Source organism: Anabrus simplex, chromosome 2 (genome assembly GCF_040414725.1).
Source record: "Anabrus simplex isolate iqAnaSimp1 chromosome 2, ASM4041472v1, whole genome shotgun sequence".
Taxonomy (NCBI): domain Eukaryota; kingdom Metazoa; phylum Arthropoda; class Insecta; order Orthoptera; family Tettigoniidae; genus Anabrus; species Anabrus simplex.
In genome coordinates, this window is record NC_090266.1 from 764,780,981 (window position 1) to 764,925,159 (window position 144,179).

Sequence of the window (144,179 nt, forward strand, 5' to 3'; positions counted from 1 at the left end):
AACTTTCCTGCCTTGCCTTCTTTCCCTGGAAGTGTTTTATTGCCTGATCTCTTAATATTCATACACATAGATTTCCTTTTTTCAAAGGTTTCCTTTATTTTTATGTATGCAGCATATACCTTCCCTACGACTATACAACCTTCAACATCCTTGCACCTTTCTTTCTGCTATACTTCTATATCTCTCCTGCACTTTCTATCTACTTCATTCTTTAATAGCCTGTATTGTTATTTGCTCTACATTTCTTTTGCGTTCGGGTTCAGTATCTTCCAAGTTATCCGCTGATCCTTACTTGATTCTTACAGTCTTAACCTTTCTCAAGCACTCTACTGATCTCATTGTTCACGTTTATCTAACTTTCATCTATTGTGTTTCCTTCAGCTATTCGTTCAGTCGTTGTGCAGAATGTTTCTTGATACAATATCTCGCCTTGGTTTCTTTCAACTTTTCTATATCCCGTCTCGTTTCATTCCTTTCCTTGATGTTTTGAATTTCAAGTGACATTTAATCACCGACAAGTTGTGGGCCAGAGTCCACGTATTCTCATTGGGAAGTCTTGCAGTCCAACACCTGGCTTCTGAATCTGTGCCTAATCATGATACATTATTAAATAATTACTGACGTGAAGATAGGAAATTATGTGTAATCGCTTATCATGAGACATGAAGTTCAGTGGCATTACGTATTACTCTGCACATCGAGGTGAGGCAGTAAACTAGATTGACGGTTATCAGTGTTAGTGTAAGTCAGTGAGCTCATTACCACTCACGTTACCAGTTGTGGCGTATCGTAATTTAGCACAGTGAGTTCGCTACACATTGTGCAAATAATATATTATATGCGGAGTCTAGTGAATATCATTCTGTGGCATGAACAAGCTGCTTTTTATTAGTGAATTTTAAATAAGAGACAATTTAGTTTTGTTATTTTCGACGTAGGACATTCGCGGGATTTTCACATTCTGTAATAGCAAGCTCCTGCCAGAGATTGTCAGCATTTTTTAAGATCCGAATTTTGGCCAACAATGGTCGGCATAGAACAAGGCTATATGTACAATTATTCACTCTTCTAAGAAACTCTTCATTCTTTCACTTCTGATCATTCTCGATTTCTCGGATATGGTAAGTTTGGGCAATATTATTGGTATCTTCATTTGTGGGATTATCTCACCTATTAGAAATTGTTAGGAGTTTATACACCACAGTCTATTTTAACACATTAAGATCAAAACGCGCATAAACTATTGCATGGCGTTTCCAAGTCTGTTATCGTTGATATGTCCCTAAATATTACAACTCCGTAAGTAACATGAAATTCCAGGAGTTCACTTTGACGTTCGATCTTAGAGTGTGACTCATTCCTCTTATTGTAATTGCAGACCTCCTTAAAAAGTAAAATTGCTCTTCTATATCACGTTTAATTAAATAAATATAAGTTGTACGATAACCACGACCGGATTTACATGGTTGATGCTATAAATGAAAGCCGCTAGATTTAATAAAAGATCAAAATTGTCGTTTTAACTCAAGGAATGGTTTGGAAAGATTTAGTTGAATGTTTTTCTCATTTTCATTTCTGAGCCTGGGTGGAAGTAAGTCTTCAGCTAGTCGAGTGGGAGGAAGAACTACGTGATCGCCTGACATATGGCAGGTTCGAAAACGCTTGGCATATGGCTGCTCTATTCCCTTGGAGATTTCAGTGCATTCAGATTGTCTTCGCTTGCGTCTACATTACCTACGATGAGTACAACACGCTAGGATTGCCGCAAAAACGTGTTCGTGTTTTGCCATAAATCAATGCCAAAACCAAACCTTTAGAAAATTAGAACTCATCTGTTTAAGCCCGGTACTACTCATGATGGAAAATCTGACAGATGTACAGGCAAATGTGTCACTTCGCAACAAGACATGAGAACTTATTGAACCTTGTTCTTATCTGGCAACATTTGGACTGATTTGAGATAGAAAAGGTTGTTACATCCAACCATCGAGCTGTAGAATTCACTTTATCTTTTCCGCAAGTTACGCACCCCGTGCCGCAAAGGAAGTTAATGTTCGCATGGACTAAGGCCGATTTTTCTCGAAAGAGAGATCTTCTTTCGTTGTGTTCTTGGAATTTAATCGAAGATTCCCTCTCCGTCGATGAGGCGTTAACACTTTTTTTACGACCTCCTTCGCGCTGTAATAAAAGACACTACCGTCCCTGATAGTCAGCACGCGGAAGTACCAATACTGGTACGACACGAAGGTAAGAGATAAATTAAATGAAAACGAAAGGGCAGGAAGGAAGTTTCAAAAAACGGGTCATGGTAGTGCTTACGTGCAATTTTCTATCATACGGAGTGGTGTCTGAAATGTAAGGATAGCTTCGTGTTAGTGTTGTGGATGATATTGTTGTGAGTGGAATGCGAGTTGTAGGAATGCAGGGAACAGCACAAACACTCCATCCCGGAGCCCAGATAATTAGCCATTTAGTCCTAAATTTCCATATCCCGGCCGGGGATCGAAACGAGGACTCCGAGGACCTGCGGCCAAGAGCTGACCAGTCAGCGACGTAGTCCTTTGCCTTGATTCAGGATGACAGTCAAGAAGTGCTTACACTTCTAAATATCAGTAATGAAAGGAATAATCTTAAATTATTCGAAAGAAAGTCAAGTGTCACAACGAAATTACGCTGTAAATAGAAATACTGGAAAGAAGGTAGTGTACTTGATGTGAATTGAACGCGTGTAGGCGGTCCCCTTCCCCTGCCTATTGGTCCATTAGTCCACACAAGAACCAAAACATTCCCTCTCCTCGCAGTGAGTCTGCACAGACCACAACTGTTCCACCCTCACTAAGACTAGTTTAATTAACAATCTTTCCTCCATTAGTTAAACAAGGCTCTGGCCGCCATCTTCTTCACACTAAGTTTACCCATCTTTGTGTAGCTGAAGGAATAACTAACTACGGGTCACATCAAAAAGTTATCTAGTCTCTTTGGAGGTAATTTAGAAAGATGTGTTATTTACACGGACAGATCACGCCATAACAGTGAAAACAAAGTCAGGGATATGCCAATATAGACTTTTTTAATCTTTATACTAAATCCTTTTTTTAGATCAACTGATACTGTTTTATCCCACATCTCGTGGGAGGAAATTTTCTGACAGGGTAATTGTGCCATGAATATTATTGTAGTTGTTGATTACTAGAGGCTACGGGAAAAAAATCCATTTTGTAATACAGTGTACCTGAATACATAATTTCGGTTATATGTGAAACAGAACTAGTGAGCGTATTCTGTGGCAAATTAAATGAAGGAATGTAAAAATAATTGTCTTGTACCTTTATATTGACGTAACATCTCAAAGTCAAATATTTACAGACGTGATTCACTTTGCACTAGATGATGCACTTCTCTATTAGAACGTTGCATATACTGATATGACACAGGGTTTAAGCAATTTGGTGAATCCCCGAGCTGTATATTAACTTACATCAGGACTGGCCTAGGAAAGGACATGAACACACAAGCACAAAAATAACAACACAATAGATCTGATCGTCAGCCAGTGTTACCAGATCTCTTAAGTTACTTCTCCACATTCATTGTTGGTTGTACGTTCGGATTACATCATCTCTCCCCTCCTGTTGAATTCAAAACTCACCCTTTACTGCATTATTCAAAGGGATATTCCCGAACTGCATTTAGAATAAGTTCAGGATGGTATATCACAGTCAGTTGTGGCCAGTTCAGTTTGTGACTTCGTGTCATGTGCACAAGTTCATATCATGCGTTCAAATACCGGTAAATATAAGGATTTAAGCGGTTTCAAAATCGCAACAGAGAACGTAAAAAGAAATAATATGTAAAATGTTGCAAAAATTCATTGGTTCTTTAAAAGAGCAGATGAAGATTATTTTCCAGTTTCCGGTAGCTACTAGTGTTAGGTCTTGTTAAAATTTCGCGTCCGGCGCGTCTCTTGAAAATGTGCGAACTAAGCACAAGATTCAGGGGAACGCAATATTTGTGTTAGGGACATTTCAGTACACAGAGTTATTCTGAAAGATAAATGCAATTGACACTGATCTTGGCCGGTAGATTGGTGACCTAGAAAAATATTTGGAAATAATAAAAAATTGATTCAGAAGCTCACTAGCCGAAAGGCCGTTTTTCGAAGAACCATGCAGCAAATAAATCATTTAACTCTGAATACGAGTATAATACTATACACGTTTAACGCCAAGACATTGCTCAGGGAAGAACACGAAACTACCCACAGGGCGTTCAATTCTTCTACGGGAGAAGGGTATATTTCTCATAAGAGATACCGACAGTAATACGAGAGTAAATATAAGCTTCAAATATCCAATAAATGAAAAAACTTGAATACCATCAACTCTAATATTTATTCATAATTATATATTCAGAGATAACAACGGACAAATTGATGATAAAATTAAATTGATTGCTTTCATCCATACTACCCATGATTTTGGTCAATTTATATCCCTGATTGGTTAGAGATATTTGGACAAACACGACTGAAAATCTTTAAAAAGGTTATAATTATCCTCTCGTCATATTAATGATTATTGATTAATTATTTTATTAAGATAATGTCGAAATAATTGAAGGTTGGGAAATTAGATTGTGATACACAAAAATTTATAATTGAATTTTAAATGAGATATCCCGAAATATACTCATCTTCAATAAAATTAATATTTGTGCTTAGTACGGCTGAATGACGCTTCCTCATATGCCTTAAAATTATTCCTTCCCAAATTATATAAAATTAAATGTCTTATGTATATTCCACTTCAAATTGTGTGAATCAGGTAACTCATCAATAACCTTTGTATTAATTTCATTTTAATTGCGTGAAAACTAAATCTAGAATCATTATCAAAGTTGTTATTTCAGAGTGATTTATTAAGTAAAGACACTTGGATCAAGTCAATAAATGAAATCATCAGCATCCGGGAATTTAACACTTTAATAGAAATCCCCATTAGCAAATAATTTGAATAAATAAATACATAGTCCTACACAACACATACAGTAGATATGACAACGATGAATCCAATTCCCCAATATTCTCTCGTACTCGAAGTTCTGGGTTCGATCTACGATGAGGAATTTCCTGAAATGAGTACGCGAAATCTTCTCAACCAAGTAATCTACGCTAGCTACTTATTCAATTCTATAACATTAATCCTCTCTGAATTAATATTAGATGAAAAAATTACAACGACACGTTCAAAACGCATTAAATTTTCATGAGGACAGATTACCACCATTTTTAATTATCTGTACATATCTTATTAATCCAATATTAGACACACGAGCACACGTTTCTAAATCCATTTTACTTCTTTGACGACACAACTCGATTATCCCATATCAACTTAAATTCTTTCCGGATTCTAGCCTCCTTCTTAAATCATATGCACCAAGAGAATAATATCTGTGTACATACACATACATAATCATTATATACCTTTATATCTTTCAGCGTTCAGTCAGCAAGCCCGTGTGAATTTACCAAACGTCGCCACAATCCTCGAGTAGCAATTAGTGCTTTGGCCTCATTTAGTTCTACAACTCGTATATTTAAATCGTTAGTAACTGAGTCTAACAATCGTCGCCTTGGTCTCCCTCCATCTCTTACCCTCCATAACTGGGCCCATTATTCTTCTAGGTAACCAATCTTCCTCCATTTTAGACATATGACCACACGAACGAAGCAGGTCTATGCATACAGCTTCATCCATCGAATTTATTGTTATCTTGGCGTTTATCTCCTCATTCCGAGTACCCTCCTGCCGTTATTTCCACTTGTTTGTACCAGCAATCATTCTTGCTAATTTCATGTGTGTTACTTCTAACTTATGAATAAGATATCCTGAGTCCACCCAGCTTTCGCTCCCCTAAAGCAAAGTTGATCTGAAGACAGACCTATGTAAAGATACTATCGTCCGGGAGCTGACTTCCTTCTTACAGTATACTGTTGATCGCAACTGCGTGTTCACTGCATTAGCTCTAATGCACCTTGATTCAATCTCACTTACAGTATTTCCATTCTGGTAAAACAAGCATCCTAAATACTTAAAATTATCTACGTGTTCCAGCTTTGTATCATCAATCTGATATTCAAATCTCTCAGATTTTCGATCTACAGACATCAATTTAGTTTTCGAAAGGCTAGTTTTCATACCAGTCATTGCACCCATTCTTAAATTCCAAGATGTTACACTGCAGGTTTTCAGCACAATCTGCCATTGAAAACAAGTCGTCAGTATAGGCCAGGCTGCTTATTATATTTCCACCTGAGTGAATCTCTCCCTGCCACTTTATACCTTTCAGCAGATGATCCATGTAAACTATGAACAGCAAAGGTGAAAGATTACAGCCTTGTCCAACCCCCGTATGTACCCTGAACCAAGAACTCATTCTACCATCCATTCTACAATCAATTCTCACTGCAGCTCAATTGTCAACATAAATGCCTTTGATTGATTTTAATAATCTGCCTTTAATTTCGTATTTCCCCAGTATGGCGAACGCCTCTTCCCTCTGTACCCTGTCACATGCTTTCTCTAGATTTACGAAACATCGGCATAACTGTCTATTCCTCTCTCAGAATTTTCCAGTTACCTGCCGCATACTGAAAATATGATCTTGTCAGCCGCTCCGTGGTCTGAAATAATAGTGGTATTCATCCAAGTTTCTCTCAACCACTGATCGCACCCTCCCTTGCAAGATGCCAGTGAATACTTTGTCTGGTATATTAATCAATGCGATACCTCGATTGTTGTTGCAAACCTTCCTGTTCCCTTGCTTACAGATAGGTACGATTACTGATTTTGTCCAATATAAAGGTACCTTACCAACACTCCATGCTAATCTAACTTGTGTGACTGGAATGAATGAATGATCGAATGAATATGAGTTAGAAAAGTGTAATGAATTTTTGTGTAGGTTATTATTTACTATATAATATGTACGCAAACTCTGCTCTCAACGATGTATCACTACAGTGGTTAAGTGTAAGAGAGGGCCAAGAGTCCTAACTTCGCCACCTACAAACGCATAATAAATAAATAAATAAATAATCTTATGACTCTATGAAGCCATTCCATCTCTGCCTTCCCACTATACATCATAATTTCACGTCTATTTTCATCTATCCCTGCTGCTTTATCACAACGGAGTTTATTTACCTCATTATCCACTTCCTCAAGCGTAATTTCACCAACATCATTTTCCTCCTCCCCAAGAGATCGGTTGTTCGCTACCCCACCAGGAACATTTTCTTTTACGCTGAGAAGATTTTCAAAATATTCCCTCTAGTGATTCCCTGGGATCAATTATGAGTTCACGTGAATCACTCAAAAACTGTTCATTTTCTTTTTCCCTCCCTTCCTAAGATTCTTTACTATTGTCCAGAAAGGTTTCCCTGCTGCTTGACCTAGCCTTTCTAGGTTATCACCAAAATATCCCCACGGCTTCCTTTTGGATTCAATTACTATTTGTTTCGCTCTGCTTCTTTCATCTACGTAAATTTCCCTGACTAGATCAGCCCTTGTTTGGAGACATCTCTGATAAGAATTCTTTTTACGTTTACAAGCTGCTCTCACTTCATCATTCCACCAAGATGTTCACTATTCCCCATCTTTGCACACAGTTAGTTGTTCCTAGACATTCCTTTGATATTTATACTACAGCATCCCTGTACGCCACCCATTCTCTTTCTATATCCTGAACCTGCTTACTGTCCACTGTTCCTAACTTCTCACTAATAACATCCATATACATCTGTCTAACTGTCTCTTCCTGAAGATTTTCCAACATAATTCGTTTTAAGACAGATTCCACTTTCACTATCATAGGCTTAGAGGTACTTAGTCCACTACAGATCAGATAGTGGTCTGTATCATCGAAAAATTAACGGAAAAAGTTACGTTCCTACAAGATTTCCTGAATTCGATGTCGGTTAAAATATAGTCTATAATGGATTTTGCACCCATGCCTTCCCATATGTAGCTGTGAATAGCCTTATGTTTGAAGAATGTATTTGTAACTGCTAAACCCATAGTAGCACAGAATTCCAGTAAACGCTTCTCATTCCTATTAGCTTCCATATCTTCTCCACATTTAACAATCACGCTTCGCTATCCTTCAGTTCTATTTCCAACACTCGCATTGAAATAGCCCATTAACACTATCCTGTACTTGCTGTTCACCATGACTATGATTCATAAAACTTGTCAACTTGATCCTCATCTGCACCCTCACAAGTTGATTACACTCAGACAATTCTCATCCTAATTCCTCTAACTGCCAAAGCTATCAACAACATTCACTCATTTGCGTTCCTAACATAAACTACGTTGCGTGCAATAGTATTGATGATGAACAGCCATACTCCACCCTCTGCCCTTCCCTTTTTAACACCGGTCAAGTACAGTTTATGCTATCCTGTCTCTTCCGCGTTATCTGCACTTATCCGAACATCACTTACTCCTAGCACATCCAGATGCAACCCCTTTGCTGCACAGCCAGTTCTAATTTCTATCTTCCGTTAGCCCCATTAATATTGAAAGCTCCCCATCGAATTCCATCTCGTTTGCGAAGTTGTTTCCAAGGAGTGTATCGCCAGTTAAATAGGAGTGGGAATTCGTTACTCCCATAGGTCCGAATCCTGCTCAAAATGTTCTGAGCTCGGTAAATTCGTGAAGGAGAATGCTACCCTACTTACACTCGGTCCAAGTGAGGATATCTCCTCTAACTAGTTAGGGACCACTGGTGGATAGTATAGTCCTGGCCGCCTGAGCACAAGGAGGACTCAGAATATGCCCGAGATGCCCACTCCCATTCAGTAGCAATTCGTATCCCGACTCTCAGGACCATTTAGGAGGCAACTCAGCCTTTGGCCATGGTTCACCAACTTGGACGTTACCACCCTAACCCACACCATGAACCAATAACAGTAGATCCATCCTAATTATAACTTCATCATGAACGTTGCATTAATACCTTTAATACACTACAGTACGTGAACGTGCCTTGATATTCCTACATACAACTCATTCTTCATTTAGTATTGATATAAATAGTCGTATCAGTCATATTGTAGTTCGTAACTTCGATTACCAGTCCAAAGGTCTGCTAAATTCTTCATCATTGTTCCTCAAGCATGTACACATCGGTAATTTAGATCAATTATTCATTATAAAGTTATGCAGTCATGAATAAGCAAGTAAACGGAACGGATGTGCTGAGTGAGTGCTGAGGAATGGGGAACACCTTGCAGCAATATAGAGCTGCGATAGGAAGTTGCCAGAGCAGATGGAAGAATAATGATTTAAAGGGCAAGAAGACGAAGGTTACGAAAGAGGGGATAATGGCAGCGATGCTTGTTGCAGTGGTGGTGGCAGTATTGCCAATGATAGGGGGAGTGGAGACGAACCCAGGACCAGGTATAGTCAACGTGGGCGCTCTTGGATGGGGAGAAATGGAGTCAATAAAGGAGCTGGTTAAGGAGGCTTGTCAGGCAGGCCAAGTACGGGATCTGATAAAGAACCAGGCTGAGGATATCAAGCAATATATCAAGGAGGAGATGAAAGATCTAAAGGGGAAGGTGGAGAACAGCAGAGAAGAGGTAGAAATGCTGCGGAAGAAGGGAAAAAACTTCGAGGAGGAGCTGGTAAAAGTGAAGATGGAAATATTTAATGGTGATCAGGAAAGAAGAAGGAAAATATTTTTATTTATAGAATTCAAGAAGGGGCCAGAGGAAATAAAGTGGACTTAGTGTACAAGGTGGTGGATGTGGTGCAAAACAAAATGAAGATCAACTTCAGCGAGATTGACATTGATGATGTTTACAGAGTGGGGAGAAGGAAGGGAAGTAGGCCCATTAAAGTGTCGCTATTATCCACCCCGAAGGCGGATATTGTGCTAAGGAACGCAGGAAAAATTAAAAGGGGAGGAGGTATGGTTGAAGAGTGATATTGGCAGTGAAGCAATGAAAGAGCTGAGAATTCTGAGAAAACGTCTTTGGGTAGCGAGAAAACAAGGTTTGAGAGCACATATTAGAGACCGACAGTTGGTAGTTGGAAACGGCCTGTGGTCACGTGTGTGGGGAGTGAACAAGCTTCAGGAAATGGATGTCAGACATCAGCAAGTTAGCGAACAAGAGGAGGGTGAAGGTGAAAGGGAAGACGAAGCTAGTGCCGAGTATGCTGACGCAGTAGTGAATAACTGTGACATAGTGACCGAAGTCCAGTGCCCAGAGGTGGAAGGAGCGTCGGGTAGATCACTGAGTAAGGAGAGGCTGGTGCTGTCACACGCAAGTAGAGCTGTGGAAGGAGAAGAAAGACGCCGAGAAGGTCTGGGTAGGAGAAGGAGCCTAAGCTTAAAAGACTTATGGGGTAAGAAAAACAAAGGTCAGGGTGACAAGGTCAGAAAGGAGAGTGCCAAAATAAATAAAAAGGAAGAAGGGATAGCTGATATAGAAGGAGCGAGGGTAACCAGAAACAGAATGATCAACACATGAGAAGGAAATAAATGTAAGGGAGGAAGGGTAGAAGAGGGAGAGGGGAATAAATAGGTATATTGGAAAATAGGATTTGTAAATATTTAAGGGGTACTGAGTTAATTAGGCAACGGGGGAGTGATAAAAGTAGTGAAGAGCTTTGACATTGTGGCACTTTTGGAGACATGGTTAGGAGAAGCAACGAGTTTGACCTGGAAAGGGTATGTGATAAGGAACATAACTATGAAAAAACGAGTGAGGAGAGGTAAAAATCCAGGTGGAATAGCTTTACTAATAAAGGATGACATTTGCGACATGATCGAAGTTTTAGAAAATCAGATTGAAGGGGTGATTTGGGTGAGGTTAACCTACGTGAGGGCGAGCCGAAAGAGGTATGCCTGGCCATTTTATACAACCACCCCAGTGGTTCTATGTACGCAAATGATAGTTCCTTTGAAGCGGTGATAGTGGAAATTAGTGGGATAAAAGAAACGTACGAAGAAGCGGGGATGATTTTGATGGGCGACTGGAATGCGAGAATAGTGAACATAAGCCCCTTATATAATAAGGTGGCGAAAGGAATCAGGAGGGCTGAAAGATAATGGAATAAATGGGTATGGACAGAAACCGCTTGAATTATGTTCGGCAAGCAATTTTTACATTCTGAACGGATGTTGGACTGGGGATAACGAGGAGGGAGTTGACATATATTACAAAGCAAGGAGGGAGTCTTGTTGACTTGGTAATCAGCTCGGAGGAAATGTTGGTGAGCATAAATAAAATGGACGTGATTAACTGGGCTGAATCTCACCATGCCCTGATATATATAAACCTGAGGAGAGGGGAACACGGGGATATGTTGGGAAGAAGAACGAGTGATAGAGAAAATGGCATGAGTCTCATTAAATATAAGTGGACAGAGGAGACTAAAACAAGACTTGATGAGTATTTACAAAATGAATTCCAAATTATTAATGTAGGGTGCGAAGTAGCATTGAGTTGTAATAACATGGGCAGGGCCTTAGAGCTAGTAGAATTCCACATTAAGAGGGTAGCAGAGGTGATGCGTCATAGGGGAAAGGGTAGAAGAGACAGAAGGGCGGTTTTGTAGTGAGTGCAAGGGACTGAGAAGAGTAGTTCTAAGGGCGCTGAAAGACTTTAGGAAGCACGGAGGGAGGAGGAAAGGGAAAGGTTTTGTAGACTGAGGAGGGAATACAAGGCCAAGATAATAGAAAGGAAAAAGTTATGGAAAAAGGAACAAGTGGAAGTTATCAATAGGGAATGCAAAGGGAAGGAAAGTGAAAAGGTATGGGAGAGAATGAGCAAAATTAATAGGGGGCAGAGGAGGGATAGTAAACCTAAAATTGATTTTGAAATATGGATGGAATATTTCAGAAAAATTGTTGGGAGGGAAGGATTGATGGAAGGGGGAGAGAGGGATGAAGGCGATTGGGAGGGAGCTGGCAGTAGAGAATTACGAGTTGGATAAAGAAATATCAGGGGAAGAGATATTTGAAGTGCTAGGCAAAGCAAAAAATAGGCCAGCTGGGGGTGAAAACGGAATAACAAATGAACTTTGGTAAGAAGCGATAAATAATATGATTAGGGAGTGTACAGTAAAGTTATTTAATAAGGTGTTCGAATGTACCTATTTTCCGAGAGAGTGGCAAAAAGGGATCATATGCACTATCTATAAAACTAAAGGAGTGAGGAGCAACCCCAGCAACTATAGGGGCATAACTCTATTAGATGCATTGAGTAAGGTGTACACATGTGTATTAGCGAATAGATTGAGTAAATGGGCGGAAGAGTTTTCCATTTTACCTATCTACCAGAGTGGGTTCAGGAAGGGACGTAGAACAATGGATAACGTGATGATAGTGAAGACAAAAATTGGTAAGTATGTGAGGAAGGAAGGAAGCAAGGTGCATATAGCAGCGGTTGACTTCGAAAAGGCCTTCGACACAGTGAGAAGGAAGGCGCTGCTTGAGAGACTGGGTAGGGTGGAGATTTCTCAAAAGATGAGACGTGCTATTGAGGCCATATATGAGGAAGTGTACTGTAGTATAAGATTAGAGGAAGGGGTTGTAAATGGTTTAATCGAATCAAATGTAGGTCTAAAACAGGGCTGAAAATTATCTCCCATTCTCTTTTGATCTGTATCAATGATATATTAGAAGGGCATGGGAAGGAGTGGCCGAGTCCTGTGTTAGGTGATACAAAGATCCCTGGTCTAATATTTCCAGACAATGTATTATTGATGACGCTGACGGGGGGAGGATTACAGAAAAGTTTAAATAAAATGTTGGAGTACGCCAGGAAGTGGTCGTTGAGAGTAAATAGTACGAAGACAAAGGTAATGATATGTGGGAAAGGCAGAATTTGGAAGACAAAGAAGCATTGGGTGATAAATGGGGAGGTAATAAAGGAGACGAACAAGCTAGACTATCTGGCTGTTTGTATAAGTAGGAATGGAAAATGGCCCGAACAAATTATTCAAGCTAAGTGGAAAGGGCTAGCACCACTTTCGGTTATAAGAATACTGGAAAATAAATTCCCAGGGGTCTATTACAAAATACAGAAAACGGTATTTAATACAGTGGTTCTAAGTAGGCTGTTATGTGGAACAGAAATATGGAGGGTTGAAAAGTATTTTATTATATTCAGTTTATTAGTAGATTTGGCAAAATTATAATGGACCTCCCAAATTGTACGGCTAAGGCAGCGGTTAGAGTAATGTGTAATGTGTGCTTAGAGGTTGATATCATGAAGAGAGTGTTAGGGTACTGGAGAAGATTGGTAACGGGAGGGAGCGGCCTGCTCCTGCAAACGGTCTACTAGCACCAAATGAAGAGTTCTTTTGGGGACTATTGGATTGACAAGGTGAAAAATATCATTGAGAGATTGGGATTAGGACTGTATTGGGGGAGGGATTGGGAGAGTAGGAACGCAGTTTTTTGGAGGAACACGTTAGAAAGGATTAAAGATATTCACTTACAGGACCTGGAGACTGAGTGCGGTAGAATGGCGTCCCCAAACATATTTATTAGAATCAAACATATAATAAGTGTAAGAATAGATAATGTGAATAGATTAGAGAGAAGAGCAACAATTTTGTGGATGTTGGGTACTCAAAAAAATAAAGGGTAGACAAGAATGAACGACAACTCGATTTGTTTATTGTGTGGAGAGATAAGAGAGGAGTTTCACTTGTTGATAGCATGCAAGGGAACTCGTGTGGAGAGAGAGAAATTCAGGATTGAGGGATACTTGGAAGCCATGAAATTGTCGGACAATGACCGGAAGATTATTAACTGGATAGCGAGAGAGTGGAAAGAACCTGGGAACTTAAACAAGTTTTCAGAGGCTATCAAAAAACACTGCATAATGAGATTAAAGGAAGGAGAAGTTACAAGATTGTCATGAGGTAGATGTATGTATTTTTCTTTCTGTCGTAGCGATTGTGTTGCTGAGGAGATAGGTCAGCAGAGAATTAAGATCCTCACACTGCTGGTTAGCAGAGTGGGGGGAGATATCGGGTGTGCTCGAGCTACATCCTAGGTCAGGGCTCATCTGTATGACTCTTCGGGAAGACTCGGACAGCTGACCAAGGGTACATCCACTCGGGCACAAGCCCATTGTAGTGGACTGCTATAGTCAGCATTTTAAATTTTTTTACCTTTTTTGCCGTGTTGCCTAAAGATTTTATTCATTAGTATCCTCCATGTACATTTTGTCTTGATTGTATCGTGGTTTGTATTTTGAATGGTTTCTTTTGCGTTGTTCTCCCTTTTATTTTCTCCGTAAAGATGAATTTGGTTGAAAAACTGTACAATCTGGAGAAAATAAATCGACTATACTATACTATAAAGTTATGATGAGGAATAATGGTAACAATGCTACAGATTAATATGAAGTGAAATGACTTATCTGGATATATCTCTGCCCCCTCATCTGGATTTGGTCATCCATGTTCCTCGGTCGTCATCGTCCACATTTCTCTCTCCATAGCAAGTACCGGTACATATTTATTTTTCCATTCGTAATTACAATTCGTTTTCTATATAACATTCTTCAACCTGAAACTCAGAAAGAGATATCACCTTTTGGAACACACATGTATATTTAATGGTAGTTTAAATCGGATAATCCTGCATATTAATTTACTACTACTATTATTAATCAGCTGATTTTACATCGCAATTGGTCGTTTTGTTCTGCTCTGCAACGTCTATTTTGCTTTTAAGAAATCTGACTCAAGTTAATTATAACTAGACTGATATAACCTTTTCCTTCTTTTTGAGTATTGGCTCTTATTAGTATATAATTCCTCAAATCACTTGAATTGCTTCAGTTTCTTGTTGAAAAACCAGATGAATATCTTATTTTCTGATAATTATTGTCCCTAAACGAGAACATTTTTTTTGCGAGGGAGTGTGGAAAATCTCTCATAAGACGCTTGTGAGGGTCCGCACTCAACAAGTGTGTGGAGATTCTTACCCACTAAAAACCACACTCCCTTTTCCCACGACGTTTATCTCCGCCCCGGAAACCGCTCTCGCATTACTTCAGGGCGGATGTCGTGCTTAATGCATCTTGTGCTTCATCTTCCTTCTTCTGCTTTACTGTCTGTCGTAATCGTCCAGGTCCTTCTTCTTCTGACGCAGAATATTTTCTACGTAGACTGCCACCTGGTCCCAAGATTCTCGACTTCGTAGCATTACTGACACGATCCCTTCTGGAGTCAATTCTCCGTGAATAACTTCTAAGCATCTTCTTTGTGGCAGCCAATTATTAACACACACAAAGAAAGTATGTGATACGTCATCGATGTCACCGCAGTATATGCACACCGGACTAGTTGCTAGCCCTAGCCTATGAAGAAATTTTCGGAACTATCTATGACCTGTCAAGAACTGTGTGAGATAGTAGTTCACTTCACCATGATTTCGGGCAACCCATACGCCCAGAGAAGGTATCAGTCTTTTCGTCCCTTTCCCTCTAGAATCATCTTCCTATCTTGTTTGCCGTCGTTGCATTCTGCGACTTTGAGGCAAAGCCTTTGCCCTTTTCCTTCCTAGCTCTTCTTGTGTGAGCCAAATTTCTTGTCTTTCGAAGGCCAACAAGTCAATGGGAGCTACTGCTGCTACTACTAGAATCGCAGGTTCTAATACTGTGCGATATGCGCAAGCAATTCGTAAAGCTGCTCTCCGTTGTACAGCCGCAATTCTTGTCCAATATTTCACAATTTTTAACGATTCAGTCCAAATTTCCGAACCGTATAGCAGTATCGATTGAACAATCGACATGAGCAGCCGCCTTTTACTAGATATCGGTCTCTTGATATTTCCCATGAGTCTACTCAGTGCAGTCATGGTTTTCGCTGCCTTATCTGTTACCCGTTGGATGTGGTCCCAATATGTAAACATAGTATCAAGCGTTACACCAAGATATTTTGTGCTCCTAGTTGTTTCGATGGCTATCTGTCCGATCTGCACCGGTACAACAGTATTAATCCTTTTCCTCGTCAAGAGGACAATTTCCGTTTTGTGATCTACGAGTTCTAACTTGTGATTTATTATCCATTCTTTGACACGTCGCATCACCTGATTCAATTTAAATTGAGCCAGCTCTAGGTTACGGGTTACTATCACAGCAGCCACATCATCAGCATAACCCACAAGTTTTACATCTTCTGGCATCTCCAGCCATAGCTTCTCTGACCGTCTTCCGTGTCGTATAACAATGTACGGTCTTTCAAATAGTCTCGCAGTATATACATTAGATATTCTGGTAGCTTGAAAGTTTCTTCTAGAGCTTCCAAAATATCACTCCATCTTGCCGAGTTGAAGGCATTTTTAACATCTAGAGTCACAAGAAGCGTCAGTTTCCTTCTTCTTCTGACGCAGAATATTTTCTACGTAGACTGCCACCTGGTCCCAAGATTCTCGATTTCGTAGCATTACTGACACGATCCCTTCTGGCGTCATTCCTCCGTGCATAACTTCTTAGCATCTTCTTTGTGGCAGCCAATTAACACACACAAAGAAAGTATGTTTGAGCTCGTTCTGCTGTCTTCACCACTTCCTTCACGGCATCTAGCGTTGAGTGACCTCTGCGAAATCCATGTTGTTGGTCGGATAGGTCGCCAGCTAATCGGACTGCTGCTAGTATTCTCTGTTGTAGGAGCTTCTCTAAACCTTTCCCGGCAGTGTCCAGCATACGTAGAGGTCTATAACCCCCAGTTTTCCCTTTACTGATCAGAACCAATCTAGCTATCTTCCAACGAAAGCTAAAAAGTCCCGCTTTCAAACAATGATTATACATTCTCAACAGCAGTTGAGGACATAATTCGACTGTCACCTTTAGTACTTCTGCTGGAATACCATCTGGTCCAGGGGCTTTCTTATTTCTAAGATAATTAATTGCTGTTATCAATTCTTCAGTTGTAAAAGGTGGTACATTGTCTAGTTCTTTCTCGGCCTCATCATCAATCCCCTCTGCATGATCAGGGAATAGTGTGTGTACTATTTCTTCCATGGTGCGTTGATCCATGATAGGGCTTGGTAGCATCCCGAATTTCTTCATGACAATTTTATACCCTAATCCCCATGGATTTTCATCCACTTCCTTAGACATTTCCCACCACTTGTCGGCTTTACTCTTTTTAATTGTATTTCGCAGTCTTTTCTTCATAGTCTTATACTCTACTGAGAGAGCTTCATCGTTATGTCGTGCTCTTTGTGTCCTTCGTCTGAGTCGCAGGCATTGTTTCCTCAACTCAGCAATTTCTTCATTCCACCAATATGCTGGACGCTTGCCTCTCCGTTGTTTGATTCTGGTCATTGATGCGTCGCATGGTTACTGAAGGAGTCTCATGGTGTGTTCCACGCATTTATTAGCAATAATGCTTCTTTTGCCTCCGTGACATTTATCCGTCATACAATCCATTGCATTCTGTATTACTTCATGAAATTTTTCTCTATCCATAGTGGCTATGTTCCATCTTTCTGGCTTGGGCGTGGTAATCCTTAGATTCGGAGTCTCTTGAAGTACACGAAAAGTGATATACTGATGATCGCTTCCAGTATATTCTTCAATTACTCGCCATTCAGTTATCCTAGACGCAATGTCTTCATAAGCAAAGGTTACATCTGGTATAGTTCCCTGACACCCTGGTCGCCGAAAGGTTGTCACATTACCAACGTTGATAACCATTAATCCCAATCTCGCGACCATCTCCATTGTACGCCGCCCTCTAGAATCTGTTTGAGGCATGTTCCATTCAACTGCTTGAGCATTAAAATCACCAGCAACAACTAGGTTAGTGTTCATCCCTTGCAGAGTATCTTCAGGCCCATCTGGTTTTGTCTGGAAGTCAGAAATAGCCTCGTTCGGGGTAAAATAACAGCTGACAAAAATTACCTTCTCAACTTGGACCCAGACGAACCCATCTCCGCATCCTTGATTTGTAACTGAGTATTTTCCAAGGTCTGGTACCCATATCGCAGCTGTCCCTAGATTGTCTGAAAACCAGCCTGGTTGATCTCTGTCTTGATATTGTTCGCTGAGAATCAAGATGTCTGCTCCTATCTCATAGAACATCTGCGTCAATAGATCATTGGCAGTTAGACTCCTGTGTATATTGGCTTGAAGGATCTGTACCATTCACCACTGCTTTTTGGCCTTTTCTAGTGTTTCACGAAACACAATACACTTGCCTGAGCCAAGAGCATGATGTCGTTTTGACTCTTCAACGCCCATATCTGTGCAAATTATGCATCGTGGATTCGCTTTGCATCCTACTGCCTTGTGACCAGCTTCTCTGCACCTAAAGCAGAGTTTACTTCTGTTCAATCCTTGACAGTTTCGTGCTTGATGCCCATATGACAGACATCTAAAGCACCGAGGAACTACGGCCCACCGTCTTACTCTGCAGTATAGCCAGCCTACTTTAATTTTGCCTATGTCTAACAGCTTTCGTGCCTCGCTATCTTCTATCTCCACGATGGCGAGTTTTTGTCCCCTGCTGTTCGGATTTGTGATTGAGACCTTCAATTCTTGATTAAGATTTTCTAATTCTCGTCTTACAGCCTCCTCTACATCGGAAATAGTGGTGGCACTGTCCATATCCCGAATTTCCAATGTAGTTCTAGGCGTCAAAACCTTTACTTCGCCATCATGTCCAAGAGCGCCTTTAAGTGATTTATTAAAATTGTCTCTATTCTCCTTTTCCGTGGCCTTATTAAATTCAAGGAGAACTGCTCCAGACATAGTTTTCCTGATCGATCTAACACTGGCGCCACTGTCTTCTGGGTTCACCTTGCTGCGGATATCCTTCACAACATCTGCAAAAGTCTTGCCATTCATCGGTTTAATAAGTACGGCTTCTGGGCGGCTTCTTATAGTTGAACGTTTCCGTTGCTCGTTCTTTTTAACAGTTTCAGATACCGGTACTGGTTCAGGTTGAGTACCTTCATCTTCATCTGCCTTCTTCTGCCTCTGTTCCCTCTTCTTCTTCTTCTTCTTCTTCTTGGATAACGCTATTTACCAGTTATCCTGTTCTACGTTTCTGTTTGTGGTGCTCTGTTCTACTTTCCCTTGATCGGGCAAATCCTTTTGCATTAATGCCCTAGTTGCTTTTCAAGCTTTTCTGTGCGTAGATCCCGCATCTAGGGCTTCCTCCAATTTCTTTAAACCTTGCTGAATTTCAATCTTCATATTTTTCTGCTGAATTGCAAGAATACTTTTCAACAGGCCCCTGTCGATTTCCAGTTGTTCGTCCTCTTTTAGCATATCCTCCATAATTTGTTGAGTGATATCAAGCCTCAGATTCGTTTTCTCATTCTGCTCAATACTTCTATTGCATGTATCATGCGTGCGCTCCACGTCCATGATATTGTGGCCATGTTCCATAGATGTTGGATTCAAATCCACAGAGTCGCACTGGATTCCAGCTCCCGACATCGTGCCGTGAGTATGGAGTCCAGCTGGCCTTGACTCAGGTCGCAGAGATATATCTATTCTCTGTTATTTTCTACGACGAAACTAGGTAACCTTTAAACGCATTTTCACTAATACACAATGTCAATGTCTTGAACTTTTCACCCACTACCGTAGTTTATCCTATTAAATATTGAAAGCACGGATATTAAATATTACTTACACTCACTTTCCATGTCAATATACGGGTGATTACCAACGAAATCTTCGATCATTTCATTTTCTATGACGAAACTAGAACTAGGTAACCTAAAAACGCATTTTCACTAACACACAATATCAATGTCTTGAACTTTTCACCCACTACCGTAGTTTATCCTATTAAATGTTGAAAGCACGGATATTAGATATTACTTATACTCACTTTCCATGTCAATATACGGGTGATTACCAACGAAATCTTCGATCATTTCATGCACAACAGACTTACTAATCTTGTCACTACCAAGACAAATATTAATAATAATAATAATCATAATAATAATAATAATAATAATAATAATAATAATAATAATAATAATAATAATAATAATAATAATAATAATAATAATAATAATAATGGCATGTTGCAACCTCAAATACCTCGTATATATAGTTGTTCTGTGATTAAATGTCACCTGGGTTACATGGTGTATACTTCTTAATCATCTATTTGTTTACCTGTCCGCCATTTTTGTTATCTGATGTATTGAAAGGTAGTGAACGGTTATAATACCTTATAAATGACAGGGTAAACTATACATAGAACTTGGTTATCTTACATAACAATGCAGAGTGCAGTACATTATCTCATTTTTTGCTTTTCGCCGAACGGAGCAACAAAAGTTAATAATGCGTGGTGCAAATGTACAGTTAAAGACGGGCAGTGTTACCAAAAATAGTAGTGATACATGCAACATCAGTTATTCATCTCTCACTTTATTTAACTGACACCGGAAGAAAAATAGTCGGCAGCATCACAAGTTTTAAAAGAGGAATATAAAAGAATTGTGGCTGTACTATCTAGGATATTCACTGTGATATTTACATTAGTCCACTGCAGCACAACATTCCGTAGTCATGATAAAATATAAGTACTTCTCATGAAACAGCAAATGTTCTAAGTGTTATTGATTTGTTTGCTCTATATTGTCCTACAATGTCAGTTCGTACTGCCAATGAAAAATCAGAAACAAATATTTTAAGCCCTAAAGTGCAAAATGAACTAATATCACTATTGTAAAAGTTGGTTGTGTTGTTAATTGCTCACAATATTAAAATATTCTCATTTTTATTTTATTGGGTATGACCCAGTGATCAGTGAAGTTTCACGCTTAGGTATGTAGAATTCGATACAGGTAGGTCAAAAACTATTTACGAATATTTTATTGGGTTTCATTAAGTCGAAGATGAAAGAGGAAAGACTTTCGAAAATAAAGCGAATATATCGAAAAACATTCTGTTGGATCTAAATAAAAGTCTTGGTCAGTAATATGCCGGCACGGCTAAATGAGCGTCCAGTACCATGGACAGCACGGCGAGAGTATCGACAGCCGTTCACGTTTAGCGGCTCACAACTTAAATTTAGTTCTGAATGATTCTCTCAGTGACATCTCAGAGATTAGACACCTTTATGTATCCGTGCTGGAAATATAAGTGTATTTTAACGAAAGTTTACCGCATTGACAAAATCTGAGCAATGCCCTTAATAATGAAACATTCGAACAAACAATGTCGTTTTTGTCCTACTAGATGGTCTTCGCGGTTTGACAGTTTGTTCGCACTGAAATATGGTTTTGCGAGAGTTATGATATATACCTTGAAAGTATTATTCTGTATTTGAAAGTATCTGAAAGAAGAGTGGCCATGGTAATAAAAACGACCGTCTGAATAGTTTTGACTCATGAACAAAGGAAATAAATCAGGGAGTGCCCAATCCTGACAATTACAATTCACGTACAAAAAAGCAGTCACCAGAAATTAGAAGCATCAGCTCCTAGGTGGCACCCTTAACCAAAATAGTGACATTCTTTGGCAGATTACCTACTGTTATAAATTTCAGCTTGTCTACACAAGACTTCATCATAACAAGTGTTCAAAATGTTGCCTAACAGTAGACTGAGGTCATCTTGATATCACTATAATAATAATAATAATAATAATAATAATAATAATAATAATAATAATAATAATAATAATAATAATAATAATAATAATAATAATCTGTGATTTCATCTACAGTGACCGACTAAGTGGCTCAGACAGGTGAGCGCTCCCTTTCTGGGCCAAATTGTGTGGATTAGATTCCAACTCAAGCTGGTGGTATTTAAAGGTGCTCAAAGACGCCAGCCTTGTGTTGTCAGATTTACCGGCACGTAAATGAACTCCTGAGGATAAAATTTCGGCACATCGGTATTTTCGAAAACCATGAAAGTAGTTATTGGGACGTAATAATTTTATTATTAATATTTTATTACTATCTACCTTACTCTAGAACAGTAATTTGAAGCAATGTAGGGTAGATGCATGCCTATCTTAAGTTATCAGGTAGACGAGTTACTGGAACTTTGTTGGACGACTTATAAGGGAGATTTTCCTTAATTATGTCAGCTAACCACTAAACGTGTCATCAGGAATCCTCTACATGGTAACTTATTAAGATGTGGTGTGCCGAACTGATATTTGTCTGGATTTGGATTCATGGAATACGGAGGTAGTCTACAATCATCCACGAAAAGAGCCAATAGTAATAATCCGATTCGTGGATACCGGAGTTGTGATTTGTGGTCAGAATATTTGCGCGGAAACGCTTAAGGTAACGTATCACTAATTACGCAGAACCTGGATGAAAATTTCCTCACTAATTGCTCAAAGTTGTTACAAACATTGGAAATGAAAACTGAAGCAATTTCTCCTTCTCACTTACTCTAAATAGTGCTATGTGTTTAAAAGTGTACTTTTGGCTTCTAGGCTTAGAACTGTCAGTTTCGTGCAAGAAAATTAATTTTCAAGAGACTTTCCGCTTAAAAATTGCTCACTATTACGTGCATAAACTTAAAAAGAATATAATATTTAACACAAGTTTTTAAAATCGTTGTTGCATTCTTGTTATTTTTCCATGTTTATATAAATACTTAATGCTTGTGCCTATATTAATTTTATTTCCATTGTTATTGCATTCTGGGTGCGTTTCCGTAGATATAATCATTTAATATTTGTGCCTAAACGACCTTTCTGGGTATGTTAGAGGTTCGAATTTTGATACATATTTATATTTGAAATTACTAGAGAACTGTTGAAAGCGCTAGTGAAATAGGAATGGAAAACCTCACAAACATTGCTTGTTCTGTCGAAAGTTAGACATTCTGACGCCCGTAAGGATGTTGGGAAAACTGTTTTAACACAATGTTTTCAAGTAGGCGGAATTAGTACATGCCCTTTGAAAATATCTACGCGCAACTCGAGTATCTCGTCCAGCACAGATCGAATACCTACCGTATCTAGCCATTATTTTAGAAACGCTGTAATTGCTGCATTTTACCTACAAAAACATTTCAGCTTCTCAGGAGTGATTAGCCGTTTCTGCTTCAAAACATATTTTGCTTAGTGGATAGGGACTCCCGTCTGACCAGCAATCGCACAATCATCCACGGTACTACGCAATACAATAAAGAGTAGAACATAATTCTATCTCTACCTGAATTATTAAATGGAGCATTGCACTGTAAGCGATATTCAAAAAAGTAACTATAAAATATTAATTACACGGTAGAGCACATGGTTTAAAATTATTACATACATTACATAGGCTACATATATTACCACTGTAGACCGTTATGCCTTTCAGCGTTCAGTCTACAAGTCTCTGTGAGTTTATTAAACGTCGCCACAACCCTCTATTTGTAACAAGTGCTGTAACCTCATTTAGTTCTATACCTCTTATCTTTAAATTGTTAGAAACTGAGTCTAGTCATCATCGTCTTGGTCTCCCTCTACTTCTCTTACCTTCTATAACAGAGTCCATTATTCTCCTGGGTAACCCATCCTCCTCCATTCGCCACACATGACCCCACCACCGAAGCCGGTTTATGCGTACAGCTTTATCCAACGAGTTCATTATTAACTTAGCCTTCATCTCCTCATTCCGAGTACATTCCTGCCATTGTTCCCACCAGATTTTCCAACAATCATTCTCGCTACTTTCATGTCTGTTACTTCTAACTTATGAATAAGATATCCTGAGTCCACCCAGCTTTCGCTCGCGTAAAGCAAAGGTGGTCTGAAAACTGACGGATGTAAAGATAGTTTCGTCTGGGAGCTGAATTCCTTCTTACACAATACTGTTGATCGCAACTGCGAACTCACTGCGTTAGCTTTAATACTCCTGGATTCAGTCTCACTTACTGTATTACCATCCTGGGAGAACACACAACCTAAGTACTTGAAATTATCTACTTGTTCCAGCTTTGTATCACCAATCTGACATTCAATGCTGTTGAATTTCTTACCTACTGACATCAATTTAGTCTTCGAGAGGCTAAATTGCATACCATACTCATTGCACCGATTTTCAAGTTCCAAGATATTAGACTGCAGGCTTTCGGCACAATCTGCCAATTAAGACCAAGTCGTCAGCACAGGCCAGACTGCTTACTACATTTCCACCTAACGGAATCCCTCATTGACACTTTATATCTTTCAGCAGATGCTTCATATAAACTACGAACAGCAAACGTGAAAGATTAGAGCCTTGTCTAACCCCTGTAAGAACCCTTAACCATGAAATCATTCTGCCGTCAATTCTCACCGTAGCCCAATTGTCAACATAAATGCCTTTGATTGATTTTAATAATCTGCCTTTAATTCCGTAGTCCTCCAGTATGGCGAACATCTTATTCCCCCGGTATCCTGTCATATGCTTTCCCTAGGTCTACAAAACATAAACATCTGATCTTAGATGTAAAGTCAGTATTACATCACGAATTTCTACATTCCTTTTGCAGCTTTAACTTGTCTTTCCTTTCATCCTTTAAAAGCGCGCGTTAACATTTTTCAAGCATGAGATACTGAACTAACGGTGCGGTAGTTTTGACTCTTGTCAGCAACTGGTTTCTTGCCAATTGCAATAAGGACATTCTGCCTACAATCGGATGCTACCTCTCCTATACAAAACAAGGCGGTCAGTATTAATTCTCAGGGCAGTTCTACCACCTGGGCGGCATCCCTAAATACAGATTAGTGATGATTGGGTATGCAATCAATTCGAGATGCCTTGCCTCTATTTAGGTCTCTCAAAACTTTGTCGAATTCTTACCTCAAATAGGGCCTTCCACTTCATCACCTGTTAAAAAACACTGTTCATGGAGTAAATATACAAATTACGAAGACATCCCTATCTGTACAATAAGAAGAATGCATCTGTTTCACAGATTAACCTTTAAAATTTCCATAATGTTCCGAATTCTTGAAGTCCCCAACGACTTAATAAAAGTTTACCCCACAACTTCAAACGAAGTTTGATGAATGCCACGAAATTTATATTAATCTTTCATCTTTTGATTTTAATAACATTTTTACTGTAAAACTGCTGATTATCTGACTTATCCGCGTGGAGCCAATTCCACGTTACCTGTAAAAGGTACATCGAGTTTTATGCTTTAGGCCACTTCTTATGTACTCTCTCCTGGTGACTGTTTTTCTAGACAACTTATAGCCAAAATCATACTCGACCGTATTCTAATCTGATCTACCAAATTTCATTAAAATCCACCCATCCGTTTTCCCGTGCTGCTGTAACAAATTCAAAGAAATATTAAACTGAATTTGACATAGGCCCTAGTTCATTACAATGACGTCATTATTCTTGTCATATTATCATATTAACGGACTGGAATGTCGCTTTTGAAAGCAATGCTATTGTATGTAATTACCGATCAGTTGATGAACGGCACAGTTTCTTACTTTTCACGAGGAGTACTACAGTGGCGTTCTAAAAGTGCCAAGTTCCGGAGCTGGTGTGATCCGGACAAAGACCTTCCCCGTTAAATGTGCACTTTCCTCATTCCCACCACAGAGCAAGGATCACATAGTTGTAATACCTTGATTAACGAGACTGTTACGTACCAGTAGTTATCAGAACATTCATGAACCACAGGAATGGCTTGGTAAAAAAAGAAAGTCATCGAACTTACCAGCTACTTCCCGCCAGTATTTAAGCGTTCTAATAGTGCCAATTTCCAGAGATTGTGTGATCCACCCACATACAGTGGCGTATCCTGCTCTGCCTTCTCCATTCAGTGAGCAGACTTCTCGTTCCTATCAGCACCACAGAGCAGGGATCGAGTAGCTGGAACACTATGGTGAACCAGTGAGTCACGTACCAGTGGTAATCAGATCATGTATTAACCGGAGTAATGTCATGCTAAATAAGAATTTATCAAAGTCCCCAACTACTTGCCTCCAGTATTTAGGCAGGCTGTACTACTCGGGTCGCAGCAGTAATCCCATCTATCAGAGATGAGTGGCAGCAGAAAAGACAAAGCTCATCACAACAAACAACGGTCAATGTAATGCTACTATTACATTTTATGGCCTTTTGATATTGTAGGTTTTCACATTTATTTTGTGCAGTCGCTTAAGTGCGGCCAGTACCCGGTATTCGGAAGAGAGTGGGTTAGAACCTAACTGTCGGCAGCGCTGAAGATGGTTTTCTGTGTTTCCCCATTTTCACACCAGGTAAATGCTGCGGTTGTACCTTAATTACGCCCATGGCCGCTTTCTTCCCACTCCTGGCCCATCGTCGCCATAAGAGCTATCTGTGTCGGTGCGACGTAAAGCAACTTGAAAAGAGAACCATTTTGTTTACTTCAGACTCTGTGGTATTAGGATATCCAATGTAAAGGAATTCGCCCTCCTTTCATGACTCCTCTTGCCTTACTGTTCAAGCAATAGTTCCGTCACGATTTTTCTCATTTTGGTAATATTCTTCACAATTTTCCTTTACGAAATGAGCAGATGACCACGCGACTTTTCACCGTAAGACAATCGCGTCGAAAACTACCACCATCACCAGTTAACAAGATTGAACAATATTTCCATTTTAGCGAAGCTCGGCGTTGGTGTGCACTAAGCAACAAAAGTCTAAATTCATGAATTCCGTTATCATAGCCGCTTCGGTATAACTATATAAGATTTTAAGATCGAAAATTGTATTCTCTATAACATTTGTTGTATAGTATTTATCGACAGGACCACTAATGACACAGATATTTGTGAATTAAATTTTAGGCCTTCCCCTAAATTATGTATAATCTAGACTGTAGATACCTGCTCCCCGACCTTACATAGATATTTTCATTAAATTCTGTCTACCCATTTCCTGGTGGCTCGCCGTTGATACGGGCTAAAGCACAACAGTCTAAATTCATTAATATTTCTTTTATGATAGCCAGTACGTCAAAACTGTGTAAGATATAAATGATCGCAAATTGTATTCTATATAACATTTATTATGTTATTTATCGATAGGACTACGATTATGCAGGGAATCGATTTCTTCCTAGGAATTACGTGGACACCGAAACTCAGAATGACAGTAAACCAAGACCAAACTACAATGATCTTAGAATGTTGTATTTGTAATTTTATGGAAGCTCGCAAATGGACGGCGTCCACCATAGCTTTGAATGTAGAATCTCTCATTCTAAACCAATTTAGTAAGATACTGCAGGTTACCGTTAGAATTTAAATTGTCCTACATTCAAGGATATATTCCCCTTTTTCCTTTTGGCACTTTCCAATTAATGTCGGTATCTAATATCCATTGAATTCGTTGAGGAATATATAGTTAAATTCCCCTAAATGCATTTTGCGAATTTCTGCAATTCAAAACAGATCGATGCTAAACACAACCGTAATTTAAGTTTACACACAAAGACATTTCGCAATCTCCAGGTAAGCGGTATTTTTCGATCTCTATAGGCCCTATACCTAGTTATTATTCTCATCCATACAGTGGCCATTTATTTTCATTCTCCATAACGTATGTTCTTACCATGTGTCTAAATTTTGCGGTAGATGCGCCATTAAACAATAGATCTGTGCGGAATTAACCTGATCAAGAACCATATACAAACAATTAATGACAACGAAGTTGAAAAGGGCTAGGTTGAGTGTCTCAGAACGTGCAGCGTTTGGCTTTACGGAACCAATGTAGTGGGGTCGACCTCAGCTCAGTCCGGTGGTATTTGAAGTTACTGAACAACGAAAGCATGTTGTCAATAGACTTGCCGGCATGCAAAAGAACTCCTGACGGACAAAATTGTCGGCTCCTCAGGATTTCTGAAAACCTTAAAGTTAGTTGCTGGGATATAATACCAATAACAATATTGTTTGTTAGGAAATTAAACGAGGAACGAAGGAAGTAATGATAATAATGATGACTGTTAACTTAAAGGACCTAACCCTATGGGGATCGCTGCTCCAGGAGTATGTGTATTAGCGCAGCATTTAACTGGAAAACCTGCAGTGACCTGTAATGAGACTGTTGGACTTCTCTTAGTAATCTCATAGTGAACCTAGTGGTATCAAACCGGAAAACAGGACATGCCAAATTTGTGCTTGGAAATTATGTGGAATGATCGTTCTAACTGAAACTACAGCCTTCCCTCCTACGTGCTAATCAAGATTGCATCTTGCAGTAATACCGTATACAGTAGTTAATTAAAACAATGGGGCTATCGTACTTCATCATCGTGGAAATGAAATAGATACAACAGTCGTGATGTGAAATAGGCAACTAATAATTAATGACATGTGACAGAAATACGGTACATATTTGATTTGATTTGATTTACGATACCACACGTGCAGAACAATGAAGCGTCTGACGGAAGCAGGTCAATATGAAATTGATTTTATATTATCTAGAATAAGAGCGTAATTTATTTCAAAGTACGAAATGAGAGGATGGAGGCTGATAGGGCCCTAAAACCTTATATCATGTGCTTAATACATTATTAACATTTACAAGACTTCGTTTTAATAATATGGCCCTTTCTTTTAACACTAGAACTCCGCTGTCGGCAGCCCTGAAGATGGTTTTCCTTGGTTTCATATTTCACACCAGGTACATGCTGGGGCTGTACATTAATTATAAAGGACCCGAACGCTTCTTTCTTACTCTCAACCCTTTCCTATCCTGTCGTCGCCATAAGACATACTGTATCTGTGTGGGTGCGACGGAAAGCCAATTGGAAAAAAAGGTATTTAAATTATTATACCCGTGCTTCGCTACGGAATTCTAGATTGTATATGGAATTCTAAGTAAAATACTACATAACGTGTTAGTAAGTTTCCATTAGATTGCTTTGATCTTAGCATTATCGAAGAAACACCAGGAGCACATCGCTATAGATCGCTTTTCTTCTACAGTCCAGTTAGGCGAGTTTTCATTATGACGGAGGCCTATTTCCTCCCGCAAGTCACACTCGAGTTAGAGAATTTAGATTGTAATAGCAGGATGCCTTGCCTTCTCCCAGTCACAATCACTTTGGGGAGCTTTCATTACAATGGCAGGGTCCCTTGCCTACGGCATTCACATTTGAATTGCGTAGTTGTCATTATAAAAGCAGACCACCTTGCCTACGTTCGTTCAAATTGTGTCGCCCAAGGTTGTTGAATTCACAATTGAGGGATGGTGCCATTTTAATGGAAGGCCCCTTGCCCACTGCCGGTCACAATCGATTAGGAGAGTCTTCATAACAAAGCCAAGCTTCCTTACCTAATGCCAGACACAATCTATTTTTGGAGTTACCATTATCATGGCAGGCACCTTTTCCTACTTCCAGTCACAATCGAGCTGGAGTGTTTTCACTATAATGGCAGGCCCCCTTGCCTACTGCTGGTCATAATCGACTTCGACTTGGGGAGTCCTTATTGTAAAGGCAGGCTCCCTTGCCTACAGCCAGTCACAAATGAATTCTACTGCCGTTCAAATGATGTTGTCCTAGGTTGATATAAAATTCAGGTTGTTTCTTGTAAACTACATTTTTCGTTCGCCCCTGCGGCTGCTGAATCATAACGCTGTCAGGAGAGCTACACGTGAACATGCTACATATAACTGGCCGTGTAAAAAACAATAATTCCTTAACTACACACCAGCAACTTTTAACGACTTCCCCCAGAGTTTTGTTTATTGCCATTGCGAAGCAAAGTTTAACGGCAAATTGCAGTTGCTTAAATAGGAAGTGGTAGCCGGAGGGAACCAGTGGGATATGTGATACGAAAACTGTTCCTCCCTTACCACATCCCGTGACGATGGTTGCTTCGATCACGTTATTTTTTGAAGACTTTACTTGCAGCCTAGTTCCATTACAAAGATTAGGAAATATCAAAATTCCGTAGCAGCGTTTTAGGTACTTCAACTTTCAGACAGGCAATATGGTACCATTCAGCTAGCTAATTATGTGTAATAAATGCTTATAAGATTTCAGAAATTCGTATTTCTTATTTTGAAATAAATCTATATTCACAGTGACATCATTCTGTATAGGGGTGAATTTGCATGTTTGTTTGTGTTAACTCTTGGCAAGAAAAACAAATTCCTAAATTTACCTGCTGGTTTTCTAGGTGCAAACACTAGGAGTTCACAAGTTAAATCAATACTGTATATTTCATTCTTAACCAACTTATGGAGAAATATCATCGACTGACATTTTTTCTGATATTAAGCCTTTCAAAATCAAACAATTCAGTCGTCTTATGATATGATAAATATTTAGGGTATTCTCCGCTTTGCCTGAAGTATATATATTTCAAGAACAGTTTTTGGATCCTTCCTATCAAGTCTGCGTGAACTTTTGTTCATTGATTCCAAATAATAGAGGCATATTCCAGATTTTATCGAATTAATGCAAAATACAAAAAAAAATAAAGATTTATTCCTTAGGCTATACGAATGTCTCATTATAAGCCCAAGGTGTATGCCTTATTCACAACATTTTCAATATGAGTAGTGAAACTTAAATCACTAGTTAATATTACTCCTAAGTTATTAATGTTATTTGCTTGTTGTAATTGGGCATCTTTAATCGAGTATGTACAATTTATCTTATAATTTTTCATTGAAAACGTGATCCTCCTGCATTTATTAACATTGAAGTGTAATTTGTTAAATTTACTCCGTTCAGACACGACATTTAAATCGTCTTGCAGTTCTGAACACTCATGCACACTTGATATTGATTTATATAATTTAATATCGTCAGCAAATAATAATACTTTTGAGAACGGAATTTTGCCAGGATCAAATTAGAGCCTTGTTGTACTCCAGATTTTGCAATGTAATTGTAAGAAAGCGTGTTTCTGTAACTTACAAACTGACTTCTATGCTTCAAATATGAAACCAGAAGAGTCATAAGAGACCGATCTAAATTTTAATCCATTAATTTATTGACTAAACAATCGTGATCTACTTTGTCAAAGGCCTTTTTGAAATCGGTATAAATAGCATCTACTTGGGAGCGATTATCAATCTCATTAGATACATACTGTACAAAGTTACATAAATTGGTTACTGTGGATTTCTTCAACATGCTGATTGCATGGGATAATTCATTTGACATGATTAAAAATGTGAACATATAGAATAATTTCAAATATTTCGTAGCTGGAGACGATAGAACTGTAACTGGTCTGTAGTTAACTATTAACTGTTTTTTCCCAGATTTATAAATTGGCGAAACTTTGGCATATTTCCGTTGTTTGGGAAAGGTAGAACTAGTTAAGGTAAGATTGAATGATACCTGGAGAGGTTCAATTAATATTTCCCTACAAGCCTTAGATATATAAGGAGGTATTCAATCGCGTCCCGCAGACCTTTTCGGTTTCAGATTCCTTGTAGCTCTATCTATTTCTTCGCCCTACATACATTTGATCTGTAAATTATTAGTATATTGGTTGCTATAGCTCTGTTTTTATCCACTGATTAACGAGCTTCATCTTTTGTATATACTGACTCAAAATAATCTGCAAAAGCATTTTCCATACCTTGAGATGATTATCCTTAGGTATTAAAGGGTCAAAATCATCAACTATGACAAAATTAATAGTGTTACTTAACACTAAATCAAGTGTAGTGTCATTAACATTCCTGACATCATTCATTGACTCCATATTTAACAGATTAGCGGCGCGCAGCTGTGAGCTTGCATCCGGGAGATAGTACCTGGGTTCGAATCCCACTATCGGCAGCCCTGAAGATGGTTTTCCGTGGTTTCCGATTTTCACACCAGGCAAATGCTGGGGCTGTACTGTAACCTGACAAACCCCGGTCAGATATTATTATTATTATTATTGTCATTATTATTATTATTATTATTATTATTATTATTATTATTATTATTATTATTATTATTATTATTGTTATTATTATTATTATTATTATTATTATTATTATTATTATTTATTCATGTGTATATTTCATTTATGTGTGTATTTAGCCGTCGCGGCTTAGTAACTCTTTTTGGAACTCTCGTTATTGTGGATACTCTCTATATTTTATTTGGGACTAGTGTGTTTCGATCACTCAGTTTATCTCCCGGTTGTGTACGTGACGAGTCTCCGAGCGGGGGTTTACGTGTTGACGGAGCTGAGGTGGAAAATTCCAGGAACTGGGCTATTTTAAGATGCTGTTGTGTTGGCTTGGGCTAGTGTGGTGCAAGCACGCGTCGAGAGTTGGAAGTTGCAGCTTGCAGTGTGCAGATGTGATACTGGTGGTAATCGGAGAGGTGTTTTGTACGAGTTGTGGGAAGATGTCCCATGCCATGTTGGGAGTTCGAGATCTGCTGTTGAAGGAACCAGGGAGAAAGATGCTGGAGTGTAACAACATTCTATGGTTATGAATGTTAGCCATATATAATTCTACGGAGAGTCTACGTAAGGTAACGTGTTGGGCCTTTTCAAACTATACCAACGCCATCAGCAAAGTGGAGTCCATTCTTGAAAAATGAGTCATGACTGCGTGTGAATATTTTGCGTTGCGGAATAAACTGAGTACCAGTTATTGAGAGAGAGTTATTTCATAAATTAAGACATTTATTATTTATATCAATATTCTCTTTATTTTGTTATATATGTTCAAGGGTGTATCACGACGAGCTCTGCTCGGATTTCTAGGTAAATACAGGTTTAATTGACTAAGTATATTGTATGAGATTAATATATATTCTGTTTAATTTCTATGGGTGGGGGAAATTACCAGATGGACTCCTTTATTAATTTTTTAGGTATCAAGTGATTCAGATCTCCTTGTCACAAGGCAACGACCCTGAAGATGAGTTTCAACAGCCGGCAAAGTTTAAGAATTATTTATTTGTATATTTATGGCTCCCAAATTCCATTAGTCATTATTATTTATATTTATATTTAATAGAGAGATTTCAATGTCGCTAGCAACGTGGGGCAAGACTGATCTGAGTCACGATAGGGTATGCACACAGAAATGGTATAGTTGCTCTCAGATTTCATGATATGTACAGTTGTTGTGGAGATTTCTTGTTCGCTGTGGAGTGTATAATATGTCTTGTGGAAATTTTGCGTATGTGGGAAACGCAAGGTGATGAGTTGGACGAGAGAAAATATTAATCTGTTAAAATTAAGAAATAGGAGTGTGGAAAGGAAAGTGCATATTAATTGTAGTACAGGGGGAGCAAACTATACCGTTGACATGATTAATTCAGAGAGTGAAGCCACAATGGGCGATAATAATTTAAATGTTGTGTTAGATTCGATGGTAACCGGGGACAATGCTTCATCATCTCTATCAGAGCAGAGTAGTGATAATAGTGACCAGCAGCTAGACCAATTAGTTCATATTTTGAGTGAATTTACTAATAAACTTGAAAGTAAACTTAGAGAGCAGAATGATGAGTTAACACAGAAACTTGAAAGTAAACTTGAGGATAATAATCAGAAAATGGAAATTAATGTTGCTAAAATTGAAAAACAAGTTCAGGAAATTAGTGATAGGATGGATAATCAAGTAAAGAGGTTAAGTGAGAAAGTCGATTCAGGTATTATGGAGATGAGGAAGGAATTAAACTATCAATGTGTAGAAATTAATGGTAAATTGTCTGAGCATGATAGGCAAATTGAAGAAATTAGGGGTATATCTGAATCAAATAAAAGTGAATTTAACCGAGTAATTTGTAACGTTGCTAATAATCTTGATGCTAAACTTGTTGAAAATAATTCTAAATGTCAGGATAAAATTTTCGATAACTTTAACAGTATTCACAATGTGATAAGTAAACAAGGTGTAATTGAACATCAGGTCAGAGAGAACGCTAGTCATATTGATGTATGGAAGGCAGATGTATGACAGAGGGTTGACGAAAAGATTCAATCAGTCAGGTCCTCAGGTGATGTTCAGAGTTCTAGCATACAAAGGCATATTCTTAAGGAAATTGAGCTGCCTAAGTTTAATGGTAAGCAGTTTAACCCTCTGGAATTTCTCAAGGTAGTGGAGAAACGTTTTACTAGGAGCTTGGAAGAAGGTGTGTTAGAGTGGGACTTGGTAGATGATATGTTAGCAAGTGCGTTTACGGGTGAAGCTAGGAGTTGGTATGATGTTTATAGAGGTCATATTAAGGGTTTAAGGGGATTCAGGGAGTTGTTTATGGATAAGTTTTGGGATGAGGAGATTCAGGGTAGGGAAAGAGATAGGATTATGGCTGGGAAGTATAAGGGTAATGAGGATATTTATCGTACGGAGTATTTTCTTGTGCACGTGGCTATTAGTCAGAACTTAGAAGAGAGTTTGCCAGAGCAGGATATTGTTAGGAGGATGGCTAGACATTTTAATGAAGATATTCAGTTGGCCATGTGCATCCAGCAGGTTAAGACCATTAAGGGAATGGAAGGGCTGTTGCAACGTTTCGATTCTTTGGGTAGGCAGGTAGGACATAGGAGTGTGGGGGAAAATAATCACAGGAGAGGAGTAGCATTTGAAAGTAATCGTAGGAATGGGAATGACTATAGCAGAAGGGATCAGGGTAATGGGAATAGGCAGGAAGAAACCAGGATTAATTTCAGGAATCAAGATAGTAGGAATTTTAATTCTAGTAATCAGTCTAGGGATTTGAATGATAGGGGGAGAAGGGATGAGAGAGGTAATAATAGTGGTAATCAGCAGAATCAGAATTTAAACTCCAACGGGATGTCCTAAATAGGTCCGTTAGGAGATCCCCACTTGATGTGCAAATCCATGTTATCAGGGAGGCTTTTGAGATTGATGTTGGTAAGGATTTGTTGTGTGACCAGGATAGTGCTAAGGAAGGTGGTTCGTCTGAATTATTGATCAACCCAGCTATGGAGGCTACCATATGGGGTGTGAAGAAGAAATTGCTTGTAGACTCGGGGAGTCATAAGTCTTGTGTAAATTTTAAATTTTGTGAGGAAGCTCGTCGCAGAGGTGAGATTATTGAGGAGATTCCTGTGAGGAACATATTTATTATCACAGCAGCTGGTGCTAAGAGTAATCGTATTCGTAGTCAGGTTATTGTTCCTATTGAGGTTGGTGGTCAGACCATGTTGCAATGTTGTCTTGTTGTGCCTAATCTGGTATATTCCGTTATACTGGGGAATGACTGGCTATCTGAAACCAAGTGTGTGATTGACTATGATACTGCTGTTTTGAAATTTCTTGTTGGTGAAGAACGTAAACCGATTAAGCTTAATTATCAGGTGGATAGGAGTAGTTTTGTGCTTCATTGTAGTCATATTCAGGTTATTGAGGAAATTGTTGAGGATGAAGTCGATGTCAAAGTTAATAATGCAAGTATCAGAATTAATGACAGTATGGTATCGGAAAGTCAGGATTTGGTCAGTGAGGTGGAGAAAGCGGTGCGACAGACATGCCTGGAGGAGCAGCAGAAGAGGGAACTTTTGAATGTTTTGATGGAGAACAAGGAGGTGTTCTCTGGTGAATTAGGGTGTACTACTGTGTACGAACACTCATTTGATATTTTAGATAGGTCTAGTTTTAATAGTCCTAGATATCCGATTCCTCATGCTCATGCTCAGGCGGTACAGGAAGTGATACATAATATGCTTACAGGTAAGATTATTAAGCCTTCCTGTAGCAAGTACGTTAATCCTTTGGTTGTTATTGGCAAGAAGGATGGGTCTGTGAGACTGTGTTTAGATGCTAGGCTTATGAACCGTCGGATAGCTGAGGATCAGCAGAGGCCTGAGAATATTGAGAGTTTAGTTCAGAGATTTGAAGGTTGTCATTGGTTTACTGCGGTTGACTTGCGTAGTAGTTTCTGGCAGGTACCATTACGGGTGGAGGACCGGCCTTTTACTGCCTTTCTCTATAAGAACAGGTTGTTTCAATTCACCAGAATTCCTTTCGGAACCAAGACGTCGTCATCAGGGCTTATTAGAGCCCTATCTATTGCACTAGGGCCGGACACAGAGGAATTCACTACGTGTTACATTGACGACTTGGTCCTTGCATCTCGTACATTTTCTGAACACATGACACACTTACGGAGTGTTTTTACAAAATTAAGGGAAGCGGGCTTCACTTTGAAGCTATCTAAATCTAATTTCGCAACGCATCAAATTAGTTTTCTGGGGCACACCATCAATCGGAACGGGGTCACACCACAGGGGGAGAAACTGGACAGCATCTTCAATGCTAGCACCCCACGCAATGCGAAGCAGTTAAGGTCCTTTTTAGGTCTCTGCAATTATTTCAGGCGCTTTGTAATCAGATACTCTTGTTTAATTGAACCTTTCCGCGAGTTATTAGTAAAGAATGCGAAATGGAGATGGAACCATGTCCTCAATGAGGCATTTGAGCGCCTGAAAAGTGGATTCCGCCAAGCTGTCACGCTGAAATTTCCATGTACTGAGAAGCCTTATATTGTAATGACGGATGCGTCTAATTCAGGTATAGCTGGTGCTCTCTGTCAGCGTGATGAACAAGGTAATCTAGGCATTGTTTCCCTGGCAAGTCGAGGACTTAGCACAGCGGAACGGCGGTATACTAAGAGCGAACAGGAACTTTTAGCGATTGTTTATTCTTTAGAGAAATTCCGCATTTACATTTTAGGCCATTCTTTTGAGATCCATACAGATCATAATGCTCTTGTCTTTATGAAAACGTGTAAGTTAACCTCCAACAGGATGTCACGCTGGATTCTGGCGATACAGGAGTATGACCCTAAAGTTGTTCATGTTAAGGGTACTGATAATGTGTTAGCTGACTATTTGAGTCGGAATATTTCTGTGACAGCTGATGAGGTCAGCACTGATTTTAGTGAGAATATCTTGGTATGTGCTGATAAGTATGACGAATGTAGAGAGGAGAGAAGGAAACTCTCGAAGATGAAATTGGAACAGGGACAGGATGAGGAGTTGTGTGATATTTTATTTGAGTTAGAGGCTGCTGAGCCTGACACTATTGTGGAAAAAGGAATATGAGCTATAAACTTCTGAGTGGTTTAGTAGCTCGCATATGTCATAAGGATGTATGGAGGGTTGTAGTGCCTCAAGCCTTGCGGAAAGACATGATTTGGTATTTCCATAAGGAATTAGGTCACTTTGGTGCGGAGAAGGTATTATGTGCAATTCAGTATCACTTTGTGTGGCGCAATATGGGTAGACAAGTCCGTCAGACTTTGGCTACTTGCGATGTGTGTCAGAAGTGTAAACACCCAAATAGGTATATGCACGGGCCGAGGCAGGCTGTGATAACCGAGGATATAGGTGAGTTACTGTGTGTGGACATCTATGGACCGTTGGTTAAGTCTAGGTATGGCTACCGATATATATTTGTAATACTTGACTCGTTCTCTAAATTTGTTAAATTATACCCACTTCGGAAGGCTTCTGCTAGAGGATGTGCCAATGCAGTGAGTAAGTATTGCGAGGAATTCGGTAACTCTAGGAGGATCCTATCCGATCACGGCTCACAGTTCACTTCGAACATCTGGAAGAAGACTCTACAGGACAGAGGTATTCAGGTAACATATTCGTCTATAAGGTTTCCTTGTGGAAACATGTCTGAGAGAGTCATGAGGGAACTTGGACGGATGTTTAGGACCTATGTAAGTCATAATCATAGCTCTTGGTATGAACATTTAGGTAGGATGGAAAATTGGCTCAATGTCACAAGACATGAGAGTACTGGTTTTACACCCATTGAGGTGCACTTTGGGAGAAAGCCTGATTTTGAGTTGGCCAAGATATTGAGGTTGGAGAGCGTGGAGGAGGTTCCTCAGGATCTATTTGTACAGCTTGCTAGGGAGAAGCTGGTTAAGTCTGGTCAGAAACGTGCTAGGATAGTTCAGAATAGGTGCTCTGATAGTTTAGAGGTAGGAGATGAAGTATTGTTGCGAGTGCCTCACCCATCTAACGCTGAGGATAAGACCATGTCTAAGTTTTTTCAATTGTTTAAGGGTGCTTTTATTGTTGCGAGAAGGATAGGGAGGTGTGCATATTCCTTAATTGGTGCTAATAGGAAATGTATTGGAACTTATAATGTGTTCAATTTGAGGAGATACCATCGGGATCCCTAATGTTGTATATTGTATATTTGATGGGTAGTTTGAGGAGCTGTCTTTGGGCCATCAGCCACCTGATTTGTGTTGTTTTGCCAACATTTGCATCTGTTGGAAAACAAAGGGGGAGTATTGTAACCTGACAAACCCCGGTCAGATATTATTATTATTATTATTATTATTATTATTATTATTATTATTATTATTATTATTATTATTATTATTATTATTATTGTTATTATTATTATTATTATTATTATTATTATTATTATTATTATTATTATTATTATTATTATTATTATTATTTATTCATGTGTATATTTCATTTATGTGTGTATTTAGCCGTCGCGGCTTAGTAACTCTTTTTGGAACTCTCGTTATTATGGATACTCTCTATATTTTATTTGGGACTAGTGTGTTTCGATCACTCAGTTTATCTCCCGGTTGTGTACGTGACGAGTCTCCGAGCGGGGGTTTACGTGTTGACGGAGCTGAGGTGGAAAATTCCAGGAACTGGGCTATTTTAAGATGCTGTTGTGTTGGCTTGGGCTAGTGTGGTGCAAGCACGCGTCGAGAGTTGGAAGTTGCAGCTTGCAGTGTGCAGATGTGATACTGGTGGTAATCGGAGAGGTGTTTTGTACGAGTTGTGGGAAGATGTCCCATGCCATGTTGGGAGTTCGAGATCTGCTGTTGAAGGAACCAGGGAGAAAGATGCTGGAGTGTAACAACATTCTATGGTTATGAATGTTAGCCATATATAATTCTACGGAGAGTCTACGTAAGGTAACGTGTTGGGCCTTTTCAAACTATACCAACGCCATCAGCAAAGTGGAGTCCATTCTTGAAAAATGAGTCATGACTGCGTGTGAATATTTTGCGTTGCGGAATAAACTGAGTACCAGTTATTGAGAGAGAGTTATTTCATAAATTAAGACATTTATTATTTATATCAATATTCTCTTTATTTTGTTATATATGTTCAAGGGTGTATCACGACGAGCTCTGCTCGGATTTCTAGGTAAATACAGGTTTAATTGACTAAGTATATTGTATGAGATTAATATATATTCTGTTTAATTTCTATGGGTGGGGGAAATTACCAGATGGACTCCTTTATTAATTTTTTAGGTATCAAGTGATTCAGATCTCCTTGTCACAAGGCAACGACCCTGAAGATGAGTTTCAACAGCCGGCAAAGTTTAAGAATTATTTATTTGTATATTTATGGCTCCCAAATTCCATTAGTCATTATTATTTATATTTATATTTAAGAGAGAGATTTCAGTACATTAATTAAGGCCACGGCCGCTTCCTTCCAACTCCTGGACCTTTCCTATCCCATCGTCGCCAAAAGACCTATCTGTGTCGCTGCGACGTAAAGCCCCTAGCAAAAAAAAATATTTAACAGGTTTAAAAATCTAAATAAAAACTTGGCTTTTGTACTTCGCTTTGACAATTCATGCACAGTTCCTTTTATGTCTGGTATTTTGAAGTCTCCTATAATTAATATAATACTATCTTGAAATATTGAGACGTAGCGTTCGACTTGGTCAAAAAACTGTATATAAGTTTCTACGTTACTATTAGGTCGAAAATATACAACACATATGTAGTATTTCTTACTAATATAGAGTACTTTAAGCCACAGTGATTCATTTCCTGATTCCAAACTGTTTACTCTTTCAGAACGTAATGTAGATTTAATGCTCAGTAGAACTCCTCCACCAGTTTTCTTATTAGTGGCAAGTAAGTCTCTATCTTTTCTATAAACTACGTATCGTTCGTCGAATATTTCAGAGTCATATATCCCATCTGTCAACCATGTTTCAGTCAATGCAATGATATCAAAATTGCTTAAGTAATACATTATCAAACAGTATTCCAGTTTTTCTTCTAAGCCCTCTAACATTTTGATAGTAAATCTCTAATATACTATTAACACTTACATTAGCCATTGGTACACTGATTCTTTAACTTTACAATATCGCTTTCCTCATTAATGCTGAAAATTGGGGTATTTTCACCCTTTCTTAAAAATATCTTGCCATTACGAGTCCACAAAAATTTAATATTTTCATTCCGTCTGACTTCCCTCGCTTTAGACAGCAATTTCCTCCTTTCAGCACACAAACTTTCATTTACGTATATGGGATTACTCTAAGTATACCCGAGAACAACGGTAGACGGATTACGTTTAACTCTCCTTTTCCTTATCATACTTTCTTTCAAGGATCTACGAATGAATTTTACAATTATAGGAGGAACTTGCGCGTCTGCTCGCTGGGGAAGTCGGTAACATGCATCTACATCTTCTTCTTTAATGTCCACGTGCAACGCCATTCCTACAACCTGGACAGTTGTAAGTATATTTCCACCTGGCTTAACTGGGACCCCATGAATTTCAATCATATTGATCCTAGAATACTGTTCACAATCAACAAGTCTTAATTTTAAGTTAATATTTTCCTTCTTTAGTGTATTGTTTTCCTGTTTCAGTTCATCAATAGTCTTAAGACAATTACTAATAATTTCAGACTGTTTTCGTAATAATTCACTGTTTTCATCTAATTTATTATGAGCAGCATTTAAGGAATCCCCTAAGTCCTTTTCAGTCTCCTTATTTAATTTCTTTAGTTCATTCACCTCATTCGTTAACACAACCAACAGATTATAAACTTCCTCTATATTCGGTGTTTTGTCAGTATGCTTATCCGACTCATGCATGCTTCTCCTTCGCGACACCGAACAAGAACGACAGTGCCACTGCTGAGATGACGATTTAAAATATTTAATATCCTCTTCCTTTAAATGAACACAATTGTTATGAAACCAGTTATTACAAATATTACACTGAATTTTAACATTAATATCTGCCCTTGGAACATATTTATTACACTCAAAACACACACACTCGTTTTATTGTAGACACGGAGGTCCTAATTCAGTGAGGTGAACGATATTGATATCACTTGTGTTGTTAGTGGAAGTTGGTAGCACTGTGTAAACAATGCCTCGCTTTACTTTTAGCCTCTACAACCAAAATATAATGATTTCAACATACAATGAGTAGCATAGACGGGTGTCAGATATCAAATACTTGCACGGCTTCAAAAGTACTCACTGCTTTAAGCAAACATTGCTCCAAGACAATCTCGGACCACAAGAAATTAAGGTAAATACGGAGCTCCCGTCACATCACACGCACTCACACTGCCATGTCTGTATTCCGTTATTCCGTTACTCTGACAACGACCATTGGCGTTAACGTCTGCATCATCCCAGACGACATACAGAATATTAAGTGGAATGCAGAGTAGGAGAAGTATCTCATAGACATGTCTAGGTGCCCCTTGCAATGTTACAATTGATAACAACTTATAAATGCTCAAGTATAGTGACCGAACAGTTGCATACACAGTAATCGTAATTGGCATTACTTTGAAGAGAAGTTAATGAATGAGTATTCGGGATTTGAATTTCGACCACATTGTATTAGTACGACTAAAAGGACCCAGAGTGTTTCACTGTTTTAAAATGGTATCTTGCACTGTCTGAATTTATAAAATAAATTTTCCATCCTAGTGTCCTAGCTTCTGAAGATCATCTATAGTTGCACATAAAGATAAAATTTTGGGAAATAATATACAAATGAAGCAGATAAACAAATTACATACATAAAAGTTTTCCACGTTTAAACCCAACTTTTTCATCAAACACTGGGGAATATAAATAATCAACTTTTAATCACTTAAGATAACTGCATTAATTAATATTATCTAAAGAACTAAACAAAACAAAAATTTACAACAACTGCTTCCACTCTCATCTGTGCTTTATTGTGAACTATCTTTATAATATGAAGTAATTTGTTCAGACAATTAATTCAGCCATTTATTTTTTTTTTTGACTCCGATCTGTACGATGATAGTGAGCGTTATACAAATACTTCTTCGAAACTAACAGCGAATTCATTAATCACAATAGAAATCTCTCTAATCAATAGGGATGTCAATAGTTATTTCTTAAAAATGCCAACCCAGAATGTCTAAGTATTTACGATTTTACTGTAGAAGGCAGGTAACCAGAAGAAGATACAGTACTTACTGGAACTAGGGTATCAAAAAATAAATCATCCCTTCAGAGAGCTGTACATTTTGAAAGGTACAAAAGCCTACACTAAAGGATAAATTTTAAATTATTACTAATAAAATAAAATAAACACAGTTAGCTTAAGTGGGAGTCTAGCTGTGTTCTGAGCAGGGGCTGGACTTAACCCTGCTTGAGACACTAGGGTGGGGGTCCTCAGCCCCGACACGGCGCGTCCCAATGTCTGAAAAGGAATTTTCCTGTAGACAAACAGGACAGGTGCGATTAAGGTCTAGGCAAATAAACACCTGCGGATTAACTGAGGAAAACAGGAACATCGGTGAACCATCTCGATGGCGGATGAGGTATATTTCCAACGGCAGAGGGGGCAGAAGAACCGGCCGTACGTCATACAACCGTAATTCTAACATTGGATATTGGTATCCGTTCTTCCAGATATGTAGTAAAGTAACAATTATGTATGATGGAAACACTTTCAGAAAGAACTACTCCAGATATTAACCGGCAACGGAATCCATTGTCGCTTTAGGCAGCGCACACAGGCCTTCGTATTCTGAGTAGCCTTTACCAACATGCAAGTTCGAATCGGAGGCATCTGGAAGCCCTTTAAACAATAGAAATGAAACCGAAACAAGAGTCAATGTAACCATGTATAATGTACGAGCTACGAAGCGTCACTATTTTGGAACAGTCAACACACAGACTCTACTTCAGACCGAAAAATGGAAACGAACTCTAAGTGGGATGGAAAAACAGAAAATTGTGATACTTGCGTTACTGGAGAGACGATTCAAATATTCAAGTACCGTTGATTCAGGTGATTACAGGGTATTCAAATGGAAACCTGGGAAAAAAGACTGGAACAAATTTATAGCAATCCGGAACAGCATTCTGTGTGCACAAACAAGTAATTGTCACCGTTATAGACTTCAGCATCCCTTAAGGCAGACAATTATACTAACATTCAAATGTGAAAACAAAAGATATACTTTGTTCACGCACCTACAAATGAAGACAATCGAAGAAACCCTGAAAAATGAAAGTCTTCTGGAACCAGCTAGAAAGCGAAATACAAAAATTTCCATCTGGTAATGTTAAAATATTTATGGGTGATTTCAATGCACAAATTCGGAACGAACGACGGTTCAGGAATATCGTTGATAACTACCCTGCCCACAATAGAACAAATAGAAATGGCAGTAGAGTTAATTATGTTCGTGATACCTTCTATTTTAACTTATGCCTACACATTTCAAAAGACATCCCAGGGAAAAGAAAACTTGGCACATCCGACTAGAAGATCTTGGTGAATTTCAGTTGGACAACTTCGTAATATCGAAACGGAATATTAGGGAAATTATGAATGAAGAAGTAAGAAAAGGCGTGAATCTTGACTCAGATCACTTCCTGACCCGCATAAAGGTAAGACTTCTTCCATTAAATAAGAGAGGACTGCCTTAGATTAAAGTTATAAGGAGTGACACGGATAAGCTAATTCAAAATAAAGCTATTACTTGGCAGGATATTCGAGAAAATATGGCACTTACAGCAAAAGAAGTTGCACCCTTACGAAGGATGCATAAGCATTCATGGTGGACTAAAGAAATAAAAGTTATACTTTGTTCACGCACATGATACTTGCGTTACAGGAGAGATGATTCAAAGATTCAAATGCCGTAGATTCAGGTGATTACAGAATATTCAAAGGTAAACCTGGGAAAAAGATTGGAACAAATCTACAGCAACCATGAACAACATTCTGTGTGAACAAGCAAGTAATTGTCTCCGTTACAGACTTAAGGTAGTCGACCAAAGAGCAATGGCCTTTAAATTATAGTACGCAGACAAAACAGAAGGTAAGCTCTCCAAGTACAAAGAAGTGCGGAAGAAGACTGCAAAAACTTCCGTAAAGCCAAAAGACCCGAAATCACAGAAGAAATCGAGAGCACTGAGTCAGAATTCAAAATAAACAACAGTATAAATTTTTACAGAATCTTCAAGCAGCATGTAAATGGCTATCAACCACCAAGTTTGATTTTCAAGAGGAACGATGGGAAAATGACAGCGAACATTAAATAACACTGTGAGATCCTATCGAAGTGCTTCCAGACATTGCTTAACTGCGAAGAACCCGGAGAAGAAGGCCGAGAATAATTCCAGAGCAAAGAAACGACGATTCACCTTCTCGTATTCCTTATGAACTTCGGAGGAGGCAAGGCAGTTGACTCTCACGCCGGGTTTTGAGCCTCCATTATTAACTTTGTTCAGTAACCCTTTACTGGCTAATTCCTTTTTCCCATTCGCGTATTCCCGTTTCTAGTCCGCAATTAAAGAGAACCGGGGACAGTCCAGTACCTTGTTTGGCCCCAGTTTTAATTAAAACCTTTTTGGTTACTTTCCTATGAATTTTACTTTTGAATGTGTCTGTGTTAAGAGTTTGCATGATAATTTCCACTGTTTTACAGTCCACTTCAGATTCTATCAAGATGTCAAACAACACTTGCTAGCTGCTTTCACCTCCTCATCGTTTCGGAATCGTCGTCTATCGAGATCCCTTTTCAGCTTACATAACACATGATAATCGCATGGCACTAAGTCTGGACTGTATGCAGGAAGTTGCCATACCTCCCACTTGAATCGCTGCAGCAGTTCGGATGTTTGGCGGACAGTCTGAGGTATTGCGTTATCGTGCAACAAAATCACACCGGCGCTCAATTTTACGAAACGATGAGGAGATGAAAGGAGCGGTCTCCATGTGGTTACGTAGCGCTGGTGATGATTTCTACGCATCTGGAATCTAAAAGATGGTTGATTGTTTCGAGAAATATTTACATTCTCTTGGGGACTATGTGGAAAAGTGAACTTACATTGTATGTTGCCACAGCCGTGTTGTCTATGTGCATGTGGTTTCATAAATGGCCATAACCTTGAAGTGCAACTTACTCTTTAAAGTATGAAGGCTTTCACGGCCGGTGTCAATATAAGAAAAATCTTCCGAGCTATTATACCGTGGTCCACTCCTCTCGTTTCTACCAAACGTTTCGACTACTTCTGCGGCAGTCGCCAGCGGGATACAGGAGAGCGTATCGACACGACGCCACAGAAGATGACTACCGCAGCAGTAGTCGAAACGATTGGTATAAACGAGAGGAGTGGATCACGGCATAATAGACCGGAAGATTTTTATTATATAACTTACTCTTTGATTCGCCCTCGTACAATTTATGCATACATTTGAATTAAAATGTACGCTTGAATGTATTTATTTGTAACAAGTCGTAATGTAACTGGTCGATGCCAGTGACAGTATAAGTAAGGTATTATGTTGAAAGAGTCGAACGAAGAATTACGTTGACGTTAGGTGAACATGTTCTTTTCCCAATATTCCCGTACTACGTATGAAACACCCACACACTGCCACCACTCTCTGGGTTTCACGTGTCAAAATATCCATCAAACTGTTCCCTTATAATGTTTCGCATCGAGTTTCCCGGATAATTATCAACGTCAAACACAGACACCTGTGCTTGCTGTTCTCGAGCCAACAAAAAGGCGCATCTCTGGCTGTAACACGACCTGCTAAGTGAATTTATATTGCCAAGAACTGGAGCTCTCGGTAACAGAGACAATCACGCCAGTCTATCGCTCCACGACTGCGTGGGCGGGACAGATGTTCTAAAGGAGTCTCTTAACTGCCGGGCCGCAACCCACTTCTAGGACAATGAAAATCATTTTTATAAATTTATCTACTCCCGATTATAATAAGAATTTGAAACATTTCTAATTGGTCGAAAACTTCGCATAAAATGGATTCATTAACACGTAAGTATAAAAAAACGGAGCGAGTTGGGCGTGTGGTTTGGGGTGGTCAGCTATCAACTATCATACGGGAGATAGTGGGTTCGAAACCCACTGTCGGCAGCCCTGAAGAAGGTTTTCAGTGGTTCCCCATTTTCACACGAGGCAAATGTTTGGGCTGTACCTTAATAAGGCCACGACCGCTTCATTCCCACTCCTCGCCCTTTTATATCCCGTCATCGCCATAAGACCTACCTGTGCCGGTGCGACGTAAAGTCAATTGGAAAAAGTATTAAACGAAGAAAGTCAGGAAAACAAAACGCGGTGTTCCCCAATCATGTGCATATCTTCAAATTCCTGAAATGACATCAAAAATAGAAATCATTTTGGAAGTACAGTATTGTCGTAGCTGAATGTCCACCATATTAATGAGGTATCCCTTACATAATCCATATTGAATTCCACATTGATTTAACGCAATATACCTTAGTACAAATTGTAATGTTTGTATGTCAAGCCCTTGTCCAGTTTCTTTACCGGGTCGGCTATGAACTGAGATGAATCTGTCGTGGCGGATTTTTATGACAAGATGCCCTTCTTGACGCCAACCTCATCAGACGAGTTAATGAGATGAAATGAATAACGTGATATATGATTGCAGGAAGGCAGAGAGTGAAACCCGGTGCCGGTACATAGCCTACTACTGTCGAATAACACAAAGGGGTCTGCACAAGGCTTAACATCACCAACCGACGGACGAATCATCATCAACAGCGTCATATGCCCTCACTCTATATGAACAATGCGGAGAGGTTTGGAACTGAATCCAGGCTTTTGGCACGCAATCTAGTGATTAGAAATTGTATACTACCACCTCCCCTACCCTGCCGGCCAACATTCTGATGGTGACAAATTTTTCGATCAACGGGACGCATAGCGGCTAACCACGGTGTCAGACCGTTTAGACTTCAATGCCTTAATGATCATGGCCACCAGGCAGATATATTATTATTATTATTATTATTATTAATAATAATAATAATAATAATAATAATAATAATTGTACCGGGCGGTACACCTCCACGCCGTTAATTTAAAATGTGCGCCAATTGAAACTCCTCTGCTGGAGGAAGTCTGAACTTTATTGACGCTATTAATTCTCTACTTTCTCAGAAGATGTCACCACGTGGAAAATTTTGAGTTTTTGAACTGTGTCATTTTTGATGTGGTTTTGTTTCACTTGAAGTAAGAAGTGTGAACTTTCTCTTCTAGAGGACACTACTGAAGATCTACAATAGTGCAATCTAGTGCGGAGTCAAAGAACTATTTTTTTGGAGAAAATTTAATTTCAAGAGTTTGTTCTTTGTTAAATTTCTTTCTGTCATTGTTTAAGTTGGCAATATTTACCCCTTTCTTCCCCTTGTTATGAATGTATCCAATCCCGAATTTCTTCTATTAATTTCTGACCAATCTGGTGTATCTTCCCCCAACTTGAATCTGTTGCGGGGTCCTACCCAATAAAGAGTTTGTGGGAGGGTGTTTTCTTTCCCCTAACGCCTAGAACCTTCCACGAGAGGATATAAACTGCTAATTTTTGGGTCTCTGCGCCACTCATGTTCCATCTTTCAGTGTATTAAGTACTTAGCAGGAGGCGGGAAGCGCCTCTTTCCTCGGCAGCGGTCAACAACAAGGTAATGGCCGATTAATAAATTCTTTCTTTGCCAGCTCAGCAGTTTAACTTTCGGGGCGGGTTCTAAGCGTTCCACTATGTAACCTTTTCCTAAAATGTAACTTCTCTTTTCATCCATTCTCTTGTAAAGCTACATACTGGGATAGAGAGTGCTAACCCTCTCGAGCTCCCACTCACATTGTCTTGAGGTGAACTTATTTTCTCAACCAATTCTTCCGTTATGTAATGTAAATTGTTATTTTCTTAAGTCACCTCTGTAGTATGGGATTAGCCCTTGCGCTAACGGCCTAAGGCCAAGTAGGTCTTAAACAAAGTGTATTGGGAGTGCAAGTTCGCCTCCCCTCAAATTGTATTTTAGAGGTCATGTATTAACCTTCTTGTCATTTAATAGACCTCAGTAGGTTGGGTATTTTACCCCTGTGTATATGTCCTTTGAGGACAGCTTAAAGGTGGAGTTTGGTGTGGCCTGGGAGAGGCTTAAATTTGAGAGCGAGTAGCTCTTTTGAAAATTGTATGTTGTATGCCTCGAGGAGGCTTTTCAGTGTAATGTGGAGCAAGGGCTCCTAGGTATGAATGGGGTTTTCTGCCCCTCTGTTAAAATTGTGTTTGGGGTAAAACTGTGCTGATTGCCCAAGAATTATGTTTCTGACTTTTGAAGCCCCAAATGGGGTACCTATGTAAATGTATTTTTTCAATCGTGTTTCGGCTACTAAGTACCTGTTCTATTTGTTGTTACCTAATTTTGAAAAGAAAATATAACCTTGTTAAATTTTAAAATTAATTTCACTTTAGTAGCTTGAGACCTATTCACCACCCAGCACCTTCTTTCATGCATAACTACCACCAAAACACGGTAACAATAATCATCATCATCATCATCATCATTATCATCATCTTCATCATAGTGGTAGTACAAACTCTAATAATGTATGAAATAGACCTGTCTAAATATGTTTTAGACAGCAATTTTTGTAAGTGTACACGTCATAATAGCGCAAAAATAACGACACTGCACATTACCAAATAATTGTAGATTGTTAGGAAAACAAAAGTGGTCTGTGAAATGTAACTTTTCCTCTTATAAAATCTATTCGTTGGTGGAAGATAATGGTAACTGCCGACACGGATGGTTTTGATTTACTGGTACTTTGTGAATGTACTCACTTTGTTCAATTAATTAATTAATTAATTAATTAATTTATTTATTTATTTATTTATTTATTTATTTATTTATTTATTTATTTATTTATTTATTTATTTATTTATTTATTTATTATGCCTTTGAATGTAGCGAACTCAGGGGTCGTTGGCCCTCTCTTACACTTGACCACTGTAGTGATACATCATTGGAGCAGAGCTTAAGAGTACTTAATAAAATAATAAATAGTAATCTGCACAGTAATATTACACTTCTCTAACTCACAGTCATCGACTCATCAAGTCATGGGAATAAGCTGCATTCTGTATGTAGCCTCGGCAAGCAGTCTTAAATTTAAGTAATGAGGTGGTACTTCTGACATTGACAGGCAACAAAAGAACTGCTATACATAGAGGATCGGTGAAGAGGAATAGAATGGGAGTAACCAGAGCGGGTATTACTGCTATGAAAGGAGGACAAATATTTATGCTGGGATGAAATGCCTTCAGACAGTATGCGGTATATCTGTACCAGTATGTGATACGTTCATCGTTTACAAGGTTTCAACCCTGAAATAAAGTGATAGTATTGGGTGACATGTGTATCATAACTCAGACTGTAAATAAATCTAAGGCAACAATCAAGCGCTCCCTGAAGTTTCGAAGTCTGCTTCTCTGTTATGACTACAAGAATTAGGTCATAGTTGTCAAGGATGGGAAGCACTAATGATTGTGAGAGTGAAAATATCGCTGTTTCCTATAACTGAATGAAGTATCGAAAATATTCCTTTACAAACACCTTAAACATATTCAGATCAATAAAAAGTTTCGTTCATTGTCACTCCAAGAATTCTAACGGTTTTGCTGAATAGAATAAATTTGCCATTGAGTATAACTGCAGGAATAACAAATTTTGAGATCCAGTAATCGTTGCTTGTGCCTTGGAGCGTTTAAGTGGAAGGAAATTTTTCAGGAAGTAAGCGTTAAGTCGCTGAAGGTCAGCGTTGATGCCTGTTATCGCTTGAGGCAAATCATAAGTCTTACAGTGACATTATATTGTAATCGTTCGCATAAAGATGGTAGCTACAAATCTTTAAATTGCAGTAGGTGGAATGTTGTTTATGTACAAAATAAAGAGCAAAGGGCCTAAAAAAACACTGCCCGGCAGGGTGCCTGCCTTCCTGCTTAGCCAGTTATAGGTTTTATCAAGGGTTATAATCCGTTGCGTGCAATTTTTAAGGTACAATGAAAGGAATTTATAGTTCGTTGTTCGAAGTAGTAAGATTTCATCTTGTTTAATAGAGCCTGGATGTTTATAGTGACAAATGCGCTACTGAAATCGAGTAGAGTAAGTATTGTCACCAGTATTTGATCCATTTCGTGTCGTATGGCCTCAGTCACTTTGAGCAAGGCTGTTGCTGCGCTGTGTCCCTTCTTGAAGCCAGATTGCAATAGGTCTATGAGAGAATGGTCGTTTAAGTATTCCAACACCTACTCATGAACTAGACGCTCGAGTGCTTTGAAAATTGCAAGTAAAATAGAAATTAGTCTGTGGTCGGATGGTTGGTAGGGCTCGGATTTCCTAAGAAGAAGGATAACATTGGCTTGTTCCCATAGTGAAGGAAAGGTTCCGTTTTTAAGGCAGTAGTTACAAATGTGGGTAATGATTGGTAAAGCAGCACCAATAATGTTGTGTAAGTTTTATGGCTATCATCCACTCATTTCGCTTTTCATTTGATAGAATATAATACATTTTAAACTTTATTAGTAGTCTCGTGGTGAAGTATAAAATGAAGTTGGTTAGGGAAAGGGTTAATTACCGAGTTTGGTATTGAGTTTGGTGAATATTGTATATTTCGTGGTGTTCTTTCTTCAGTAAAACATTCATTTAACTTATCCAGTGGAATGTCCGGCACATGAGGTTGTTGCTGAGGTTTTACTACGCGTAAGGAAAAAAGCATGTTCCAAGCACGGGTAGAATTCATATTTGCAGTCATGCGTCGCAAGTAAGTAAATTTACTATTTCTAACGAGCTGTTTAATTCGATTTCTAAGGACCCGATAATTTGTGAAGTCACTTCGGTTACGAGTTCTTTTAAAGCGTCGATAAAGTGTATGTTTTTAATTTCATTATTTAGCCGAAGACAAGATGGTCGAGTAACTTGTATCTGTCTTTTAGGGGCGTGTTTATCGTACGTGATGATTACAATGGAGTAAAACTAGAAACATTTTGCGTCTATATCGTCCAATAGGAGTATGACATTCCAGGTTAGACTGTAAGCGTCATGTCTTAACTCGTCCGTATCAATGCTATTTGTGTTTCTGGAAAATGAAATTCTTAGGTTTATATATTGGCATTTGGAGGGAGTAGAATAGGTAGATAAGGATATGAGTGGAGAAGGCTGGTACTGGAATCTGGCGTGAGTTATAACTTTGTCTGGGTTATTTGTCACAATGTGGTCAATGAGCGTGTGTGTTGCGTAGTTATCTGCGTAAATGCAGATTCGTAGGATCTAGACGGAGGATGGTCATATTAAATGAAGAAAACAAGTCAGTAAATTATTTAGTTTCCTATATTACGGTAAGTAGGTAAGTGTTAAAGTCTCCTATGGCAATAATATGCTCTTAACAAGACAGTATGTCAAGTAAACGAAATTCAAATTCAGTTACACTTGTTACTTTGGACGGCCTGTATAAAATAAAAATAAAGAGTCTCTGTTTGTCAATAATGACTTCAACAAACATAATTTCTGGCCCTAGCTGTGTATTGTCAGATGATGAACACATCACCCGCAGTACATGGCCACCCCACCTCCTCTTCTGCCATCGGATCTATCGTGCGGTAAAAGGGAATACCGGTCAAGTTGTACCATACCGGAGGGTATGCGCAGTGTAAACCAGCTTTTGCTTATAAAAGTAATATGGATACTATTTTCCTTCATTATGGCTTGAATTTCACCGATTTGCGCTACCTAGGAGAGCGCGTTGATATGGCAACACTGTCGTGACCCTAAGGATTTCGGCAGGCTGAGGACCAGTCTTGCCAACCCAGAAATCTTTTCTCCACTAAATTTTAGACGAAAATCCGCTAAATTCCGCTGAATTCCGAATTGAAAAAATATCATATTTCTATAGGGAAAGTTAATTCAACACCATCTTCTCCTTTCAGTGGTATATCCTCTGAAGCGGATATGCGGGGTTGATATCCTATGTTTTCAGAACGCTGGAAGTGCTAATACAGCGCTCCTAGCTGAGGAAAGTTGCAGCACGTCAGCCATGTTTCCTGGGGGGCACTTTTCAGACGTTAGTTATCAAGAAGGAAACTTGCCTAATACGTGTTCTGCAATTAATTGCACGAATAGAGGGAATACAAGAAATATATAGTTTTATACGTGAACATTTATTCGTTTCTGCCACCAGAGAACATGGCGGAGCAGCTTTCAACTTTCTTCAAAGATGGCAGGCCTTCCACCAGTCTATATAGTATAATATAGGTATTTCATAGTGATGAGCAAAGGAGACTGATGGGACATATTTTTCTTAAGTGCAGTATGCAGTATAAATTCATTTCACTAACGGGTTAGTAATTTTCTCCTTATGATAAAGGTGATTTTGTTACAGAACATATCCACTGAAATCCGTTAATAGAAGTTTGGGAATCCGTCAAAAATCCGCTGTCCGTTAAATGGAAAATGTCTCCGCTGTTCCATTTAAAATTCCGTCAAATTTAGCGGAAAATCCGCTGAGTTGGCAACACTGCTGAGGACTTGAGTTCGGATTTTTGGGAGCGTATAGTCAGATTGGCAAAATAAGTTTTAATATCACTTATATTCTAAAACCCTTGAAGAGATATGCACATGTATACAAAGCACATATAAATTTCTGACACCAATCAACCTTTAACTCTCTTTCAAATCTTGCTGTGAGTCTTTGAGTCTTTAATTTACAGACAAGAATATATATATACACTGATTGAATACTTAACTACGGGATGAAGCTGAACCCCGTGTGGCTGAAGTCTTCTTACTTCTTTCTTCTACGCTGAAGTCCTTGTCCCTGGAAGCCGTCACTTCGACTGCGATACGAAACTCACCCAATAAGAATGAATGCGGGTTTATTCTTATTCTTATTCTTATTCTTATTCTTATTCTTATTATTGTTATTATTATTATTATTATTATTATTATTATTATTATTATTATTATTATTATTATTATTATTATTATTATTATTATTATTATTATTATTATCCTCCAACACCTACATTGACTATTGGTGTGGGAAACCCTGTGATCGTTCACTCACGAATCACACTCAGTTCAAGAGCCTATTATCCCTCTGACTTACTATTACTTTACGGCGTACTCGCCGCTCTACTCAAAGTCTACCACCACCCTTAACAGTTTCTCCCTGGCCGACTCATTATCTGTTCACTGGGCAATATGGCCTCCGGCCTACAGTCAAAAGCCTCCTTCGAGAACTGAACGTCAGAAAGCCTTGTTGTTTACGAGTTACAAGTTGATATTTCTTTTCCATCCCTTCGAGAACTCTTTATTGAATAATACACCACCACTACGAGTCACTTGTACACGTCACAGCATAACTGTTCTCTGATTGGTTCTTTAGTATGGAACCTCCCAGTCACGTTGTAACTACATGTGATGTTCTCGAAAAACTTGGAAACTACCCGTATGTTTCTCACACGTGACATCGTACATTTCCAGAAGAAATGCGTATTTAGCTTGCACAATGTTTCATAAGATTGAGACAAAAAACTCTTGGCTTACAAACTTCTACGCCTCATAGAATCTTCTAATTCTTTCTTTAGAATATTCTTTCATTCCCGTTATTATTAATGATTACTATTATTTATGAATTATGAATTATAGACGTATACAGACTCTACAGTAATTTCTCTTCATATATACATGTGTTTATTTGCCTACTACTTTTCACATCACAGGCTTTATACCCTAGAGGTCGCGGATTCGATTCTCGTTCGAATCCGTTCCCTCACTCTGTTATATGCGAAAGGCGCGTCGCGAACCGCCGTTCACGACAGCACTGTAAACAGTTAGTAGAGGTAGGTAATGCCTGTTTGAGGAGACCGCTTGTAATGGGAGATGACGGGGTGTGAGGGGAGGGGGGTGTTCCCAAGGTCAATGTCAGGTAAAGAGCTCTGGATCAGCGGAATAACGGAATGTTAACGAAATAGTAAAACAGAAATGGCAAGCAACTTACGTCTACATCCTGAATACACTTATAGAGGCACCTGTGAAGAACGAACAAATACAATGTCGAGCTGTGTTGTTTTCAAATTAGGTTCACTGTTACCTCGCAGATTTTTCATGCTGTCCTGTTGCGCGAAAATTGTGATTGAATCTTTTCGTCCCATTAGGAAGTTGGATCCCGATGAGTCCGTCTTGGTTCCAGACGCGGGATGGCCCGAAGTGACCCCTAGCCAGGTTGAATATAGTTTTACTGGTTTTGGCGAGGGAATCGGTAATGAGTACCTATGTGCCCTTCAGGAGCTGCTTCGGCTTCCACACGCGGTCACCTTATTCACCTCCGCTACCACGAATAAATTTAACTACGACTTTATGGGCGCCTCTCTGCAGTTACCACTTCAGCTGCTGAGCTCTGAGGTCTTCTAATTCTGTGGCACCGGTCAAAGCTCTCCATCGTGAAGTCCACGTTCAACTTCGTTCGGAAAGTTTACCTCACTTTCTCGTATCCTCCCGTGATTCCTCGGACAATCCATGGATTATGAGGCAGTTCCCACGGCTGTACTGCTCTCCTTCATTATTGAGTTCTTCCTGATGGTCGACATGCCGTGCTAACTTGCACAGCTCTTCTCTCAGCACGGCAAATTCGGAGGAGATGGTGCCTCACAAGTCTCGAAAATCCTGCCTCTGTGGGTCTAGGGACTCTTCCCTTGGGTTGGCAGAGTTGGTTTCCAACTTAAGGTACATCTTAAAGTTCTTCATCTTTGCTACGATAGCATTACTTCGCTTATTCACCTCCTGGACGGATATATCTGGTGATATTTTTGTCCAAACTTCAACCACAGTCGTACAAGTTCACTTCGCACACTCTTGCAGTTTAAATATGCTGCCAGTTATGCGGCTTCTGCGAGATACAGAGCACTCCTACGCGTACGTTACAGTACTCGCCATATTGTACAATTATGTCTTTGTGCCGTGAAATTTACCGTAGGCTACTACCATCTGTGACCGACTTCCGAAACCACATTTGTCTTATGAAATGCCTTTACAAGGACTCAAAGTTGGAAGAGGTTGCTTGTTGAAGCTGAATTGGAAAACACTGAGCCAGGGGTGATTTTTGATATTACGAGTGATTCAGAGTAGGCATTTTGTTTCAGTCAGCAGACGCAGGACACATGCTGATAAGTGACTATCCAGATAAACCAATAACATTCACACCCGTAACGAAGCAAACGAAGTGATATGTTATCTTTATTGCCCTACGAGCCACCTTTGTTGATATTTAGCCGACCGTTGTTAATTTCCTATACAAGTAACTTTCAGCAGATTATCACGCTGTTTGTCATTATTATAGCCCTATTCTTATATTTCGATTGATTGGAGTCTATTGATTTATATGTTCATTGCTTTAGATGAATGGCGGACTTTGCGGCCTCGAATTCAGAGGGCCACGGGATCGATTCCAGGCCGAATCGAAGATTATAACCCCGTTTGGTTAATTCCCCTAGCTTGAGCCTGGTGCTTACGTTATATTTAATACTTCGTTTACCTACACCACACTGTACTAAAAACCATTATACAGTAATAGCGAATACATATCTCTGCACAGAGTTAGTACCAGGAAAGGTATGCAGTCATAAACTTCGGATAAATTCATACAAAAATCCATAAATCCATATCATATCCACGTACTTACCTCCAGAATGCTGTGCATGGTGGTTGCCTGAATAAGAACTGTGACTCGGACTTGTAGACCGGTCTTCCTTGCTGTAAGGATGACGGTGGTGAATCATGGCGGCACTCATAAGCTCGAATAAATGTAACTATTCCCAGCGAGTGGAGTATGTTCGTTTCACTCGACTGAAAGGGTCAAGCACAATGCTGACAATGGTTTACACAAATCCTGTGTCTATAGTCAGCGCGTACATACCAATATTTATTATAAGATAGTTGCAAAGATTTCTGATACTTTAGAAATGCCGAAGCTTCATAAAGGCTGCGTACATTTGTATAAAATGAGAAGAAAACGAAAAGAAAATGTAATGTTGTCTGAGGTGCAGGTTGGGGAGATAATGGCTATATCTAGCTTCCCTCACCCTGTTCTCCAAACCCCACCCGCACCCCGCTTGGATGATCCTCGGTTAGGCAATACCTACGGTTGCCTTCTGCTCGTACCGGTACAATGGCCGATGCTTCGTTTGTCTGGTGTTGACCACCACCCGAAGGATGCTATACACCAAGTAACACCCCCCCCTTCCCCGCCAATCTGTACCAACTCAATGGATCGAGTAGCCGAGAACCTGACAACCAATATTAATACTCCCACAAAACTCGCCAAGCTAAATCTAGGTCATATGGTGAAAATATTTGCGTAACCATGAACCTTCCTCCTACAGGTACTTGTGGTTTATACCCAAGCCAAAATCCTGTTCCACTCAAAACCCTGTAACCAAGAAACCTGCCCCTCATACAGTTTATCATGAACTAGATACTATCAGACAACAGACAAATTACACCTTCAGCTCCCCACTGTCGGGTGTTCTGAGAATGGTTTTCCGTGGTTTTCCTTTCTCTTGCACTAAGGCGAATGTTAGTACAGTTCCTAGTACAGGCCACGGACGTCAATCCCCTCACCTTCTCCGAAAATCTTCTTCACATCTCACTGGCCTGAGGGACGGCGTTACCGTCTAGGAGGTTCGCCGTCCCCTTCTGGGACGGGATAAAAAAGTTTTTGCAGTAGTAGAAGTCACTGAATTGCGGAGCCTGAAGGGCTCTGAGAAACAAGTCCCACAGTAAAGCAAGTCTATTTTCCTTTGCTAATCCAATATTACGTAGAAACTCTGATGGCCGGGAATAGAGTCAAAACGTGGCACAGCTCTCCAAACCACACCTGAGTCGTAAGTGGATTAATTGGCGGATGGATTTGGTGGGTCTTACACAGTAGGTATTTCAGAAATCACTAGATGAAAGATACAACCTTGAATTTCTTCTAGAATAGTGACGCCAGGGTGACGTAGAGACAGGCTGAGTCAACAGCCTGGTCGTCAGTCGTGTGGAGGCTGCGAAAGACACCTGACGGCGAAGCGGCAAGACTGGAGCTGAGAAGACAGCGTAAATGCTTGCAAGGTAGAGTTTTTCTTGATCATTGTAGGCGAGCGTTACACAAGCACTAGAGTAGGGTGCATTGCGCAACTCAACACATGTAGAGGAGGGGAGTGAACAAGCATGACATCGGGAAGGGGAATTTTGGAGCATCATTTCCTGTAAGATTCTGCACTTATCACCTGTGCCTGATGATACTTACTACAAAACGAAAAAAATTAATATCAACAGTATGTACGATATATAAAAAGTTAACAGACATCAATTGTAACTAAACATATCTCGTAAATGGCCAAAGGTCCCTAAAGTGAAGCTGCGCAATGACTCGACCCGTTACGGCAGGAAAACTACATAACGTATGGAATATGTTAGGCATTACTAGTGGTATATTGTGAACCTAGAGGATGGTTATGCAGGAAACCAATACATATATCACTCTGTCTACTACAGTACTTTCCAGTTTGAGCTTTATCCAAAATACATTTTTCATATTGTTCGGTAATACTTCTATCTGAGTAATGATCTCCTCCTTTAATAGAAGTGATACACCTTCTCTTCCATTTCATTACACTCTCCTAACATACCCCCTCCAGGATAAGATTCTACCTTCGGGCATCCATGTTTCTAAAAAGGCAAATATCTCAAAAATGTTCACAAGCTAAAACCAAACCAAACCAAACCCCATGGCACTACAGCCCTTGAAGGGCCTTGGCCTACCAAGCGACCGCTGCTCAGCCCGAAGGCTTGCAGATTACGAGGTGTCGTGTGGTCAGCACGACGAATCCTCTCGGCCGTTATTCTTGGCTTTCTAGACCGGGGCCGATATCTCACCGTCAGATAGCTCCTCAATTCTAATCACGTAGGCTGAGTGGACCTCGAACCAGCCCTCAGGTCCAGGTAAAAATCCCTGTCCTGGCCGGGAATCGAACCCGGGGCCTCCCGGTAAGAGGCAGGTACGCTACCCCTACACCACGGGGAAGCACACAAGGCAAAACACTCCTTCTATATTAACAAAGCCAATTCTCAGTACTAATGATTTTGCTTTTCTGTTATCAGTTACACTTTCTGTTTTACTGCATAGCTGCTGGCGCTTCGTAGCTATAGGCCGAGTGCATTTAATTCGTCCATTCATTCAATCATTCACAAATCCATCCATAAATTCATTCATCGACTCATTTGGACAGGAATACGCTCTCCCCAGTTGGTGGTTATCCGTGACAGGAAGAGAAGTGTTTATTCATTCATGCAGCCATTCATTTATTCAATTTGTCCATTGTGTCTGTTGAATGTAGAGGAGAAGTCTGTCCAGACTCATGATAAATAAGAAAATAAACATTACTAGTGGTGTACATAACTGATTAAACCCTATCCAAACACAATAATAACGTACGGAACTATCCCCTGCGCCTGTTCATACATATTAGCCTATTTCCTATGATAATCTGTTCTAAACACAGCACATGCTTGCAATGTTTACTTAAACTGCATAACTTGTGTTACGTGGGTATGTCATTTCAGTAATTATTTTCCAATGTGATGAACTCTGATACGCTCAAAATGTACTGTGCTTAACTTTACGTTTCATAAAACGAATTCATTGTGTTCACGCGAAACCGGGAGGAGTTTTACTGGTAGGATTCAAGCTTTGCACGCCCATCGTTTCATGATAACTTAGCACATGATTATCAGAATAAAGACGCCACATTATCCATTATTAGCAAGGTTGACTATGAGTGAGCAACACGTCAGTGTGCTACGGTAGCGCACCGCCTAAAGTTATCAAGCAAGAGAGCTTGGCCGGCCACCCGCTGCATAGGCAGACCCACGATTGTTCAGTTTTGATGGTCTTCAGCAACCAAGTCTGTGTCAGTCGGGACTCTGTTTATTAATAGTATGGACTTTGATTATTTTATACAAGCATGGAATCACTGTTGGACTTCGTCAAATTTTCTCGCAACGGAGTTAAGCACTTTCTAAAAGTTCAGTCATGTTGGACATTGAATATTTTCTTGACCGCAGTTGCTCGCTAGTAATCAGTTTCAAAGTAGCGAAGTGTAAGAACTCGTTCGTGAGTTAAACAGTTTCTCTATAAATACAGTGTGAGAAATAGTAGCAGTTTTGTCTGAGAGCGGCAATATTTCAATAATAACCACAGTGAAGTGTCATACAGAACTGTGTTCATTGTAGACTACAAATGTTATTTAAGGAATATATAGGTTTTGACTTCTGTGGCAGATGCGTATTTTAGCAAGCGTTACCTCATATTATAAGACATGTACCGGTATCTGGGGTTTCGAGACAACTTCACACTTTAATATGAGAGACTGACGAAATTGACGCTGAAAAAACAAGTGGGAGCCTTAATCGAGATTTCTGTAAACGGCAATCGTCATAAAATATGGTATTCTCCAATCATTTGTACAAATTAGCTGTCGGTAATTTAATTTTTGGTGTAGGTGTGATTTACGTTACAATCTTAGAAGTGTACTTGATTTAAATGAATTCTTTGGCACGTGAATTTATAGTTAAATTACTTCAGTTGAGTGGGTTTAATCTTCGTGTCAGTGAGGCCTTTGTCCAGCTATCAGCGCTGGCATAAAACACTATCATTTCTTGAGTAGTCGAAGGACATAAAGATTAACAATAACAATAAATGGGTCCATTTCGTAAAAGGAAATAAAATAAAAATACAACGAAATGAGAATTATGATTTCATCCTACAGTGTGTGAAGTACAATGTTTCTTTCGTTAGTGAAATTATCTTCAGGTCAAAGATAGACCATAACATGAGGTTATGACATTTCCGTCACGTTTGTGTATATGGACTACCAGTCAGCGTCATAGTAGGACTAATTTGTGATGTGATATTTTGAGCTGTATGATACAGAACGTATATTTGCCTAACTGTAGAAGGAATGCTGAATGAAATAATGACTGCCCCACTGCTGATGAAGTTGTTAATTATAGTGAAGCAATCCCCTATGGTTAAAGTCAAATTAGGTAGGCCCCCAGTGGCTGTGAAGTCATGAGATAGGAATTGCAGATTGATAGCGATTTCCTATTGCTTTGATGGAGATATGCGTAGGGTTATTCCTGTAGATACTGTAGCTTCTCATATGTTGTAGGGACATGTGTTCACTGTGATTGCAGCACAGTGATGTTTGATGTTTATTCCACAGACAGAGTTTTGTGAACATAGATATATGTTCTTACAGTTTTGTAAATCTATATATATAAAACTAGCAAGATACCCGTGCTTCGCTACGGTATTATAATGAAATTTATCATTGAATGCTTAACGTTTTATATATAATCCGCCGGAATTCGCGATCTAACTCGTTTTCTGAGAGAATCCGCCAAAACTCTTGACCTGACACTTTTTCTGAGAGATTACGGCAAAGTACCTCCCATTTTTCAATCTTTCTTTCCAGCATTCGATTTCGTACTTCCCGGGCTAGGTCCAGGTATTCCACCCGGCCAGTTGGGTCCCTAAATCTTTGCCTTCTTTTCCTATAAGTATTTTAATATGGATCAAATCCTTGAGGAGATCCGGCTTGGTGCAGTCTTGGGTGCCTTGCCGGTACTGAACCCGCGGCCGGACTGCAGTCGTAGTCATTATCCGGCCAGGACCCGTTTCCAGCGCGGTCAAACATTTTGACGACGGCCCAGAACATTATTATTATTATTATTATTATTATTATTATTATTATTATTATTATTATTATTATTATTATTGATGGTCTGGAACCCACAGTAAGATGCAATACCGCTACTTGACGGTAAATTACACCCTCTGCCATTGCCATTGCTGACAATGTGACCAGATCGACACGAATTATATACATCCGTGAATTATTGACCTTATTATAGAGGTGAACAATTGTACGGTCAGTATCATTCATACAGTTTATTTCAAATGTGTTTAAATTTTTATTTATATGCCAGGAGAATGTACTGTAATCTAATTTTATGTACTCCAAAGGAAAAGGTGGTTCTTGAAAAACGAACCCAAGAAAGATTAAAAATGATCAGCTTATGTTCAGAATAAGTACATTATGAACAGTAAAATCAATTGGTCTCAACTCCTTTTTTCACGCCACTGTCGTTAGGTTGATTTAACCCCACCCAAGAAAAGAAGGCGTGTTTCCTTATGTTTAAAGGAAATTCCAAATACCAATGTTCACGTCTGTTACTTTCAGTTCTGAGATATAAGTATCCCCATCAAGAGAATTCACTTTTATCACTTCCTTTCACACTCACCCGCCCCCCCCCCCCACCTTAAGTGAATTTTCCGTTAAAAATACTTGTCTCTTTAATAGTAAAGCATCTTCTAAATACCAAGTATCACGACTGTAACATCTTCAGATATGCGTCGATATAACAGCAATTCAACCCTTTTTCAGGCCCCCCCCAAAAAATGATTTCGCTGAAAAACGCTTTTTTCTTTGTTTTTAAAGAAGATCCAAATATCAATTTTTATGTCTGTAACAACTTTAGTTTTTATTAAATGTAAGTATCCTCATACAATCAATGCAGTTAATTTATCAATTTTTCACCTCCCCCCCCCCGCTTCATTGGATTTTCCGAGAATACGTGTTTGTTTAATTTTAAAGCATATTTCAAATACCAATTTTCCCGTCTGAAAAATCTTTCGTTTTTGAGATAGTGGTATCCTCATACAAATAATTCAACTAATTTTTCAATTTCTCTCCTCCGTTTAGGTGGATTTCGGAAAACAAAAAATACGTATTCCTTTATTTTTGAAGGAAATTCCAAATACAAAATTCCACGTCTGTAACATCTTCAGATTTTGAAATATCAGTATCCTAATTAAAAGAATTCAACCCCATTTTCAGTCACTTTTACCCCTCCACCGAAGTGGTTTTCAGAAAACAAAAAATACTTATTTCTTTATTTTCAATAGAGATAAGAAATACTATTTTTCACTTCGGTACATGTTAAGTTTTTTAGATATACTGTAGAAATGCTCATTTGAAAATTTCATCCCCTTTATAGTTCCCCTTAAGTGGTGTTTACAAAAACAAAACACATATGTTTATTTACTTTTACAGGTGATTCCAAATACCAATTTTTATGTCTGTAACATTTTACGTTTCTGAGATATACTGTAGTTATAGTGTTTCTAAATATTCACCCCAGTTTGTCACTCCTGTTTAAGCCCCATTCATTAGATTTCCCAAAATTAAAAAAATACGTGTTTCTTTATTTTTAAAGGAGATCCCAAATACCAATTTTCAGGTCTGTAATATCTGCTGTTTCTGAGATATATGTAAACCCATTTAAGGCATTCAACCGCTTTTCACCCTTTTTCACCCATTTTCACTCCTGTAGGGATTTTCCGAAAACAATACAGTATGTTTATAAATTTTTAATGAAGATACCAAATACCAATGTTTACATCTGTAAACTTTCAAAGTTTTGAGATATAGATACAATCATTTTAAAAATTCACCCCCTTTTTCATCCTCCCATTAATTGGATTTTCCAGAAACAAAAAAAAATACTTGTTCCTTTATTTTTAAAAGGGATCAAAAGTACCAATTTTCAGGTCTGTAATATCAGCAGTTCCTGAGATATAAGTACCAGTGTCCTGATTAAAGGCATTCAACCCATTTTTCACCTTTTTTCACCCCTCCTATTGGGGTTTTCCGAAAACAAAAAAATATTATGTGTTTCCTTATTTTTAAAGAAGATTCTAAATACCAATTTTTACAGTTGTAAACTTTTAAAGTTTTGAGATATAGATACACTCATGTTAAAATTTCACCCCCTTAGCGACGGAATATCCAAAAATCCTTTCTTAGTGAGCACCTACATTTCATTTCTCTATGTCCAGTAGTTTTGGCTCGGCGATGATGAATCGGTCTGTCAGTCAGGATAAGTTATTATATATATTTTGACTAGCAATTTCCCGCAGCTTCGCTCGCGTGGATTCCGTTATTTGATCAGATAATCATTCTTCGGCATTGTACTAAGAGACTATCTGAAAATCCCTAAAGTAAAACTCGCCCAAAAATTGAGTTTCATTGACCCCAGAAATTCTTTGTAAACCATGTTTTTGGTATTACCTTTTAGGGCTAACACGACCATGCGACATATAACTGTACATGCGAGAAAAAGTCTCCTCTCAAGTCAAAAAATAACAACATGTTTCCATATTTTTAAAGGAGATTCCAAATACCTATTCCCACATCTGTAACATATTCAGTTTTTGAGATATAGGCCTACATAAGTATTTTCATAAAAATAATTCAACCCCTTGATCAGTCCTTCCACTACCCCATCTAAGTGTATTTTCCGAAAACAAATATACATGTTTCCCTATTTTTAAAGGAGATTCCAAATATCAATTTTCCAGTCTGTCACATTTCCAGTCTTTAAGATATGAGTATCCTCATAAAAATAATTCAACTATTTTTCACTACTTCTCACCCCCTGTTAAGTGCCCTCTCCTAAAGCAAAAAGGACTTTCCAAATACCAAGTTTCTTGTCCCTAGCATGTTAAGTTTTTGACATATAATGTAAAATGAAATGGCGTATGGGTTTTAGAGCCGGGAGATCCCAGGACGGGTTCGGCTCGCTAGGTGTAGGTCTTTTGATTTGGCGCCCGAAGACGACCTGCGCGTCGTGATGAGGCTGAAATGATGATGCAGACAACACATACACACAGCCCCCGTGCCAGGGAATTTAACCAATAATGGATAAAATTCCCGACCCTGTCAGGAATCGAAACCGGGACCCCTGTGACCGAAGGCCAGCACGCTAAACATTTAGCCATTGAGTCGGACGACATATAATGTAAATATACCGGTACTCATTTTAAAAATTCACCCGCTTTTCCTATTCTTTTCAGCCTCTGAATTTGATTTTCCGAAAGCAAAAAGAAAATATTACGTGTTTCATTATTTTTAAAGGATATTCAAATACCAGTTTTCATGCCTGTACGTCTGCAACACCGTCAGTTTTTGAGATAAATGTATACTCATAAGAATTATTCAGCTTCATCTTCCTCAATTCCTTCCACCCCTCTCCCGCCTTACCTGTACCTTCCGAAAACAAAAAATACGTCTTTCCTTACTTTGAAAGAAGATTCCAAATATAAATGTTCATGCCTCTAACATCTTCAGGTTTTGAGATATCAGTATCCTCATAAAATGAATTCAACACCTTTTTCACCCCAGCCGGTTAAGTTGATTCCTCCCACCCCCCTCCAAAATGCGTGTTACTTTTTTTAAGGTGATTCCAAGTAAAAAGTTTAACGTGTGCAACCGTAAGTTTTTGAGACATTAGTTTCCCCATAAAAAGAATTAAATTTTTCACTTCCTTTCACCCTCCCCCCTTTGGTGCATTTTCCGGGAACCAAGAAAAGTGTTTCCTTGTCTATAAAGGAGCTTCCAAATGCCAATTATCACGACGGTAACATCTTCAGTTTGACATATATGTATCCTCATAAAAAAAGAATTAAAGTCCTTTTTCACTGCCCCCGCCCCTAAGCTGATCCCCCCCCGTAAAATGCGTGTTTATTTATTTTTAAAGGAGATCCCAAATACTAATTTTCACGCGTGTACCATCTTTAGTTTTTGAGATGTAAGCATCCTCATACAAAGTATTCGACTGATTTTTCAATTAATTCACCCCAACCCCCTTAAGTGGATTTTTCAAAGACAAAAGATTACGTGTTTCTTTAGTTTGAAATATAATTTTTGAGATATGTGTATCCTCGTAAAAGGAATTCATCTCCGTTTTCATCCCCCCTCTACCAAGTTCATCCCCCCTTCCAAAGCGTGTTTGCTCGTTTCCAAATACCAGTTTTCATGTTTTTAACATATTTCATTTTTTGGTATGTATACATTCTCCCAATTCTCAATTTTCAAGTCTGCAACATGTTCAGTTTTTGAGATATACTATAAATGCGCTGATTTTTAAAATTCACCCCCTTTTGCAGTTCCAATTAAGTGGATTTTCCCAAAAATAAAATTTCCTTACTTTTGCAGGAAATACCAAATACCATTTTTCAAATCTGTAATATGTTACATGTCTTAGATAATTTGGAGATATAGTATATTGAAAAATTCACCCCCCCCCCTTGTCACTCCTGTTCACCCCCTATTCATCGGATTATCCCAAAACACAAAAATACTTGTTTCTTTATTTTCAAAGGACATTCCAAATTTCAATTTTTACTTCTGTAACATCTTCATTTTTTGAGATATAAGTCCCCTCATAAAAGGTGTTCAACTTTTTTTCCCCTTTTCTCACCCCTCTCAATGAGATTTTCCGAAAACAAAAAATATGCGTTTCTTTATTTTCAAAGAAGATTCCAAATACCAATTTTTACATCTGTAAGCTTTTCAGTTTTTGAGATATAGATATCCTCATTTCAAAACTTCATCCCCCTTTTCACCCCGTTAGCGACGGAATATCCAAAAATTCTCCCTCAGCGAGCACCTACATATTAATATGAATATATCACCAAAATTTCATTTCTTTCTGTCCAGTAGTTCTGGCTCGGCGATGATGAATCAGTCAGTCAGTCAGTCAGTCAGGACAAGTTCTTCTATATATATAGGTAAGAGTTTTGTCTGTACATTGCACAGAATTTGAAAAGAATGGTATTTCTGTTCGGTCATGTCCATAGTAACAAGAAAATGTATTTTTTACTTTTCCGTAATGTCTGTCTGTCTGTCTGTCTGTCTGTCTGTCTGTCTGTCTGTCTGTCTGTCTGTCTGTCTGTCTGTCTGTCTGTCTGTCTGTCTGTCTGTCTGTCTGTCTGTCTGTCTGTCTGTCTGTCTGTCTGTCTGTCTGTCTGTCTGTCTGTCTGTCTGTCTGTCTGTCTGTACACGCATCACGAGAAAACGGCTGAAGAGAATTTAATGAAAATCGGTATGTAAAGTCGGGGGATGAGCCGCTACAATCTAGGCTATAAATCATTTTATTTACACTGAGTAAAATGGTAGTTAGGGGAAGGCCTTAAATTTAATTATCGAATACTCTATTTATATTATTAGCGGTCCTATCGAGTTATATAGAATTAAATTTCCAATCAGTTATGTCTTATACATTTTTACCGTACCGGCTCTGATAACACAGATATTAATGAATTTGTATTTTTGTTGCTAAGTCCATATCAACGCCAAGCCACGAGAAAATGGGTTAACCGAATTTAATGAAAACCGCTACACAGAGTCGGGAATAAGAAACTACAGTCTAGGCTGTAAATAATTATATTCGACCGAGAAGAAATGGTAGTTTAGGGGATGGTTCCAAAAATTTAATTTTTAAATACCGGTACCTATGTTATTGGTGCTATCGAAAAGTACTACATAACAAAAGGTATAGACAATACAATTTCCGATCATTTATGTTTCATTCAGTTTTACTGTACCGACTATGATAAGAGTGGTATTTCAGAAGGCCTACAACATCGAAAGCGCATAACACTGATCAACAATAACTTTACATTGACCATTGTTTGTTGTGTCGTTGTAGTAGTAGTAGTAGTAGTAGTAGTAGTAGTAGTAGTATGACATGGCCTAGATTTACAATTTAAGCCTAACCCTGAAAAGAGCCGTTAGTGAAGAGGGGGCTTCTCCTCTGGTTTGGAGGAAAAAATTGCCTCCAAGTCAGATAGCTTTTTCCGTTGCCAGTGTAGTGAATTGAGATTTTCTGACTCATCGGGTACTCCTAGGAAACAGATTAGTAAAAGGCCATAGTTTTTGCCCTGGGACTCTCCACTATTCGCCTTCTCCATCCCCCTCCCCGACCGCCGAAGAAATACGAAGATTGTTCACGGATCACAGCTGTCTGCGGCTTGGTCATTCCAGCTCTGGAATTCCAGCATAGTACTGTTCGTTAAAAGTGAGAAAGTGTGTAGTCTTTCATTTGATGGAGTATTTCATGTGAAAGCATTGCTTTTAATAGCGCCATTCCTACTGACGTCATAGCAATGACCTATGTTCATTTCAGTTGGGAAAACCACTAAGACAGTCTTTCTGAGGATGTAAAATGGGTGATGGAGAGTGAGTGTCTGCCATTATAATGAAAACCCCCCAACCTTGTTGTGACTGATGGTAGGCAAGCGTGCCTATCTTTACAATGAAAATTCCCTAACACAGTCTGCATATGAGAAAATACGTTTCGTGACTTCCCCGTCGCGTTTCTACGGTAACGTTAAGAGCTATGCCATTTAATACAATCTTGCTCACAACGTGTACACTAACTAGCCTAGAATACTGTATACAATGTAGAATTCCGTAGCGAAGCTCGGGTACATCAGCTAGTAGACCTATAATTCACAAACCACTCGTAGAGACTGTATACAATTGTGGTATTCTGAATAATAGTATCACCCCTAGTTGTAGACAGATAGCTGAATTTTGCCAGAAGTCTACAATACCTTTGGCTTTGCTGACGCCATTGCTATCTTTGAGCATGGAAATTTAGCAAATAATTTTGGGGAAAGAAGCCAAAACATCACTTAACCTTCCTTCCTAACAGTCATGAAATGAAGGTTTAGAAAAATATCACGAGATATGCATATAAGTGAAGTGCTTACTCAGAGGTACTACTCGCTAGTGGAAGAGGGGAAACACACAATTGATAAACGGCGTGCATAACGTCTCTCTACGCTGCATGGGATTTTACTCAATGTTCCTAGTGTGAGCTGAAGTTCGTTGACACACATCTTCCGGGAATTGACGCGCAGTGACATATGTCACAACAGTGGGTTATGATTTCGAGAATAGTTTGAGTGTCACCTTGGAGCAGGACGATGCTGAATTTCAGGCAGATTTTGTAGATATACCAAAGCCACAACCCATCCTATTTTTGAAATCTCAGCTACCATATATTCGATCAAAGATGGCAGCAGCATTGCAGGTGATCATCCAGCAAACAAGACTGCATTAGGTATCGAATTATCCGAAGGCCAAGTGTCAAAGTAGTTCAGAACATGAAAATCCGAACGAAAGTAAAAAAAGACTTGAAAAGAACAGGAAACACACCAGTCTACGTAAAACTGTGGGAAAAAGAATTGCTGGAAATAAAGGACAATGACTCAAATCCATCAATAGGCAGATTGCAGGGTAAGAACAAATTCATGAAACAACAAATAATTCTACTAAAATAAAAATATGTATAATTACTCTACAACATGAGCTATAATTGCATATCACCCCTTGTTGTAGACAGAGAGCAGAATTTTGCCAGAAGTCTACAATATCTTTGGCTTTGCTGACGCCATTGCTATCTTTGAGCATGGAAATTTAGCTAATAATTTCGCGGAAAGAAGCCAAAAAGTCACTTGACTTTCCTTTCAACAGGAAAAGGCACCTATAGGAATTAGGGCCTCTATTTCTGAATAGTTAAGACATTAAAATGTCGGGTAAATAAGCTTTCACTTACACGTAACCAACATTTTAAGGAAATTCAGAGAGAACTTCACGACAGCATCGAAGTAACTATTCGTATATATGGTAATATATGGGTATTAGGACCTGGTATGATAACTGGTTGTATATTATGGTAGTAAGACCATCAATACTAACAGCTTCTTCAGTATGGTGGACTAAAACGCAGAATTAGTTTAATCTACTTCAGCTGGACATAACTAGAAGAGTGGCTTGTCTAGAGATTTCAAAACAACTCCAACTGCAGCGATTGGGGTGGTTCTGAACATGGTTCAACTTTATGTATTAATTGTGGAGGAGACAAAGGTAGAGCTCCATGTAATATAACAGGGCTTAAAACTAAATATTCTCAGTTTGGTGTCACGAGTGTATGCCGTGAGGGAAGTTTTAGATCATCCCATGTTAAATGCGCAGTTCATTTACACCAATAATCCGCAAAGTGGTTGGTTCACTCTGCAGAACGGCAGAGGGAAGATGATAATGCAAGGGGATGCGACTAGGTTTCAAAATTTCATATTACATTGTTAAAATTGTGAAATCATCCTAGTTTATGAATCATAGGCAACGGCTGAGGGGCCTAGAAAATGGTTCTAACAATCGGTATACAATTGCTGAGGAATGAGAGTAGGCATTTCGAACATATGCAGAGTCGTGGCCCACCTACTGCTCAGGCGGCTAATATAACACAATAAATGTGTGGTCCTTAACCCGTTAGAAGAGATACTATGTGTAAATACTACTACTATATGTAAGTGCAGTAGCATCGTACTTCAGAGAGGACGTTCAGAATGTTTTAAGCAAACGTGGAACCTATTGAAGATCCACATCCATTTGACAGGCGAGGGCTTCTTTGAAACAATTTTTGCGAACGAAGGGGAATTCGATGGAAAACAGCAATGTTAATTGGGCTTGTGGAGGGAAGAAAGAGGAATTTACTTAGGTCTGGTGGACTAAAACGCATAATAAATTTACCTTACTTCAGCTAGACAAATTTCAAAGAGGGGCTGCGTCTGGATGTGTTGAGATTTAATTGCATTCGGGTACGGGGAGATACTGAGGAATATATACAAGAATGTAAGGTGTTCTTAAAAGTTGTTAAAAATGAAAGAGCAGAGCATGAAGTGGGACTTTTCTTCAGAAACACGCAATGTAGTTTCCTGTTAAACACGTAAATGAGCGAACGATTGTGGACAGACTTAGCAGTTGGAGGAATAAGGACGATAATTATCTCGGTGAAGATGCAGATGAAGAGGAAGTTGGCAAGTTTTATGAAGCACTGAATGACATTGTAGGTAGGTTCAACCGCAAGGATAGAACAGTGATTATGGTCAATCTCAATGTCAGAAGTGGAAATAGAACTGAAGGTTATGAGAAGGTGTTGGATAAATGTGGGGAGGATCTGGAAATATTAATAATAATGCGTCTGGACGTGTTGGGATTGAATTACATTCGGGTTAGGGGAGATACTGAGGAATATATACGAAATTGTAAGGTGTTCCTAAAAGGTGTGAAAAATGAAAGGGTAGAGCGTGAAGTGGGACTTTTCTTCAGAAGTACGCAATGTAGTTTCCTGCTGAACTTCTATACTAGTCTGCGATTAGCAGTTCTTCAAACGTAAGGCTGTTCATTGCTAGACGTGGGGTGGTAGTGGATCCAGACCCATAACAGACTACACCAATCTTAGATGTAAAGCTTCCACGGTAATCGGAGTGATTTAGTTTCCCTTCCTTGTTCAACCGTGCTGTTGGTCTCTGTAAATTCCATACAGTTTGCCTGGAGAGACTGATTACCTCGGATCGAGTAGGGGTTTTCAGTTGTCTTGACCAGGAATACCACAATGTATTCGAAACGTCACAAAGTGTACGGATGGTACAGAAACCAACAACACGCTTCAATCCGAAAAAAAGTATTAAATACATATCATAACCGACTTCAAATTTAGGAATTCTATTATTTGTATATTGGCATTGCAATAGTTTTACTACGACTAGAGTAGGGAAGTGAAATCTGTTTGTGCACGAAATAGAACCTCAAGCACGAGAAATTTGGACAGTAGTGCATGAATTGGATTTGTGTAAAGTTCCAAAGAATAGGCAGTAAACAGGTTCAGAATACATAATTAGAATGGTGGCATACTAGGATGCTATAGTATATACTTCAAGGAAACTCCTTGGAACGACTGCGTGTAGAAATGACAAGCAGAAAAACGTGGTGGAATGACGATTTTAGGTCAGGTGGTAGACAAACTATAAGGCCTATCAAGACTGGCTCCAATCATGAACTGATGCAGATAGGACATCTTACGTATATGAAAGAAACGGACAAGAACAGTTCACTTTAGAGCTCAAAAAGAAGTCTTGCGAAAATGAGGAAAATCACCTCGAAAGGCTTGATCACGTTACAGGGAAACCTTCCTGGAGATTAATAAAGAAAATGTGAATCATTAGAGCTTATGTAAATTAAGTCATTATACATTCCAGGGAATCACTGGGGAGATAGAACGAATACTTAGAAAATCTCCTGAACATTCAAGGATATCTTTGTGTTAAAGTCGCGAACAACCGAGCTCGTGGGGTGGAGAATAATAATGGCAGTAAAATTGCGCTCTACGGAAGGGAAATGGTGGTAATTAAACGACAGTACCATAAAGCAGCAATGCATAGATAGATTTAGGCCTGAAGGAGAGATAAATTTGCTTCATAAGGCAATAGGTTTAGCATGTTAGTGTGGTACCTTCTGATTGGATCATTTACGGAAAGATTTACAATGACAAGGAAGCATTCAGTTAAGTGGGAATGTAGTGCGGTTAGGAGCGCGCGACTGTGAGCTTGCATCCGGGAGATAGTGGGTTCGAATCCCAGTGTCGGCAGCTCTGAATATGGTTTTCCGTGGTTATCCATTTTCACAGCAGGAAAATGCTGGGGCTGTACCACAATTAAGGCCAAGGCCGCTTCCTCACAACTCCTAGGCCTTTCCTATCCCACCGTAGCCATAAGACCTATCTGTGTCGGTGCGACGTGAAGCAATTATCAAAAATTTCCAAGATTAAGTTGATGTATGTAGAGCATAAGCCTAAGGGAACTCGCTGTCAGATCGGAAATACAAATGTGGAACAGGTAGATCATTTCAAATACTTCGAATGTGTTTCCTTCCATGATGGCAGTATAGTAAGTGAAACTGAATCAATTTGCAGCAATCCTAATACACTAAACTCGCAGTTGTGATCATAGGTATTCTCTTAGGAACTATATTTACGTCAGACTGACTTTCCTGTACAGGGTGAAAGTAGGGTGGACCTGAATACCTACATCATAAATAACAAGTAACAGACGTAAAAGTAACTGGAATTATTGATGGTACAAACAGATGGAAATAACAGAAGGAGTCTACACGTAATGAGGTGATAAGGCCTAAATTAGAAATGAGCTCGATGAACCAACGTATACGCATGAGCAGACTTTCATAGTGTATTCGTGTGGGACGAATGGAAGAGTGTTGGTTGCCAAGGAGAATAAAGGACTTGGCCGTGGAGGGTAAAAGAAGTAGAGGAAAATCTAGGTGATAATGGTTAGACCTGTTTTTAATAAGAAGGAGATCAGAGGTATGGAACTAAATCATGTCATAGAGCAAGTCACAGAAGTTGGTGGATGTGTTTAATTAATACACAGATATCTGAAAGGCGCTGAAAAGTATAACAGTCTGTAATGAAGATGTATGTATGTATGTATGTATGTATGTATGTATGTATGTATGTGTGTATGTATGTATGTATGTATGTATGTATGTATGTATGTATGTATGTATGTATGTATGTATGTATGTATGTATGTATTGCGCCGTTCCCGGCTCCCTGAGGGAACGCATACGATCCAGGCTAGCATAATTACGATTTTTCCGACTAACATAATCCTATCATTTGGGCTGTGAGTTCCGGATAAGAGAAAGACATACCATACGGAGCCAAAGAAAACTTAAATTACACATAGAAGTAACTTTCATTCGTTGCTTATTATATTTCTTACGCTACCAAGTTGTCGCGGCGTTCATCCACTTAAGTCTAAGTCTCTACGCTAAGAAACACATTGAAAGAACTGTTTAAATTTTTACATATCTCGTTTATTATACAATTGTTTCAATCCAAAAGTCGAATGTTAATCTATCCTCCCTAAAAAAGAAATCTGATAGAGGAAACTGCATGTTCATCTGACCATTTCGTCCCATTCGAGCACACATGGCCTTAATTTATTAGGTCTACGTATCTCATTTACTCGAATACATAATTAATCATTTCCTTTCCTTTCTAGCTTCTCCATGTCACCCTTTTACACAATACTTCCACACTTCTGATGTAAGAAGAAGCCAAAAAATGTCAGTATCGGGTAAAATATGTGCAAACGACGTTTATCTAGTATCTGCCGGCAATTGACCCGTCCGGCACCCACTATGCATTGTAAAGGAAATGTTGCTCGATTTAGTCATCCTTTAAACTAAATCTACTGAAATCCACTGCACTAAGTGCTTAAATCTTGATTGCCCAAAAAATCGAGGACAGAATATAATATACGGCAAATTATGCAGTTCGTATAACCAATTATTCAGCTGCACATTATTATCATTCAGCCCGTAATTAACAACATAAAAATCACGAGTCCAAAATGTCAAATTCATCATTTTAGACCATTAGGGAAATGATCAAATCGAAATAAAGTGTAAAATTAATAGATTGGAACGATTAAATTAAATATGTTTGGATAATTAAAATCTGTGAAATAGCTTAGAACATATTTGAGTAGTTAAAACTTGTATGAGTAACAAAAAAAAATATTGAGCAACTAAAACTTATCTGGGTAATTAAAACTTAGTTGGGTGCACCCTAGGAAAGAAAAATATTTACAACATGAGTTCTTACAGGCTAGAGTGTAGACTGAGGGTAGTTTCAGGATATACAGTACGCATTTTTGGCCTAAACCATATCTCATGAATTGGAATTTTTCTTCTATTCCTTATGAAGTTTGAGTTACTTATTAGCTCTCCCTCGGAGCTCATATTAATCTGCTGATATATAGTTATTCCTATCTCTTGCAACGTGTCAATAGATACCAATAAATATCAACCTGGGAGGATAGTTCCCTAATACTTCTACAAGTAACTGATTTAGTTTACAATTCTGAATATTCATACTCCTTATTGTCTCTTCCTTTTCTGCGTGAATATCGATAAGTCCTCTTTTAAATTAATATAATTTTAATAAATGGTTCAATAAGTACCAGTAAGATCCACATACCATTCTAAGATCTGAATCTTCTCATCATTTAAGTTGAATATACGTGCGACATTATATATTCTAACAACTACTCTACTAGTTTCATCTGAAATATGCTAGCTAAGGTGGTCTGCATTGTGTGAAGACTTGACCATCAAATATAATTCCTACATTTTCTGTCAGTCATCAGTGAGGGGATGTTGCCTAAGAAATTGATTACATTTCCTTTCGCCTGAGAATAAATCAAAATTAGAAGACATCTGTGACAGTACATGTGTTTAATTCATCCTCCTAACAGAGATTTCGTTGACACTACCAAGTGTGCACACTAGCCAACAGGTGTCACTCCGATCTTACTTGAACTTTTTATGCCTGCTCGTACGAGAAATACTACATGAATCTGCTACATATTCATTTCCATTTTAGTAAAACTCAACATGAAAACCATTAAGTCCACTACTACGTCACCGTGCTCACATTCACGAAGAATCAATAACTATCACCATTCTAAATTATCAGTCTCATATCAACTTCTCTTAAATTAATCATTATTACACTTTCAAACATATATTCCGTCTCCTTTACTAAATATGGGTCCACTTCCTTCAATCGTGGCCCTTATTACTTAAATCACGGTTCATGGACATATTTCACGATATTTTAACCTTCATTCCATCATAACCTTCAATTAACGTAAACACATTTTTCTATTTAGCAAGCATATCCTACTGCTGGTTCCTAACTTGACATTCATTGGTCATAACCAATGTACACACGTACCTAAATCTCTCTTTGACATAGCATAGAATTCACTGTCACCTTTACGAACTCAGTATTTCACACTACATGGATCACATCTGGAACGTGGGCTTTCATCACTGATTGACTACCTATCTATGGATTTGACATTCATATATGAAGATTACCTATCCACCTTTGCTCTAGTTCACTACACCACTTTCGTCGCTTCATTATTTCGCACGGAACCAATTAGCAAATCATCTTACACTTATATATGAATATATAAACACTACTACATTAATTCAAAAGTAAGACATCTGTATTCAGCAGCTCCTGACGTCGGCATATGTCCAGCTGACAGGACATATTGATACACCACCTTTTATTTCCCTAGGTGAATGGGAAATATTGGCATAATTCTCCTCTGGGCTTAGTCATCTCTCGGCAGGCAACGTCATCCGACGGCACCCATTTGGGCAGTCTGGCCTTTCATCTTCTTAGAACAACTTGATCATCTCTGGACTAATTGGAATAGAATAGCAAACAAGATCGGTTAACATTTCCGTCATGAACAGCTGTGATAATGTATCTAATGCGAAAGATTGTTTCTCTTGAAAGAGCTGATCTACTTGTCAAAATATTCTTCTTGGGGTAGTATATTTCTATGATTTAAAATAAACAGATTTTCTTCCTTCTATCTATCCTGGAGTTATCACGGGACTCCCACTTATGTAACTCTTTACTTTTGGTGCTATCGAGTAATACGTCAGCAGAGACTGCCGTGACGTAAGCTTGTCGTAGTTTATTTCAACTCTCCACGTATCTTGAAATGCGCAGAACAAAATTATTAATCTTCTGCTTGCTTTTCGACTTAACTTCTAAAAGGTCTGTTCTTTGTTTCGGCTGAGCTGATCTTTAGTCGATACCCTCTTTAAACTTGGAAGTAGTTGCTTTCGTCTTCACCTCGGCTTTTTAAGCAGCAATTCAATATCGTTTTCTAATTTTTCTCAGTAATTGTTAGTAACAATCTTCACATTCGTTCTTTTTCACTGCCTTCTGGATCTAAATTCCTTTCTCTAGCGCCTGAGATGAATGCTTTTACTTTCGCTTGCGATGTGGTCATACATTTTGACGTTAATTATTCTAAGACACCTGGGCTCCACCTTTGTCCTTCTTATGGACGGAACTTCATGTAACAGTGAAATGGCACAGTATGTATGTATGTATGTATGTGTGTATATATGTATTGTACCTTCAATGCCAGGGCTTCTTGTCATAATTTCATTTACCATAGGAATATGGTAATCCTGTAATAATTAAGAGGGGAATTCCTCAAGGCAGTATTACTGGACCTTTTATGTTTTCTTTTATATATATATATATATAAATGATTTGAGTAAAGGAGTGGAATCAGAGGTAAGGCTTTTTGCGGATGATGTTATTCTCTATAGAGTAAGAAATATGTTACAAGATTGTGAGCAACTCCAAAATGACCTCGATAATGTTGTGAGATGGACAGTAGGCAATGGTATGATGATAAACGGGGTTAAAAGTCTGGTTGTGAGTTTCACAAATAGGAAAAGTCCTCTCAGAATTAATTACTGCGTGGATTGGTTGAAAGTACCTTTTGGGGATCATTGTAAGTATCTGCGTGTTAATACAAGGAAAGATCCTCATTGGGGTAATCACATAAATGGGATTGTAAATAAAGAATACAGATCTATGCACATGGTTATGAGGGTGTTTAGGGGTTGTAGCAAGGATGCAAAGGAGATGGCTTATAAGTATCTGGTAAGACCTCCAAACAGAGTATTGTTCCAGTGTATGGGACCATCACCAGGATTACTTGATTCAAGAACTGAAAAAATCCAAAGAAAAGCAGTTCGATTTGTTCTGGGTGATTTCCGACAAAAAGTAGCGTTACAAAAATGTTGCAAAGTTTGGGCTGGGAAGAACTGGGAGAAAGGAGACGAGCTGCTCGACTGAGTGGTATGTTCCGAGCTGTCAGTAGTGAAATGGCGTGGAATGACATTAGTAGACGAATAAGTTTGAGTTGCTTCTTTAAAAGTAGGAAAAATCACAATTTGAAGATAAACTTGGAGTACAAGAGGTCAAATTAGGGCAAATATTCATTTATAGGAAGGGGAGTTAAGGATTGGAATAACTTACCAAGGGAGATGTTCAATAAATTTCCAATGTCAATGAAATCATATAAGAAAAGGCTAGGAAAGCAACAGATAGGGAATCTGCCACCTTGGGGACTGCCCTAAATGCAGATCAGTATTAATTGATTGAATGTTATAATTCTAGCCTAGCATACAGTTTCATTACAGGCCGTTCAGCTACGGGTGAGTGGTGGAATAACAAGGCCTGGTAAAATACTACAGAGACATACTCTTGTCTCCAATTAAAGAGAGAGAGCTTTTTCTGTAACAAAAGATGTACTGTATGGGAAAATTCTGGCGGGTGGAGCATTATCTTCTTAAGGAGCTTATGTCAGACGAGCTCCAAGCCGGAATCACAGGAAGCCGCACGGCAACTCACCAGTAGGCAGACATATGCACGGAAAATACAGCTCTACTAATCCCCTTTCCGTATGAAAGGACCATCAAGGACCGAGGTGAACGGCCACCAAATGCCTAGGGGCATGTTGTCACTAAGGTGGTAACACCTTCAGAGAGTGAAATATTCAAACTCCCGCCAACTTCAGGAATCAATACGAAAATTCTCTTCGCACCATCATCAATTCGCAATCATTCCACCTTATATTCTTCCAGCTAACTTCACTATTTAATGAGAAACAAATTGGGACCGATGACCAAGCTGTTAGGCCCCTTTAATCAACAAGTACCACCATCATCACCATCACCATCATTTCAAATCAATTTTTGTGGTTAGGTAGTCACGACAGTTGTAATTTTTGAAGTGGGTTCACATAAAAATTACAATACCTTTAAACATTTAACATATCAGTTTCTGAAAATTCTATCCCAGGTACCTCCTGATTGGTTGAATGCGGGGCACGCCAATGAAGAAGTTGATTTTCCCGCAAAAGAGAAAGGACATGAATTTGAATTTAAATTTTGATCCAACGATCGTTCACGGATGAAACTGCATTCATCATTATCAGGTTAATGTCTCAAATAAGTGGACCACCATTGGTCACCCGGCTCAGTTTGCAAATATAAATAGGGGACAAGCGTAGTCTCTCTTTCTAACGTGACCTCAGGTGAACCCAAAAATACTGCGGATTACTATGTAAGGAGACCGCTGGGTCCCAGAAGACACAACCATTACTACTTCTGAACAATCAGTCAAGGGATGAATCTATGCTTTCCGGGCCGTAATTCGCATAGTAACTAAGTGCTAAAAATATTCCGAGGGACCGCGAATACTAAAGTTATGAGTCAGTATCATTATTTTAACTACTGAGTGATGTAAGCCTAGCTACAATTTACTGGTGCAATAACGGAATACACAATGTACGTTAAACCTAGGTAGAGACTGAGTCAGCATTCGCTCAACGTAATTTGACGCTGCAATTGCATAAGCCATAATCGGGACAGTCATATGCTCCCTCATGGAAATGCACTTTAAGAAGGAGCTTTAGTCACCGCGAAATTAATTAGGACGTTCGTACACATTCCACTTCAGGTGAGCCAGAAGGACACAGACAGCTTCCGGGAGTGGCGGGTTCGACATCCGCGTGCGCATTGAGCTGTGCGGAGCGATTCCGACGTACCGCGGCTTCTCTGTGCGTAAGAGAACTGAAGGATGTTATGTGAACAATATGCTGGTCTCTCAAAGTGCCATAGTGTAAAGTTATAAATGTTAATATTAAAAGTGTAATTTCAACGTGTTCACGAAAGTACTTTATTGTACTTCAATGTGGCAGGCTAGGCCCGATGATGGGAAAAATGCCCCCTCCCTCGTCCAATCATCACGTTGAAGAGAAAGATGAGCACCCTGCATTTGTAATTACGTAGATTTGCTCTTATAATAACGTGGTATAAGTTAATTTCATTATGTTCACTTCAATGTTTGGTTGTTTCGCTTCTTGGCTGATGATTTAGGGGACACTTAATATGTAAGTACTTTGATCAAGCATTAATTCTAAACTGATACATTTAGATTTGCTTGGGGTTTATTTATGTGTTTGCTCTTGAGTTGTTTGTACAAGTCATTTGAAATATGATTCAGACTCAGAGCACTTAGTTTATTTATTCCTTGTAAGGTCATGCTTATTTTCAAGGCCGAGCTGGCCAGTTTATGATTATAGTGCTAGAATTAAGGAATGTCCTTGGATGAGTCTAGAGGTGTGCAAGTGACAGTAAACCCAAATATTTGTTGTACTGTGTATGTGAAGGAAGTCGCCTTCCTCCCTGTAAACAATCTGCAACTCTCACACCGAAATTTCGGCGCTGGCATATTGACTTATGTTAACTAGGATTAAATAAGAATAGTAAACGAGAACTGAGTTAAAATTGCATAATAGGCTTACAAAAATAATGTTGCTCATTGGTTGCTGAAATTATGCTTAAATCACGAGCCTGGTTCCTAGATAGTTGTTTGAAGAAATATCCATTAATCTCAAGGCCTGTTAATGCAACCTAAATGCTAACTGGATTATATAAACTAAATATTCTAAATGGTTTGGAGACCACATGACATTAATCATATACCTAACTTACCTGATTTAATTCGTGTTACTCCTTTGTGGAGCATAGGGTGTATACAAGGGCTCTCCATACGACTCGATTTGCTGCCACTGTCTTGATCTTCCAGGCCTCCACAACTGTCGCATACCAAAAGCCAATTCGAGTCCGTGTTTTCATTCAATTTCCTCGAGATATCCGATCGCTTTTCTTCTCTATGTATTTCTGTAATAGTTCATCCTCGCGTTGCGGCGTGCAAGTTACTAGCCTACAACATCCAAAGACCAGTGCAGGGGTTGCCTCCTCAGCACCTAGGCGTGCTATGGGAGATTTAAATCATAGCTGCAACCGGTGAAAGTTCGCGGGGACGTAATAATCATTCATGCCTCCCATATCGGTTCTTAATCTCAGAATTGAGTCATGGTGTAAGAGGGCCGCACGTCTGCGAGAGATGAAGATTATTTACAGGGTCAAAAGTGACCTCTCTCACATACACACTACAACAAATATTTGGGTTTACTAGTAGTAGGGCAATAGGGTTCCCACGGCGGGCCAATCAGAGGCCGCGGAGCGGGTCACGTGAATGCTGACGTCGGCAGCGCGGAAAATTAGAATTTGTAAACAAAGCTACGTGCTCTCGTTTGTAAACAAAGCCATGTGCTTTTTTAACAGCTGTCAAGCTGACATCTTGAGCATCGTTAACCTCAATGCTGCCATCTTTACGGCACCAAACCTCATGGTTACTGCCTTAGGCACACAGTAGTGGATAATTTGAAATTCCACGTGCTTTTTTGAACGCTGTCAAGATAACAGCCGCCATCTTTAACCACGAGCACTTGTTTTGAAGATAGCTTACTTGAGTGCTGCTATCTTGACGGAAGTAAATTTTATAGCGTGGAATTTAAATTGATCTTGACGGGACTTAGCTACGCTGCGTACAAGCAAGCTGCCCTTCTCAACTTACTACTATCTTAGTTATAAATCAAGCTGCCCTTGTCAACACATATTCACCATCTTATAGCTTGCTGCCCTTCTCAACATACTATTCCCTTAGAGAAACTTGTTTTTAGGCACACTTAAACCAGGCTGCTCTTTTAAACACTCTAAGTCTTTGTTTTTGTTGACATACCTAGTATCTTGAACGAAGCTGCTGTTGCCGTTACTTACAACAGGTGTTGAGAAGACTGATTGTTGTGTTCAGAACACTAAATAACTGATTAAATCATGTTTAATGCTTAGCAGGGGATACTTTGTCCTAAGAAGATGGATTTTATAGTATTCGAACAGAGAAAATATATATATCGCCTGCTGCAATGGTAACAAGAATAGAATTCTGAATAGCTTGCGCAAGAGAGCTGCTATACATAGGCAGTTATGACCTCCTACTCCTCCTTCTCCTCTGCCTCCTCCTCTTCCCGCTCTGTCAAGGCATAGCTTTATGTCTCTATCGATCAAGTTTAAACATGCAGTACTATAACGCCGCGATCTTATGCATAAGGATAGAGTGAGCACGTGCTATTATTCTGTTCATAACCTGCAGCGATGACGTCATCATAGTCATGCATGCTTAGACTCGACCGTTATGAACGTTACTTACTAAGTGGAGGCTTTACAGATAATATAAGTGAGAATTTTTCCTGCAATCACCGAGGGACAGTAAATTTACAAAATCTGAATACAGCAATGATACATCTTCCATCATTTAGCCAGTGCGAAAATCAGAAACCGCGGAAACACATATTGCACAAACCGTGTCGCTAACTCGCTCGGTAAACGCTAATTTACAAAATATGAATACAGCTAACGTGCATCTTTCATAATTGCCTAGTGAGAAAATCAGAAATCACGGAAAAACATACCGCGTAGCTAACTCACTCGGCAAACGATAATTTACAAAATTTGAATACAGCTAACGTACAACTTCTTTCATTTGCTACGTGCGAAAATCAGAAACCGCCGAAACACATACTGCGCAGCCAACTCGCTTGGTAAAGGCTAATTTACAAAATATGAATAAACCTAACGTACAATTACTATAATTTGCCAGGTGCGAAAATCAGAAACTACGGAGTTCGGTGGTGATTTATATGATTAGCCATCGAAAGGAGCTATATCCAGGCCCATTCAACCACGCTCTGCTACCACTTGTTCCGGGGATACCGTGGTGGACGTGTTAAAGGAAGGTGCGGGCATAAATGGGTCAAGATCGGACAATCAGACAATTGGTTTAACACTTTAAATCTGTTTTTATATTTCTATCTCAGCTACATTTTCCCTTTTTTTCAGAAATAAGACGTAACAAAATTCAGGTACTAAAGATCATGAGACTATCGAGAAAACTTAATTAACAATTGTGAGTTTTAAGCTCCGTAATTATACACTCTTCAAGATCACTGCGGCTCCTTTCAAGAAAAACGTCAAGGAGACGGATCCTCCAATACCTTCCTCATCAAAATCAGAGCCCCTTTGCTCTACCAATTTGTCTATGAGACTGCGCTCCGAACCTTATAAAGTAACAGCCTTCTAAAGGCACAACCTACATTTAATAAACAGTATTAGCTGTCTTCTAGGCTCAAGAGTCTGAAATATTTACCGAAAAAGAATAAAGAATTTTACAGGGTATCGAATACCCATTCTACCGGGCCTTCGTGGAAAAGCAACAGGTTCTATTACTGGCCCAAAAATCTAAATTGTGCGGAGGAGAACTCTTGCACTCCTAGAAGTTTATAATTAAATGGTTAAAATCCTATTTGGGCTTATGGCCCGAATATACAGAGGCTAAGCCTAAGTTACAGAGGTGACTTGATAAAGATAGAATTTAATTTACCAGATTACAAAGAGAAACGGTTACAAAATCACAGTCACCTCAAAATTAAATTGAAGGTGATTCGAGAGAGTACCACACTCTCCATTCCCTGATTACGGTTAAGTTTCTTCGGCTCGTTTGAAATTTACATTAGAAGAGAGCAATTTACATTTTAAGAAAACTGAAGTTACACTATAAAGATATGGAAGTTTCCCCTCGAGCTACCTGTCAAAGACAATGACTTAATAAGATTTGGGCTGCCATTACCTTGACCTGATGGTCTGCTCGATGATGGACGAGGCACCCCGCCTCCTCTCACAACCACACACTAGACTGCAGCGATGAATAAGACCGGGAGGCTCGAAATGTGCCAGCTTTTATACGCGAGGGGAAGGATCCAGAAAACTCTGGGCTATGGTCCCTGGTACTTGGTGTGAGTTACTGTAGTTCGTGAACAATGGGCAACGGCTGAGTGGCCCACTAAGTGGACCTAAGTGGCGGGATGCAAGTTGCTATGGAATGGGAGTGGGCTTCTTGGACATATTTTGAATCATGGCCCTCCTTGTGCTCAGGCGGCTTGGACTATGCAATCCACCGCTAGTCCCTAAGCGGTTAGAGGACAGATCCTCAATTGGACTGTGTGTAATTAAGGGTAGCATCCTGTTTCAGATAAATTTTCGCCGAGCACTCTCAGAACGTTTTAAGCAAGCCTCGGGTCTATGGGAATAACGGAGTCCCACTCAAATTCGGCGGGCAATGGACTCCTTGGAAACTAGTTGGCAAACGAAATGGAATGGTATGGCGAGCTATCAATGTTAATGGGGCTTATGAAGAATAAATTTGAACTGGCTTAGTCAGCAAAGAGTATGCGTCTCGGCGTGACAGGTGTTAATGATATTCGGTAAGTGGAAATAACGAGGAAGAGATAGGAGATATTAAGTGTACTTGACAGGTGTTAAAAAGGGAAGGGCAGCGTGTGGGGTAGGACTGTTCATCAGGATTACTATTGCACGCGCCGTGGGTTCTGTTACGCACATAAATGAACGAATGATGTGGGTAGGTTTGTCAGTTGGAGGAATTACGACGAGAATCGTGTCAGTATATTCATCATGTGAGGATGCAGATGAGGATAAAGTTGACAAGTTTTATGAATCATTGAGTGACATCGTAGTCAAGGTCAACAGGAAGAATAGAATAATGCTAATGGACGATTTCAGTGCAATAGTTGGAAATTGAACTAAAGGATTCGAAAGGGTGATTGGTAAATGTGGGGAAGATATGGAGTCTAATAGGAATGCGAAACGTTTGCTGGACTTTTGTGCTAATGTGGGATTAGCAGTTACGAATACGTTCTACAAGCATAAGGCTATTCACCGCTACATATGGGAGGGTAGGGAAATCAAATCCATAATAGACTATATTATAACCAACTTTGAATTCAGGAAATCTGTCAGGAATGTGAGGGTATTCCGGGGATTTTTGGTAATACAGACCAATATCTGATACGTAGTGAACTAAGTATATCTAGGCCTAGGTTATGTAAAGTAAAATCTATCTCTAGGCGGATACGGGTAGAAAATCTCCAGAACGGGAAATTAGACAGAAGTACGAAACGAAATGGAATGTTATGGCGAGCTATCAATGTTGATGGGGCTTATGAAATAAATAAATTTGAACTGGCTGAGTCAACAAAGAGTATGCGCCTCGGCGTGACAGGAGTTAATGATATTTGGTAGGTGGAAGTAACGAGGAAGCGTTATTAGTGATTAGTGAAAAGTGCCCAACAGAGGACGGTAATCAGGGTCAGGTTATGGAAAAAGAATGGGTGGCATTCAGGGATGCTGCAGTAGAAACAGCAAGGGGACGTCTAGAAACAACTGTGTGTAAGGATGGGCAAAAGGCGGAATCTTGGTGAAATCATAAAGTGGGAGCAGATTGTACACATAAAAAGACGACGTATCAGAAATGGCTCCACACAAGACTAATGCAGACAGGGAATTGTATGAATAGGAAATAAACAGAGCCAAACAAATAATTGTTGAATTCAGGAAGTCGTTGGAGGATTTTGGTAATAACTCGGACACGCCAGGTCAAGCAGCAAGTAATCCTTTCTGAACAGTAATAAATAATCTTAGGAAGGGTAAATGGAAATGAATAGTGTTTTGGTAAAATCAGGTGAACTATAATAATATGTCCCAGGGAATCACTGGGCAGGTAGAAGGAATATTCTGAAAATCTTCTGAACATAAAAGGGTATTTTCCTTGTGATGTCGCAAAACACCGAGCTTATGGGGAGGAGTACAATGATGTTGGTGAAATTACACTTGATGAAGTGGAAAGGATGGTAAATAAACTCCATTGTCACAAAGCAGCAGGAATATATGAAACTAGACCTGAAAGGTTAAGTATAGAAGAAAGGCAGGGATAAAATGGCTTCATAGAGTAATAAGATTAGCATGGAGTTTTAGTGAGGTACCTTCAGAATGCTCAAAATAAGTTACTGAACCTATCTATAAGCAAGGCAACAGGAATTATTGCAATAATTATCGAGATATCTCATTAATCAGTATTCCAATGAAAGTGTTCACTTGCATCTTGAAGCGGGGTGCGATGAGTGGTTGAAAGTAAGTTGGATGAAGACAGTTGCCGTTGCAGACCACAGAGGGGCTGTCAGGATCAGATTTTCATAACCCGCTAGGTGATAGAAAAATGTTACGAGAGGAATAGACACTTATGTTTCGTAGACTTAGGGTACCGTAGGAAGTGATGTACGCCGTACTGGGGGACTATGGGATTATTAAAATCAGTCGCATTTGTGCCGACAATTGGGCTGCAGTGGGAAATGACGGTAGAATGAGTTCTTGGTTCAAGGTAGTTACAAGAGTTCAACTTTATTATTCATAGTTCATATGGATCATCTGCTGAAAGGTATAAAGTGGCAGGGAGGTATTCAGTTAAGTGGAAATATAGTAAGCAGTCTGGCTTATGCTGGCCACTTGGTATTAATGGCAGATTGTGCTGGAAGTCTGGAGTCTAATATCTCGGAATTTGAAAATAGGTGTAATGAGTATGGCATGAAAATTAGCTTTTCTATGATTAAATTGAGGTCAGTGGGTAAGAAATCCAAGCGAATTGATTGTGAGGTTGGGAACACCAAGATAGGAACGGTAGATAATTTTACGTTTTTAGGTTGTGTTTTCTCTGAGGACGGTATTATAGTACTTGAGATTGATTCACAGTGCACTTAAGACAATGCGTTGTGCTCGCTGTTGCGATCAACAATATTTTGTAAGAAGGAAATCAGCTCCAGGGCCAAACTATCTTTACATCGGTCTGTGTTTAGGCCAACATTGCTTTATGGGAGCGAAAGCTGGCTGTATTCAGAATATCTTGTTCATAAGCTAGAAGTAATTGACATGAAGGTAGCAAAAATGATTACTGGTACACACAGGTGGGAAAAAAGGGAGGAGGTTACTTGGAATGAGGAAAGAAAGGCTATTGTAGGAGTGAACTCGATGGATGAAGCTGTACTCATAAACCGACTTCGGTGGTAGGGTCATGTGAGATAAATGTAGGAGGATAGGTTACCTAGGAAATAACGGACTCTGTTATGGAGGGTAAGCGGAGTAGAGGGAGATCAAGACGACGGTGGTTAGACTCAGTTTCCAATGAGTTAAACATAAGAGGTACAGATATAAATGAGGCCGCAGCACTAGTTACAAATAGAAGATTGTGGCGGCGATTAGTACATTTTCAGTGGCTTGCAGACTGAACGCTGAATGGCATAACAGTCTATAATGACGGTGTATGTACGAGGGTATGTATGTATGTATGTATGTATGTATGTATGTATGTATGTATGTATGTATGTATGTATGTATGTATGTATGCATCATTGTTATAGCGAAGTAAAGAAAGAACGAACTGTGTGCACTTTGGTACTTACTCTCAACTCCTCGGTAATTTCTAACTAGATAAAATTGTAAATAGGGTGGGAGTATGTTGATAAATTTGAAGATTCTTAGATGGTAATGCACTTTCCTTGTTTTAATCTCATTTGTATTTGCCACTTTGTGTATACTGTGTTTGTTTTGTTTGAATAAACTGATATGTGTATTCAGACGTATGAACAGGTTATTAATATTAATTTGCAACCCCAATCAATACGCACCAGGTTTCAGGCACATTTTATGAAACAGCACCAACATTCTTCAATGACTGCATTAAAAGCCCTCATTTGGATGATCGTTTCCCTGATATTATCTAGATTAGATGCAAATTAATTATGACAAAAGCCTCAAAACAAATATATCACAATCACACCACAGCAACACAGGTTTCAGTCAATGCTTACACAATCAGTGTATTTATACATAATTTCCACTCTCCGTAAGATCTAATAATCATGATTATTCTCGTTCGTATTATTCTTAATTTTATTCTCTCAAATGGACACCTCGTAGTAAAGCGAAACCTAACAAAATGATACCAACAAAAGTAAAAAAATAACCACAAGCATAACAATTCTAACGTAAATAATCCTATAATGCGTCCAACTGTGTACCACTTTGAGAGTAACTCAGATTAAATATATCTAGATAATTTACAATACATAAAACCAAAAAAAACCATCGCACTACAGCCCTTGAAGGGCGTTGGCCTACCAAGCGACCGCTGCTCAACCCGAAGGCCTGCAGATTACGAGGTGTCGTGTGGTCAGCACGACGAATCCTCTCGGCCGTTATTCTTGGCTTTCTAGACCGGGGCCGCCATCTCACTGTCAGATAGCTCCTCAATTCTAATCACGTAGGCTGAGTGGACCTCGAACCAGCCCTCAGGTCTAGGTAATAATCCCTGACCTGGCCGTGAATCAAACCCGGGGCATCCGTATAAGAGGCAGGCAAGCTACCCCTACACCACGGGGCCGGCTGCAATACATATAAGCTCACTCAAAAGTACAGTACGCTGGCAAGAATAAATATTAAAAATTATATTAACAACGTAACTTCTTTCTAGTGCAGTATACACTTTCCTCACCATTAAAACGCGGAAAAGTTTGGCGGGAACATTAACCACTGGTATTTCCCGATAATTATTCCAATCTCTCCTGATGCCCTCGTGCACATTGTTGTAATTATCGATTTTCTCGAACCCGACGGAACTTGACCTGATTCCCACGTTAATTGTATTATTTTGCGTCCCAATTAACAACTTACCTCTGCAACTGTAATTCATTAATTTCAGATTGATCTCTTCCACTCTTGTAATTAATTGGCATTCCAGTTTCCTGTCACTTCAAGTTCTGCGTACACTGTTCATTAATTAAGTTGGAGTCATTTACTCAAGATTTCATCAGAAGTTTGTGATTGGTTCACTGAAGATGCGGAATAGGAAGTATCATAATATATAGATAAATATGGAATTTAATGGGACTAATTGGGGCAAACATCCATTTTCTTTTGTTGATATTTTCTTTACGTCACACCGACACGGATAGGTCTTATAGCGACGATGGGATAGTAAAGGCCTAGGAATCGGAAGGGAGCAGCCATGGCATTAAGGTACAGCCCCAGCATTTGCCTGGTGTGAATATGGGAAACCACGGAAAACCATCTTCGGGGCTGCCGACAGTTGAATTCGAACACACTACTCCCGGATGCAAGCTCATAGCTGCGCGCCCCTAACCGCACGGTCGACTCGCCCGATAACATTCATTTTCAGGAATAGGAATTATTCACCAAGGGATATATTTTTATATATTGATATGTTTTAAAAAAGACTAGTTAAACAATTGATAGATAGGCTGATAATTGAATTACAGCCTTAAATGCAGATCAGTGGTGAATGACCTGTTTCTGCCTTAAAGAACCTGTTCATGTCCCTTTACCCGACATGCTAAGCGGTATGATTTGAGCTGTCAGTGGAGAGCTGGTGTAGACTTATATTAGCCGAGTAAGCTCTACTGGAGTCTTTTAGAGAAGGAAGGATCATATCATGAAAATAAAGTTGGAATTCAAGGGGGAAATCGGGGCAGATACTGTATTCCTTCAAAAGAAGAGGAATTAACGATAGGAATCATTTGCCAAGGAAGATGTTTGATAAATTTCGAACTTCTTTGAAAGCATTTAAGAAGAAAATAGGCGCACAACTGATAATGAATCAGCCACCAGGGTGATAGCTCCAAATGAAAGTCAGTTGTGATTTATATTGGTTGACGATAAATTCTCTTTCACACAGGTATCTTCAGTTATGAGTCAACCTTTTTCACAGCAACTGATAAAAGAAGAGTTAAAATATCAATTTTTCAAAGTATAACTGTGCATGATCAACATTGAATGTTGTTCGGGGTCATCGCGTGAAACCTTTTCTAAATATTTTAGTTTATTATTGATTTAAGCAATTAATGGAATACTCTCCAGATGTTTACACAAAGCATTTTACATTGTTTAGGGGATATTCTGTAGGACGGTAATAGTATGCTCGGCTCAACCAATGACGCGCTTCCCTGTCAGGAAGTCAAGAAACTTAGAAAGGAGGTTTACAATCCTCGAAGGACATGTAATCCTAGAGATAATTCAGCCTACAGCAGTAATGAGCACCCTATTAATTCATGGAGGTAAAGGCAGTTGGGTAGAAGAAACAACTTTATCCTACACAATACCAAGGTTACGAAAGTAGGAACCTTACCTTTCACTCCACCAAAAATCTTCAAGGGCTGTACAAATATGAATTAGACGTTTTAAGTTGTTCATAAGAATCACTTGCCCTAAGATAATTTACAATCTAACGCATATTAATATACAGAAAAGCATTAAAATGGATAAAATTTCCAACCTACATAGAACGTGTACTTTAATCCTGCTGTAAGAAATGGGTAGATCACTCGCCTCTTCATTTAGTTCTTGAACCGTACTATAGCTGCTGCCATTACTCTACCTGCATAAAATACCCTACCGATTATCTTCAAACGTCTCATGGATGCAAATGTTCGATATTTCTCTTTGACTCCTGTGAGGTTCTCTCTGGGGATATATTATGTACGTACTCAATTGCCCTTGTCAGCATCAGCAGTATTTCTCTGCCTTTAAAGAAAATGCGTTCCTACGTCTTGTGTGCAGTAAGGACCACTAATCCCAGCTCATTCAGTGTGCTCGATGAATGTATAGATATCTTCCAGGCGTCAACAAATTCCGCTTCTATATATGCAAGCCTTCTTTTACAATTCTGCTTTGAGAAAAAATTAAGAATATAGTTTTTAAATTATCAAGAAGTACTGCCACCATACGGAGAATACGTTGGGAGAGAAGTTATAGTAATTACAACAGATGATACAATCGGCCGATTCTATGACCGGTTTACATCGGGAAAGTGAGTAGGTTGTTATGTATAGGTTGAAACAAATCTAACGCAATAGGGTTGATTTTGATGAATACTTCTGTGGACTTAGGCGCTTCTTACGGTCTGACATCAGCAAAATATTATGAGAAAGGTATCTAACGACATATGTTAGTGAGACTTTTATCCATATCTTCAACACAAACACAATTTAATACGATAATTTTCATGTGAGGTTTCCGAAAGCTTCTATCCTTTCCACAAGCATACTGTGTATGTACCAGTTTTCCACCAGTCACACTGAGCTATGAGGTACTGTATATAAATTATCTGCCCTTAAATGTTACACATTGTTATATGATTCAGGCTTTTAAGAACAGAATCTTTACGATTTATTTCTTGCCGTGCCCCCTTCAATCAAGTGAAAATTATGCCCACAGTGCAATAATTTTCTGTTCCTTGCACGTTAAGTCATCACTCATCTTTCATAATTTGCTAACCGAAGTACAACAGATTTTCACTTCCAAGTTACATTCATTGTACATTCAAACCAAGGGGTAAACCTCGACTGATTTACTTCCTTTATCTCCACCTTCTTATTAATTTATCAAGAGAATAACTTTTTTTGAAAAATTGTACAGTATGTTTGTTGACTTCATTTCAATCCTTCAGTTGCCTATCGCTTTTTAGACAGCTAGGAAGCCGTTAATGTCTCACTATTTCCGTAATTCAGAGAATATTTATGTTTATTGATAAATCTATGGGCTACTTTGTGTAAATAAAGTGGATTTATAGCATATTCATACAAAGAAAAATTATAATTCCATACAAATAAACTTTCGGAGTCCGTACTGCGCAGTAACCACAGTCAAACATTCTTGGAAGCACAGAAGAAGTCTAGAAATTACCCTCGACCTACAGTGCAAACTAGTGACGGGACACTGAATACTACAGACCACAAGTACAGAACAATAACAGCAGCCATGTGATTTGAGTATGAACTTCCACAACTCTGACACAGGTTTCATCTTATCTGAAATGTTCTCTCACTGTACAATAAAGCTTCGTCTGCTGTCACTCCTACCTATTCAAACTCCGAGAGGACAAATCTCGGAATACATTAAAGCGTACTTCCTGTAGAAATTTGACACAGCCTAAAACACAGCACTATCTAATAACTAGGAATGTTCTTATACAAGTAAATCTACTGACTGTTAACATCTACAACAGGACGATTTTTGTCAAGAAATAAGACGTCCTCGAACATAAAACCATGTTAATAACAAATATATTACCTTGTTCTAGATAACTTGAAGGACTTTCCGGAACATCGTCTATTGATACTCATTTATAACGTTGCAGTGAATTAATCAGTGAATCAACTAATTTACTAACCTATTCGTTTGCTGCGAAAAAAAATCCTCAGTGTTTGACATATACTAGTTGCTTTTCGTCGCACCGACACAGATAGGTCTTTTGGCGACGATGGGACTGGAAAGGCCTAGGAATGGGAAGGAAGCTGCCGTGGCCTTAATTAATTGCCTGGTGTGAAAATGGGAAATCGCGGAAAACCATCTTCAGGGCTGCCGACAGTGGGGTTCGAACCCACTGTCTCTCGGATGCGAGCTCACAGCTGCGCGCTCCTAACCACACGGCCAACTCGCCTAGTTTGACATATAGTCCGATTCATTTCTAAAATAAGGTTTGTAATTTAAATTAAATATCCACATTTAATTTAGGGCAAACATATTTCATTTTATTAATTCAACTCTATTTAAGTGAAGATTTGAGATTTTACTTAATCTGTTCCCACTTTTACAGTTCAAAAAAGGCAGGTGGCATTCATATTGAGTTCCCACACATAAATTAATGTTTTAATTATAAACGCTTCCATCCAGTTTTCAAATCAATTATCCTAGACCGCAGTGTAGTCGTAGTTGTGATTCGGTGAGAATTAAAGGGAAAAGCATTGACTTGAAGATTAATTTGTTGCTTGTAGTCTTCGTACCATGCATGTTTTCCTTAAAATAAATCAAATCGCTATACACATGCACACACACACGCGCGTGTATATTTATTATTTTGACATATTTTTACCTCAATTAAGTTTGATATAATTCTATGGACGGCTTAAATCGGGAAAGTGAGCATGTTTAAGGAAAAAACTCAACGGTGGCACAAACTTGTGTTGTTGATAGTATTCTATGGATTATATATATATGTACCGCTTATCCATTAAGCACTTGACCTGAGAGGCCTAGGCCCACTAAATGTACGACCGGGCGAATTGGTCGTGCGGTCAGGAGCGCGCGCCTGTGAGCTTGTATCCGGGAGATAGTGGGGTCGAACCCCACTGTTGGCAGCCCTGAAGATGGTTTTCACACCGGGCTGTACCTTAATTAAGGCCACGGCCGCTTCTTTCCCATTCCTAGGCTTTCCCTATCCCATCGTCGCAATAAGACCTATCTGTGTCGGTGCGACGTAAAGCAAATAGCAAACTAAATGTACGTTGGCCATTCCAAATGCTTGCAAATTACAAGATGACACGTGGCATGTGCGACGAATTCCCTCGGTAGTTATTCTTTGTTTTCTAGCCATGTCACTAACTTACCGTCCATAGCTCTTCCGTTGTTGTCACGTTGGCTGATTGGATCTTCAAGTAGCCCTCAGATCCAGATACTTGACTTGGCAGGTAATCGAACACGGGTCCACAAGGTAAGAAGTAGTCACGCTACCCCTTGACCGTGTGGTCGGCACATAGTAAAGCAGAGAAACTCTGCTGAAAAATAGGCCACTCTCAAATCTAAAATTCCGGAATAAATACAATTACCCACGTTTGAAAATGTTAACAACTGAGCTGCAGCATACTTACACGAGTTTGTGCACTGTACAAAGCGGAAGATTTTATTAAAAATTAACGGTACCATCGGCTCAGCCCGAGTTGATGACAGAATTTTAAATCAGATTTGAACACTGCTGGTAACGACAGTGAACAATTCATCAATAACTTATCTCTGTTTAAACATACTATCACGTCCCATGTCCCTCCTCGGCCTATGCGTCAACTGTCATGCCTATTCCCAATTGACAGGGAAAATTAATCGTATTTCTCACAAAATGGCCAATGTATTACCTGTTAAAAGTCCCAAACGTTCATTTCTGCCTTTTACAAAATGTTATTTCATTCCCCTCCGCCTTCCACCTTATCAAAGTGTCACTCACATAGTTAAAAGGCATAACGATTGTTGGACTTAACACCCTTAATATACACATATAACGATTTATATCTCAATCCTCCAAGCTGTGTCATGTTTGACATGTCAGAACACAAGGCTGAATGCTTGAAATGATCCTTCAACACGGAAAAGCACAATTATGTGGCGAACCCTTAGAATTTTGAAGAAAATTCATGTAGACATATTTTGTAGGGAATTTAATTGTTAATCTTGTTAGCCTACACCTGTTTTTATACGACTAATGGTTAACCAGTTATTTTGGACTTTATCAGATAGAGCATGTACCAAAATGCACGAAGGCATTTTCTGGTTGAAAAGTGCTACCTAATGATTTCCTTTTTGTGAGAAATTGAATCCTTAACTGCTGGGAATCGTTTTAATAGGATTGACAGTACAGACAGGATATTCACCTTTAAGGATTCCAAGTGCACATTTCTGCTGAATTCCTGTACTTCTTAAATCATTGTATCCCTGATAAGTTAGTATAATTAAATGTAACCTATAATAAGTTGGAAGTAATAGGACTTCAGACAGTGAACGAATTACTCAAATTTGTTTAGCGGTCCCCGAGATAAGACTCTGTGTACTAACAAACTCACGTACTTTCACTTATTATGACTTATTATTAGAATAGTTTAAAGAATGGTCATAATTTAACTGAGAAGGAATGTACATCATTTTCAGGATATGTGAGTTGAGGTGAAATAGACATAGTTTAAGACGAAAATACAACTTGTGTTGAAATATGTTTTCAAATACTTACGATGCTCTGTGCATGTTTGACAAATGTACATATGACTGTTTCTGATACTGTTTTCCTGTTTCAAATTACGTACCATAGTAAAGGTCGGGTCGTTTGTATTTGTTAGAAGCTGTATGTAATCAAGTAGTTTCTTGCATGTATTGCCATATCATTGAATCCTTCGCTGAGGTAAATTTCTCCTATAAAATAAATTATAAAGAAGCCCTAGGTATTGAGCAATGTCTTGGGACGAAGTGTTTCCCGTAAATCAATGTTCCTGGGACGGTTTTCGAAACAATACGGCACTGGATAGTATTTCGAAGTAGTTATGAATCATCAATTTGCCATAAATGTAATGATATGGGTTATATATCTTTTGAGAAGACCAAATTCAGGATTACCGCTACCATAACAAGAATCTGAAGTAAGTAATTCAGGCCAATAGACCTTCCGACTGCTGTTTATATTATGAGGTACATTATCGAACACATTGTGAATATGCAGGTAAACAGTACAAAATTCGTTGAATCTCCGTGTAGTTTTCCCCACAGGAGACCAACATTCAAGTTTAATTTTGAGACAAATGTTGTACAAGAGGAACTACAACCACTTTTACAATACATTCAGAATACTTCTTAATTTGTTAATTTGAATATCCGATAAAATTACATGAATACTCATGATTGACTTTGCTTTTTAGAATGGTTCTAAGTGTGCTACATATTACTGGGTCAAGTTCCGAAATCTTTTCAACTGTAATATGTTCAGCGTTGTTAATAAAAATGGGAGTCGCCCCTTCCATTTTTTGGTTTCCGCGAACAATAGAAGGTTTAAAATGAAAAAACTGTTTTATTTTAATAACCTGACAAAAAATTGCCCCTCTAATACTTCTGGCCTATATTATTGAAATAAATCTTTTCATTAGTACAATTATCATCACCTCAGTATTAATTGGGTCTTTAGGGGGGGCTTAATCAAAGCTCCTTACGAAAATTAATAGCTTATTCTTCTATTAAACACATCGGTTGAATAATTGCCGCTGTAGTAGTAGGAGGGAACTTATGAGAATTATATTTCACTGTTTGTTCATTCTTCAGTTTCTCCATCGTTTTAGTATTTAACATACGTCATCTTTACCATATCAATCAAAACTTATTAACAACCAACAACCGGATTACAAAATCTTGTGTATTCCTTCTTCTATTATCACTTGGTGGATAACCTACTTTTCTTGGATGTTTACCTAAATGATTAATTATTCAGACCTTAGCTGATATAAATTATCAATTTATTGTAGTCATCATAGTAATTAAAACACTCGTAACATTATTCTATTACCTCCGATTAACATTTCTCGCATTCCTATTCTCCTATACCGAAGTATAGTTAATTGTTGTCGATTCCCTTAATCACATCTTCTTCCCAATTGTACTTACCCTTACTGGAATTTCAACATTTGGATTACCTTTTAGATCCGTCATCTATTTTATGCTTTAAGTCTTTAAGTTAACGAAACTAATAGCCTTCAAAGCTATAAATCAAGACAGAAATGTTTTAAGCCTTATTAGTTATTTCTACTCCTAACGTCTAACGTCATTATTGACTATAAAGCCTGGTAGAGGAGAAAATTCTCCTAAGTAAATTTTCAGTTTACCGCCTATAATATCAGCCACCCTACCACTTTCTTCAACTAATCATAAGGACATTGGAACATTATATTTCATTTCTGGTGCTTGAGCAGGAATGGTAGGCACATCTCTCCGCTTGTTAATCCAAGCAGAACCAGGCTACTTAATTGGTGATGACCAAATTTATAAAGTAATAATCACTGCTCACGCATTTGTAATGATTCTCTTCATGGTAACACCTATTGTAATCGGGGGGTTCGGAAATTGAATATCAATCAATACTGATATGCATTTAGGGCAGTCGCCCAGGTGGCAGATTCCCTATCTGTTGCTTTCTTAGCCTTTTCCGAAATGATTTCAAATAAATTGGAAATTTATTGAACGTCTCCCTTGGTAAGTTATTCCAATCCCTAACTCCCCTTCCTATAAAAGAATATTTGCCCCAGTTTGTCCTCTTGAATTCCAACTTTATCTTCATATTGTGATCTTTCCTACTTTTATAAACGCCCTTCAAATTTATTCGTCTACTAATGTCATTCCACGCCATCTCTCCGCTGAAACTCGGAACATACCACTTAGTCGAGCAGCTCTTCTTCTTTCTCTCAATTCTCCCCAACCCAAACATTGCAACATTTTTGTAACGCTACTCTTTTGTCGGAAATCACCCACAAAAAATCGAGCTGCTTTTCTTTGGATTTTTTCCAGTTCTTGAATCAGGTAATCCTGGTGAGGGTCCCATACACTGGAACCATACCCTAGTTGGGGTCTTACCAGAGACTTATATGCCCTATCCTTTACAACCTTACTACAACCCCTAAACACCCTAATAACCATGTGCATAGATCTGTATTCTTTATTTACAATCATATTTATGTGAATACCCCAATGAAGATCTTTCCTTATATTAACACCTAGATACTTACAATGATCCCCAAAAGGAACTTTCACCCCATCAACGCAGTAATTAAAACTGAGAGGACTTTTCCTATTTGTAAAACTCACAACCTGACTTTTAACCCCGTTTATCAACATACCATTGCCTGCTGTCATTCTCACAACATTTTCGAGGTCACGTTGCAGTTGCTCACAATCTTGTAACTTATTTATCACTCTATAGAGAACAACACCATCCGCAAAAAGCCTTACCTCCGATTCCACTCCTTTAATCATATCATTTATATATATAAGAAAACATAAAGGTCCGATAATACTGCCTTGAGGAATTCCCCTCTTAATTATTACAGGCTCAGATAAAGCTTCACCTACTCTAATTCTCTGAGATCTATTTTCAAGAAATATAGCAACCCATTCAGTCACTCTTTTGTCTAGTCAATTGCACCCATTTTTGCCAGTAGTCTCCCATGATCCACCCTATCAAATGCTTTAGACAGGTCAACCGCGATGCAGTCCATTTGACCTCCAGAATCCAAGATATCTGCTATATCTTGCTGGAATCCTACAAGTTGAGCTTCAGTGGAATAACCTTTCCTAAAACCGAATTGCCTTCTATCAAACCAGTTATTAATTTCACAAACATGTCTAATATAATCAGAAAGAATGCCTTCCCAAAGCTTACATACAATGCATGTCAAACTTACTGGCCTGTAATTTTCAGCTTTACGTCTATCACCCTTTCCTTTATACACAGGGTCTACTATAGCAACTCTCCATTCCTCTGGTATAGCTCCGAACAAATTATAATCAAATAAGTACTTCAGATATGGTACTATATCCCAACCCATTGTCTTTAGTATATCCCCAGAAATCTGATCATTTCCAGCCGCTTTTCTAGTTTTCAACTTTTGTAACTTATTGTAAATATCATTGTTATAATATGTAAATTTTATTACTTCTTTGGCCTTAGTCTCCTCCTCTATCTCGACATTATCCTTGTAACCAACAATCTTTACATACTGCTGACTCAATACTTCTGCCTTTCGAAGACCCTCACATTCGCACTCCCCTTGTTCATTAATTATTCCTGGAATCTCCTTCTTGGAACCTGTTTCTGCCTTAAAATACTTATATATACCCTTCCATTTTTCACTAACATTTGTATGACTGCCAATTATGCTTGGCTTCATGTTATTCTTAGCTGCCTTCTTTGCTAGATTCAATTTTCTAGTAAGTTCCTTCAATTTCTCCTTACTTCCACAGCCATTTCTAACTCTATTTCTTTCCAGTCTGCACCTCCTTCTTAGTCTCTTTATTTCTCTATTAAAATAAGGTGGATCTTTACCACTTATACTTGGAGCTCCTGATATACCCTTCCCCCGAATAAACAATACAAGCTTTTGGTTATTACTTCCTTCATTAACCTTATTACTTAGAAGTAGTTTAGTGGAAAGCTGTGCAGGCACTGGTTGAACCGTGTATCCCCCATCTCTTCAGGAATGGCTGATGCTGGTGCCTCTGTTGATTTAGCAATCTTCTCGCTCCATTTGGCAAGGGTTTCATCTATTTTAGGTGCTGTTAATGTTATTACCACAACTATTAATATGCAAGCACCTTTACCAAATACCTTTATTTGTGTGAGCCGTAGCCATTACCGCTCTATTTATCTTCCTTTCTTTACCTGTGCTGGCAGGAACTATCACCGTACTACTTACTGACCGGAACTTAAATACCTCATGTAGACACACGGGCCTATTTTACTTCTGCCACTACGATTATTGCTGTTCCTAAGGGAATTAACGTTTTTAGTTGACTTGCCACCCTACACGGAACTCAGTAAACTTATAGTCCAGTCTTACTTTGGGTACTAGGATTTGTCTTCCTCTTTGCCATTGGTGGATTAACAGGAGTTGTATTAGCTAATTCTCCAACTGACATTATTTTACATGACACATATTATGTTGTTGCCCACTTCCATTATGTTCTATCCATAGGAACAGTATTCGCAATTCTAGCTGGATTTATTCAATGGTACCCTTTATTTACATTATTAAAATTAAACCCTAAGTGATTAAATACAGTATTCAATTTACAACTATATTTGTAGGAGTAAACTTAACATTCTTCCCCCAACACTTTTTAGGATTAGCAGGTATACCACGTCGCTATTCCGACTATAGTTATACCTCTTGAAATATTGTTTCAAAACTACGTTCAACTATTTCATTTATTGGTATTATTTTCCTCATTTTCATTATTTGAGAAAGTATGATTTCAAATCGAACTGTGTTATTTCCTATAGATATAGTAAGTTCATTAGGATGATATCAATCTCATACTCCGTCTGAACATTCATACTCTGAATTGCCTATATTAACTAACTTCTAACATGACAGAGTAGTGCGGTAGATTTAAGCTCTACATATAAATTTCACCCTTTTATTAGAACATGGCAATCTGATCGAATTTAAATTAACAAAATAGTGCCTCTAATAGAACAAATAATTTTTGTCTTGATCATACACTCTTTATTCTGTTAATAATTACCATTCTAGTAGCTTATATCATGGGAAGTTTAATATTTAATACATTTTTTCACATCGTTATTTACTTGAAGGACAAACAAAAGGCTAATCAGTAAATCTGCGAAGGACAATGATGGAACCAACCAAAGGGTAGAATATTCTGGAGGTAGTGCTGATGAAATTACATGAGCTCTACAGAGTAGTGAACAAAGGCTTATATTATTACGAAGATATTTTGCCGAAGTTAAAGTAAATGTAGTAGATAGGAGGTTGTAAAAGTATGAAGCAATTCCACACACCATAGTTGATAAAAGACATGGGGGAAATTTAAAAAGTAATATAATCTTTGATGGAAAATGGTTATAAAAATGGTTTAAAACAATCGTTGAGAAGAGTGAATATAGGTATGTGCTTACATCCGCTGTATCAAAAGAGATAAATGAAATATTTTGGAAGGAGGAGCAGGTTAGACTGAAATTCAGTTGGGAAAGGTTGTCAAAGTAAGGGGAAATTGAACGAATTTTTTAGTGAAAGATGAAGAAGTAGGTATAGATACTTTAAGATTGAAAAATGTTTCAGGAATTACGTTCCAAGAATCTTAAGTGAACAAGGGGAGTATATATGTGAGGATTTATAGAAGGCATAAGTATTTACTCAGCAGTATGTAAATACAGTTGGACATTATAATATTGTCCAGGTAGAGAAAGTGACTAGTACCAGCGAAGTACTGTAATTTAAGTGTCAGAACAAATATATGTACTAAAAGATACAAGAATAGAAACCTAGAGAAGCGACTGGAATGGGCAAGATTTATGGGGATTTCCCGATGGCAACGGGTTGGGATACAATGTCATACCTGGGGTACTTGTTTCATTATTGTTGCCGTTATGAAGTGATGCCTAGTGAATGGAAAGCTGTTGTAGTAGCCCCAATTTACAACAGAGCAGGTGATAAATATAAAAAGGAAAAGTAAAGGCCAGTCATCTTGACATGTGTCCGACTCCGTAGCGTAATGGTTAGCACTAACAGCTGCCGTCCAATGTGGCCCAGGTTCGATTCCCAGTACTTCCAGAAATTTTAGGATGGTAGGAGTGCTGGTGTATGGTTAAAATGGCACACGTAGATCACCTCCATTGGGGGTGTGTCGGAAAAGAGCTGCGACACCTCGGGATAAGGATACGAGTTTACTTTACTATCTTGATATATATATATGTTCCATGTGAGCACTGAAAAAGCTTTCGGATTATATTAGACACTTTTCCGAAATTACTAACTGGTTTGATAGGCAGTTCGAGTTTTGGAAAATTTACTCCAGTTTTGGTCACCCTGCGGAAATCCAGCAAAATACAACAGATATTTTATATTCAGAAGATTAAACGGACTGTATCACTATTTATCTAATCTAGGCTTCTTATTGGGTGAGAAGAGCTATTGAACTAAACAAATGAAGGATTTATTGTGTGGCTCTACTCCTGGAATATATAACCCAGAGAAGTAGAGTATGCAAAGCATTACGTGATTCTACGGTGAATAAGAGAGTTTTCTTCAAGGCAGTATTATAGGACATTTATCTTTTCTTTTGTACATAAGTGACATTAATATAGAGCTGGAATTACAGATAAGGCATTTTTGCAGATGGTATTGAACTATTTAGACTGTTAAATTAGTTGATAGATTGTGGGCGATCGTAAATAGACTTTGACCTTGTTGTACAATTGACAGCAGGATCACTGTAAGTACCAACATGTTCACATTAGAAAAATAATCATTGAGGTAATCACATTAACGAGGTTATAAATATAGGTTACGTACCCCATCATATGGTTTTGAGGTTACCTAGGGGTTGTAAGTGGTGATGAAAAGAGGAGGCCTGTAATTCACTGGTAAGAACCCAATTAAAGTATGGTAATAGTGCATTGGATCTTCACGAGGATAGTGTGATGCAGGACCTGGAAAATATCCAAAAGAAAGCAACACGATTCGTTCCGAGTGTTTTCAGACAAAATAGCTGCAAACTTTAAGTTACAGATCATATCTGTCAACTAATCAGTTCACAGTTATTATTTTTGTGTGTTTTTATTTATTTTATGTTCCACCGATCTTAAATAAACTATAAAAGAATATCTCCTAAAAAAAATTCCATCCCTAATTTATTAATGGGATGTACTTCCAAATTTTTGTTGTAGTTTTGTAAAATTATTGTTGGTAATTTCAGAAGAAACAGAATTATGACTCATAATCCTTGAAAGTTGCGCACGAAGAGGAAGCAGAAATTGGAATTTTTAAATGTATTTGGTTGCTATTTGCATCCATGTTGATGAAAGAAGAGAGATAGATAGTTCATATTGTGCAAGTATTTTGTCCTAGTTGATGTCAAACGGTGAGCAGAGTCTTGGAACAAAACGTTTCTTAAATATGTATATTCAAAATTACCCCTCTCAACTGTCACGCAGGGTGTCCTTTCAACCGCAAAGTATATTTTTGAAGACACCGACATGTTGGAACTTTATCTTATGTGAGTTCTTTCTAATGAATCCGAAGCCTAATTGCAAGGGTTTCAAACGAATTTAAACAGCATAAAAATCCACCGACCTCAGCAGAGATCAAATTCTCAGTCTTGGGAACAGAAACAGTACGACTAACCAATTATATCACTGAGAATGGAATATTTTCTTTGTAATGGTCCATAATTACTTTGGTAAGTGGTTTCTTGTGAAAACATTATCTTCCTTTATCTTCCATTATCTTCAAGCAGCTATTGATAGGTAAATTATTCCATGTTTTAATATACAGTCCAACGTATCATTAATAATCTATATCGCTTTCGACGGTAGGACTTAACTAACATGGAACTGACATATTGCATTCGTGTTAATACTATGGGATCCCCCTGCCCATTGTGATGAAATGCAGCACTTTTATTATTATTATTATTATTATTATTATTATTATTATTATTATTATTATTATTATTATTATTATTATTATTATTACTATTATTATTATTATTATTATTATTATTATTATTATTATTATTATTATTATTATTATTATTATTATTTTTTCGCAAAGTGGTTTAATCTTGCGCTCAGATACGTTTAAGTTGATAATGGGCCAGGAAAATCCCTGGACTGGGAATTAAGTGGCTGAGTCCTCAATGACGGTACAGTCCCTCAATTTGCCCGGTGCGACAAAGGGAATTCATTAAAAACCGCCTTCAGTGCTACCAATGGTGCAAAATTATCCATATCGAAGCATCACGATTTGTTCTTGGTGATTTACGATAAAAGAGCAGAGTTAAAGGATCTTAACAACGTTTGGGATGGCAAGACTTGGGAGTACTATGAGGAGACGAGCTGCTCGGATAAGCGGTCTCTCGAGCTGTTAGTGGAGGGATGGCGTGTAATGATAACATACACGAGTAAAGTATAAGAAGAAGGTTTAGGGATTGAGATAATTCATGAAGGGAAATGTTCGATAAATTTCAAAGTGTTTAGAATCATTTCAGAACAGACTAGGCAAACAATTGATCACTTGATATCGAATCTGCCATCTGGGCAATAACCCTGAATAGGGATTGATTGATTGATTGATTGATTGATTGATTGATTGATTGATTGATTGATTGATTGATTGATTGATTGATTGATTGATTGATTGATTGATTGATTGATTGATTGATTGATTGATTGATTGATTGATTGATTGATTGATTGATTGATTGATTGATTGATTGATTGATTGATTGATTGATTGATTGATTGATTGATTGTTATCTTTATGGTACGAACCCCGCAGCTGTGAACTTCAATTCGGGAGGTGATGGGTTTGTTAGTAAATGTTAGCCTGAAAGTCTCTTATCCTTGCTTGTTGAAATATCTTTGTTTTCTCTGACGCATGTACTACAATAACTTCACTGCACCGTAACTTAATCCATATTACACACATTTGAATTCAGTAGATTTTCATAATAAGAAAAATGTCTTAACAACTACTGTAGTGTACAGATTTGTGATTATGAATTTAGGATAGGAATCTCTTTCCACCGAATTTCGTGATAAGTGTGAGATATGGCTCTGGAACACCATAGCAGGGTAAAAGAGAAGCCAACGCAATCTGCAAAGAATAAAAACTAATTAACTGAACAAAAGGGAGGAAATTGGATGGGAGGGGTTTCTTACACGATGGCGCACGGTACATATTCCGCTTCTCCAACAACGGTGTTCTAAAAATCACTCAGATGGGGTTCATTAATCTATGCGCTCTGGTGTGTTCTTGTGGATAATAACTGCTTGTTCTGCACAACGTGCTAATTCATCACATAATTACAATCACGGGCTAGGTTGAGTCCATTTTCATACAATATTCTTCGTATATCACTCGTTAAATTAACCCCCACGTTCTTCTTGTGACTACTACGAGAACTGACAACATAGAATGCGTCGAAGTGGATTTGACACATTAAAGTTCTTCCACGAGGGAAGCTAGAGTACTTCATTGTTCTTGTGAACTTATAAGGTGAAATATGTTTCAGATGATGATTAAATATCTTCTACAAAGGAGATACGTAAGATGCGTACACTGACATACACTTTCCTATGGAATAAAACAGTTTAGGTAGCAACAGTATGTCATGTATCAATGACTTCCTATGGGGTCTTATGAACGGATTTCCACCTGGGATAAAGTGACAGATAATTTGGTGATAATAATAAGAAGAAGAATGGAATAAGGAAAAGAAGAAGAATTTGATCATAATAGTAGTAATTATAAGAAAAATTATGTCGAAGAATGAATTAAGTCGCTATTAGCGTATTTCTCTGCACTGATTCCAGATTCTGTTGTTTCTCATTAACATTTGGGTTGCGAAAGTTAAGAAATTACGTTTTTCCCTTTATTTTATGTTCAGAAGGAAAAATGATCATTTAAGTTTAGCAGCAATACAAGAAACTGAGCTATTTTCTAATATAAAACCCTATAATAATACCAATTGTAAAACCATCAATTTCAGTTTATATGATACTTCACTTCTAATGTGCGCTTCAAGATTCAAGAAAGGGCCATTTTCCTGCCTTTCTTAACATTTCACGTATTACCTTTGAAATGAAGGCAATCATTATTCTGTGTAATTACTGTTGTTCTTGTTCATATAGCCACCTTACTAATGAGTGCTTTAAGACGGATTGAGTAGCCAATGGACCGAGTGGAGGATTTTCCCTGTGTGGATTCGAAATCGCACGAAGGACATTACACGTTGGTAAGCAAGAATACATTTTTAATATATATAAATCCGGCAGTATAATACTCTTGTGCAAGAATGATGTCTTCAAGATATATTTGCAAGTGGCTGAAGTCTTAAATCTCATTGTTTAAATGAAAGTCTAATGTGCAAGAGTTATTACTTGTCAGTGCAATAGATTCGTGATAATGGGTTTGCTATACATGTGAAGTGAGAATATTCGTCATTTGGTGTGCTATTGAATAGTGTCTTATAAAGTGGAACAATACGATAGTTTTAATGTCGACATTAATATTGTAAAACTTTGTCTACTCCCTAATTGTTTTTCGTTCTATTTTTTCTGTCTCTTAATTTTATTTGAGAACGTAAGAGCACTAAGAAAAAAGCCGGTTTTCTTCTCATAATTGCGCATTTTATCCCACTCTCGCGAAAGGACAAACGCCTGCAACGAATGACCAAGCATCTTTTACGAGTGTTCCAAATAAGTCCTCTTCTTATAACTCACTTTTGAGAATGGACATTCGCTTGCAACGAATGCCAAAGTGTATTCTACTATGAACAATTGTGAAACTCCACGGATAGCACAAAAATGCATTCTCAGAGAATCTACAAAAGTGACGGAAAGGAATATTGTCGTGCATGTCGGAGACAGTGCACCAAAGAGAATAACACAGTAGAATGCGATAGGTGCAAATAAAAGACGCATGAAAACTCTACCGGTCTCATTGGTCAGGAAGTAAAAGATCTAGAAAGAAATCGTAATAATATGGCTGTGCGAAATATGCAAACCAGAGGCATTGGACATGAGTAAATCATATGGTGTGATAATAGCCTCCCTGGTAGAGAAGATAGAGTACCTATCATAACACATTAAGAAAAACATGCAAGAAAGTACTGAATTTATCCGCGCGATGTTAACGAAGAAGGCTGGAAGAGGGGGAAAAGATGAAAAGGAAAGAGAGGTAAGGGAGGTGAAGGATCCCTCAGGTAACTGGGAAACGGTGCAAGAAAACCCTGTCAGGAAAACTGTAGCAGCTGAGGAGGAGAATATACGTGAGGGATAAGAGTTCTGCAAAGCTATGGAATATACAAATAAATTATTTAACCAAACTAGGACAAACGATTATTCTACTGAAATAACACTAGCACTATGCTCGGATATTAGTCAAACAACCAAATTAGACACCTCTGTAAGAAAGCAAAATATGGACGAGATTACGGAAGAGCGAGTTCAAGAATCAGAATGTAACACAGCAGGGAACAGACCCATTACAGCACCTACGTTAGTTGTAAAGGGAACATCAAAACAATCTCGGAGCACTATAGTACATAATGATGAAAAAGGGACTCGGTCTGTAATAAGGAAAAAAACAGCAGAATCGAAACAAAACAACGAAAAAAGGCGCTCTTCAGAGATGGTGTCAAGAAGGAGGAAAGAAGGCAAAAGTTCAATCCGTGCAGTGCAGAGTATGGTATGGCTACTCATCTCCAGAATAACACCGGATGCAAATGAACATCTAATATAAACATACCCACGCAAAAATAGTATTGTTTGCAACATAAGCTGTCAGGATCTAGGAAGAAGGGAACTTGATATAGCCTTGAAGATTGGGGTTCCTCTATGTTACAAATAAGTGGTCTATTCGGAAGATTTCTGGCCTACAGGCATTAAATTTCGCCCATTTCCGGCACTTGGGGCATTTAAAGGAACGCGAAACAGCGATCACTGATGAGGGCATAAAGTTATTGAACTGGAATATAGAAAGCCTGAAGACAGTAGCAAGAATTATACCTGAAGACACATTTAACCAGTGTGACATTTGTACTCTGAACGAAACGTTCTTATGTGATGAATCAAAGACAAATATCGACGGAATCTACAATATACATAATATCGCACGACGAGGTGGAAAAGGCAGACCGATGGTAGGGGTGGAATGGATTTAGTATTTACAAGAGGGTTCACAACATGTGGTCATAAACAATTATGGAAAGCAGATGGCGCATTGTTAAGGAAGCCTATTCCGTTATCAACAGAACTTAACAGGAACGGGAATTAACAAGAACGATAAATACAAACGGCATTAGTCGTAAATTATACAAGAGGTCTTTACGAGAGATGTCAGAACTACATGAAAGTATACAGTTTCTCGTTGCAGAAAATAAGTTAGACGAAGCAGATAGGACCATAGTAGAAATGATTAAAGAAGTAACTGTTCAGATTAGACCAAGAAGAGCAAAACGATGGTTTGACACAGAGTGCTACCAGAAAAGAAAGGACGCGCTAGCCAATTTATGAAGGTTTAAAACATCAAAATGCGAGGAAACCTTGAAGGAATATCAACGCCAAAGGCAGGAATACAAAAGACAATTAAAAGCATCGTAAAAGAAGCTATTAGACAAGCATAAGCTGCAGAAAAGGATAATTTCCAAACCTTACGGACAAAGCCGCCAAGATTCACAATGGCTATTCCCAGAGAAGGGTGGGAAAATCATTTTAGTATACTTTTTTGCACAAGGAAACGAGACCAGATTTTACCGAAGAAACATATTTGAAAGAAACATATCCATATTTCACCAAGGATAAATTGGATAATGTCACGAGATCACTAAAGAGAGGGAAAGCACTAGGTCCGGATGGAATCTGCAATGAATATCTACAAGAAACATACAAAGTAATGGAAGAGACATGCTGTGACCTGTTCAACAAATGTTTAGAGACGGGAAATATACCAACGGGGTTGCGCATTTCCACAATTAAAACTTTATACCAAGACATAGGAGACTCATAAAATCCGGAAGCGTATCAAGGTATAGTACTTTGAAGTAGCTGCTTTCAAAATTCTCTCAAGATTGATAGCCTTGAGGATAGACCCAAACATAGAGGAACACCTTCCAGACCAGCAATTTGGATTCAGTGTAGGGCGCTCCACATCAATGGCAGTCGAGTGTCTAATAAGACAAATATAAGCAGAAGTAAGTAAAGAACGAGGAAAGCTGTGTGTGATCTTCAAAGATTTCTCAGACGCTTTAGACATGGTTAACCGCAGGAAGCTAGTAGAAAAACTAAGAAAACTCTACGAAAATCCATGGACAAGAAAACTCATATCAAACATCCTGTCGGAAATTTTTTTGAAAATCAACGACAGTATTGGACTGTCTGAATGGTTAAATCAGACTAATGGAGCATTGCAGGGTGATCCACTCAGCCCATTTCTCTTCAATATTCTTACCCACGATGTAGTAGCTGCAGTTAATAAGGGATCACGAGCTGTATCATCATACACATATGCAGACGATATGGTACTTGGATCGAATAACAGGGACGAACTCCTTAGTTGAATGGATAGAAATGAACAAACTACATATTAATCGAGACAAAACGAAGCTAGTACTTTTCTGGAAAGCAGGAAGACTAGCCTCGAACGGGGAAATCTTCTGCAAAGGTTTATCGCTTAAGAAGAATAATATGTACAGATATTTAGGAATTAGAATACAAATGACTGAAGAATCTCTCTCAGTACACCTCAGGGAAAGACTGATCGTGTCAGTTAAAGCAATTAAAGAATTTTAAAATCTAAAGCTTCTCTCCCTGGAAACTGTCTTGAAGTTGTTCGATACCAAAATAGTACCCAAGTTAACATACGGAATAGAGATCATGTGAGAACACCTAACTGTAAAACAGCTGGAAGGTATAGAGGCTCTAAAAGCAAGATTTTTGAAATGAACTATGGGCTTATAAAAATACACGTCGTCTCGACTAGTTTAAGCTGTGGCAAAAATAAATATTTTTCATTAGAAGATCCATCTTTAAGCCACATGTTACCAAAGACACCTGCAGGGAAGACTGCTCTGCGGAGCAAACGGGAGAAGAAAGATCAAAAATATGGGAAGACTTGTATACAACAGAAGCAGTGGTGACTACTAAATGGAGACAAGAAAACCAAAAATTATGACTTGTGGTGACCAGGATCGCGTTGCACGTGTTTCATACCAAAGTGTGCATAAATAAGAAGTATGACATCCCCAACAGTGATTGTGTATGCGAACATTGTATTGAACGCTGTGAACGGTACCACATTCTAAGTTGTAAATTACTATCAAAAATTATCTGTGAATGTTCGAGTTTGTAATGCTAAATTTTTTCGCACTTAATAAAATATTAATGTGCAAGAGTTTACTAAACGCAAACCAATCTAAATTGTTCCACATATCGGAAAACGTAAGGGTTGTTTCAAGTACGAAATTGTCCGATAGCAGTTTCAGTCTCTGAGGTAGAGAGAGAGTAAGTGTATGTGTGTGTGTATATCTGTTCATTTCCGAAAACATGTTCTGATTGGATCGGAACATCGTGTTGATTCGTGCCAAAGTAAGGCCACGTCACATTTCAGAACTGCAGTTTTTAACAAGTTCAGGCAACAGACGTACAATTTTAATAATTCCCTGTTTTCGAGGGAAGTTTCGCAATCGTGAGATTATTTAATACTAGCTGATGTACCCGTGCTTCGCTACGGGATTCTCAGAAAAACTGTCTTTGTGGTTTTCCTAACTACAGTTAACTTAGGCCACTACAAAAACGTCAGTAGGAATGTAGGGATTAAAAGCAATATAAAATAATCGCTCGAATGGAAAACCGCACATTTTCTCACATTTAACGAACAGTACTACGGTGTCGACCTAACAGTCCAAAGTTCCAGTGCTGGAATGACCAGGCCACAGACAGCTGTGAACACTCCTCTGCCATTGTTCCGTTAAATATGCACACTGCTCATCCCAATCAATGCCTCACGATAGGGATTGAATAGTTTGAATGCTATGATGAACCAGTTTGTTACGTACCAGTAGTATCAGGAAATTTATTAACCAGAGGAATGGCATGCTAAAGAAGAAAGTTATCTATCTCCCCTGCTACTTCCCGCTAATATTCAGGCAGGCTGTTATAGGCCTACTCGGTACGACCGGGCAAGTTGGCCGTGCGGTTAGGGGCGTGCAGCTGTGAGTTTGCATTCGGGAGGTTGTGGGTTCGAAAACCACTGCCGACAGCCCTGAAGATGGTTTTCCGTGGTCTCCCATATTCACACCAGGTAAATACTGGGGCATCGTAATTAACGCAGGGCCGCTTCCTTTCAACTCCTAGCCCTTTCCTATCCCTTTTTTTGCTATTTTGCTTTAAGTCGCGCCGACTCAGATAGGTCTTATGGCGACGATGGGATAGGAAAGGCCTATCCCATCATCGCCATAATACCTATGCGTGTCGGTGCGACTTAAGCAAATTAAAAACAATACTCGGTATACAGCAGTAATCCCGTCTATCGGGCATGTCTGGCAACAGAAGCCACAAAGCACATCACAACAAACAATGGTCAATATAATGTTATTGTTGTTCAATGTTATGAGCTTTCGGTATTGTAGGCCTTCACATAGCTTTCTTTCGACTCTGTGATATTAGGGCATCTTACGAAATGTAGTTCCTTATTTCCCGACTTTACATAACGATTTTCATTAAATTCTGTTTACCCATTTTCTCGTGACTTGGCGCTGATATGGACTTTGCCATAAAAAACCAAATTCATGAATATCTCTGTTATCATAGCCGGTACGGTAAAAATGTATAAAAAAACCGGGCGAGTTGGCCGTGCGTGTAGAGGCGCGCGGCTGTGAGCTTGCATCCGGGAGATAGTAGGTTCGAATCCCACTATCGGCAGCCCTGAAAATGGTTTTCCGTGGTTTCCCATTTTCACACCAGGCAAATGCTGGGGCTGTACCTTAATTAAGGCCACGCCCGCTTCCTTCCAACTCCTAGGCCTTTCCTATCCCATCGTCGCCATAAGACCTATCTGTGTCGGTGCGACGTAAAGCCCCTAGCAAAAAAAAATGTATAAGACATAAATGATCGGAAATGTAATACTATATAACTTTAGTCACGAAGTAGTTGTCAATAGGGCCAGAAATAACACAAATATTTGAGAATTGAAGTTTAGGTCTTCCCCTAAACTACCATTCCATTCAGCGTGAATAAAATTATTTATGACCTAGACTGTAGCAACTTATTTTCTGAATTTGCATACCGATTTTAATTAAAATAGGACCATTAATAACATAAAAATTTGAGAATTTAATTTAAGACCTTCCCCTAAACTACCATTTCTTTCAGCGTGAATACGATTATTTATAGCCTAGATTGTAGCGACTTACTTCACGACTTTGTATACCGATTTTCATTAAGATAGGACCACTAATAATACAAATATTTGAGAATTAAATTTTAGGCCTTCCCCTAAACTACCATTTCAATCAGCGTGAATAAAATTATTTATGGCCTAGATTGTAGCGACTTATTCTCCGACTTTGCATACCGATTTTTATTAAATTCTCTTCAGCCGTTTTCTAGTGATGGGTGTACATACAGACAGACAGACAGACAGACAGACAGACAGACAGACAGACAGACAGACAGACAGATAGACAGACAGACAGACAGACAGACAGACATTACGGAAAAGTAAAAATTGCATTTCCTTGTTACTGTGGACATGACCGATACAGAAATACCATTCTTTTCAAATTCTGAGCAATGTACAGACAAAACTCTTATTTTATATATATAGATTACATTTCAGGCCTTCCCCTAAACTACCATTTCACTCAATGTGAATAACATTATTGATAGCCTAGATTATAGCGACCTATTCCCCGACTTCGCACACCAATTTTCGTGAAGATACGACCACTAATACAATAAATATTTGACAATTAAATTTTAGGCCTACCCCTAAACTACCATTTTTCTCAGCGTATATAGCCTATATTGTAGCGACTTATTTCACATGTTTGTCTACCGATTTTCATTAAGACACGACCACTAATAACATAAGTATTTGAGAATTAAATTTCAGGCTTCCCCTAAACTACCATTTCACTCAGCGTGATTAAAATAATATATAGCCTAGATTGTAGCGGTTCATCACCCGACTTTACATTCCGATTTTCATTAAATTCTCTTCAGCCGTTTTCTCGTGATGCGTGTACATACATACATACAGACAGACAGACAGACAGACAGACAGACAGATAGACAGACAGACAGACAGACAGAAATTACGGAAATGTAAAAAAATGCATTTTCTTGTTATTGTGAACATGACCGATACAAAAATACCATTCTTTTCAAATTCTGAGCAATGTACAGACAAAACTCTTATTTTATATATATAGATTACATTTCAGGCCTTCCCCTAAACTACCATTTCACTCAATGTTAATAACATTATTGATAGCCTAGATTATAGCGACCTATTCCTCGACTTCGCACACCAATTTTCGTGAAGATACGACCACTAATACAATAAATATTTGACAATTAAATTTTAGGCCTACCCCTAAACTACCATTTTTCTCAGGGTGTATAGCCTATATTGTAGCGACTTATTTCACATGTTTGTCTATCGATTTTCATTAAGACACGACCACTAATAACATAAATATTTGAGAATTAAATTACAGGCTTCCCCTAAACTACCATTTCACTCAGCGTGATTAAAATAATATATAGCCTAGATTGTAGCGGTTCATCACCCGACTTTACATTCCGATTTTCATTAAATTCTCTTCAGCCGTTTTCTCGTGATGCGTGTACATACATACAGACAGACAGACAGACAGACAGAAATTACGGAAATGTAAAAAATGCATTTTCTTGTTATTGTGAACATGACCGATACAAAAGTACCATTCTTTTCAAATTCTGAGCAATGTACAGACAAAACTCTTATTTTATATATATAGATGGAACAACCTCCCTTGCAGTTAATTTGACTATCGTAGTCTCCAAAACGTTCCTTAGTAGGTTTTCGAAAATAAATTACTTATACACTACTTTACGTATTATCTAGAAACTTTTCTGGAAATGTGTATCAAGGCTGATGATTTACTGAAGATAACAGTGTTAGGCCTATGTGTTTTGTGGAAACGTTCGGTAGTTAGACTAGCTGTAGTAGTTACGACCTAGCTACATAAAAAGTAATGCTGGTGTAAAACCAGTAACGATATCATTTCAACACCGTCTTCGAACAGAACACAACACACACTGTGTTAAATTAATACCCTGGGTGATCTGAAACACAATACTGTACTAGTAAATGCTTAATGGAGATAGAAGGTGGCAACCACTACTCTATGTTTTCACAAGTGAAGTCTACTACAGTAGAATCTTAGCCAGTTATACACTGAATACATCCAACTTTCTATCCCAGATATACAACATAGTACCATCCAAAGTAATATGATAAACAGTAACAGTTTCACTGCTGCACAACAAAATTCGTTTAATGTAAAAGAAACAGTTTAACCAGAAACCCAATCTACGACAGTAAAGATTAACACCAAAGAATCCCTAATATAATTTACAACTGCACAGCATGAATCGCTTAAAAGGAAGAAAAGAGCACAATAATCAATCCGATCCATGATATAATTTTCTTAATGAAGAATACAGAATAATTATGAATCCTATCCATGATATAACACGACATGATTAATAAAGAAAACAGAATAATCAACAGTCCGATCCATGACATAATTGACATTCAAAGAAAGAAATCGGCATGATAATCAATCCTATCCACGACGCAACATGGCTTGCCCGATAAAGAAATTAACCTAATAATCAATCCGATCCACCAAGTACCATGACTTCCCTAATAAAGAAGGCACATAATGATAAAACCGATCCACGACACATGGTTTACTTAACTGGTGAGAACAAAATATCAAGAGTCAACTAATGTCAGCCTAAGATTTTGAAGTGAGGCACTTATATCGCAACAAATATATTATAACTCGAAATAAGGCACTCATTACAACAATGAACATCCACAAAATATCCCACTGGTGAAAGATAAATATGGTCACAACTTAACTTGCTTTCATGTGATATTACAACCATTGAAGACACTTCTTACAATGAGAAAATCTACAAAGATAAAATTGCCTTCATTTGATGCTCTTATAATCTCGCACACGTTCCATTTCATACAACGCAGTTAACGCCTGATGACTCAGTGACTATTTAATCATGGGATTCCTTTCACCATAATGCTTCTAATTTTGTTCCATAAATGATCATTGGATATTGCTCACAATGACTACACATCTCTTAAATATTTGGGATGTTCCACACGTTATAGCCTGAAAAGGCAAGGCGGCTCACGCAGCAGCACCTCTTAATGAAAATCCAATTGCTTTCACGGTGACTAACTGGGAAAGAAATTTTACCTCAAATTCAAATGACAAAACACAAACATAGAAGCTTCCACAACTCATCAAATCAGACACATGATTCACTCAGCATCAAAAACCTGCTCTCTCACGTAGAATTTAATCCTATTCCCAAATAAATCATAAGAAAGATGGAAGTTGCGTAACCTACATATTAGAAGCGCAAATTTCATACCATTTTACTCACAACGAAATAAATATCTAGAACAACCTTACCAAAACAATCTTAGTAATTCATTCACTACAAACGTCACCAAGACCATATTTCGTTGCCTCACTATCCGTCCCTTGCAAATCTTCAACATATGGTGCCTTGGGAACGAAATTCGCGCTCGGTGTCGTCATCTTTTTACAATATTTATTAAATTTTTGTCTTATGCCAATAAATTATATTAAAAGAATCTTGAATTTCTGACTAATTTTATTAAATTTATACTAATTAGCGCTTTGCCTCATAAAAACTGTCTTCTTACGCCAATAAAATAGCATCAAGACTGCTGACATTGGCTGTAGTCCAACCAAAAAGAACAGAATCATTATAAAGAGTAAATAAAAGTAAAATGTTGCTTTCTCTCTTCCATTCAATCCATTTCGAGATTTGAAATTGAGTAATTACGTTTTCACTTGCTTGCATCCTAGAGATAATGGATACAATAAAAACTGTACATGTTCAATATAGATTATTTTTCCCTTCAAAGTTCTGTCAGCAAGCTTCGGTAAATTTACAAAAAGACCTCCACAATCCTTTATTATAAGTAGTTTTGTTGACTCGTTTAATTTCTTACCACTTATCTTTAAATAATTAGAAACTGAGCCTAACCCCGCCGTCTTGGTCTCCCTCTATTTCTCTTACCTAACATGACCGAGTCCATTATTGTCCTAGGCATTGGTTTGCGCGTACAGATTCATCAATAAAGTTCATTCCTAATTTAAATATAATCCCCTCATTTTGAATAAACTCCTGTCATGGTTTCCACCTGTGTGTGCCAACAATTGTTGTAGTTACTCTCTCGTCTGTTACACCTAACTTATGAATGAGATATACTGAGTCAAATCAGCTTTCATTGTCCTGTAAAGTTGGTCTGAAAAGACACCGGTGAAAAGAGCTCCTTCTTACAAAACACTGTTGATCGCAAGTGCGAGTTCACTGCACTAGCTTTCCCACATCTTATTAAATCTCACTTACCATAATACCACCCTGGGAGAATATATCCTGAATACCTGAAATGGTCTACCTGAACCAGTTTTGTGTTCCCAATCTGACCACTTTGACGTTCAATTGCCTTATGTTTCTTCCATACTGATATCACTTTAGTCTTGGAAAGATTAATTTTCCTGTCATATACATTTCACCTATTTGAAGTATCCAAGTGTCCCCGTCACATTGAAATGAAATGGCGTATGGCTTTTAGTGCCGGGAGTGTCCTAGGACATGTCCGGCTCGCCAGATGCAGGTATTTCGATTTGACGACCGCAGGCGATCTGCGCATCGTGATGAGTATGAAATGATGATGAAGACAACACATACACCCAGCGCCCGTGCCAGTGAAATTAACCAATGATAGTTAAAATTCCCGACCCTGAAGGGAATCGAACCCGGGACCCCTGTGACCAAAGGCTAGCACGCTAACATTTTGGCCATGGAGCCGGATCCCGTCACATTAATTTCATGGTTTACAATCGTATAAGATTTGTCACATTAACATCATTTATTGACTCGTCTTGTATTTGTGTATTGTATTCAGAACCTCCATTCGAGTAGATGTTCAAATCCAGTTCCCTCGACGAACGTAGTGGCTTGTTTTCATTTGTCGTACTGTCACGCTCTACGAGGGGAGAAGTTAGCACGTGGCAGAAACTTGGAAAGTTTCTAAGCTGTAGTCGACTGCACGCGTGTTGTACTGGAACATTCTCGAAGCAAGGGCATAATGAAAATTTCAACTATCTTGGTTATGTATATTTTGACGTTGTTTTGTGTCATATACTGTACTGTGAGAGTGATGTCTTCAAATATTAAGTATATTACAGGTCACTAATAAATACGGTATGCCATAATTTTCACGAAGTTATTTAAATTAAATGTGTTAGTACGGAAGCCGTTATTTTCAGTGTCGACATAGTATAAACTTTTAGTTTTCAATCTGTAGGACACAAGTTATAATTTATATCTGACTGTTTATTTTATATTATGGATACTAATAGTTTATTATATTTTATTTGTGTTCGAAAGACTGGAAAATTTAAAGGTTTCGTTCTGATCCACGTTTGGAATGAAGCGATTCAGCTGGGCTTTAAGACTGCCAACATGAGAGGGACTCGTACCACTGGTACATTAAAAACCTGTTTTCAGAGCTACATATTACCTGCAACCCAGCTTCTGTTAATATCGAGAGAAGTTGAAGGAAAATTAAACTTAGATATAGAATGAATGCGCATTGGGTGATATTCCTGATTACTTCTCTCTATAAAGTGAGGACGGATGACTGCCTTATTCGGAAGATTCCACTAAATTACGGATTTTCAAAAATCGTTTTAAAAGTCTGAAGATAATATTGCACAGGATATCGAATTCCAATGCAAAAACTACCGTTTTTCAAAGAAGTATGAGTGGGAACAACTGCCATAGGGAAGGCAGTGCCATCCAGTAAGGTTTTATAAACGAGAACATTTAGGCATGTGCACTTACCATACAGTAACTGCTCTGTAAGGCATGAGGTCACCAACACACGCGCATGCGTGACACCCGCTACGGGGAGAGCTTTAGACCGATGTGCACATGCATGCAATGCTGAAATTTTGAAGCGTAAAACCCGGCAAATTTAAAATGCAGCAAATTAATATTCTAATTAATCAGTGAAACATGCTCGTTAGGCATGTTCATAACATGTAGGTTTATCTGTGATTGCTAAGAGCTTGCATTAGCTCTCGTTCGACTTCACTAAACTGGCTATTAACTATTTCCCAAACCGTACCGCAGAGGGCAGCGCCCCTGCTTTGTAAACGGATGGTCCTTCCTTCCGCGAGTCTTTGACTTTTATCTCCTTGACTTGATGTCTTTGTTGCTGTTATGACCTGAAGGAAAGAAAGAAAGATGGAGTCGCCTCTACTCGGAGTAGCATTTTTGAATTATCGATGGGTTTTTTATCAGGTTTAAACTCTGCCTGTATTCATATTCTGATTTTTAATTGATCAGCTTCAACCTCAGGTAATGTGAGCTGTGTTTTCGCTTCTATTTTATGTTTATCTTGTGGCTGTTTCAAGTGCCTTGTAATCGCGACTGATTGATATACGTCTTTGCCCCGCGATATGAATGGGTGTGTGTTTGCGGGCATTATTGTGGTGGTGGTGACGAGGTAACCGGGTCTCTACGAGAATTGTCATTATGTGCACGACATTATACTTCTTTATTGCCACCAAATGTTAGTAGGCTCTGGGTGTCGACACGGAGATACGTCGTACCCAGCGCCTGTGTTGGTGGGCTTGTACGTGGGCCGTGGGTCCATATCGTCCTGCTTATAAGATATTTGCAGTGTGCACGTTTCTACGTCGTGTGTTGGAACTTACTTATGGCCAGGTGAGTCATACTACATGTGTTTACGATCTGTTTTGAAAAGAGGTTATTGACCCTATTGTTACCCGATGTCGACAATGCCTGAATGTTTGTGTGTATGTGTGAGAGCGAGCGAGGGGCTAAAAGGATGTCGTATCGGTCAGTTAATTTACGTTTCCTTTTTATTTATTCCTCGTACACTTGTTTTTTCACTTCGAGTGCGGTATTTATTATTTTGTCTTGGCCTGTTTTATGACCGTTTTGCTCGTTCTTATGGCAGCCATTTTTGTTTCATTTTAATTCGGGTGATGCGCACACCCGCTTTATTTTCTTTGCCTTTTGTGTGCTCTTTGGTACAGAGAGGCTGCACTCCTCGCCATCTCGATACCTTCTTTGCCTTCATGTAACTATTGTTCGCTCTACTCCGAGAGGCTGCGTGATCTTTTATCCTTGTGATGGTCATTGTTGATGCTGTAATAATGATGGAGAATTGAGTAACGTTTAGTAAATAAAATGTGAACTACTTCGCGGAAAGAAATGACCAATATAAGTCCGTGAGGATCTTTTCTGTCAATGATTTTTCAATATGGTGGAAATATCAATTAAGCAGTGAGCACGTCGCAAGGTATTGTTTATCCATATAATTATGGTAGGTTGTGCTCGAACGGTTACGATGCTAGCTTCTACTAACCTGAAGGACAAAAGCACATATGTAAAAATGTCTCATTTTTTTTCTTTGGTGGCTTCATTTCTTGCATTTACGTTTTATCTTAATAAACCCTCATTTAATTTTATTTGATTTTTATTGCTGGTAGTTAGTTTCTTTTTCCTTGTCATGAATTATTATTATTAATCAACGTCTTAAGTTCGAGGCTGTTATCTGCCTCTCCTGATCGGAGTCCACGTCCTCGAATCTCCCGTCGTGTTTTTACGTATTGGGTCCGGTGCATCAGTTAGATACCGCGTAATTAAAGGACAACAGGATTTCCATTTGCAGATTCTGGCTGTTCACGTGCACTTTTGATCTTGGTCACAAGTCGCCGCTGTATCGCATTCAACTTTAGTCAGGGTGATTTCAAACATAAGAAACTAATGCCAGTCAGCATATAATTTCAGATTCGTTATTGAGTCATAGTTTAGCTTATTCTTCATCAAGATTGGATTTCATGAATAGAACGTTGTCATTAAAATGAAATTAGAACAGTTAAGTGACTCATCTTAAATTCAGTCACCACTTCACGTGTGAATTAAGGAACTTAGAGGCGTGAAGTTAAGATAGTTGAATGAGCACTACTGAATTTGATGAAATAAAAATCATCACTTAGGAATAATGATACTATGACCATGTAAATAGTTGTATAAAAGCGTTTATTTGACTATTATTTGTGTGCTGTATTATTGTAATATTGTTTGTTGATTGATTGTGCTATTTGTTCATGTTCGATTACTTACTGGGGGCTGATTTTCACTGTGACCTGCCACTGTCAGAATCATTTGATTGTTGGTTGGGATTAATTTTAGTGAACTGGAAATATTGTATTAATTTCAAAATTTAATGATATGATGATTCAGTACCTTAAAAATTTGATCTTTCTTTAATTAGGTGATTAAATTATGAATACGATTAGGATCGTACTATATTCGCAAACTGAAAAATTATAATGTGGCTAACCAATATTGTGAATCATTAGATAAATTAAGTGTTATAAAGCAATTAGTTAAGCCACAAGATTGAAATTTCATCGGAAATTATTCCCTCATCCACCAATTCTTAAGGAGGATACTCTAAATAATATACCGCAAGAATTATTTCTGGATGAGATCATTTTGTAAATCTATTTTAATTCTTGGAATAATTATTTTGAATGCAAAAACTTTCATTTCGTTAATTTCAATAATTTGTAAGTGAGATTACTCAGAGATTAATTTCATTTAATATGACTTAATATTCTAAGTTCAGAGAGAGATACTTTTGGTAAACGTAAGTCTACAAATGAGTTTAAACTCTAAATGAATATTATTAATGAGATATTGCTTAGAATTCTGAGACTAATTTCAGCAACGATGTAAATTAATGTAAATACTTTATTAGAGGAGATTGTGTTAATGATTCTGATACAATTCAATATGTCAAAATATTCATTGTTGATCTGTATTCTATATTGTGAAGGGGGTTAGTGTTAACCACTTAATTTAAGGACTACAGGGATAATTTCAATCAAGACTGAATTAGCTAAACGTCAGGATGATCTAATATATGCTCACATTTTGTTATCCTCTAGACTTCCTGCGTCCATAAGTTTTGGTTGGCGACACAAACGGTACACAGCGAGGGATCCGCACGTCTACGCACTGAGTAAATCCGGGTAAACGGCGACTCTAGATTGCAAGCTTTCACCACAGTCTGCCTATGAGACCAACGTAGTCAGCATAGTTCTAGCCCCTTAATAACTTTGTATTTTTAGTAGATGATCCATATAAGCTATGAACTACAAATATTAAAGATAATAGCCTTGTCAAATCCCTGTAAGTACCTTGATACATGAGCTCATTCTACCATCAGTTCTCTCTGCAGCTCAATTATAAATATAAATGCCTTTGACTGCCTTTAAAACACTTCCCTTAACACCATGGCTAACATATTTTCCCGCCACGGTACACTGACATAATGCCTTTTCTACATCTACGATACATAAAACATAACTGTCCATTCCTCTAGTAGTACTTTCCAGGTGCCTGGTGCATACTGAAAAACTGTTCCCGACAGCATCTTTGTGGTCTGAATCCACACTGACTTTTATCCAACTTGCACCCAATGGCTGATCGCACCCTCACTTCCATAATACCAGAAAATATCTTGCCTTGTTTACCGATAAAAGAAATACCTTGATAGGTGTTGAAATCCTGCCTGTTCTCCGGTTTATTGGTAGGTGCATTTACTGCTGTCGTTCAATCAGAAGGTACCATGCTAAAATTCCATAGTCATCATATTAACTGTCAAGCCATTTAATCACCTCCCATAAGCCCATTGATTTACTGTTTTTAAGTAATTTTCAACAATATGGATAGTGACGGCTACTACGTTTTACACTCTCAGCCGTTCAGCTACAACAAGGACTCAGTCCACAGCGCTTGCGCCAGGCCTACATCAGCCAAAAAGCTGTACGAAAGAGAAGCCTGCGTTATACAACTGCGTCATTCTCATCCGGAAGCTAAGTAAATCACCAGTTATCATCCATGATTCAGACTTCATTGCCAGCCCGTTCTCCTCGTAAATATCCGACGGATTATTACCAATTCGAGCAATCGAAGCAAGCCGGATGAATAGGAGAGGCGCCGACGCCTAACTCCGACTGCGGAAGGAAGAAGAAAGGATGCCAGTAGCGAGCACCTGTGAACCAATGTTCACGCCTGCAATTTCCCTTCTAGAACACCCTGAAACACCCCAAAGTTCCGGGCTTTTCTCCGCTGTCTCTTGCTGCTTCAGCCAGCTACAACCTCCCTGGCCAAACACCAACTTACATGCAAGTACATGTGCGTAATTACTCACAGACAGCTCAAACTGTTCCTCATCCCCTGCACCTACGTCATCGCAGCGTCATCACTACTGCGTCATATCATCAACTCAATCAACCATCATTTTTTCTTTATAAAACTCACCAACATAGATGCTCCAAATATCGGGCGAGTTGGCCGTGCGCGTAGAGGCACGTGGCTGTGAGCTCGCATCCGGGAGTTAGTGGGTTCGAATCCCACTGCCGGCATCCCTGAAGATGGTTTTCCGTAGTTTACAATGTTCACACCAGGCAAATGCTGGAGCTGTACCTTAATTAAGGCCACGGCCGTTTCCTTCCAACTCCTAGGCGTTTCATATCTCATCGTCGCCATGAGACCTATCTGTGTTGGTGCGACGTAAAGCCCCTAGCAAAAAAAAAGATACTCCAAATTCAACCACTGTTACCATACATCAACACTTTGCCAAACGCACTCCTAACCTACAGGGGTATAACATGGGCTTCCAGAGGTCCACAGAAGCATTCATCGTAAAAAAAAACAAGCATGCCATTTTACAGTCCATTTTCGTCGAACTTTGGAGAACGTCAAATGAGGCAACATTTCTGAGCTAGTAATCTAATCCAACAGCGCTAAGCGAGGCGGCCGTAAGCACTATCTTGACCGGCAACTATATTGTCCGTCATTTTCTACGAGGTCGACAGAGACTACACGTACGATGAAACTACAGCCCAACTCCAACTGGACGGACCTACGATATACCGTGTAGATCGTATCAGATATGCTCATGGACTCATCAGCTAGGTTCGCATACTGTACAGAGATGTAGCACCGTTGGACGTCTTGCTCAGTTATGGCGCGATGGTGTCTGTCCAGCGGCAACGAATGTAGCCCTCCCGCATATCAGCTCATCAGAAGATGCCGTACGAGAATTGTAGCAGATACGACCAACCACCAGGATCTCCTTGCGTGATATGCACCATATGCATAGTGCCAGCCAGGAGCACCCCACCTATAGATGTCCAAATAAGTCAGTATCTAATTGTTTAAAACGTAACCAGGCTCATCGAGACTTAAGTTGTAAATGTAAGACCAAACCAGTTCCTGAGCCCCCCATTCCCGAGACTGTTGTCCGTGTTATCTCTCGAGACCTTCATACTCCTCTCTCTTTCTCCTCACACTCTTCCCCACCCCCTTGCCAGTCCCGAGAACATTGTCCGCTTCATGACGATTGTTCTTCAGAACGTCCTCCAATTTCACCACCCGGCATTCTCTCGTAAGCTAACTAACGTCCCGATTAATTCTCAACACACACGTGAACATTGCTTACGGGGGAACAAATAGCACGTTTCATTTTTCCCCTGAGCAGGATCCCCTTTATACGTTCATATTATTAAAACTTATTTTTGTACCATACGTTCTTTAAACTGAAACCGGCAACAACTTGACACATACCTCACCCTCTTTGCTCCGGACATTTTCGTTCTCAACTAGACCTTCCCGAAAAAGCAGCCAAATCCATGTTTCAATTCTTTTACTTCCTTTCGCGAAGACCGTCCCCGTCAAGATCGGGGTGATGTCGCAATTAGTGTCAGGGAAGAACTCTCAAATATCCAATACACTTTTCCCCTATTTATCAAAACCTTCGAAGAATACCTTATATCAGATATTCTTACCACTCATAAATCACTAGCAATCCCTACCATTAATTTACCTTCCAAACGATATAAGCCACGATTATTTGCAACACTGGAAGCAGCCACGGAATTTTATTGCCCTTGGAATTTGAGAACTAGCCAGGTGAACGAACGCCAATCAGTGAGGTCTCACCTCGGGACGTGCCCATCAGCAGCACCGCACTACAGAAGGATCGGTCAGCAACTTAGCCTTGATCCGTTTCTACCAAATCTTTCGTATTTCTTTCCACGGTCTTAAGTGAATAACAATCATGTATCCATACACACCATACTCTCCTGCTGCTGCTGCTACTACTACAACTAGCATCTGCACCACCACCTCCATGTCCAGCTTCGGACAATTCACCGTAGACACATCCGCCGTAGCCGTCCACACGGCACTCATGTCTACCCACGCAGCTCCAAATTTTGAAACACGCCTTCTGCTAGTAACTCCAGGAAAACATCCAAACAACCCACGAATGTCATCCCAGAGGGTAACACAACAATCGGAACCCGATGGCACATTCCCCTCGTCTCCCGGCAATGTAATCGGCACAGCAGACGCAATATCTCTTCCAACAAACACCACCACACAGCATATTTCTCTGTCTACTACCACTACCAATACCACCTACTCCCAGCTCGAATATTCCTCCGCTTCTGGCAATAGACGACCCATCAACCATCTCCCATTTCTTCAGCAAACCCCCTCCGGAACGCATGCATTTCTCCTCCTTAACCCTACCCCAGAATTTCAGACAACTCCGGCCACATTCTCCACGCTTCCTCGCTACGACATGCGCCGAAAAGACATCGCTACTGTCTGGAAGATTTCATAAGGATTAATCATTCAAATCAATGGGGAAACAGCTGCAAACCAACTCGTCACCACAATCGGAACAAGTCCTTTCGTATCAGCTGCCCCTCTTCAACCCCTCTCACTTTAATTGGTTAATTCCAATGGCACGGGGGCTGGGTTTATGTGTTGTCTTCATCATCATTTCATCCACATCACGGGCGTCAAATAGAAAGACCTGTACCTGGTGAGCCGAACCCGTCCTGGGATATCCCGGCACTAAAAGCCATAAGACTTTTCATTTCACCTGTTCTCATCATTTATAGTACAAGAAAGAATACAAATGGTCCTAAAACAGTAAATTGAAACACTAATATCCTGATTTTCTGACTTCATGTCCCACGACGTGGTAACGAAATAATTGAAATATAAGTAAAGAAAATGCAGTTGGTTCTACTGTTTTACGATGGGGTTGGAGAGTTCGCTCACTAAATAAAATACACCCTCTTCGCTGTCTGAAACCCATGACTTGGTTAAGCTACTCCACTCTCTAGGGGATTACCGGGTTCATTTCCCTGTCTTTTTGTGCCGCTGTGAGAACGGCTTGGGTGACACTTCTTAACACACCACGCTCCAAAACCCTGCGAATTTCTTTCACGGACAATGAAATAAATTCTCCCATGTATATGTTAATGCTTGGAGCATGTCCCTGTTTCATACACTATATCAATTATCATTCATTTATTTAATCCGTTTACGCTCCCCCGACTCAGGGAGGGTTCCCACCTCTACCACCTCAACGGCAGTGTCCTGGAGCGTGAGACACTTGGTCGGGGCGATGAGAAGTTTCCTGATTAGAAGGGATGATTGAGAAGGAGGGAAGGAAGCGGTCGTGGCCCTAAGTTAGGTACATTCCCGGGATTTGCCTGAAGAAGAGAAGAGGAACCACGGAAAAACAAATCGAGGATAACTGAGGTGGGAATCGGAGCCCCTCTAATCATTTGACCAAACAAAGGCTGAACGAACCCCGCTCCTGTCCTCATACCACTTTTTCAATTTCGTTGTAGTGCCAGGTATCAAACCCGGGCCTCCTGGGGTGGCAGCTAATCACTCTAATGACTACACCACAGAGGCGGCCTTGGTACATTATGTATCGGCGTATTAAATGTGTCCACCTATGTGGTGTAGTGGTCAGTGTAATTAACTGCCACCCCCGGAGGCCTGGGTTCGATTCTCGGCTCTGCCAAGAAATTTGAAAAGTGGTACGAGGGCTGGAACGGGGTCCACTCAGCCTCGGGTGGCCAACTGAGTAGAGGTGGGTTCGATTCCCACTTCAGCCATCTTGGAAGTGGTTTTCCTTGGTTTCCCACTTCTCCTCCTGGCAAATGCCGGGATGGTACCTAACTTAAGGCCACGGCCGCTTGTTTCCCTCGTCCTTGTCTATCCCTTCCAATCTTCCCACCCCCCCCGTGAGGCCCCTGTTCAGCATAGTAGGTGAGACCGCCTGGGCGAGGTAGTGGTCATCTTCCCCAGTTGTATCCCCCGACACAGAGTCTGAAGCTACAGGACACTGCCCTTGAGGCTGTAGAGGTGGGATCCCTCGCTGAGTCCGAGGGAAAAACGAACCCTGGAGGGTAAGCAGAGTAAGAAAGGAAGACGTATTAAATGTATTAGCGTAAGTAAATACTGTATATGTGCATGTTGTACCGGTTACGACCTGTACATAAGTATTTTTTGAGCATAAGTTACGTTTATTTACCACGCGTAATGTTCCGAGCGCGTCTGGTTTGTTTTCCAGCAGCGAGGACCAGCTAGCGAAGTGTATGACGACTGTGAGCCGTGACTTAGCCACAGGGGCTAGCTAGGCCGCCCGCTCGTCTCAACACGTGTTGCCAGCCTTGATTGGTATTTTCTGGATTCCACGTCACTTGTTCTAGTGAGTTCGATGGAGAAAATTTGGAAATTTGTATAATAATTGTGCTAGCGAGTCGAGCGATATGTCATCTTGTTTGGGATCACCTAAACGTCCCAATGCTCGAGTTTCAAGCAAATCCATCGAGGGATTCGGGAGATATTCAATCAAACCGTATTATGACGTAGACATCCCGGATTGAATAAAAGGGGACCTACTGTAGCCTATACACACAGTCTCAGCTGAGTAGTCAGCGAGGACACTCTTGCTGCTACTATCATCATGGAACTTTTTCATTATACAAGTGTAGGAAGACGATTCTTCCAAGTTTTATTAAGTGGACTCATAAGACTTCGAGTGTTGTGGAAATTTTTTCTAAGTCTTCGTAATTGAACTCAGAATATTTACAAGTGTTCATTGAATGGACTTGTATTTAGTTACGTGTCATCGAAGTTGGAATTTTTGTAAGTGTTAACTAAATGGACTTGTATTATTTCCATGGGTTCGAGACCCGAATTCTTCTAAGTGTTCACTGAACATTATTTACGTGTCTTCGAAGTTGGAATTTTTCTAAGTGTTCACTGAACGGACTTATATTATTTACACGTTAACGAGATTGGAACTTTTCTAAGTGTTCGTAAAATGGACTTGTGTTTTTTACTGTTGAGGAACTCATTCTTCTAATAGACAGTAAATGATTAACATTGCCAGTGATGAACTCTAACTTTCCAACGGCTTTGAACAAAGTTAGGATTTCACTAGCATTTACTCAAAGACTTGTACATTTGCCAGTGTTGGTTTAAAAGACTTATAAATTTCGTCAGTGAATTTATTTATGTGAATGGACTTGTGTTTTCGTCAGTGGTCACTCAAAGACTTTATGAATTTCACCAGTGAATAACTTTAAATATATTCAGACTTCCAAGTGAATGGACATGTGTTTTTTTTGTTCGAGTTTAGGCAAAGACTTGCACCTTCGCCAGTAATGAACTTTGAGTTTAACTATAATTTCACAAGAAGGGACTTGTATTTTTTCGTTGCTAAACGTTATTCCAAGACGAAGATTTTCCTAGTGATGAACTCTAAAATTATTTATACCACTCATATCATTTTAGGAGTGTTGGAAGTCTTGATGTACAATTATCAAGATTTCTGCTTATAAGTTGATCATCCAAGGTGTTCATGGACTCAGTGCTACTAGTGACCTTGGGAACATCAATCCTCTCAGTCTCATTGGGCTGAGGTGGTACGTGACTATCTACAACATCGCCTGGATCATCGGGGTTCAACCCGGGCCCCAGAGTTCGAGACATCTCTACTTGCCGTCAATCCAGACAGTCCAGCTGTCTCTGTCTGGAGTATCTGGAGTCCCTGGAATCCCTGGAGTCTTCTGGAACGTGCTTCAATCAGCTTGGCTTGGTGAGCTGGAGAACCCAAGCCATACTATTGGAATACGAGGAAGACAGTCCGATTCTACTTAGAGGTGATGTGCAAATTCATGACATATTTGAATAAACTCTTATACAATCAGAGTCAAAATTTTTCTGTAGATAGGACCCTACCTCCTGTACCGAGCCCTAGCTACAATTAATCCAGTTTTGCCCTGAGATTTCTATTTCATGCCCCTATGAAATTTAATCTGAGAGTCGGGCTCTTTTACTGGTACAATGTATAATTGTGTATGTCATTTTCTTTCGACTTACTATATACCGGGTGGTTCACCACCCCTTATTTCGTCGGAGATAGGCAACCCAAATAACGCGTATAAATTAAGATCCTCATAATTTCGTTTTATGAACTCAGATCACTTGAAATGTCTCTTTAATGTCTATAAGACTCTCAGCTAACAGTGCGTCATCATTTTAAACAGATGCATGGACCTAGCAAAGAAAAACATTTCTTTCTTTCTTAATCTGCTTACCCTCCAGGGTTAGTATTTCCCTCGGACTCAGCGAGGGATCCCACCTCTACGGCCTGAAGGGCAGTGTACTGGATCGTGAGGCATTGGGTCGGGGGATAACACGGGAGAGGATGACCAGTACCTCGCCCAGGGGCGGCCTCACCTACTATGATCGTGGGGGATGGGAAGATTGGAAGGGATAGACAAGGAGGAGGAAAGGAAGCGGCCGTGGCCTTAAATTATGTACCATCCCGGCATTTGCATGGAACAGAAGTGAGAAACCACGGAAAGCCACCTCCAGTGTAGCTGAGGTGGGAATAGAACTCTGCTCTATTCAAATGACCTCCCGAAGCTGAGTAGACCCAGTTCCAGTCCTCGTACCACTTTTCAAATTTCGTGGCAGGGCCGGGAATCGAACCCGAGCCTTCGGACGTGGCAGCTAATCGCACTAACCACTACACCACAGAGGCGGACAAAGGAGAAACTACGATACACAATTCCTCGCCAAATACTAAGGACCTTTCTGCACCTTGAAATGAAACAGTTGCATACAAATATGAATCCACATCTACGAGGTCACATCACAGCACTTATTCATTTCCTTACAATGTAATCCTATGAAGAGTACGTTGAGTTGTTGCTAAATTATGGAGAAAGGACGGTCGAATTAGTGTGTATGTCACGTGACCCGTAATGGTTAATTGTTAAATGAACACTTTAAAGCATTATTGAAGACTTTAACACGGATATTAACTTTCGATGTCGAAAGGACTTACATATGTAATACTCCTTTACTGAGCGTCTTGTATGGGATAGGAAAGGCCTAGGAGTTGGAAGGAAGCGGCCGTGGCCTTAAGTAAGTTACTGCCCCAGCATTTGCCTGGTGTGAAAATGGAAAACCTTGGGAAACTATCTTCGGCGCTGCCGACAGTGGGATTCGAACCCACTATCTCCATGATGCAAGCTCACAGCCATGTGCCTCTAACCGCACGAACAACTCGCCCGGTCTCTGATATTTTGCTCATTTATGGAGAAACATGGCAGAACGCAGTCCAGTCGCAACATCACTATCACGAGCGTTTTCCTGACAGAGGGCTGCCGTCTACTTATACGTTCCGAAACCTTGAACGAAGATTCCGGTCAACAGGGACGCAGGATGGGTAACTTCCGTTAGAGATGCTCCTGTAACGTCTGGTCCAAATGAAGGGGCTGTTACGGACGCTGTCCATAATAACCCTCATATTAGTACTCGAACAGTTGCACAACAGATTAACATCAGCCGATAACCAGTCATGCGTATACTGCATAACAATAAATTCCACCCATACGACCGGCAGATCCATGGACGTGATTTTGATGCTAGAGTAACATTTTGTCAGTGGGTATTACGCACGATGACCAATAATGCAGTCTTTTTTTCAAGAGCCCTGTGTTCAGACGAATCACGATTTCACAACAATGGCGTGGTGAATCGGAACAATATGCACTATTGGAGCGCGGAGAATCCCCATTGGGTCCATTTCAAGTGCAGTGGGGAGTAACTGTCTGGTGTGGCATCTTGGGTGATTATCTCATCGGACTATATTTCTTCGACAGATATCTGACGGGAACACGCTACCTTCATTTTCTTCAAAATGAACTCCCATAGTTGCTGGAGAACTTGCCACTACGCGAGCGATTACGAATGTTTCTTCAATATTTTGGGGCTCCACCTCACGGATCAGTAGTCGTACGGAACCATATCCATGCTTCATATTCAAATCAGTGGATATTAAGAGGTGGACTCGTCCACCGGCCCACCAGGTCACTCGATCTAACGCAATTTGACTTCTCCAATTGGGTTTACTTAAAGCAGGTAGTGTATACACAGGAGCCTGAATATCCTGGTCACCTTCGGCAACTGATCACCCAGGCATGGCAAGCTGTTATACCTGACATGTTACAACGTGCAAAAATGTCTTCCAAACGTCCCGCTGAAATCTGCATAAACCAAGCTGGTCAACATTTCGAACACTTATTACTCTGAATATGCAGGGTACGCTGCTTTCTACCTACAGACCATCATGTCGTAGTCCGACCTGGCTAATATCGGATAAAAGCGGTGCTTTTCAGGACCAAGTAAAAATCCACTTTCTGGAATAGGATGATATGTGACTATATTACGGTCCCTATAAATGGCGTTATTCGAAAAAGAAAACGTACCTGCCTGTGAATACAATCTACTACCACACAGCCTGGCTGATACAATGCCAGTGATGCGTGATTTAACCACTTCAGCTACCGCAAGCTCTGGTACGCAGGTAGCACGTTGTAGTCCTTATACACACTTCCTGTCCAAACGTGAGATAGTGTTATTCGCAGCTGTGATCGTTTTACACATTTATTATAGTTTAAAAAATAGAAATAACACTACCGCTAATGAATTCTATCATATTCGCTAGCATTATATAAACGGTATAATCATACTAATGCCATAAAAGAGCAGGTACTAATGTTTTTGGGATGACTATGATACACGCGTTAGTTGGGTCACTTACCTCCGAAGAAAGTAAGGGGCTGGTGAACCACCCGATATATATGAAAGATATTTTTTTGCTAGTGGCTTTATATAGCTCCGACACAGATAGTTTTTTTTGCTAGTTGTTTTACGTCGCACCGACACAGATAGGTCTTACGGCGACGATGGGACAGGAAAGGAGTGGGAAACGGCCTGGTGTGAAAATGGGAAACCACGGAAAACAATTTTCAGGGCTGCCGACAGTGGGATTCGAACCTACTATCTCCCGAATACTGGATACTGGCCGCACATAAGCGACTGCAGCTATCGAGCTCGGTCAGATAGGGTTTATGGCGACGATAGAATTGGAAAGATCTCGGAGATGGAAGGAAGCGGCCGTTGTCTTAATTAAGGTACAGCCCCAGCATTTGCCTGGCGTGAAAATGGGAAACCGCGGAAAAGTATCTTCAGTTCTGCCGACAGTGGTTTTCGAACCCACTATCTCCCGGATGCAAGCTCATAGCCACGCGCCCTTAACCGCACGGTAACTCTCCCGGTATGTGTATATATATATATATATATATAAAATGAAGAGAAAATGTTTTAAAACACAAAAATAAATAACATGTATGAGGAAAAAGGTATATTAATGGAGAGTAATATCATTTGATGAAACCAGTACGTTAAACAATTTTAAAATTGTACAAGAATTTCAAATTTGTTAATACATTGAACTAACAAGGCCCTTAGCCAGAAGGCTACAATATTTTTCCATCTCTCTCTTATTTTCACATCCCTTTACCCTCCTCCTTCCTCCTCACATCTCCCCAACCCACCAGCATCTCTTGGCCAGGGAGAGGGCGTAACCGTCTGGGTGGCCCACCCCACCGTTTCAAGGTGCGGAATGAAAACGTATTTTGCTTGCTTGCTTGCTTGCTTGCTTGCTTGCTTGCTTGCTTGCTTGCTTGCTTGATTGATTGATTGATTGATTGATTGATTGATTGATTGATTGATTGATTGCTTTCCCTATGGATTTCATTAAATTTATAGAAAGTAAATTTAAGTGATTTATTATCCTTGCAGATATTAACATCACCTCGTATACCCCTACCAAACACACCGACCATCGGAATCTATGCACTAAACTCCGGAGCATCCATATCGCTTTCCCCTTCCTCACCTACCTTTAAGCAAATCCATTCTTATATCCTAATTCCTTAACTAACCCTAACAGCCACCTATACCATTCAACTGCTTGTCTCTGTTGTTAGTTATCATACTCCTTCCCATATTACCCTTCCAGGTATACATCATGACCAACGTCATTACCTACACGAACACCCCCGACCAGAAATTACTCCTATTACTAACTGGGATGGCTACAGTAGTAGCAGCAGTGGCAGCAATACAAATAAATTCCAAATATACACTTGCAAGTCTCTATTCGAGAATGGTTGGCTCAAATTCTACCGTCAGAAGCCTTGAAAGGCTCACTATTCACACGAGAAAAATGGTGAGTGCCATTGAATCTTATACTTAAAAGTTCATATTAATACATGTTACCCAGATAAGAAGGCTAAAAGGTGCATGATTATAGGGGAAAATTATTCCTTTTGCCGGAATTGCCCTAAGTTGCCATCTCTGAATATAACTCCTAGTGCTGTCATGTATTATCGGCACACTTTTTCTGTATTGATTTGTGTACGGGGGGGAGGAGTAAGGAGAGGGCTCTCCCGGTTCCGGTAGTGCTGCCAACTGAATGCAAACGAAATCTGAGTTGAATCGATAATATGATAGATCGACATGAAGTTTCTAAACCATTATTATCTTAAGCCAACAACTGTGTCACACACACATCATACAATATTATGTAACCTTTCCCGATGCGAATCTTGTTCCTAGCATGAATTCAGTAGTTTGGCTTTGCTGCGTAAACAGCAACAGTACTAGTACGTAAAGTGTACGCCAGATGTCGCACAGCGATGCATACGCGATTCATTGTTTGTGTTTCAAAGGTTGCCAGTACGAATACCGAAGATTGCCGAGGTCTACCGATTCAGCTTGATGGTGTAAATCTATCCAGAAAAAGTGTGCTGATAATATACATAATTTAGCAGCACCTACCAAAGCTACATCCAGTACAATCTGTTCCACTGTCGTGAGTTTTCTACAAGAAATACTGTTAAATGTAACAGAAACAGAATTGCAGTATTCACGTTACCGAAGAACTATACGAGTTAGTTCTACGTTAAACAGAAAAAACGTAATATTAAATACCACATTCACCGGGGTGAGTGGCTCAGAATGTTAAGGTACTGCTTTCTGACCCGGATTAGCAGGTTAGATCCTGATTAAGTCTTGTCGTACTTGAAGGTGCTCAAATATGGCAGCCCCATGTTGGTATATTTACTGGCATATAAAAGATATCCCTCTGGACAAAATTTCGGCAGCTTAACGTCTACGAAGACCATAGAAGTAGTTAGTAGGACGTAAAACGAATAACATTATTATAAATAAATTGTTAAATATCCATACCTTATTCTGAATCAATCAATCAATCAATCAATCAATCAATCAATCAATCAATCAATCAATACTGATCTGCATTTAGGGCAGTCGCCCAGGTGGCAGATTCCCTATCTGTTGTTTTCCTAGCCTTTTCCTAAATGATTTCAAAGAAATTGGAAATTTATTGAACATCTCCGTTGGTAAGTTATTTCAATCCCTAACTCCCCTTCCTATAAATGAATATTTGCCCCAGTTTGTCCTCTTGAATTCCAACTTTATCTTCATATTGTGATCTCTCCTACTTTTATAAACGCCACTGAAACTTATTCGTCTACTAATGTCATTCCACGCCATCTCTCCGCTGACAGCTCGGAACATACCACTTAGTCGAGCAGCCCTCCTTCTTTCTCTCAATTCTACCCAGTCCTAACTTTGCAACATTTTTGTAACGGTATTATTTTGTTGGAAATCACCCAGAAAAAATCGAGTTGCTTTTCTATGGATTTTTTTCCAGTTCTTGAATCAGGTAATCCTGGTGAGGGTCCAATACACTGGAGCCATACTCTAGTTGGGGTCTTACCAGAGACTTATATGCCCTCTCCTTTACATCCTTACTACAACCCCTAAACACCCTCATAACCATCTGCAGAGATCTGCACCCTTTACTTACAATCCAATTTATGTGATTACGCCAATGGAGATCTTTCCTTATATTAACACCGATAAACGTACAATGATCCCCAAAAGGACCTTTCACCCCATCAACGCAGTAATTAAAACTGAGAGGACGTTTAACCCCGTTTATCAACATACTATTGCCTGCTGTCCATCTCACAACATTTTCGAGGTCACGTTGCAGATGCTCACAATCTTGTAACTTATTTATCACTCTATAGAAAATAACATCATCCGCAAAAAACCTTACCTCTGATTCCACTCCTTTATTCATTACATTTGTATATATATAAGAATACATAAAGGTCCGATAATACTGTCTTGAGGAATTCCCCTCTTAATTATTACAGGGTCAGATATAGCTTCACCTACTCCAATTCTCTGAGATCTGTTTTCTAGAAATATAGCAACCCATTCAGTCACTCTTTTGACTTGTCCAATTGCACCTATTTTTGCCAGTACTCTCCCACGATCCACCCTATCAAATGCTTTAGACAGGTCAACCGCAATGCAGTCCATTTGACCTCCAGATTCCAGGATATCTGCTATATCTTGCTGGAATCCTACAAGTTGAGTTTCAGTGGAATTACATTTCCTAAAACCGAACTGCCTTCTATCGAACCAGTTATTAATTTCACAAACATGTCTAATATAATCAGAAAGAATGCCTTCCCAAAGCTTACATACAATGCATGTCAACCTTACTGGCCTGTAATTTTCAGCTTTATGTCTATCACACTTTCCTTTATACACGGGGCTACTATAGCAAGTCTCCATTCATCTGGTATAGCTCGTCTGAAATAAGTACTTCAGATATGGTACTATATCCCAACCCATTTTCTTAGTACCGAATTCGAACTAAGTAGAATGGATATATTCGGTGCCAGAGTGCTGTTGTAAACACTGTAATCATCGCTAGAACTAATTTTGATTCCCTCATTACACATCACGTAGATATACCAAATGGGGATTTAATCACCCAATGGAACGTGGAGTAACTATCGAAGCTTTTTATCTGTAATTAATCTATATAAATAATTTACGATTTATTTCGTACAGGTATGACTGATACACCTATATGGCAAATCAGGTTTCTTGGCTGAATTATTAGCATCCTGGCCTTCGGTTCAGAGGGCTCCGGTTGAATATCTGGTCGGGCCTGGAATTTTAACTGTGAAAGGTGGGAAATATGAAGAGTTAGCACAGACTTAGTCAAGTCCCGGTCACTGTGACATGCCCTTCAGACTTTTCTGTTTCGACATTGTTTTTATGTCAGTCTGTATACTATATAATCTGTTAACATTCGATTCTGGCTTTAAATATTTACGATGAATAGTTCGGAAGTGCGGGATTGGAAGAGGTACGTAATACTGCTGTGACAAATCTAATCCAAGTTGAAAAGGATAGTTATAACTTTATTACATCTGACTGCAGCGAGAGAGGATATGAAGGTGTTCAACACAATTTGAAAATATATCGAAGTCCCCGAAAATCGATGAAATGTGTTATCTCGTTAATGCCTCTAAAGTCTGTAGAATATCCACAGTAACAGCGACTGGCCCATGTTAACGCATCAGTGGCTTGAATAGACAACATGTCACTATAAAGAAGCATATTGTCATGAATCGATATTGCTCGTAAGGTAGACTTTATAGAGTAACAGTGATCAGCAACAATCTACACTGCGAGAATATTTAGGGAGGGACTGAATGGCTGTGTGGCCAACGTTAAAAATATTTCATTCCGTTACATAATCATTTCTCTGCAGAGTTGACAATTCTGAACTAGTATTTTTATTATTTATCGTATGCATAATCTACGAAAACGTGATGCAAAAAAAATTAAATGTCGTACTGTATGGCTTTTAGTGCCGGGATATCCCAGGACGGGTTCGGCTCGCCAGGTGCAGGTCTTTCCATTTGACACCCGTAGGTGACCTGCGCGTCGTGATGAGGATGAAATGATGATGAAGACGGCACACACACCCAGCCCCTGTGCCATTGGAATTAACCAATTAAGGTTAAAATCCACGACCCGGCCGGGAATCGAACCCGGGACTCTCTGAACCGACGGCCAGTACGCTGACCGTTCAGCGAACGAGTCGGACAACGTGATGCACATACCATTGTTCGGAAGCTTATCATTCTAATCAACTGAAATGACAATGAACTTTGGAGCACTTCATATCGGAGAGCTAGAAGGGAAAATTCATCACTTGTGATAATGTATATAATGTTTACATGCTAGATGTGGCCAGGAATGTGCTATACTCAAGGTATGATTGATGATTCAATGAATTACATTCATAGAAGTTTGGAATTGAACATTGAGGCCAGATTTTTGCTATTCTTCTTTCGAAGATGAAATAGCCAAAATATTAATGTGCTCTGTTGGTTATTATAAGAATTATCGGCTGTAGAATACTGGAGATTCAAACCGAATTTGTCAGATTTTACCAACAACTATTACCATGAAATTACTGGTGTTAATTTTCCATAGAAAATTATTTTGCCACTGGGAAAGTTTGGCCGTTGTGGTATCTTATATGAACTTAGGACAGTAATAATAATAATAATAATAATAATAATAATAATAATAATAATAATAATAATAATAATAATAATATCATTAATAATAATAATAATAATATAATAATAATAATAACAATAATAATAATTAATTAGTGTTTAGGTTCTTTCTATTTGTTTTGTATCAGAAATAGTGTGGATGAAATATATAGTAAATGATAATAAATTCATATTTGGTTCAAATAAAAATATACTAAACTTTATAGTGCACATTTTAACAACTAGTCACAGTAAACAGAATTGTTACTATCGTTGAACAACTTACTGAAGAAATATTTTCTCTTAGGACGGCAGGAAAAATTAATGTAAGCTATACTATTCATCAAGGCTTTGCATAGTGCTGAAACTTGTGAAAATTAAATAAATTCCACCTTTACAATACTGTAATTGTCTTTATTACAAAGACTACGTTAAATTACACTCGTGAAACATGTTTCGTCCTCTTATGGAACATCTTCAGTCACAAATACAAATACATAACATTAAAAATAAGGCGAGGACACATTAAAATAAGTGAATGCAAAGTCTTTGTATCCTGTGACGCGGCGTGATAGCGTCCTATCAATCTTCAATGTTGAAATGGTGCAGTGTGAACTTGATATGAAGCATGAAGTCCAATTAAAATCATAAATAACATGAAATAATATAATATATGATAATATAATATAATAAAATAATATGAAATTTATAACGTGCAATAGTGTTGAAATGTGCGTTAAAGGAAATAATATTCTTCTTGTAAAATATTAATAAGTAGTAGAAGCAATTTTACAGTAAGTGTTACAGTTTGGTAGGTAGAACAAATGTAAGTTTCTAAAATTCGTCAAGCGGCTTTATATTCGTCCTTCTCCATAATTTGGCACGATGCGGTTAGCACCTTGCAAAGTTCACTTCAACAATGGGCATCTAACATAATTTGGCTCCACGACAAGAGAAGTGAAGTCAGTTTTTCAAATAAGGTACCATAAGTGAATATGGGATCTACCACTTGACTTAATGGTCAGCCTTCTGCACTTTGCTCAGAAGGGCCTGGATTTGATTATCGGCCAAGGCGGGTATTTGAACTCCCAGCTCACGGACTGTGGTTTTGTATTAGACTCAATACACTTCTCTCAGCTGCATGCAATATACCATACTACCCACCACTATAGAAACATTCAATAGTGAATATATGCCTACACATGGGGATGGCGTCAAGAGAGATATCCGGTCTTACAACTGGGCCAAATCCACATCAATTGCCGACCCAAAAAAGTTATAATTAAGACCAGTCAGGGGAAAAATTGCAGTGAAAATAAACCAGAAGAACAGCATTCGAAATGGCAGCCAGAAATTCCCGTCACTAGGATTTGAACAAACTCACATTTGGCAATTACGCCTACTTAATATAACATGCACACCAACTATATAGTGTCGATATACACTGACTGAGCAAATGTCATGGGATAGCGGAGCACTGATGCGCAGGTGTGTTGTCTACGCACCACACGCCTCCTGTGCCAGCGGTAGTTGTATAGGGGACCTTGTGAACAGTGGCTGTGCATGTGACAGGTGTAACATGGAACGTCGTCCTGAGCTGACACCGTTCGAACGGGGTATGGTGGTCGGTGCCCGACGGATGGGAAGTGCGATTTCAGAAGTGCTTCGGGAATTCGGCTTTACACGATCAACCGTGTCCAGGGGGTATCGTGATTGGTTGAATGCGGGTGCCACCGTCCACAACAGACGAACGACCGCCGTCCAGCCACCCTCGATGACCGTGACCGGCCACATCCGAGACGGATTGTCTATAGTGACAGACGGGCAACAGTGCAAAAATTCAACACAGGCCGTGCTAGACACGTCTCCCAGTGGACAATCCTTAGGAACATGGGTTCTATGGGGTAAGGGAGCCGGCGGCGCACACGGGTGCCACTGTTAACCCAACGTCATCGGGCACAACGACGCGCATTTGTCGCCAGTCTCCAGGGATGGACACTGGAACAATGGCGTAACGCGATATGGTCTGATGAATCACGATTTCATCTGCACCATGCCGATGGGAGGCACCGTGCATGGTGCAGACCACATGAAGCGATGGATCCCGCCTGCCTCGAAGGTGTGGTCCAGGGCGCTGGTCTCCCTGTTGTGGTCTGGGGTGCATTTTCCTGGTATGGAATGGTCCCCCTAGTTGTTCTGGAAGAGACTTTGAATGGTACGCGGTATGTTGAGCTGCTCGGAGACCATCTCCACCCATTTTTGGCCTTCCAGCGCCCAGACGGTTCTGCGGTGTTTCAAGATGATAACGCGCTGCCACATCGCTCCCACGTCACCCGGGAATGGTTCCAGGAACATGCAGCGGAGGTGCAACGACTGCCATAGCCACCCAGAAGCCCCGATATGAACCCTATCGAGCATATCTGAGATGTCCTGGAACTCAGGCTCCGTGCCACTAACAGACCGGCATTGGCGGCCACTCTGCAAACGATTTGGTGTCAGGTGCGTCCAGAGGACTACCAGGGACTTGACTCACTTCCACGGCGTCTCACTGCAGTTCACAGGGTCAGAGGAGGCCCCACACCCTATTAGGTGACTATCCCGTGACATTTGCTAAGTCAGTCTACAGAAATTTCATAAAAATACAACTTCCCTGTATATATATATATATATATATATATATATTATATTGAACCGATTATCCTAAATGGTCGAAGACATTCCATCAGAAGACATAGTATTTGCACTCGCCCCAGAACGAGACTCCATTGTTATTTTAGAGCGAGCACGGAAATCGATAGTTTACATCACTGCGTGTTGATTTTCTTGACTTGTGAGTCCCGTGACCCAAATTACCGATGGAGGTGGGCTGAAATTGGGACGCTGCGGGTGTTAAACAGTATTAAATCATTGGTAACTAATAAAACTGAGATATTTTGGCCTACAATAAAGATTAAATTACGTGAGGATGTTTTCTGAGACGCTACTATAAGATTGCCACAAGGAAATATATCTGATAATTTACCAGAAAGATTCGGTCGGTGAATACCAGGTATTCAGCCGAGCTTGGCAATGCTTACGCAACTACATATCCGCGGTAAAAGTGGCAAATGTCGCTTTGACGAAAACGACCAATTGCATAACAGGAAATTTATGAGACTTTCACTGTTGTAATCGTTTCTATATACTGAAACAGGAACGCCCGTACTTCAGTTTATCGGAGAGCATGAGAAACGACAAGGCGTGTACGGCCCATGCTAAGAGAGTGAGAGAGAGAGAAGGGTAGTGAATTTTTTTTTTTATGATTAATTGGATCCTTCAGTTTATTCAATAGATATGCAAAGAATTATGTCACCTTTTACAGCTGAATCGTGGAGTTGTCCTTGAAGGCGTGGAGGGGACGTCGTCCTGCGGCGGCTGCGTCGTCTTGCGGTCGGCGTCGGCGTTGTCTTCCGTCGTTGGTGCTTTCTCTGTATTAGTGTTGATGGCGACTCGAACCTGAGGCGGGAACGGGGAAATGTGGAGCTTCCACATCGGACGTCATGGGACTCTGGTGTGACACCTCTCTAAGGCGAAGCACACCGAAGTAGTTCCCACAGTCAATGATGTTGAACGCACTTTAGCAGCAAGGATAAAGTCAGAGTCACAGTTCCATGAGAATAAGATGGAAGGAATTATCGTATTTGGAATAATAAACAAACGAAAACAAACTAGGACCTTCCGAGGTGCAGTGATTAAGCACTTCACAAAGAAAATTAAATTCACCGGGTACCGTCTCTGCACTGTACACCATGAGCACAATATTCACACACTTGTTGAAATAAACGACAGTCCAAGTTCTGTTACGTCGTAATTTTTAGAAGATTATCACTGGCACTTAAGATCATACGTGATTCTGAACAGGTTATGATGGGAATTGGCATGGTCCCTCGGAAAGAAATTACGATACCGTATTCCACAAGTTAATACTGTCTTTAAGAGGGAATGTTGGCACAGTTTATTACGAACACAGTTCAACGGATAGACACAGTCTTTAAATGAAATGAAGGTCGGCACAGTTTTATTACGAACACAGTTCCGAAAAATGGATAAACACAGTCTTTAAATGAAATGAAGATAGGCACAGTTTTATTACGCACACAGTTCAGTGGATAGACACAGTCTTTAAATGAAATGCAGGCTGGCACAGTTTATGCTAGAAACACTATCGCTGTTTTCACACAGTCTTTAAATGAAATCAAGGTTGGCACAGTTTATGCTAGAAACACTATCGCTGTTTTCACACAGTCTTTAAATGAAATCAAGGTTGGCACAGTTTATGCTAGAAACACTATCGCTGTTTTCACACAGTCTTTAAATGAAATCAAGGTTGGCACAGTTTATGCTAGAAACATTCATAGTCCACAAACGAAATATAATCGCCCAGTCGTACAGACTGATAAAAACGAAATTACGTTTTTGTTCATGCACAAAGTTCAAGCCCACGGAGAAAGCTTCTAACATTAACGTTTCTGAACTCAAGTATACAGCCGGACCGAGTGACGAATTATATCGCGACGTGCTTACTTGCACACACACACTGAACTCACGGCTTACTGCCGACTCCCCCCTCTCTCTCTCTACCTACGGCACACTTCAGCTGTACACTGCCCACACTGCACACTCTCTGCTTTACCCCAGGCTGGCGATTCGCTTATATTGCCGAAGGTCGGTGTGCGTGGCTACACATGTGGGCCCCAAGAAAATTTTATATCTTGGCCATCTTTACACCGATTGACATGAAATTTCGGCTAGCAGCGTTCATTATTCCTGCCTGCAAGGTGACGTTATTGAAAAATTGATATCACATTTCGTTCATGCTGCAATGCTATGGAACACGAAAGAACCTTCTGCGTGACGTCGCTTGACCTTGGCCGGTGTTCTGGAACAGCGCGAGCTTGCTTGCAGTTCCCACAATGCCTGTGCGCTCGGCGCAAGTTTTAAATGCTTACGGCCGGGTGTTAGCGAGTTCCTCTTAATAAATGAATGAAACGTGAATGCTCGTAGGGCGTTCCCGTTTCAATACGGAGTTCAACGAGGTATAGAACGGTATAGAAGATATCCTTGTATGGTGCAATTTCGTGACTTTAAAGATAGCGTCACCGCTGAAGTTATAATTACCCCACCCATATTGGAGTAGTAACTGATTCTTGGTTAGACATCCAAAAACTGGACCACTGTTCACTCTATAAAATCCTGTGCTATGCGTACTCCAGGCATTCTTTACAGTTTTACTGAAATTAATGTTATTAACGCCTTAAAATAACTTTGTCTCGTATGTTATCCCCATTATTGACTTTTGTTCCCCTGTTTGGTCCTCATCTGCTATCACAAACATATCTCAAATAAATAGTATTTTTAACTTTTTCACATTCATTGTAAAGACTCGCAATACTGTTTTTAAGAACAAAACTAAATCTGGCATTATGAACTATCTGGGTATGCTTGACCTGAGAAGCCGTTTACAGTTCTCTGATCTATGTTACCTTCACAATGTAACCAATGGCTACACCAAATGTAATACTCTTCCGGCGTACTTCCCGATACACGTTCCTCCCCGCCCTACACGCAACCGGCGCACTCATCATGTGTCCCATCCGCGCCTAACTTTACAACAACGCTCTATCTTCCACCGTCTCCCTACTCTTGGTAACTCACTAACCGATATTGACATATTCACACTTTCGCATTCTTCAAACAAAATATTAGAAGGTTCCTGTAAGTCCTCCCCAGGTTTTCACTTTCTTCCGTCCCTCCAACCCTCGACCTTTCTTCTTCCTAATTTCAGTAACCGACACTTGCCAGTTACCGTTGTCATTGTTGTTACACTGTTACTGTTAAAATTGTTGTTACTTAATGTTGTTGTTTATACCTTTTTTATTTTTTATAGGTATTTAAACTTATTATTATTATTATTAGTGTAAAATGGCTCTCAATAGGCTGTATATAATAATTAATTAAATAAATAAAAAAGAAATGTAACATCAAAATATGTTTGGAACCTGTATATTTTCAGTTAGGAAATGTGAAATAACTTAGACCGAATCTCTGGTATGAACTTTCGATACCGTTACTTATAAATTTCAAGCAGAGGATCGGAACACTAAGTGGCGACTCAAGGAACTTATACGAATTGTATAAAATGTGAAATGTGTTATATCGAAGTGTAAAAATGAATTTAAAACAGTGTGACGATACTTTAAATAAATTTTAAAGTAACAGAGTACGTTTTGTAAGGACCTAGCGACGTATTATCACAGGTCAAACTTTCAGCAGGAAACGGCGAATGTTATTTTTTCTGACTGGATAGAAGACTTGAACAGGCTTTGAAAGGAAGTGTAATAGTAATCCTTAAAATGAGCCTGGAAAGTTTTGTGCGAAATTTCACGTGTAAATCGGGTAAGAGTGTCTTTGTCCACGTTTTGTCTTAAACTAAGTTAATTGTTAAGTGTTCAGTTTTGTGGATTAACAGCAACGGCAAATTTTCTACATATTATTTGGGCTAGCTATAACGTTAATAATAATAATAATAATAATAATAATAATAATAATAATAATAATAATAATAATAATGTTAGTAAACATCACCAGATAGTTAATCCGTGACGTAAATAAGAAGAGAGTTGAGGAAATAAAACTAGATTTTTATAGCCATTTTTGTTATGAACCAAACTTTGTTAGAAATATGTCATTTTATTGATGTCAAGAATTACATATTGTGTCGTTGAAAATTTTGATTTGGAAGATAGCTTGGATAATTTGGAATCACTTTTTGAGCCAAATCAAACGTGCTGTGATATGTTTTGAGGATGATGAGGAAGAGGTTTTGGGACAGGATGTGCTCGGAAATGCCCTTGTAATAATTATGATGCATGAAATTTTGGGACAGGCTGGGCGAACAGTGCGCCTGTGACGTGAAATTTGTATGTTATACAGAGCCAGTCTACGAGTATGAAAAGTACACTTAAATAAATACCTGATATGCTATTTAGCAATGAAGTGATGTAATGGACTAAATAATATTTCTAACTGAGACCGTTGATCTATTTAAAGTCAAGTTTTTAGTGTCCATCGATCATCTTTTAAAAAAGGCTTGAGTAATAGATTATTAATCGACCACAACTGATTGGGAAGCGTATTCGTCATAGTGGAAATGCGTTGGTTGCAATTAGCAAGATTTAGTCTCGTTTCAACTCCACATTTTTATTAACATTTTTCTGTAATGAAAAGATAAAATATTGGGTAAGCTTCAGTGAGTTGAGTGAACCACTGGATACGATGACTGATAAGTTTTGGGAGTTGATGTTATTAAATTTACTGACTGGTCGAGTTATCTCTCGGTGATTGTGGCTTGGGAGGTAATTCAGATCCTCAATATTGTAGGTTTCCTGTGATGATTGCATTTTCGTTTACTATGCTTTGGTCACACATTAAAGTCGTAATATTATTTAATTATGTGGACATACAATCAGGGTAAGATTGAGCCGTCAGTTGGTTCAAATATTTTATATTGTTTAATTGGCCAGTGTTAGGTTACGGCACGCTACATGCTAGAATTATGCCGGTATTATGTTGTAAATAATTTGGTCTTTTTCATTTTTGAGTTTCGTGGATAGTGTTCGTGCCTTGAGTGATGGTCAAGGAAAGGGAATTAGTGGGACCAGTAATGGTCATATTCTTCTTGACTTCCCATACTAGATGTGAAGTGCTTTTTCATTGTAGCGTTGCACTAGCTGACGTAAATTTGTCATTCCACATGAAAGCCTAACTAACGAGGACTTGTACCAACCAGTAAGCCACGGATTCAGATTAGACTTGTCTTTTTCACCTTTTATTTATATTTCCACGGGGATTATGTTACTAAGAATCAGGATAGCTTGTGCGATGTTATTGATAGCTGTTATTTCGTTAGATATTGCGAATGCGGTCTCAATTCGTCAACAGTCGCTGAATATTGAATTTTCCCCACGCGAGTATATTTCATTCTGGTTTGATTTTGATTTTCGTATGTTAGGTAGATTAACGAGACATATTTATTTATAGAGACATCAGTTGAAGAATGGGATGAGAAAAGAGAATTCGCATGTTTTATTTGTTCCTTGACAACATCGACTGCTCATTTTAAACGATTTCATTTGTAGTAATTCTACGTAATTTTTGTTTGGAATCTAGGCACGCGACTTTTAGGTTTTCGGAGCAATGTATTTCTCTTTTAGCTAATTTAAAGAACCATGTTATCATATGTGACTGGTATAATTTATTTTTTATGTCATATAATGTGTGTATCAGTTCCATCTAAAGTGAAGACTTTTCATTTCAATATGTTTCAGTACTCATGCTTTCTCCGAACCCTGTCGATCGGTGGGCGAAGTGATAAGTAAACATTCCTAACAACCCAGAGAACCCTGTTTTGAATGTTACTACCAAGAGTAGCTGGGAGATGAACCCTCCTTTCGGAACACGGTTCGGTTAATAGACTGAATTTGAAACTTTTAAAAGGTACAGCTGGTAGATCTCGACTTCCTGTATAAACTGGGCTACGTGTGCTCGCGATCCGACCGGTGGATTTATTGCAATCGCGGTCCGGCCATCAGTGCCAGCAGTGGCCTTACGAGGGCTGGAGCAACGACTTATGGGTTTCCCCATCTAACTCTAAAAAAACTCTTGGCATATCCAGCATGTAGGAAATTTCCTTGACTGCTCCAAGACTTCAGTTCGTTCTATGAATTAATTAGTATACATTTTAGGTCAAATTGGATATACGAACAGTTTGTTATTATCTTCTGCGTGAAATTCTTACTTCCAGATACAAATGTATTAATTACGCGCCTGAAATTTAGGCTGTTACCAGTGCATACAAGAGGGAAACAAGGGAATTTCCTTCCGTTGACTTTGAATGCACTAAAGTGGCTCCACCCATGGGCATCTTAAGCTAGCCTCTCTGTACCAGTAAAAGAGCCCGACTCTCAGATTAAATTTTAAAGTAGCATGACTATAGTTCTCAGGGCGAAAAACTGCATTAATTGTAGTTAGGGCTCGGTACAGGAGGTAGGGTCCTATCTACAGGAAAACTTTGACTCTGATTGCACAAGAGTTTATTCAAATAAGTCATGAATTTGCACATCACCTCTAAGTAGAAATGGATTGTCTTCCGCGTATTCCAATAGTATGGCTCGGGTTCTCCAGCTCACCAAGCCAAGCTGGTTGAAGCACGTTCCAGAAGACTCCAGGGATTCCAGGGACTCCAGATACTCCAGGCAGAGGCAGCTGGACTGTCTGGATTGACGGCAAGTAGAGATGTCTCGAACTCTGAGGTCCGGGTTGAACCCCGGTGATCCAGGCGATGTTGTAGATAGCCATGTACAACCTCAGCCCAATGAGACTGAGAGGATTGATGTTCCCAAGGTCACTAGTAGCACTGAGTCCATGAAAACCTTGGATGATCAACTTATAAGCAGAGTTCTTGATAATTGTACATCAAGACTTCCAACACTCCTAAAACGATATGAGTGGTATTAATAATTTAGAGTTCATCACTAGGAAAATCCTCGTCCCTGAATAACTTTGGCAACGAAAAATACAAGTCCCTTCTTGTGAAATTATAGTTAAACTCAAAGTTCATTACTGGCGAAGGTGCAAGTCTTTG